This window comes from Trichosurus vulpecula, chromosome 2 (assembly GCF_011100635.1).
Source record: "Trichosurus vulpecula isolate mTriVul1 chromosome 2, mTriVul1.pri, whole genome shotgun sequence".
Classification (NCBI taxonomy): Eukaryota; Metazoa; Chordata; class Mammalia; order Diprotodontia; family Phalangeridae; genus Trichosurus; species Trichosurus vulpecula.
Window position 1 is genome coordinate 81,985,931 of NC_050574.1, and position 128,583 is coordinate 82,114,513.

At 45.6% G+C, this 128,583-nt stretch overlaps 6 protein-coding genes across 8 annotated transcripts; 4 read left to right on the top strand and 2 right to left on the bottom strand.

Moving 5' to 3' along the window:
* The first annotated feature begins 16,924 nt into the window (after positions 1-16,924).
* Positions 16,925-80,638, top strand: DCHS1 (dachsous cadherin-related 1). The gene is made up of 20 exons (XM_036746106.1): positions 16,925-18,730; positions 36,027-36,215; positions 36,324-36,555; positions 37,035-37,271; positions 38,892-39,935; positions 41,129-41,322; positions 41,576-41,672; positions 59,307-59,464; positions 59,827-60,688; positions 60,811-61,050; positions 61,373-61,498; positions 65,435-65,644; positions 66,085-66,972; positions 67,225-67,338; positions 67,748-67,959; positions 68,161-68,315; positions 68,585-68,715; positions 68,860-69,143; positions 75,911-76,049; positions 76,453-80,638. Exons 1-20 carry the CDS (start codon positions 16,925-16,927, stop codon positions 79,077-79,079), a joined length of 9,945 nt encoding a protein of 3,314 aa, XP_036602001.1. The 3' UTR covers positions 79,080-80,638.
* A 179-nt stretch (positions 80,639-80,817) lies between these two features.
* On the top strand, positions 80,818-86,405 carry TPP1 (tripeptidyl peptidase 1). The gene is made up of 13 exons (XM_036745729.1): positions 80,818-80,917; positions 81,026-81,109; positions 81,756-81,895; positions 82,850-83,000; positions 83,116-83,243; positions 83,330-83,514; positions 83,642-83,840; positions 84,088-84,276; positions 84,566-84,635; positions 84,876-84,996; positions 85,170-85,328; positions 85,568-85,693; positions 85,863-86,405. Exons 1-13 carry the CDS (start codon positions 80,901-80,903, stop codon positions 86,001-86,003), a joined length of 1,710 nt encoding a protein of 569 aa, XP_036601624.1. The 5' UTR covers positions 80,818-80,900; the 3' UTR covers positions 86,004-86,405.
* Positions 86,406-88,497: 2,092 nt separating this feature from the next.
* On the top strand, positions 88,498-92,152 carry TAF10 (TATA-box binding protein associated factor 10). 2 transcript variants are annotated; one of them, XR_005009658.1, is made up of 7 exons: positions 88,555-88,784; positions 89,299-89,456; positions 89,919-89,983; positions 90,120-90,234; positions 90,493-90,618; positions 90,965-91,113; positions 91,321-92,152. XR_005009658.1 is itself a non-coding variant. In XM_036747883.1 (6 exons), the coding sequence occupies exons 1-5, from the start codon at positions 88,583-88,585 to the stop codon at positions 90,580-90,582; spliced, it is 630 nt and encodes a 209-aa protein (XP_036603778.1). In that variant the 5' UTR covers positions 88,498-88,582; the 3' UTR covers positions 90,583-90,618; positions 91,321-92,152. The 2 variants fall into 2 exon arrangements, 1 of the variants encoding a protein (XP_036603778.1); XM_036747883.1 differs by lacking the exon at positions 90,965-91,113 and having other exon boundaries at positions 88,498-88,784.
* Positions 90,673-99,307, bottom strand: ILK (integrin linked kinase). Of its 2 annotated transcripts, XM_036747880.1 has the most exons (13): positions 99,198-99,307; positions 97,983-98,091; positions 93,671-93,836; positions 93,334-93,429; positions 93,104-93,200; positions 92,886-92,969; positions 92,604-92,689; positions 92,108-92,217; positions 91,903-92,030; positions 91,614-91,735; positions 91,419-91,518; positions 91,192-91,322; positions 90,673-91,090 (listed from the first exon to the last, which is right to left on the bottom strand). In XM_036747880.1, the coding sequence occupies exons 2-13, from the start codon at positions 98,069-98,071 to the stop codon at positions 90,941-90,943; spliced, it is 1,359 nt and encodes a 452-aa protein (XP_036603775.1). In that variant the 5' UTR covers positions 98,072-98,091; positions 99,198-99,307; the 3' UTR covers positions 90,673-90,940. The 2 variants fall into 2 exon arrangements, with proteins under 2 accessions (XP_036603775.1, XP_036603776.1); XM_036747881.1 differs by lacking the exons at positions 97,983-98,091; positions 99,198-99,307 and adding an exon at positions 94,779-94,850 and having other exon boundaries at positions 90,941-91,090.
* A 101-nt stretch (positions 99,308-99,408) lies between these two features.
* RRP8 (ribosomal RNA processing 8) lies at positions 99,409-116,218 on the top strand. Its single transcript, XM_036747882.1, has 7 exons — positions 99,409-99,537; positions 105,504-105,726; positions 109,464-109,965; positions 110,299-110,428; positions 110,883-110,989; positions 115,209-115,305; positions 115,720-116,218. Exons 1-7 carry the CDS (start codon positions 99,439-99,441, stop codon positions 115,831-115,833), a joined length of 1,272 nt encoding a protein of 423 aa, XP_036603777.1. The 5' UTR covers positions 99,409-99,438; the 3' UTR covers positions 115,834-116,218.
* Positions 116,219-119,986: 3,768 nt separating this feature from the next.
* Positions 119,987-121,569, bottom strand: LOC118840387 (heterogeneous nuclear ribonucleoprotein K-like). Its single transcript, XM_036747879.1, is given in 3 exon segments — positions 119,987-120,728; positions 120,730-121,075; positions 121,077-121,569. Coding segments are annotated over 3 exon segments (1,389 nt in total). The 5' UTR covers positions 121,535-121,569; the 3' UTR covers positions 119,987-120,143.
* Positions 121,570-128,583: the final 7,014 nt, after the last annotated feature.

Sequence of the window (128,583 nt, forward strand, 5' to 3'; positions counted from 1 at the left end):
CACTTTACCTGGGGCAGGTCATTTAAACTCTTTGGGCCTCATTTTATCCAATCTGTAAAATATGAGGTTGGTCAAGATGATTCAAGAACCCTTCCAACTTCAAATCTATATTCCCATGAACCAAAGGCAGGAAAGTCAATTGTTGGGTATGTAGCAGAGTGTATTCTCTTTCATGTATAAGTTAAAATAGACTTTAAGGTCTCTCTTAATTCTTTGATTCTGGAATAAGGAACAAGGACAGTAGGAAAAAAGAAGCTGAGATAGAGAGGAAAGGGTGATGGAAAGGGAAGGGATAGGAGAAAGAAGGTGATAGGGAGAGAATACAAGAAGAGTATTTGGAGGGAAAGGGATGGGATGAAAGAGATAAGTGAAGAAAAAGGCGTCAGGAAGAAGGGTGGGGGGAAGGTGGGGAGGAAAGAATATGATGGAGATAGCAAGGGATAGATCAAAGAGAGAGACCAAAGGGATGGGGAAAATGGAATGGGAGAAGGGAGGAGAGAGAGAGACAGAGAGAGACAGACAGACACACAGAGGGAGACAGAGACAGAGAGAGAGAATAAGAAGAGCGGCGGGAAGAACGAGATCAAGGTTAGGTAATGGGGAAATGGAGGAAGGAGAGAGAAAGAGGTTGAGGAGAAAGCGGGGAATAAAAGCGATAGAAAGCAGGAAGAAAGAAGGGGTTAAGAAGAAAAATGCCAAGAGGGAGAAAGAGAAGGATCATAGGATTATGGATTTCAAACTGGAATGGACTTTAGCGATCATCTAGTTCAAACCCCTCTTGGAAATATAGGACGGGAAGGAGATGGGAGAGAATGGGATGGAGAAGGTCAATCTGGACCAAGTCCGGGAGGTTTGGGCTCACCCAGAGCCTCAGTCTGGGAAAGGAGGTCCGGACCAGGGCGGGAGGGCTAGGGAGAAGGCAGTGGGGCCGGGACGTAGGAAGGGAGGGGGCGGGGGCGGGGGATGGAGAGAGGGAGGGCGCGCGGAGAGGGGGGCGGGGGCTCGGGTTACAGGCGGCTGGGGTGGGGGGGCTCGGGGGGCTGGGGGGGGCCCGAGGGGCGGGGGGAATCTCGACTCCTCGGTGGCGGCGGCGGCGGCGGCAGCGGGAGGCGGCGCCCGGACAGACGGGCGGAGGGACTGACGGCCGAACTGCGGGACTGGAAGTGGGGACCTGACGGGCAGCCAAGGCGGGGCGGCGGAGGCAGAGTCCAAGAAAGAAGAGGCGAAAGCGCTGGAGGATGAGCAGCTCCGGGCCCCGTTCGGGCGCGGCCCCGGGGGGCGGATAGCGGATCCCGGAGCGGGCCGCCTAAGCGGCCGGGAGTCGAGGCGCCGGTGGAGGCGGCGGTGAGGTCAGTGCCCGCCCGGCCCCTCCGGCCCCCTCCCCCTCTCCCGAGGCCCCCTGCCCCTTCCCCCTCTCCCTTTGAGTCCTCCCCTCTCCCGGCCCGGGGCTGCAGAGCTGGGGCTTTGTTCTGAGTTTAGAGACAATGGGGAGGGGGGGGGGAGAGGGAGGAATGGGGATGTGGGGAGGGACTGGGATGGAGGGGGGGAAACGAGAGGAGGGTCGGGGGCCTGCGTGTGCGTGTGAGTGTGTGAGTGCGGGGAGCCTGGATGGGCCGGGCATGTTGGAGTGTGTACGATTGTGGGAGGATGTGTGCGTCTGCGAGTGTGCCTGCGTGTCCGTGGGTCAAGCGTGTGTATGTAAACGTGTGGCTTCGGGGGAGTGGGGTGAGTGGCTTTCCCTGTGTGTGTGTGCGTGTGTGTGTGTGCGCGCGTGCATGTGCACCCATATATATGTATCAGGACGTCTTGCATGTGAAGTGTGGGACAGAAACAGAGACAAAGAGACCAAAATGGAGAGAAACAGAAGGAGAAGAGAAACAGACAAGAGACACAGAAAAAGAGTCGTAAAGAGGCAGATGGAAATTGGAAAGAGTGTTAGCCTAGGAGTCAAGTTTTGCTTTCTAGTCCCAATTGTATCACCAACTTACTGTGTGACCTTGGGCAAGTCACTTCCCACATCTGGGCCTTTTCTTTCCTGCTCTAAAGTGAGAGGATTGGATCAGATTATTTCCCTGGGCTATTCCGGCTCAGACACTCTGTGCCTTTAGGTTCAGTTGGGTCAACATAGATCCTGTTCAGAGTGTGAACTGCCCAGTTTCTCTCGTTGGAGATGCAGAAGCTAGAACTGGAGAAGTGTTTTGAGTCTTACTGAACTGGGGTAGTTGTGGCTGGGAATGGGGCTAGTTACTTTGGTCTCTGGTGTGGAGGAGGGGAGGATCTGAAAGGCACAATGAATGCAGTGTGGAGTAGGCTGGACTGGAAACCACAGGGTCAAGGGCCGGGATAATATTGTGCCTTGTGGTCACCCGCAAACTCCCGGACACTGTCACAACTGCCCACATGCCCTGGACACTGTCAGCCAATTCAAGTGTCCCAGAGGAAGCACTGTCTCAGCCACCTACACAGTTAATCGATAAGTATTTATTAAGCACCTACTATGTGTCAGGCACCGTGCCAGGTAATTGGGATAGGAAGACGGAAAAAAAGAAACATTCATAGTACCTCCTTCCAAAGCAAACTCCACATAACACTGTGACAGCTGATTGAACACCCCACAGGAGATACTATCACAGCTGCCCACCAATACCTCAACAGTCCCTCTCAGTGGAGTCCAGAGGAGATCCCATCACCCTTGGCCACACATGACACACATACCCACTTTAACAGCTGCCTAAACACCTCAGATACCAAAACAGCCACCCCCACACCTCTAGTCTCAGCTGCCCTCACGCCCTAAAGGAGATGCCACCACTCCCTGAGGCCAATCATTCCTAGCATGTGCGTCCACCCACACTCATACCTGCAAGTCACTGGCACCCATTCCCAGAGACTGTACCTCAGCTTGTGTTTGGAGCGTAGTTCCTTGACCTCCCCATGTCCTTTCGTGGAGACAGTTTGTCCTCTCTCCCACACAGACAGGGTTTTTGGTGGGGTTTTTTCTGATGCTGAGACCACAACCTCTCTCGGTTCCATGTCCCACATTTCCAGGGCTTCCCCACAGTGGGGAAGACCTCATTCATGTCCACTACTAGTCACTTCTAGGACATTAAAAAGTGGCTACTTCTACTCTATTGTCCTAAAACTAAGGGGAAAAGGTAGTCCTTTTTTGTACCTTCTTTCTCTCTTCTCTATCCTATATTTAGTCTCCTTTCTCTCTCCTCTTTTTTTCCTTCTCTCTCCCCTGTGAGCCCATCCTCTCTCCCCTTTGTCTTTCGCTTGTTTCTTTCCTTAGTCTTTCTGCCTTGCTGTTCTTTCACCTTCCCTCCACATTTCTCTCTTTCTGTTGTCCTTTTTCCAATCTGTACTTTTTTCTCTCCTTTCTTCATCTCTCTCCTCTTCTTTCAGCTTATTTTTCCTTTTTCCCTTACTCTCTTCACTATATATCCCTTCTGTCTTTTCTCATTTCCCTTCATCCCTTTTTTTTCCTCCTCTTTTTCCACTCTCTCCCCTATTTTCATGTAGTGACAGAATCTCAGATTTAGAAGGAACTCCACAGAAATACCTTTATGAGAATCCCTTTTACAGTAACCCTGAGAAGTTGTCATCATCTAACTGGTGTTTGAATATTGAGAGGTAGTGTGGGACAAGGGAAAGAGTGCCCTGGTGTAGGGTCACCAGACCTGAGTTTGAATTCTGGCTCTGCCACTTACTACCTGTGTGACCTTAACATTTAGTAACTTCCTGGGCTTAGTTTTCTCATCTGTAAAATGAAGCGTTGGGCCAGATGATTTATAAGGGCCCCTCTCATCTCTAGATCTATGATCTTATGAACTCTGGTGAAGAGAACCTGCCGCCTCCCAGGGCAGCTCATTCCACTTGGACAGCTCTGATTGTTAGGAAATCTTTCCTTACTTCAACTCTAAAGCTGCCTCTCTGCAGCTTCCACCCATTTCTCCTAGTTGTGCTCTCTGGGACCAAGCAAAACAATCTGTTCAACATTTCAGCAAATATGCTCTAAACACCTACTATGTGGCCAGGCACTGTGCTGGGTGATGGAGATATAGTGACAAAAAGTGGAAAGTCACCATCTCCAAGGATCTTACATCCTATGGGGGTGGCGGGGAAGGAGTCCATACAACTGTGCACAAATGAATAGGAAAAATGTATAGAATCATTTAGAGAGAGAGTGCTAATAGCTATTCATGGAGGGTGGGGTGGAAATCCGGAAAGGTGTCTTATTGGGCCTGATGAATTAAAGTACAACTTTTAGCCTGGTTAACATAGGAGGTTAATCCAAGCCTTGGAAGCCAGTGGAAGAAAATAGAATAGGAAGAAAGAAATGAGCAAATGAAAGATACTTTTACAAATAGATATGCAAAAGATGAAAAGGGAGAGAAAATAAGGAAAAAAGGATTATTGCATGACTTGTGTTGGGGAGCCTTCAAAGGCAAGACAAGGAGAATGATATTGATATAAAAGGCAGTCTAGTAGAATGTAAAAGAACATAGATTCTGAAGACAGAGGGCTGAGCTCTGCTGTATAAAGGTTCTGCTGAGTGACTATGCATGAAAGTTTCCCTCCTCTGAGCCTCAGTTTTATCATTTATGATGGAGATAATCTATCCTTCCTACCACAGAAAAACTATCTGTGAAAGTGCTTTGTCTACGGTAAAGTCTGCAAATATAAGGAATTACCATTTTTACAACAATAGAGACACATGAACAGTGACTTCTGTTAAGACTGTTACACCGTATGATCTAAAGACAATGGAAAAATTAGAGAGATTAGGAAGGAAAAGCTCTTTCTGATAGATCACCAAAAAATGGGAAGTAGTTCTGGAAATAGATTGAAACTTTCCATGGCTGAAAAATTGATCCTATAGTAGCCAGCCTGGTGATGAGCTTTTCCAAACTTTGGAGGCTGGTCCTCAGTCAATAGCTGAACTTTGGGCCCAAGCTTCAGACTGTTTCAGCTTGGCAAAGCCTGCCACAGAAAGCCTTTGGAATAATTCTGAATAGCTTTCCTGTTCCCAGGTCTTCAGTTCAGGTGGTGGAGCATCAGTTCTTGAGTGATCCGTCTGGTCCCCAGCAGGCTCAGAGAGGTTGCCTTTCTCTGGACACATTCAAGTTTTGTTAGTACCTTTCCAAAAATCCAGTTCTCTCTTGCCATTCAGTTCAACAAGCATTTATTTAGAGCTTCTCTGTCAATCTTTATCATTCCCTTCTACCCCGATTCTTTTCCTCTCAAAGGAGCCAGAAGACCAGGTTTAAGTCCCTGATTAATTAGCACATGACATTGAGGGAACCACTTAACTCCCCTGACCCTCAGTTTCCTCATCTATAAAACGAAACAGTTGCACTACATGGCCTCTGAGGTCTCTTCCAGATCTGATTCCTGTGATCCTGTGGTTTTCCCTTCCAGCTCTCACATTTGGGGATTCTCCCATTTGTCTCCTGTCTCTTTCCCCTAGTCCCCCCTACTTTCTCCTCTGTCCCCATTATACTATCTTGTCTCCCTTGTCCTTCTTCTCTGTACCTCCTCTTCTCTCTCACCTAACTTCTCTTTTTCCCCTCAGCCCCTTTGGTATCCCCTCTTTGTTCCCAATAAATTAAATTCCAGTGATCCAGTGCTGCCTCTCTCCCCACTTTTCTTCTGAAACTCCTTATATCCCTCCTCCCCACCCTCTATTTCCCTTTACCTTTCTGTCTCTCTATTTCTTTTTTACCCATTTCCCATTGCCTCTCTTTCCGTCTCTTCACACTTTCAGTTTTAACTTTCCTATTTCCCAGTTTGCCTTCTTTTTCACTCTTACACAGATCTCTCCTCTTTTCCTATCACTTCCTCCTTGGTTTTTTTTTTTCCATCTCAAAAATCTCAAAGAAAAAACCTCAGAGGTAATCTAGTCCCACACTTACCTAAACAAATCCCCTCTGTAGTATTGTTATCAATGACCATCTAGTCTGTGTTTGAATATATCCAGCAGAGGGGAGGCAGCCTACTCCACATTTGGAAATCTGTGATCCTTAAGAAGCCTTTCCTTTAAGAAACCAAGCCTGAAGCTTCCTCCCTGCAATTATCACCCACTGCTCTGAGTTCCACCCAACCAGGGCAAAGCAGAATAAGTACAGTACCTCTTCTAGGTGGCAGCCTTTCAGATGCTTAAAGATGCCTCCTAAGTTTTCTCCTCTGCAAGCTAAACATCCTCAGTTTCTTCAACAGATATTCAAATGGCCTGAACAGTAAATTCCTCATTATCCTGGTTACCCTCCTGTGGACGCTCAGGCTTTTCCAAGCCCTCCTTAGAACAAGGCACCTACAACTGAACACGGTATTCCAGATGTGGTCTGATCAAGACAGAATACAGAACTCCCACCTCCCTGGCCTTGTATTTTATACTTAAACCTACCTAAGATTGTGTTAGCTATCCCGTGGACCCATTGAAATATTTACATATAAGTAAATTGTTGGGTAGTGGAAATAGCATTGTATTTGGAATTGAAGGTCCTGGGTTCAGATTCTAACCTTGGTCTTTAATACTTGTGTTACTCTGTGTAACTCCCCGGGCTTTTGTTTCCTCATCTGTAAAATGAGAGGATCAAACTAGTTGATCTCTAAGGCCCCTTTCAACTCTAAGCTCTACAGTTGCCTCAACTTCCTTATCTCCCGTACACTTATTAATTCCTTGAAATCTGCAATGGTGTGTGAAATAATTGAGACAAAGTAAAATAATTCACCTCATAAGTTTTCACATGTCAACCTTTGTTCAAATACTGCCTTTGTTGCTCCTTGAGACATTCGCCTAACTTCCTTGGCTCTCAGTTTTTTCATCTGTAAGATGAGGAGGTTGGCTTACATGGCCTCTAATATCCCTTCTAGTTCAATCTATAACACAATGATCTTTAAAAAAAACCTTTTATTATGTCATATGTCATCTTTTTGATGTAATCGTTTATTCTTTTGCTTTACGCGATGACATTCACAAGATTTTGACATATTCTTTGATTTTTTTTCCATTATGAAACCATTATTGTTATTGGATACTATTGATAAATACTCCATTTTTCCAAGTCTAGCCTTAATTATAATTTATAGGTTTTCAATGGGAGCTTAAATCAGATGAGTTCCAAGATGACTAAGGCATGTTTAATCTCCATCTCTTAAATACATTCCTTAACTTTTAGTGACATGCAACATTGTATAAAGTCACATTGCAGTATTCCATCATGATTTGGGAATTTCTGTAATTTGGAATAGTTATTTTTTTCAGTGTGTAATTATATGTACTGCAATTCATTATTCCCCTGATAGGGGCAAGACTTCTAGGCCCACTGGAAGTAAAAAATCTCTGACATTTTTTGGGTAGATGTTGTACAGTCTGTTGAAGATATAGGTCTAAGTATAGGCTCACCAGGATTTCCAACAAAGGTTTTGATATAGCCTTGAATGAAAAGATGAGTTTCATAAGTAAAAATTACCTTTTCTCAATCTTCAGCACTCCAGTCTTTGCATTTATTGTCATGCCCATGACAAGCACTTTCTCTTCATAACAAGTTAGCATCTATTTTTCATTGATTTTTCTCTATATTTTTCCAACTTCAAGAGATTATAAGCTGTTAGAGAAACAGTAATAACCCCTCTAGCTGCCAAGTCCCTCTGAGGGTCTTTGCTTGTTTTCTGAGGATTAATTAGGCTATTTTTCAGCAATCAACCATACTTTCATTTACATTCTAGTACAACTAATGTTGTTTCACCATGAACTTAAATGATCCCTGGAGTGCTTGACTTCCCCACACCAGCAAATAGTGCAATATCTCTAACAGTCATTGAAGTGTGTTCTTTAAGAACTACAACTTTTATATGTTTCCTTGAAATAATATACATTCTTAAAAACAACAGAATTAAAAACACAACAAAAGAGAGCAATGAAATAGGTATGGCATGAAATACAACACTCTACTGACAGTACTAATTAAACTGGTGAAACCAAATCAATCCATTTTCACCTGTTGAGGTCAGACACTGTGACTCAGCTCAGTGTCAGTAGAAGCATATACTCATGATCATTGCTATCACAAAATGAAACTACACAAAAATAATTACTTGTCACATAATTCACACATCACTGTAGCTTCTGGTACTACCTACCATTTAACTGAAACTACTTTCTCCAAGATTCCCCATGATCTCTTAGTTAATAAATCCAATGGCCTTTTCTCAGTTTTCTTCCATCCTTCCCTCTCTGCAGTGTTTGACACTGCTGACTACCCTCTCCGCCCAGATGCTCCTTCCCTGGGTTTTCATGACATTGTTTTTTCCAGGTTCTCCTGTCTCTATGATTGCTCTGCTTTCCAACTCCTCTGTTGGATCATCATCCATGTACAGCCCTCTGTTTGGGTATACCCAAATGTGCTGTATCCTTATGCTTCTCTCTCTCTCTCTCTACACTCCAATGTTGATCTTATCTGATCCCCTTGGTCCAATTATCTTTTTTATGTAGATGACTCCCAACTCTGCATAATCTAGTCCTAATCTCTTTCATGAGATCCCATCCCGTATCAACTTCCCATTGGACAAATCCATGTAGATGTTCCATAGACATCTCAAACTGTTCCATAGGCATCCCAAATGCCCAAAGAATATCTCACTACCTTTCCCTGTAAACCCACTCCTTTTTCTTAACTTCCCTGTTTCTGTTGATGGCACCACCAAGCTTCCCAGTCAACCAGATTCACAAATTCAGAGTTATCCTCAACCTTTCCCTCTCCCTCATCCTTATATCCAATCAGTTGTCAAGGTTGTTGGTTCTACCTCTACAACATCTCTCACATGCCTTCTCTCCATTAACATAGCCACCACTCTAGTTCAGGATCTCAGGGCCTCTCATCTGGACTACCGAACAGCATCTTAATTGGGTGATTGACCAGGACTCCCTAGCTCAAGTCTTTCTCTTCTGCAGTCCGTTCTCCACGTAGCTGCCAAGTCCATAATCCTAAAACACAGATTGGCCACATCATTCCTCAATTTAGTAAGCATCAGTGACTCCCTTTTAACTCCAGGATAAAATATAAACTCTTCTGCTTGGCATTTAAAGCCTTTCACAGTCTGACGCCAACCTGTCTCTTTAGATTGACTTCGTATTACTACTCCTTATGCACTCTATATGCCAGCCACATTGATCTGCCGGCTGTTCCCCATACGTGGTGCTCCATTTCTTACCTTCCCACCTTTTCGTAAGCTGTGCATGGCACTCCTGAAATGCTCCACCTTTTCATCACCACCTCTTGTAATCCCTAGCTCTATTCAAAGATCAGTTCAAGTGCTAGTTCTTATGGGAGGCTCTTCCAGATCCTCCGATCCTTAGTGCCTCCCTCCAAATTACTTTATCTATTCTTTGCATCTATGTGCATGTTTCTTTTCCTTAGTCGAATGTAAGCTTCTTGAGGGCAGGGACTATTTTCATTTTGGTCTGTGTAGCCCTAGTGTCAAGCACAATGCCTGATACATGGTGGGCACTTAATAAATACTTGTTAACTTGTTGAACAGCTTGTCATGGCTGCCAAAGAAATCTAAATGCAATTTTTAAAAATTACAATGGACCGGACTGAAGGAGGTGATAGCTCTGTCTTCTGTTCTGGTCAGACCACATTGCATCTAGTTTTGTGCGTCACATTTTAGGAAGGTCTTAGAAAAGCTGGAGTGGATCCAGAAGAAGACAATCAAGATCCTGAGAAGACTGGAGAATATGCCATACAAGGATCTAGGCTCAGCTGAGGGGATTGAGGATGTTTAGCCTAGAGAAGAGAAGACTTAGTGGAAGATGATAGCAGTCCTCAAGTATTTGAAGGGCCGTCATGGGGAGGAGGGATCAGCCTTGTTCTGCTTAGCTCCAGAAGGCAGAAATAGGAACAATGGAGTGAAGTGACAGAAAGGCAAAACTTCCCATCAATGACCCATCAAAAAGTTATCTTCAAGCAACAAGTTGGGGTTTTTTTCCCTTTAAAATTGTTTATTAATGCTGTTTTCATTCCTTCCCCTTCATTGTAACTTCCCTTTGACTCTCTGTCCCAGGCCTTTCCCCAGTAGAACCCTCCCTTGTCACAAATAAGCACAGGAGGACAAAACAAATTACACATTTGCCATTTCATTTCTGAAAATGTAGGCCTGGTTTCTTCATCTCTTGTTCCCCCCACCTCTCTGTGGAGAGGCTCTGAAGCAGAGGTTGGCCTGCCAGGTACCCGCTGGGGATGTTGTAGAGGCTGTTCCTGTACTAGAATTAGTTGAACTAGATGGTCTTTAAAGTCTTTTAAAACTCCAATATTCTGTGAGTCCTAAGTTCTTTTCCTCTTTCCCCTCTGTCTCCCTGCTCTGCCTGCTTCTTCTACCTTCTTTTCCCAGTTCCTTTTCCTTCTGCCTTACAAACAATCTCTCCTCTCCTTTCTCTCTTCTGTTCCTATTCTCTTTACCTCTGTGTGTGTGTGTGTGTTCTTTTCACTCTCCTTTCTCCCTGTTTCCCTTCTCTTTCCTCTTTCCTCCTGTCCTCTCTTCTTCCTGTTTTATATTCTCTCTTCTATCCACCATTCTCTTCTCAATGCCTTGCCTTCTCTCTTATGATCCCTTTTCTTTTCCTGCTCTCCTTTCTATACCTTCTCTTCCCTTTTCCCACTGTTTTTCCAGTCCTTAACCTTGTTCCCTTTTCTCTTATCACTGACCCCCACATCTCTTGCCATTTTTCTCTGCTCTCCTTAATACTATCTTTTCCTCTCCTCTGTTCTACTCTCTCTCTCTCTCTCTCTTTAAATGACTTTCTTTTTCTCTTCCCCCTCCCTTTATCACCCTTCTCTCCCCTCTGCTCCCCTCTTTCAGTCTCCCCTCTTCCCCTCCCTTTGTTCCCCTTCTTCCCCCTCTGCTCTCCTCTTTTACTCTCTCCACTTCCCCTCCCTTTGGCCCCCTTCTCTCCCCTCTGCTCCCCTCTTTCAGTCTCTTCACTTCCCCTCCCTTTGGCCCCCTTTTCTCTTCCATGTTTCTCCTCTCTGCCTGTTGTCTCCTTTGTCTGACGCTCCTGTCTTCTTTCTCCTTCCCGTCCCCATTTCTCTCCTTTCTTTCTCCTCTTCCCTGTGTTCTGGCTCCTTTCTGTCTTTGCTCTCTGTATGCCTTGTTTTCTCTCTGTCAGCCCTTCCCTCTGCCCTGTATCTGTCCCCTTCCTGACGCACTCTGTTTCCCTTCTCCCTTCTGGGCTTTTCTCTCTGTCTCTCTTTTCACTCTCCTACCTTCTTTCTCTCCGCAGCTCTCTGCTCTTTCCTTATTGTCCTGCTTTTCCTCACTCCTATCTGTCCCTTTTCTGTGCTGTCTCCCCTTGTATCCCCCTCTCCTCAGGCCTACCTTTTCTCCTTTCTTCTCTCCCTCTGTCCCTTCTGTCTTATCACCCTTTTATTTCCTCTTTTTCCTTGATCTCACCCTCTTCTCAATATTCTTTGCACCATCCTTTCTTCTCTGTATCTCTTCTGTCTTTCCTCTGTACCCCTTCTCTCCTTCCTTTCTTTTTCATCTCTCCTATCTCTCCTCTGTCCCCTTCTCCCTTCACTCTATGCTACGCAGACTTCTTTTGCCTAATTTCCCTGATCTTTTCCTCTCTCCCGTTTCCCCTTCTCTCTTCTCTCTCTCCACCCTGCCTCCTCCTCTCTCTCCCCTTTGTCCCCCCACAACACACACTTTTCCTCCTCCCTTCTCGTCTCCCCAGTCTCTTTTGGGTGTCTACCTAGAACCTTCCCTTGGGAGTAGAGGAGGGTAAGTTGCTCTGGTCTTCCTCCCCATCCCATTGGCTTGATCTCCATGCCTGCTGAGTAGGGGGCTGCCTTATCCGTGGCTCCTCCTCCCCCTCCTGCTTAGACTCCTCTTTGTCCTCTCGGAGCTCCATCCTGGCTCTCTCCCTGCTCTCTCCCCTCCTCCCTCTGCCCGGCTCCACTCGGCTCTCTCTCTTCCCCCCTCCCTTCCTCCCTCCCCTTTCTTTCCCCTCCTTCTGTACTCTGTCTCCATTTCTGCCTACTTTCTCTTCTCTTCCTCTTTCTCTTTTATGTTCTTTCAACTACATGCATTTCACTTTTCTATGATTCTTTCTTTGATAGTGTCTCACACACAGTAGGCACTTAATAAATGTTTACTGGATTGACTCAAATTCCTTTTCTCTCTGCCTCTTCCTGTCCTCTCACCTTCTCGACCCACCCCCTCCAATTTCTGTGCCTTTTTGTGTCTTTGTCCTTTAAGACAGGAGATTCCCTTTGAGCTACGACTGTGCCTTCCCTGTCAGGTCATAGGTTCCCCTAAGCAGGAAAATCCTCTTTTTCCTCTTCTTTCTTTCCATCCCTCTTTCCTCTTTATTCTCTGGTCCGTTATTCTCCTGTCTCTACTGTCTAACTCTATTTCTGTCCCTTTCTTTTCCTCCACTCTTACCCTTTGTCTCTCTCCCTCCACATCTGCTATTTACACTGTCATCTCTTTTTCTTTTCCCTCTGTCTCTCCCCACCAGCTGTTTGTCTTTTTCTGTTCACGTTGCCCCTTAGCTGTTTCTCCCTGCTGGTCCTTGGCATGACCTCCATCTCTGTTTCTTCCCTACCCTGAAGCCCGCTCCCCCGCCACCACTACTCATTATCTGCTTCTCTGCCCTATCAGCCTTTCTGCCTATTCCTCCATCTATTTCTCCTCCCTACCCCTCTCTACTCAGCATCAACCCTGTCTGGCTGCTTTTCTCATCTGCCCCTCCCTCTGTCTCAGTCTCTTCCCCTGCCTGTTGGCCTTCCTGCCTTCACATTACCCACTGACCCTCTGTTTTTCCCCTTTATAGCCCTAACTTCACATGTTGTCTCTCTCTTTTCTTTGTTTCTCCCTCTTTCTCCTCTTATCTTCCACTTCCCTGTATTCCTGTCTCTGTTTTTACCCTTGCCCCTAGCCTGTGTCTATGTTCCTGCCCCTCTGCCTCTCCCCCTTGCTCTTGTTCTCTCTTATCTCCTGCCCTCCAAGGCTCAAGAACAAGACAGGAAACTGAGGGAGGAGGCCTGGTCTGTGTTCCGCTCCACCTCCAAATCAAGGCGCCTGGGACTTCATCTCACCCATATCTGGGTCATTGCTCCACTCTCCCACCTCCCTACCCCTGCCTGTCCTCTTCTGTTTACTGTATCTCTTTTCTATGTTTTGTTCTCTGTCTGTCTCTTTTCTCTGTCTCTCTTTCTGTCTTTTTGTGTCTCATTTTCTACCTGCCTTTCTCTCCGTCTCTCTTTCGTCTGTCTCTTTTTCTCTCTTTCCTCCTTCTATCTCAATTATCTGTTTTTCTCTCTGTCCTTGAATCTTGTGTATGGATCTCTCTGAATCTCTGTATATTTATCTGAATGTCTTTGTCCCTCTCTCTGTCTCGGTATCTGTTCCTCTTTCATTCTCCCTGCCCTGATCTGTTAAAATTGTGGTTGCCCAGGCTCTTGCTCACAGCTTAAGCAGAATTCTCTCCTTGTCTCTCTCTTATTTTAATTCTCCCAGCACCCTTCTGACCTCACAACTCCTCTTGTCTTTCTCATCCAATTTTCCCTTGGCCTCCACAGCTCCTCTCATTTCTTCCTATCACCCCTTTGCTTATTTTGGCCCTGCTGGTCAGTCCCCTGTCCTCTCCCTTAGCTCTGAACCTGCCTGGATACTACTGTTCTCTTTTGTTTCCCTCTGTCTCTTTCTCCGTGTCCTTTTGATCTCTTTTATCGCCTTGTGTCTGCCTGGGTTTAACTGATCTGTCCTTTTCTTCATAGCTCCATGCCCACCAGAGCCCTAACGGATTTTCTCTTGTCTTCTCATTGTGTGCTTAGATGTTGGGCCAGCTGTTCTTCTTTCCCTAGTCTTCTGTCTGTTTGGCTGGCCTGCCCTCTTTTCTCATTCTTTGTTTTTGCCCACCCCTACTGGTTTGCTACCTGATCTCTCCCATCACTTTATGCCCACCTGGACTGCGCTGGCCTGTTTTTTATCCTCTTCTCTAGTTCTATATGTGCCCAGCCTCCCTCTGCTTTCTGGTCATTTCCTGTTCTCTAGGATCCTGTTGATCTTTAAGACGTTTTAAACCTTTATTGAGTTGCTAGTCTATGATTGTACATCAAACTACTTACACACAACTCTAATCTGTCTGTCTGTCTAGTCACCAGACCCTCACAGCCTTTCACAGCGACTATGCCAAAAAACACATTTCCCACATTTCCCTAGACAGTCCCCCAAACACACTCCCCGCACATATAAGCCAACACATTTTGCCACAGGCTCTCTCCCATAATTCCCACATACCTCTTCTCATACTCTCTCCACACATTAACTTACACACAAACACACACACACATACATACACACTTCATATGTCCACATTCCCCAAACATACTACCACCTTCTCACACCTTCCTCTCTCATATATACTCCAAATCACAGTATCTCAGAGTTGGAAGAGATTTAAGAAAATATCCAGTCCACCTCGTCCTTTAGCAGAAATCCCAGGCAGATGGTTATATAACCTTTACATAAAGACCTTCACAAGGCAGCCTATTTTACTTTGGGACAATCTAATTCTTAGGAAAATTTTCTACATATTAAGCTACAATTTCAATTAAATTCTCCAAACTCTCATAAGCACCTTATTTATAGGCAGTATAGTATACTGAATAGAAAGCTGACCTCAGAGCTACATGGAACAGTCCTGTCTCAGGTACATAATGACTTTGTCACCAAGTCTCTTAACCTCTCAGTATTTATTAAGCACCTACTGTGTGCCAAGGGCAGCTATGTGCTACGGTGGATAGAGTGCCAGGCCTGGAGTCAGGAAGACCTGAGTTCAAATCTGGCCTCAGACACTTGTGTGACACTGGGCAAGTCACTTACCCCTGTTTGCCTCAGTTTCCTTATCTGTAAATGAGCTAGGGAAGGCAATGGCAAACCACTGTAGTATCTTTGCCAAGAAAACCCCAAAATAGGGTCACAAAGAATCATACACAACTGAAACAACCGAACAATAACAACACATGCCAAGCACTGTGCTAAGAACTGGGATACAAAGGTCAAAGATGGTCTGTCCTCACAAGAGGCACACAGTATAACGAGAGGAGACAACATGAAAACCGCTATGTACAGATAAGCTATGTATAGCAGAGGGAAGGCCCAAGAACTAAGGGGAATCAGAAAAGGCTATCCGGAGAAGGCAGGATCTGAGCTCTAACAATAGGCTGGCCACATGTGAGGTGAGGGAGTTTCAGTGTCAGAGAAGAGGCCTAGAACGCAGTGGAGTGGTTTGAAGGTAGAAGCTACAGGCCTTGGCTGCAAAATTGGTATACAGGGAGTGAGAGAATAAGGAGCTGAGGAGGACACCTAGATTGTGAGCCTGGGTCACTGGCAGGATTGGCTGTGCCCTGGAGAGTAAAAGAAGTTCAGAAGAGGGAGGGCTTAGGGGCAAAGATGATGAATTCCATTTTGGATAAGTTGAGGTTAAGATGTCTCCAGGATATCTAGCTTGAGATGTCCAATAGGCAGCTGGAGATTTGAAGCCAGAGGTTAGGAGAGAGGTTAGGGCTGGATAAGTAGATCTGAGAATCATCAGCATAGAGACCACCGTTGAATCCCTGGGAGCTGATGAGACCACCAAGTAAAATGGCATAGAGAAAGAAGAGGAAAGGGCCCAGAAGAGAACCCTGGGGAACACTGAGCATTAGTAGATGTGATCTAGACAAAGATCCAACAAAGGATAGTGAGAAGGAACAGGCCAGGGGAGAACCAGGATAGTGTAATGGAAACCTAGAGAGAAGAAAATATCCAGGAGAAGAGGGCCCTCCTTTCTCACACATGCAACGCTCACACAAACTGCCTTCACTCATCCACACTCCTCTCTCTCTCACACACTCTTCTGACACACATACCCCCTTCACACACTTTCCTCAAACACGCTTCCCTCACAACTGCCCCTCCTCCCGCATAATACTCTCCTCATTCACCGGCCATCTATACTTCCTGCACACAAACACTTACTCCCCTCTTGCACTCACTCCCCCTCTCACTAACGATTCACCTCCCCCACCCTCCTAAATTTCCCCTAGACTCCGAATCCCCAGCTGAGTTTTACTGATGAAAATGGGCGCAGGCTGAGCCTGTGGGCTGGGACTGGGGTTGGGGGGGAGACTTTTGGTTCGGGGGAAGGGAAAGGGGGATCGAGTTACAGGCCCTAAAGAGCAGCCCTGGTCCCCCTCTTCCTAATGAGAACCAGCTGTGGCCCCAAAACTGGTGTGGGGGGAGGGGAGAGTGAAGAAAGAACCAACTGGTGGTGAGTCAGGAGGACAGATTGAGGGGTGGAGCAGATTGGGGACAATCTTAGGATGAAGGGGGTAGGGTGTCACCATAGACCCAAGAAAATGAGGTGACCATGTTCCCACCTGGGAGAAGGTGGGGAAGAAGTTGGGGAAGTTGAAGATGCTACCACAGGCAGTGATAGGGGGCGGTCCCAGAGCCAGGCCCAAAGGACCAGAGGTCAGGGATATATAGTCACTAAGCTGACTTACCATGCAGCTCACGACCATGTGTTTGGCTATGTATGTGTGTGTCTGTGTGTGGCGTAGGCATATATACATAAGCATATTTTTGAGAGTCCATGCGTGCATGTGTTTGTCTCTTTATGTCTCTGTGTTGTGTATGTTTCTGTGTATTTAAAAAATGTACAAATATGCCTGTAGTCCTTTGTGGTACCCCGGTTCTGCCAGGCCTGTGGGCACAGTAACTTGACCCCAAAGCCTTGCTAGGCCATCCACCCCTCCAACCACGCCTGACCTCTCCTCTGCATTCCTCACAGGATCAGGGAGCCAAAGGCAGGGCCAGAGCTGGAGCAGGGGCAGGAGCAAGCACTGGAGTCAGGCCTGGAGCCATCCCTGACATGGAGCTGGAGTCGGAGCAGGAGGCCGAGCTGGGTGCTCCCTACCCCTCAATGGGTCCAAGATCCCTCCGGCCCTTCCCACTGCTGCCACTGCTGCTACTGCTTCTGGGGGCACAGGCACCTGGGACACAGGGCCAGGCAGGCAGCCTAGACCTGCAGATTGATGAGGAGCAGCCAGCTGGGACACTGATTGGGGACATCAGTGCAGGGCTGCCTGTGGACACAGCAACTCCCCACATGTACTTCATCTCTGCCCAGGAGGGCAGTGGTGTGGGCACAGACCTAGCCATAGATGAGCAGAGTGGTGTGGTGCGAACCGCCCGAGTTCTGGACCGAGAACGCCGAGACCATTACCAGTTCACAGCAGTCACACCAGATGGTGCCACCGTGGAGGTCACAGTGCGTGTTGCTGACATCAATGACCATGCGCCTGCCTTCCCAAAGGCTCGTGCCAGCCTTCAGGTGCCAGAACACACAGCCCCTGGTACTCGTTACCCCCTGGAGCCTGCCCATGATGCTGATGCTGGTCATCTGGGTACCCAGGGCTATGCACTGTCTGGGGAAGGGGCTGGCCAGGCCTTCCGATTGGAAACACGCCCTGGCCCCGATGGCTCCCCTGTACCTGAGCTGGTGGTCAGTGGGGAGCTGGACCGTGAGAACCGCTCACACTACACACTGCGACTGGAAGCTTATGATGGTGGGGCACCCCCTAGGCGGGCCCAAGCCCTGCTGGATGTGACGCTGGTGGACATCAATGACCATGCTCCTGCCTTCAACCAAAGCCGATACCGAGCGGTGGTGTCTGAAAGCCTGCCCCCTGGCAGCCCAGTCCTACAGGTATTTGCTGCTGATGCTGATGCTGGGGCCAATGGAGCTGTGACCTATGAAATCAATCGACGGCAGAGTGATGGGGATGGCCCCTTTTCTATTGATGCCCATACAGGGCTGCTGAGGCTTGAGAGGCCACTGGACTTTGAGCAGCGGCGTGTGCACGAGCTGGTGGTCCAGGCCCGTGACGGGGGTGCTCATCCTGAGGTGGGCTCAGCTTTTGTCACTGTGCATGTGCGTGACTCCAATGACAATCAGCCCACCATGACCATCATCTTCCTTAGTGAGGATGGCTCCCCTCGTGTGTCTGAGGGTGCACAGCCAGGCCAACTGGTAGCTCGAATCTCTGTGTCTGACCCAGATGATGGTGATTATGCACATGTCAATGTATCCCTGGAGGGTGGTGATGGGAAGTTTGCCCTGACCACCCAGGACAGTGTTATCTACCTGGTGTGCGTGGCTCGGAGGCTAGACCGAGAAGAGCAAGATGCGTATGAGCTTCGGGTCACTGCTACTGATGCTGGGACACCTCCTTTGCGTGCAGAGGCTGCCTTTGTCCTTCATGTCACAGATGTCAATGACAATGCACCAACCTTTGATCGCCTGCTCTACCAGCCTGAACCTCTCCCTGAGGTTGTGCTCCCTGGCAGCTTTGTGGTGCGGGTCACTGCCCTTGACCCTGATCAGGGCCCCAATGGCAACGTGGCCTATAGTATTATGCCTGGAACCCATGCCCATTGGTTTGCTATTGATTCAGTTACAGGAGTAATTACCACAGCTGCCCCACTGGACTATGAGCTTGAGCCACGGCCACAGATAACGGTTCTGGCCACTGATGGAGGACAGCCTGCTTTGTCTTCCACAGCCGTGGTCAACATAGTCCTGCAAGATGTGAACGACAATGAACCTGTGTTTAAGAGGACCTTCTACAACGCCTCCCTGCCCGAGGGCACAGCCCCTGGCACCTGCTTCCTACAGGTGGGGTCCTGGAAGCTTGGGGGAGGTACATGGGGAGTCTGAAGCAAGGATTTGTGGTAGGAGGGGAGGGGAAGGATGGTAGCAGTAAAGTGGAGAAAAGGCCTGAGGGTCAAAAGGGAGTGTGCAGTGATGGAGCTACAGGTAACAATTTCAAGGGGGGAAGGGGAGTAAAACCATTCTGTGTCTTTAGCCTGTCTTAGAACCTTCTTCCTTCTCCTTCCTACTTCACATCAATTCCACAAACATTTCTTAAGTACATCCTGTGAGCCAGATACTGTGAGATGTTAGCAATACAAAGAAAAAAGCAAACTGCTCATTGTTTCCCATCAGTCAATACATGGTTATTTAAGTAGGGAAAGAAGCCTCGGGTGGGGGATGTGGACCTGGGGAAGACTTCATGGTGGGGGAGGAAAGCCCCCTGAGCTGAGCCATGGAAGAAGATAAGAATTCTGGGAAGCCCAAGACAGGAGATGAAGTGACAAGTTCAAGAAACACCTACCCAGGGATCTCGTTTTGCTGGCTGGAAGGTAGAGTGCGTAATAGGCAGGAATTTGAACTAAGTCTGGAAAGGTCATTTGGAGCCAAATTATAATGGCTTTTAAATGCCAGGTTAAGACATATAGATACAGATACAGATATAGATATTCAGTCCTGGGGGCAATAAGATAACTGAAGGCTTTGAGCAGGAGAGTGACATGGTATGTCATTCCTAGGACTTAGGAAGGTTTTGTCAGTTGTATCAAGGGTGGTTTGGGGAAAAGATAGGAAGGAGGAAGACTAAGAAGATTAATAAGGAGATTGGGACAATAGTCCAAGCCTGAACTAGGGTATGGCTCTGAGAATGAAGAAAGAAGATAGAAGCGAGAGGTGTTGTGGAGGCTGAATGAACCAGACTTGGCATCTAGTTGGAAACAGGAGTGAGTGAAGGTGAAAGCATGACTGAGATTTCAGACCTGGTCAGGGAAGATGTTAGTAGATAGGATGTCAGTTTAGTTTCTCAACAGAAATAGGGAAATGTGGAAGAATTTTTTAGAGGGAAGGCAGTTCGCTTTAATAAAAATAATAATAAGTAACATTTATATAGTACTTTGAGGCTTATAACATGCTTTCCAAAACTTGTCTCATTTGACATATTAAATTTGAGACGTTGATGGGACTGCTGGAAGGAGATGTTTATCAGGCAGCTGAGGATGCAAGACTTGAGTGTAGGAGAGAAACGAAGGCTGGGTGTATCAATATGAAAACCCAAACCCACTGGAGAAGATGAGATCACCAACAGAGAGAATTTAGAGGAAAGAGATGGTTTCCCAGGACAGAGCTTTGAGAGTATTTGAGGAATGGCTAGATAGGTAAAAGGAGAACCAAGAGAGAGAGGAGAGTTGTGTAATTCTAGGAAAGAAGTGTCGTATCATGGAAAAAGGGTTGGATTTGGAGTCAGAGGACCTGGATTTGAATCTAGACTCTGCCTGTGTTACCTTGAGTAAGTCACTTGACCTCTCTGGCCTTGGTCTCCCTATCTAAAATGAAGGGTTTGGACTAAATGACCTCTAAGGTCTCTTTCAGCTCTAAATCCTATGGTCCCATGATCCTGTTCAGGAAGAGATTATTGACAGCGTCAAAAGCAGAAGGTAGATTAAGTAGGATGAGGGCTAAGAAAAGATCATGAGATTTAGCATTCAAGGGGTCAGTAGTATCATTTGAGAAAGTGATTTCAAAGTCCAAAGGATGAATGAGAACAGGAAGGAAATGCTGAAGTCAGGGAGGCAGAGCACAGATCTCAATATTAAGGAAAACCTTCCTAATAGAGCTGTCCAGAAATGGAGCAGGTGCCCCAGGAGGCAGTGAGCTCCACATCCCTGGAGATCTTAAAGCAAAGACTGGCTAACCACTTAGGAACCTTGGAGAGAAGATTCTTATTCTGGTACACATTAGACTAGATCTTTTGTGAGGTTCCTTCCATCTTGGAGACTCTGGGATCCTGATTCAGTTAAGAGACTATTACAATACTAGAGATGATAAAGGCTTCCCTAGAGTGGCAGCACCTATGGAAGGAGAGGTGAAGGGGCCAATATATCCATCATTCATATAGTGCTCACAGATATTGTCTCATTTGATCCTCAGAACAACCTTGGGAAGTAGGTGGTATAATTATCCCCATTTTACAGATGAGGAAACTGAGGCTGAGTGCAGTTAACTGACTTGGCCAGAATGACAGAGCCAGTAAGTGGCTGAGCCAGGGTTTAAATTCGGGCCCTTGTTGATTCTAAGTCCAGCACACTTCTCTCTGTGCTACTGTCTTCCTACCTCTCTAATCTCTAGCAGATGCTAGAGATTTTGCAGGGAATGAACCCAACCGGCTCGGAGACTGGTGGGCTGTGAGGAACAAAGATGGAGGAGGAGGGGTCACTGGAAAGATGGCGATGCCTTCGAAAGATACAGGGAGGCTGAGAGAGAAAACGAGCAGTTGTGTTTGGAATAGATCTGCTTTGAGAGATTGGCAGCACATTCAAGTAGAAGAGGAAGGACAGCCAGTAGGGTTACTAGACATGGGCCTAGGGGCTTCCAGGACCTGGAGGTCGCCATGACTTAGGTGCCATATAGATCATGATGGTAACTATCCTAACAGTCACTGGCATTTACACAGTAGGACAGCTAGGTGGTGCTGTGGAGAGAGTGTGGAACTGGGAGCCAAAAAGATAAGGTCTCAAATCCCATCTCAGTTACTTCCTTAGTTACATGACCCTTAAGCTCTTGTAGTCTCAGTTTCCTCATCTGTAAAGTGAGGTGAATAATAGCACCTTACCTTCCAAGGTTGTTGAGAGGGTCAAAAGAGGTGACTTATGGAAAACACTTTGCAAACCTTAAAAAAATGCCCTGTCAGCCATCATCCTTCTTAGTCCTTTAAAGTTTGCAAGGGCAGCTAGGTGGCACAATGGATAGAATGCTGGGTTGAGAGTCAGGAAGAACTGAGTTCAAACTTAGCCTCAGACACTTACTGGGTGACCCTGGACAAGTCACTTACCCCTGTTTGCCTCAGTTTCCTTGTCTGTAAAATGAACGGCAGAAGGAAGGGGCAAACCACTGCAGTATCTTTGCCAAGAAAACGAAGAAAGGGGTTGAACAACAACCAAGTTTACAAAGTACTTTATGTATATGATCTCACTCGAGCATCATAACAACCCTGTGAGATAGCTCCAGCAAGTATTATAATCTCCATTTTATAAGTGAAAAAACCGAGGGATTAAAGGACTTGCTGGTGTTCACACAGCTCTTCCCGATGCCAATCTAGCACTCTGTCTACTACAAGGCATTGCCTCTCTATTGTTGTTGTTGGTCAGTCCTTTGTGATTCTTTGTGGCCCCGTTTGGGGTTTTCTTGGCAAAGGTACTAGAATGGTTTGCCATTATCTTCTCCAGCTAAATTTTTACAGATGAGGAAACTGAGGCAAACAGGATTAAGTGACTTGCCCAGGGTCACACAGCTAAGAAAGTGTCTGAAGCCAGATTTGAACTCAGGTCTTCCTGACTCCAGGTCTGGCTCTCTATCTGCTGAACCACTTAGGTGCCCTAATATTTAGACAGGAAGGGATGTCAGAGATCATGTTGTCCATCCCCCTCATTTTATACATGAGGTGCAGAAACATTAAGGCGCTTGCCCAGGGTTACCCAGATTTTAAAGAGCAGAGCCATAATTCAAATTTTGTATCTGGCACCCTTGCTGGAAGTGAAGTGTGTCTCTCCCTTCCCCAAAAGCTAATTTCCCTTGGTTGGAGAGATTCAGACAGGAATGCTCACTCATTTCTTTGGTCTACTTGAAGACCACCTGGTAACTTTCTAGACCACAAAAAGTACATCTCATCTCACTGGTCCTGTCTGCCAACAAAACAACGACAATAATAACTGGCATTTATGTGGCATTTTAAAGTTTGCAAAGTGCTTCACAAATATTAACTCATTCCCCTCCCCCAAAACACAACCCTAGGAGGTAGATGCTGTTACTATCCCCATTTTACAGATGGGAAAACTGAAGCAGGCAAAGATTGAGTAATTTACCCAGGTTCACACAGCTAGTAAATACCTGAGAGGGGCTTTTGAACTCAGTTTTCCCGATTTCAGGCTTAGTGCCCTATCCACTGCACCACTTAGCTGTCTGTCAAAGAAAAGGGTGCCAAATGGGGTTGGGCTTCTGAGGTTTTGATGCCTAAGTAATCTAGAAGGTCTTACTTAATAATTAAAGGAGACATTGTCCTCAAAGGGAACCTATCATCTGCTTATCTGATATTGAGCTTTGGAGATCCCAAAGTCACAGTGAGGAGAATAGAGGAGGAAGGAAGAAGCCAATCAGTCCACCAATCAAAAAGCTTCTATCCAGCGCCTTCTGGGTGCCAGGAGCTTGCTAGGTACTGGGATTAGAGGACAAGAATGAAATAGCCCTGCCCTCAAGGAGCTTACATTCTATCCCAGGAAACTCTGTGTGTGTGTGTGTGTGTGTGTGTGTGTGTGTGTGTGTGTATGTGTATGGGTAGTTAGGTGGTGTACTGGAATGAGTGCTGGGCCTGGAGTCAGGAGGATTCATCTCCCTTTTTTTTTCCTTAATAGTATTTTTCCTCCAATTACATGTAAAGATAGTTTTCAACATTCATTTTTGTAAAATTTTGAGTTCCAAATTTTTCTTCCTCATTCCTTTCCCTCCCCCCTCCCCAAGACAGCAAGCAATCTGATATAGGTTATTCATGTACAATCGTGTTAAACATTTAGTTTAGTCATGTTGTGAAAGAAGAATCAGAACAAAAGAGAAAAACCACGAGAAAGAAAAAACCAAAAAAAAGTGAAAATAGTATGCTTCAGTCTGCATTCAGTCTCCATGGTTCTTTCTCTGGCTGTGGTTAGCATTTTCCATCACGAGTCTTTTGGAATGGTCTTGGATCATTGTCTTGCTGAGAAGAGCTAAATCTATCGTGGTTGATCATTGCACAATGTTGCTATTACTGTGTACAGTGTTCTCCTGGTTCTGTTCACTTCACTCAGCATCAGTTCATGTAAGCCTTTCCAGGTTTTTCTGAAATCTGCCTGCTCATCATTTCTTATAGCACAATAGTATTCCATCACAATCATATACCACAACTTGTTCAGCCATTCCCCAATTAATGGGCATCTCCTCAATTTCCAATTCTTTACCACCACAAAAAGAGCTGTTATATGTGTGTATATATACATATATGCATATTTAAAATGTATGCTGTTCAAAAAAATTCCAAATAGTTTTGAGGCAAAGGCTTTAGCACCTGGAGGTATCACAGAAGGATCATTGAGATGAGCTTCTCTACTTTCCTTCAAGATTTAGCTCAAATCTCACCTTCTGAAAGAGATCTTTCCCAGTTCCTCCAGTTGCTGATGCCTTCTCTGAGATTACGCTATGTATCACCCCTCTATATAACTAGTTAAGTGTTGTTGCCTCTCGCAGAATGCATGTTTCTTTAGGACAGGGACTGTTTTTGCCTTTGTATCCCCAGTATCTAGCAGAGGGTTGTGTGCATAGTAAGAAAGCTTACTAAATGCTGATTGACTATCGACTGACATGGGATAGGGAGGCTACTATTTTGGGGGACAAGAGAGGCATTTTTGGATGGGTTTTTTGATGAGGTAAGTCCAAAGAGGTATTTTTCATTCCTGGACTCACTTCCTTGTCCCCTCTCTTCATAGCTCTCACAGGATTCAGGGTTTGACTACCTGTTCCCCTCCTTATCTAGCCCTGTCACTGTCCCCCAATACCATCTTCTCAAGTGACCCCACACACACACCTTGATCCTTATAGTCAGTCAGTCCTCATGTTCCGTGGATTCTTTAGCTGCATTTACCATTAGGTTGAAGTCCTCTCTAGTTGCTTCTTGGGACATCAATACAGCCAGACCTAGTGTCTTTGAGCTCCTCCAATCTTTCTAGTTACATCCTCTGCCTCATTCTTTTAAGCCTCATTCAGCCCCCAACCTTCACTCCTTTTCTGTTCTCTGGGCTCACTGATAATAAAGGTTCCCTCCTGTCTCAGTCCCCCAACTTTCTTACCTGAAGAGGAGAAGATGATGCCCAATGGGAACACGGGGTCTTTGGCAGCATGGGCCTGAGGCCAGATTCAGAGGGAGGTCTACGTTCAGTGTCTACTACTCGGGGGTTTTTCTTCTTCAATTCAACAAAATGTTTTTAAGCACCTATGGTGTGCAGAGCACTGTATGAGGGGGAATGATGGCAGCTGGTGCTAAGAATCACAACTTTGACCAGAATTTCTTAACCGTTTTTTGTGTTAGGGACTCCTTGGGCCATCTGGTGAGGCTTATGGATGCCTCTGATGAAATATTTTTAAATGCATAAAATAAAATACATTGATTACAAAGGAAACCAATTATGTGGAATACAGTTACACATAAATATGTATATGTATGTATACATATACGTATATATGTATACATACATACATACATACACATATATACATACATACAGAGAGCAAGCTCACATACCCCAGGTTAAGAACCTCTTATTTAAACCCTGTATAAATATTAATTCAGCAGTTGGTACCCTAAATATGAGAACCTGGTCCAGTGACATACTGTTGAAGGAAATTCATCATGCTTATTTCGACATTTGCACTTTGAATGAAACCGGAAACCAAAAGGAAGTCATGGTTTATAGGTTCTTCCTGGGGAGACAGATAAAAGAACTGACAATGTTGGTTTTATTGTTGGTTCAGAAGAAGCCAAAATCATCATTTAATGAGCCATTTTTCATTCCATAATGCAGAGCTCATGATGACCATTGGTATAGACCCCAGGGAAGATAAATGAAGCTTATGTGCCAGGCACTGTTCTAAGTGCTGGGGATACAAAGATAAAAGTGAAACCTTCTCCACCCTTAGTGAGCTTATATTCTGAGGGAAAACATGCACAAATATAGATATATACAAAATATATACAAAGATAAGGCGGTAGAAAGAATTTAGTAAAACTCTCGATGTTTAGCCTGAAGAAGAGAAACCTGGAGGGGAGAAACCACACATGAAACCTGTCCTCAAGTATTGGAAGGACTGTCACATGGATAAGGAATTCATCTGTCATGTAGGTTGTCCAAAGAAGTATTAGGTTCCCTCACCTTGGAGGTCTTCGAGCAGAGATTGCCTAATGACCTCAGCCGTGTTATAGTGGGGATGTCTTTCATGAATGGTTTAGGCTAGATGGCTGTTGAGGCCCCTTCTAGCTTTCAAATTCTGCAGTTCTATGATTCTGCTTTGTTCTGATTGGCTTCAGAGGGCAAAACTAGGAGCAAGTGGTGGTTACAAAGAGGTAGATTTGGGCCTGATGTCAGGAAAAACTTCCTCACAATTAGAAGAATTATTTGAAAAGTGGAATGGGCTGACACAGGAATTGGTATATCACCCCACATTTGATGTCTTCAGACAAAGGTGGGATGACCGCTTGACAGGTGGTATGCCATGGTGGATATTCCTATGGAGGGATAGATTGGACTAAGTGGCCTCTGGTCTCTTCCCTCTCAGATTTTGTGATTCTGATTATGAGGGGTATCATCACCTAAAACAGCAAGAAGTGGAGAGAAAAAACTAGTCTACAGAAAGTTCAGCAAGAGTCCCAGTCAACAAATACTTGTTGTCCATCAACAAGTATTTATGAAAACTAATTTAAGAATACCTCAAAGGACCAAGTTGTGTCAATTGATGCAGTGCATTCTTTAATCCATAAGGCAAAGAAAATAGAGATGATAGGATAACAGCAAAATTATAATATCTGCTGTAATTATATGGGTATTTATAGTGCATTTGCACAGATAGGAAAAATTAAATGATAAAAAACCCCTTTTTGTATCAGTTGATGTTCCTGGTCCTTCCTTATGGCATTGTTAAGTCAACAAGTATTTATTAAGCTCCTGTTATAGGTCAGGCACTGTTCTAGGTATTGGGAATGGAGAGGAATAAACAAATAACAGAAACAGTTCCTACTTTCAGTTAGCTTATAGTCTAATGGAAAACAATAAGTACATATAGAGGGATAAACAAAATAAGTATAAATAAATGCAAGGCACTTGAATACAAGATAGCCTGGGAGGGAGGGCACTAGCAGTTGTGGGAAATCAGGAAGATCTTTATGAAAAAGATGGTGATACTTGAGCTACATCTTAAAGAAAAAGAGGAATCCTATGAGGGAGAGGTGAGGAAGGAAGGAATGGACGTAGGGGATGGCCAATGCAGAGGTATGGAGATTGGAAATTGAAGCCCATGGCTGAAGAACAGAGAAAGAGAAGGCCAGCTTGGAGAATGCACACAGTGTGGGAAGGGGAGCAATTAAGCCAGAGCATCCTAAGAGCACTTAGGATGAAACAAAGAAGCACAACAGTTGAAAAGTGGAAAGTATCTGCCAAGAGTTCTACACCGATCTCCACTGCATCAAAGACAGAGAAGCTACCACACTTAGACTCTCACGGTCCGATGTACTGTGTGAGGCTGTGGAAACGATAATAACAAGAAAAAAGATGGGAAATTAGCAGCCCTAGACTAAGTGTGCACAAAGGAAGTCTGTGCTAAACGCTATTTTAAGGATGTTGAAGGATCAATTTTCAAGATACCTGAAAAAGTGGGACAATATCGCATGCCTTGGAGAAAAAACAGATATTCCTACCCCAAAGTATTTGAAAATATCAATAATTTTTGACCCCTAGATCTACTTTCCCATCCTTACAAAATCTATATGAGAATAGTCTACACATGCATCAAAGGCATCCCTGACAAAGGTATGAGAAGGGCTTTTCCAAAGGATATTCTAGGGCTAAGCAAATATTTACAGGTATTACAGGACTAACTGGAAAGTTTAGAGAATTCAAGATCAAATTGTACTTACTTTTTGTTGACTATAAAAAAAATCATTTGATTTGAGAGAGCAAAACAATATCTTAAAGGATCTGCTCCAAGATGTCAAACATGTACATTAAGCATATGATTCCTTGAAAGATTTAACAACTGAGATAACTTTTGTAAATCAACCCTCTGATTCTTAATAACAAGCCAGACAGAAAATGGGGAAAAATATGCTTGCCAGAGGTATTTGTCATCATCTAGGAGGAAAAGCAGTGCAGGGTCCACATGGAAGAAGACTTCCCTACAGGTGCTCCTGTTTGCAGCTAACCTTGTGCTGGATGCATCAAATCCTATAATGTCTCAGAGCCTTGTAAGTGAAATTGGAGTTTGGCCTTTAAAGAACCTTGCACAAGGGAAAAAACAAGTTGATAAAGAATGGCCATTGTCCAGACTGTGATATGCAGTTCTTTGAACAGCCCCTAGGGCTGAACCATTAGTAAGTGGTATAAGAATCTTGGCCAGACACTGTAAATGGACCCAAAGTTGAGCAGGAAAGGGAGAGCAGGCTGGATTATCTTTGGGAAATGTCTTAATGACCCTAAACTTCTCCCTGAAACAAAGGCCTGTCTTTGAAATAATTCTGTTCTTCTGGTGATGCTATATGGCCTTGAGTCAAGGGATGCCACAGTCTCCAAAGAATTAAAGCTTCAGGTCATCCAGAGGACAATGGAGAAGATGCATGTTGGACCAGAGGAAGCTACAACTTACTACCAACGAAAGACTCTGATAGAATGTAAAGCCTTAAGGACAGGGTTGTTTCTTTTTTTGCCTTTAAATCCCCAGCCTAGTACAATGTCTCAGCACATAGTAAGGTGCTGACTCAGTACAGAGATTTCCCTGTGTGAATGGATGATTGAACAATTATACAAGAGAAGTGGTGTAAAGAGAGCACCAGAGCTGAAAGGGACCTTAAGTGCTAAAGGGTACAACCCCCTCATTTTATTGACTGAGAAAATGTTAACAGATGAGGAAGTTGAGGCACAGAGAGGTTGTGACTTACCCAGGGTCACCCCACTGCCAAGTATCTGAGGCAGCCTTTGACCCCAGGGCTTCATGACTCCAAGTCCAGTGTCCTATTATTTGACACTGCTACTTGATGTATGACAGATATGGAATGAGACATTGTAATTACTGTAGAGTTTCATGAGCAGACATGGCCTGTGTTTTGCTTGAGTCTTATTGTTTACAAGGAAAGGTTCTCTCCAGTCAGTCAGTCAGTCAGCAGGCAGGAAGTGGGGAGTCAATCAGTGGGAAGTAACTGGTGTTTTTTTAAAGGGTGGCAGAGAGGAGGGGGAGAGAGAGAGAGAAAGAAAGAGAGAGAGAGAGAGAGAGAGAGAGAGAGAGAGAGAGAGAGAGAGAGATAGAAAGATGGAAAGGGACAGAAGAACATCAACAAAACGCTTTGAAAAAAGAAACTAAAAGAGAGATGTTTAACCAGGAAAGAAGGTAGACCAATCATGAAATGAGAGTGCGGCAGAATTGATGGACAGCTGTGTGCTCCGATGGTGTCCATACATTGTCAGGAGGTCTAAAGGAAGGCCTCCAGCATGTTTGGTGCCCCACCACCACTGTGGAAGATTTAGGGCAGGACAGGGACAAGAGCTGTACAGGCTGAGGAGTGGATGGGTGACAATGGAGGGAGCATCCATGAGATCAGCACCATCAAAGTAGAAAGGAAGTGGCTTTTGAGTTGAACTTTAAAGGATAGTTAGGAATTCCACAAGTGAAAAGAAAAAGGATGGACATTCTAGGAGCAAGGAACAGGGTCAGTGAAGGTGCAGGCTGAAGAAAGTGTGAATTAGTGATATGGCAGGGAAAGACAATAGAGAGAAAAGAGAAGGCCAAGGAAAGAGCCCTGAGGGATCTCTACATTTAGAGGCTCAGAGAGGCTTCAGTGGAGACATAGCTTTGAGGGAGAAATTGGAGTGATTTCCCCAAAGCCCTAGGCTCTAAGTGAAGCAAGCACAGGAATTAGCATTAGGGAGGAGGTCACTGCCCCCAGATGCAAGCTTCACCCACCCTAATTGGTGTGCTAATATATTCATGGAGATGTAGGAATACCTCTTTTTCCATCAGGGATGACTAAAGGATTTCTCCTTTTGTGATCTCTTCAGCTACTTTAAGTTCACAGGGTTTTCAGATCTTTAAATCCAGCCCTAATGAATCTTTCTCCTGTCCTCTAGCCTCCATCCCTCTCCTGGAATGCCCTACTGCCCCCCTCCCATCCAAGGGCATTTTAGGTCATGGTATCCTACTTATCCTTTCTTTGAATCTTTTGAAATCTGCTCTCCCAAAATCTAGGGCACATGGCAGACTATGTCTCACTTTCCTCTTCTAAATCAAAAATTCTAAACTGGTGTGGTCACTTCCCTCTGAGGTTTCCATCATTTCCACCCCAGCAACTAGCTGGTTCCTCCCTATCCGTGAGGATAAGGGCCAGAATGGCAGTTCCCCTCATTGTTTCCTCTTCCTTTTGAAGTGTAAGGCTTATCATTAGGGCAAGCCAAAAAAAAAAATGATTAGCTATTTTGCTTTTGTCAGAAAGAGAGCAAGTCCCAGGAGATGTCTAAATATCTAAAGTTCTCTACAATTACTATATTATGCATCCATGAAAGTCTTATGATCTATTTCCCAAACTCTTCCACCTGTTTCCCCTTTCTGTCTAGGTGGTCTGTAGCATTCCCTCCAAGTATGCCCTTCTAGTCATATTTCATTCATGGGTTCCATCCCACCAAATCCTGTCTGGTCAAATCAGCTGCCTTGTGTAGGTTGTCCTGTTTCTCTTGCTTGCTACCCGCATGTATGTATGCACATTTATGTATATACATCTAAGGACAGGGTTTCTACTGCTGGCTACCTCCTTGGTTTTTGTTTCCTGTCTTCTGGGCGTCTCCACTGCTATTCTTCCTTCATTGTAGGTATTCTTTTTGTTTTCTTGCTTGGTAGGCAATTTTATCTGCCCTCCCCCGCTTTTTTTTTTTTTTCAGTTTAAAGCCTATTTGATTATGTTTGTTTGTTTGTTTTTGGAGGCAGTCGGGGTTAAGTGACCTACCCAGGGTCACATGGGTGTGTCTGAGTCTGATTTGAACCTCAAGCCCTCCAGACTCCAAGGCTACTTCCTGGCTGCCCCTGTTTGATTGTTTGCAAGATTCCATGTAGTACCCTCCTGGCCAAGGACACAACGTTATAAGTCTCGGTACCACCTCATTCATAAAACTTTCTCTGATTCTCCTTTTCCTCTCCCTCCTCACAATATGTTGTATTTATTTAACTGTTTATATGTGGTATCTCTCAGTAGAATTCAGCTCCTCGATGGCAGATGTGATTTTGTTTTTCATCGTTGCATAGAGGGTAGTTATGACCTATGAGGAGCAGCTAGGTGCTTCAGTGAATAGGGTGCTGGGCCTGAAATTAGAAAGACCCATTTCTCCGAGTTCAAATCCGGCCTCAGACACTTCCTAGCTGCGTGACCCTGAGCAGATCACTTAGCCCTGTTTGCCTCAGTTCCTGTAAAATGAGCTGGAGAAGGACATGGCAAACCACTCTAGTATCTCTGCCAAGAAAACCCCAAATGTGGTCACAAAGAGTCGGATACGACTGAAAAGCAAGTGAACAACAACAAAAATGGCCCATGAAGTTGCTGAAGGTAACATTCCCCTTACATGGACAATGGGAGAAGAAAAATCAGATGGGTAAGCACTGGCGCCTGTGTGCTTCTTAGTAAGGCATGCTCTGGAGCAGCTAGAGTGCAGTCTTAGCATAGGCCACCAAGGGACGCTCCAAACTTGGGCTACCATAGGATCAGAGCTCAAGAGCTGGAAGATGCCTCGGAGGCCATCTAATCCCACCTCCACATTTTACAGTTGAGGAAACCAAGGCCCAACAAGGTGGCATTACTTGCCCAAGGTCTCACAGCTAGTTAGCATTAGAAGTTGGGCTTGAAGCCAGATTGAATTCCTCCGATTTCAGAACCAGTGTTTGCCAGACAGTACCAGGCTGGCTCTCCTTTCCTATTTTGAAGATTTAAGCCACCACCTTGGATCTCTGGGCTAATAACAGGGAGTACTCACATCTTCTTCCCAGTAACTGCCTGGAATCCACTCAGTTCATTGTAGCATATAAAATCTAAAGTCACAGTTCTAATTTCCATTCCCAACTTTGGATGACCCCAAAAGAAAACAATATTAATTATTATAGTTAAAAATGCAATTGAAGTGCTAAGTTACTTATTAAGCTCCTGGCTTCTCCTTGTTCTGGCAAATATTTGAAAAAAATCTGCACTCTCTCCATTCCCAATCTTCAGCCGGCGATTCCCAGAGCACCTGAGGAGCCTTTCAAGGAAGCCCGGTCCTGTAGTCTATTTTCTAACACAATAGTTGATGGCTTCACAGCTAGCTGAATGACCTGATTCAGAGAGTCATGCTAAATGGATCAAATATCCACCCAGAGGGGGGTCTCTCAGGGGTTTGTCCTTAGCCCTATTCTGATAAATACTTACATCAGTGATTTGGATAAAGGTATGATTAGGGGTAAGGGAATGCTTAATCAAATTAGTATATGACCTAAAGCTGGGAGGAATTACACGACAGAGTCAGGATCCTAAATGGGGAAAAAGGAGAAATAGCTTCACCAGCATCCATGCTATTCTGGTTATCTGGGTTAGCATTTCATCAGACGATCCAAGGTCTGAGGCAGCTCAGTCTTTTCTTGTGGATGGCTGCTTGCCATCCCTCCCTCCCCCAAACTCTGCTCAACTCCCTGCTATACTTCCTCTCCCTTCTTCTCCAGCTAAGCACTGGCAAGTTTTACTGGTGTCTCTTATCCACATCTGGCTGTAGCCTCTGACCCCCAAATGCTTGGGGTTACTAGGTAATCCTTTAATTCTGTGTCAGGCAGCTTCTACCCTATATATCCCTGACTTAAGCATATAACACATGCTGATTCCTCTACAATATGGTACTAAAAAGGAGTCCAGATTCTTGGCTTTAACAGCAAGACAGTTGATGACCTCTTGTGACAAACTTATCATGTTCACAGTTCTGGGTAATTCCTCTTGCATTTCTAGTCCCCAGCTGTCACTGTCAAGTTTAGACACTGAAGGGACATATAGAAGAGAAGAGAAGCCTTCCAAAGGAAGTGTGTGACATTGATATCCCCAGCATTCAGCAGTGAGGCCTTGAATGTGGTAGAAGCTTAATAAATGTTTGTTGAAATTAAATCATTCAAAACCTCACTGACTAGTCCTGTCCTCCAGAGGTCACAAGGCCCTTACTGGGGTTCCAGTCCCCAACCACAGCCCTTAACCTGGACAGTAGGCAGAGAAATAGCCAATGGCTGAAATCAGAAACTCTGGCGCATTCCCCAGACAGGACAGGCAAGGAGAAGGATGGGCAAGAGCTATTCCTGCCAAGCTAGTCAGAGGCTGAATTTTCCTGACCATAGGATTAGGTTTCAGTTCGGAAAACATGTCCATTTCTCTGCTTGGTTTTTTGTTTGGGTTTGTTTTTTGTTTTTGTTTTTGCTTTTTATTTTCTCTTCTCTTGTAGAATAGAGTCATGGAATCACAGACTTCTAGATCGAGAGGGTAGCTTAAATGTCATCCGGTCTAGTCTCCCATCCTGTACAAGTTGGCATTCCACAAAAGGAATCATCCAGCCTCCACTAAAAAGCCTGTAATGGGCAGTCAAGGAACCATCACCTAAGGCAGCTGGCTTCACTTTGGAATCACTATGACTGTTAGGAAGTTTTCCCTAAAGTCAGACCTACATTTGGCTTCTTTGCAATTCCATTCACTGATTCTAGCAGTTTCTTCTGGGACCAAACAAAACAACTATGATCTCTCTTCCATGTGACAACTATTCAGATTTTTGAAGGCAGTTTTTGAGGACCACCCCTCTTCCCTGACTTCTCTAGGCTAAATAGCATTATTTCTTTCAGCCTTTCCTCAAAGTCCTTTGTTTGTCTTTTATAGGAAGGAAGGAAACAAGCATTTATTGAATGCTTACTATGTGAAAGGCACTGCACTAAGCATTTAAAACTATAACCTCATTTGATTCTTACAACAACTCTGGGAGGTAGGTAGATTTGTAGACAACTAAAATATCTGAAGTATTTTTCACATGAACTGTTATCTAGCCAGGCCTTCTGTACTTTCATAGTTGAGTTTTTTAACCTGAATGCAGGCTTTTACATTTATCCCTATTACAAGGTGCCAGATAGTGCAGTAGATAGAGAGCTGGACCTGGAGTCCAGACCCTTACTAGCTGTGTGACACCCTGGGCAAGTCACTTAAATTGTCTCTTTCTTCATCTGTAAAACGGGGATAATACTAGCATCTACCTCCTAGGACTGCTGTGAGGATAAAATATTTGTAAAGTACTTTGCAAAATTTAAAGTACTATATAGATACTAGCTAGCTTTATTATTATTAAATTTTACCTCATTAGATCCAGACCATCTTTCTAGCCTATAGACATCTTTTTAGATCTTGACTATCATCAAACATGTTAGCTATGCTTCCCAACTATGAGTCACCTGCCAAACTGATAAACATACCATTTGTGCCTAAGTCATTGATAAAAATGTCAAGCAGACTATGATCCCAAAGTCACATCCCTGGGGACTGAGTACTGCACTAGAAACCTCCCTCTAGGTTGACGTCTATCCATTAATGACTGTATTTTTTATAAAAAAAAAATTTTTCGGTTAACAAAAATTGAATTTCTCTTCTTGCCACCTCTGTCCACTGTTGAAAAAGAAAGAAAAAACCCTTTTGACAAATATACACAGTCAAGCAAAAAATTCTCACATTGAACTGTGTTTAGAAATATATATATACACATTATATGTGTGTGTGTGTGTATGTATGTATGTATATGTGTATCTTACTAATCACCTGAGTCAGTCACCTCTCCATTGTCAAAAATTAACAAGCATTTGCATGTTTCTTCATGAGATAAATTGTGGTTGGTCATTGCATTGATCGCTGTTCTTAAGCGTTTCAAGTTGTTTTTCTTTACAGTGTTGTTAATTTATAAATTTTCTACTGGTTCTGCTCACTTCACCTAAGGCTTCTGTTGTGGCAAGTGGCATTTTAGAGGAAATTGCCTCACAGATATAAGCTTGACTTGATGTTCTGAGACCTCTTCCATCCCTGGAGATTCTGTTCCTTTGTTCTCTCAGGTGGCTACTTACCTTGTCCTAAGGTTTGAAAACCCCTATCTCCGGTCTTAGGAATCAAGAAATCTTAACTCCTGTGTCCTTAATTCAGTCAAGGTTGGGATTAAAATAGCCCTGCTGAATAATTAAGGGAAAAAGTAGAACAAAACAAGGAATGTACAACCCTTAAGATGCCTGATCATGTAGGCATGGAGGTTCCCGTCCTTCCAGTCCAGGTCTGGTTTCATATGAGCACCTTGCCCTCCCCTTGGTAGAAGATAGGAGAAAGGTTTTTTAACATTAAATTTGTTTTTTTGTTACATTTTAAGTTCCAATCTATCTCCCTACCTACCTCTCCACCCTGCATTAGAGAAGACCACCATCTGACGCAGATTTAGAAATATATGCAAAACCATACTATATGTACTTCCTTTTCTCAGTTCTTTCTCTGGAGGTGGATAACATCTTCCTTTATAGGTCCTTTAGAGTTGATTTGAGTATTTATAGTACTCAGAATAAGACAGCTGTTCAAAATTATTCTTCGAATGATACTGCTGTTAACTGTGTGCAGTGTTCTCTTGGTTCTGCTCACTTTGCTTTTCATTCTTTCATGCAAGTCTTTTCACTTTTTCTAAAACCAACCAGTTCATCATTAAAGCACAGTAGTATTCCATCACAATCATATCCCACAACTTGTTCAGTCATTCCCCAGCCGATGGGAATCCCCTCAATTTCCAGTTCTTTGCCACCACGAAGAGAGCTGCTATAAATATTTTAGAACATATAGGTTCTTTTCCTTTTTCCCAGGTCACATTGGGAAACAGATGTAATAGTGGTATTGCTGGGTCAAAGGGTATATACACAAAGGGTATATGTAACTCTTTGGGCGTAATTCCAGATTGCTCTCCAGAATTGTTGGATCAGTTCACAGTTCCACCAACAGTGTATTGATGTCCCAGTTTTTCCACATCCCTTCAGCATTTGTCATTTTCCCTTTCTGTCATTTTAGCCAGTCTGGTTAGTATAGAATGATATCTCAAGGTTGTTTTAGGGAAGGGTTTTAAGGGGGTTGCACATCAAATGAAGAAGGACATTTGTTCCCATGTTTATTGTGGCTATAGATGCCCTGGCTCCCTTTAGGGGTTCTGGTGGTTGGGCATATGAACAGGAGGAGACAAGACAACAGAAAAACCTTCAAGAAAAGTCACATTTCCCTCCACAGGTGACAGCCACAGATGCAGACAGCGGCCCCTTTGGCCTCCTTTCCTACTCATTGGGAGCTGGGCTTAGCTCTATAGGCACACCACCATTCCAAATCGACCCTCTCACTGGAGAAGTATGCACATCCCGAAGTCTGGACCGTGATCAAGGGCCTCCCAGCTTTGACTTCACTGTCACGGCTGTGGATGGGGTAAGGAGGAAAGACAGGGAGGGGCATTTCCCCTGGTGGGGAGGCCAAACCTGCTCTGAGGGTATCGTTAGCTCACCTTCTCACACCCCAATCCCCAATTCCTTCCAGGGTGGCTTGAAGTCACTTGTATATGTAAAGGTGTTTGTGTCAGATGAGAATGACAACCGGCCTGAGTTCTACCCAAGGACATATGCAGCCAGTGTGAGTACTCAGAGCCCACCAGGCACAGCCATACTGAGGGTCAGCGCACATGACCCTGACCAGGGTCCCCATGGCACCCTCACCTACCGCATCCTGGCTGGGAACAGCCCCCCACTCTTTGCCCTGGACAAGGACTCAGGTAAGAAGCCAGGATACACCCCAGCCCCCTGGCACCCTAAAACTCCCTGAACTCCGCAGTCTGGAGACTTCCTCCACTGTTGTCTATGATCATCTCATCCTGTTATTGGAATTTCTCCAGGTCACTCCCAAAGTGTTTTCCTCACTTCCCCAGTACATGCCTGAGGCACCCCCTCCCAGCTTCATTTCCCATCCCCCTCACAAACAACAACCTGTCTTCCTCCTCTGTTCTCCCCTTTGTCCTATGCCTTATGTTCTCGCTTATGTTTTTACTCTTTATTCCAAATTTAATCCTGTGCCCCATGTCTTCTGCCTTATACCTTCTGCCTTGTGTCTTATTTCCCATTCCATGTCCCCTGTGCTATGTCCTCTGTAACAAAGCCCATGATATTTGTCTTGTGTCCTCTGATCCTGTGTTCTGTGCCCTATGTTTTGTGTCCTGCTCTCTCCATCCCTCTAATTTTCCCTCTCTGTTTCCAGGGCTAGTGTCTGTGGCCTGGCCCCTTACTGGACGGGCTGACTCTGTGCAGCAGCTGGAGATTGGGGTCCAGGATGCTGGTGGCCTTCGAGCCGAGCCCAATGCCCAGGTCAACATCAGCATCATCTCTGGGCCTCTTGCACCTCCAGTCTTTGAGCAAGCACAATATGTCTTCTCTGTGCTTGAGGACGTTCCTCCAGGAACCAGTGTGGGCACCATACGGGTACACCACCCCCCAGGTAAAACACACTCACCCTCTCCCCAGGGGCACACTCTTATACATTTACATACGTATGCTTACCATTCCCCCATCACTCAGTAACATATTTACCTGCTCACATGCATTCACACATACACACACATTTATCCTGCATCAGTCAAATCAACAAGCATTTAGTAAGTGCCATAATAGCTCTGATAATAGCTAACATTTGCATATGATTTTAAGCTTTGCAAAGTATTTTATAGATATTATCTTGTGTGATTTTTAAAACAACCTGGGGAGGTAGGTGCTATTATCATCTCCAGTTTACAGAAGAGGAAACTGAGACAGGCAGAGATTAAGTGAATTGCCCATGTTTGCAAAAGGTGTGTGAGACTGGATTTGAACTCAGGCCTTCCTAACTTCAAATCCAGCATCCTGTGCACTATGGCACCACCTAGCTGGCCTCCAGCCCATTGCTATGCTAGGCACTGTGCTAAGCACTGGAGATTTAAAGGCAGAAATAAAATTCTTTCCTCAGAGAGCCTGCATTCCATAAAGGGAAACAACATATTCACTCGAAGTAAATACAAAGTAATATAGGGGGGGACAGTTAAACTAAGGAGAACCAGAAGGGGCCTCGTAAAGGAGGTGGCACTTAAGCTGGGTTCCAGGGGAGATAAGCATTCTAGAGGAGGTGAAAGTGAGGAGGAGGTGCATTCTTGGTGTGGAGGATGGACAGGCCTGGGTAAAGGTGTGGAGGTGGGAGAAGGGAGGAACAGAGGGCAAGTCGATTGGGCTGAACTGAAGAGTGGATGAAGTAATAATATGCGATAAGCCTGGAAAGGAATATTGGAGCTAGATTGTGAAGAGCTTTTAATGACCAATTGAAGAGTCTGTATTTTATCCTAGAAGCAGCAGAAAATCTCTAGAGCTTCTTCTTCAGCAGGGGAATGACAAGGTTAGGCCTGTGCTTTAGGAATATCACTTGGGCATCTGGGTTTGGGGAGAGGAGAGATGAGGCAGAGAGACCAGTGAGGAGGCTTTTGCAGTGGTCCAAATGAGAGGTGATGAAGGCCTGAATCTGGATAGTGACTGTGTGAATGTAGAAAAGGGGATGGATGCAAGAAACACTGTGGAGTCGGAATCAACCAGACTCGGCATGGACATGTTTGGATAGGGATAGTAAGGAAGAAAGAAGAGTTGGGACCGCACAATTAGACACACACGCACACACTCATTGTCTCAGGTGTCACGCACTTACACACTCTCACTGCCAGCCTAGCACCATGAAAAGTCACACAACCTCCCTGGTGCCATACACTTATTCACACAACACATTCATGCGTACTTTCTCACATTCACAACCTGCCACCTCTCCAGGTACCATGCACGTTCATTTACATAGCATGTTTATACATATTTGAAACTCTTGCGATAATAGAGACATTCACACAGTCAATATGTACTCACACATACTTATTCACCCAGATTCAAGTCACAATCCCGCTGTTTCTGAACAGAACCATTCTATGGCATGGAATGAGCCAAGCTAGAATGGCCCTCCTAAACACAGCTCTGGCCATGCCCCTTGCTGTGTGTCTCCCATGAGCTTAGTATTGGGGGTAGCCTTACAGTTTCTCACTCCCTCTGGCAGGCCGCCCAGGCTCCGTGGCCCTCACACTCTCCGGGGGAGACCCACAGGGCCTTTTCTCATTGGATGGGGCATTGGGACTGCTGCGGACACGGCGTCTGCTGGACAGGGAGCGCCTGGGGCCAGTGCTAGAGCTGGAGGTGCGTGCAGGCATGGGGTCTCCCCCAGCCTTTGCCCTGGCCCGGGTTCGTGTGTTGCTGGAAGATGTGAATGATAATGCGCCTGCCTTCCCTTCACCAACGGACACTGTGTGGCTGCCCCCAGATGCTGGTCCAGGCACACCTGTATATACACTGCGGGCATCTGATCCCGACACTGGTACCAATGGCCATGTCACCTTTACACTGGTGGCTGGGGGAAAAGGAGCCTTTGCCGTGGACCCTGCCACAGGCCACGTGCAGCTGGTGAGGCCCCTGGGTGGTCTGGCCCATGAGCTAGAACTGGAAGCACGTGATGGTGGCTTGCCTCCCCTGACCAGCCGCTTCTTGCTTCGAGTATCTGTGCAAGAGGCAGGGTCTAGGGCTGGTATAGGGACTGACGCTGGGGCTGGAGGTGGGATCCCCAAGTTTGACAGCCCCACTTATCATGTAGAGCTATCTGAAAATACAGCCCCAGGCACGAAGTTCCTGCAGGTGCGGGCACAGGGCCCTAAGGGAGGGCCTCCTGTATCCTACCACCTGCAGTCGGATGGGGTGGGTACAACCTTTGGTGTGGAGTCACGTAGTGGATGGCTTTGGGTGCGTACAGCACTGGACCGTGAGGCCTGGGAAGTATACACATTGCCAGTCCTGGCTGTGTCTGGGGATGGTCAAGGGAGTCTGACAGGCACAGCCACTGTGAGGGTGAGCATCCGAGACAGGAATGACCATGGGCCCCGTCTCACTGAGGAGCCCACCTTCCTGGCTGTGGCTGAGAACCAGCCACCAGGAACCACTGCAGGCCGCATTACAGCCACTGATCGAGACTCGGGCCCCAATGGGCACCTCACGTACTACCTACTGCAGCCACCAGATGAGAGTGGAGCCTTCCATATCCATCCACAGACAGGTAAGATGCCTGAGATCTCTGACCCTGTCATCAATTCTAACCCTTCCACAGCCACCTGCAGATCAGTAGGAATCCTGGTCCTTTTCACATTGACCCAAAGACCGGTCAGGCCCCAGGAGCCTCTCATCCCAACTTTGACCCTTCTACACACACCCCAAAGACCAGTGAAACACTTTGGATGCCTTATCTGAGTCCAGGTTGAATCCAGTTCAAATCATTCCACATCTATAGAGAACTTGGTGGGACCTCCATCCCCATCCTCCCATTCCCTTCACAGGGATTCTAACCCTGACCATGGCTCTGACCATAGAATCACTGGCTCAGAATCCAAAGGGACCTATAAGGGGCCATCTAGTCCAGTTCATATCTGAAAAGGAATCCTCCCTGCAACCAGCCATCTTTGAGAACTGGTTATCTTGCCTTGGTTTGAAGACAGTCAGGAATAGAAAATAAATAACATAGAGTAGTGAATTCCCTTTCACTGGTGGTCTTTAAGTGAAAGCTGAATAAGCAATTCTCAGGAATGTTGTAGAGGGGATTTCTTTTCAGTCCCTCCACACTTCAATATTATATGATTCTATAAATTCACTAACCCTCTAGGGAACTTCTTTTCACTTCTGGACAGCCCTAATCATTAGAAAATTTTCCTTTGTGGAGATGAACTTGCCTCTCTGCAATCCATCCTCCCTCTCTTCCTACTATTGTTTCAAGTTCAGCCTTTAGGAGCCAGTTAATTTCCCCTTTCATATGAGTATGATTCCAGTATTTTAATTAAAGAATTTTAATGTCACTTTCCAAAGTCTTTTTTTTTCTCCAGACTAACAGTTCCTCTGACAGGTCCTCGTATATTTTGGTATCTGGTTGTCTCATGATTCTGATTGCCCTCCTCTGGACCTTCCCCAGCTTCTTCAAATTCTAAGAGTCCCAAGCCCTATACCTCCAGTTTTCTGGCTTTCTGGATGCCCATGTTCTCAAACTCTGGTTCCTAACTCCCTAATTCCTTGGACTTCTCTTCCAAGAGTCCTGCCCTTACGTACCCTGAGTTCTGCCAAGTACATTGGGCCCCAGCCCCAGTCCCCCTAGTTCTGTGAACTCTGCCCCCCTTAAATCCCTAGGCCTAGGCTCTCCAGTTCCCTAGGGTCCCTCACCTCTCCTCTTCTCCCTTGCCTTTCCCTTATTCCTTCACTCCTCAGGGGAAGTGACCACACGACGCAGCCTAGACCGTGAGCAGCAGAGCAGCTACCAGCTCCTGGTACAAGTGCAAGATGGAGGCGCTCCTCCCCGAAGCACCACAGGCACAGTACACGTCATGGTGCTGGACCTCAATGACAACAGCCCCACCTTCCTGCATACACTGGGGGCAGCTGGTGGTGGGTTTCCAGTGCAGGTGAGATAGGTTGGGAAAAGGAGAGGTGCTTCCCACGCAGGGGAGAGAGATGGGGGTGCTCCTCATTCAGGGTATAAGGGAGGATCTAAGGAGAGTACTTATGCTGGGTCCAGGGAAAGAGGGGAAGGGATCAATGGGCTAAGGGGAGAGAGGGTAGACACTGTCAGAAGATGAGGGGTCTGTTTGTGGTTACTGTTGGGACCCTATGGTCACTGTCATGGTTAGGGCTGACCTTGTGTCCATGTCTCATCAGGTATTGGAAGGCATCCCTCCTGGAACCCTTGTCACACGCTTACAGGCAAAGGACCCAGATGAAGGAGAAAACGGAACAATCCTATACAGCCTTACAGGTAAGAGGGTAGAGCTTGTGGGGCTTGATCTGTCTGAGGACTGAAGTGTCTGGTCACTCGTTTGTGTGAGGATTGAGTCATGTGACTGAGTCTGAAGACTAGGCGTTGCTGGTGCCTGAGCTGCGTGAACACTGGGTCTGAGTGGACAGTCATATGAGTGCTGAGCTATATGGTTCCTGAAGCCACATGAGACTGGACCACATGAGGCCTGGGCTCTATGGAGGCTGAGCCATGTAGGATCTAAGCACATTGGTGTCAGGACCTAGCTGTAAGTAAACAAGAGGTCAGTCAGTAATCAATCAGTAAGCATTTATTAGTTTCCTGCCGTGTGCTAGGCACAAAAATTGAAATAATCTCTGCCTTTGAGCTGTTTGTACTCTATTGGGATATAGGGGAAGTTTTGTATATGTATGTGTACATGTGTATACACACAGTATATATATATATATGTATATATAAATACCAACAAATATTAGGTAACTGGGGAGGATCAGGAAAAGCTTCCTAGATAGCAGATGATGCTTGATATATGCCTGGAAGGGAATGGAGGATTCTACAGGAGGAGGTGAGAAGGGAGGGAATATCAGGCACAGAAGATGGCCTTTGCAAACGTTTGGAGTCAAATCAAGCCAATTCAACAAGCATTTATTAAGTACTTACAACATGCCAGGCACTGTGCTTAACACTGGAAATACAAATACAAGAAGAAAGATAGTCCCTCCCTGCAAGGAGCTTACATTTTAATGGGGGAGGACAGTGCATAAAAGGGAGCTGAAAAGAGGAGGTGAGGAGGTGGAAAAGGGGATAAAGGTTCAAGGCATAGAGCTAGCTGAAGAAGAAGGAAGACCTGGCTGACCTGGGCCTCCTCCTGAAAATGGAGGTTCTGGGAGGAACCAGCCAATGAGAGAGGGGCAGGGGGAAGAAGGGAGGGAGAGAGAGAGAGAAACAGAGAGAGAGAGACAGAGAGGAAGGGAAGGAGGGAGAGAGAGAGACACAGAGAGAAGAAGGGAGGGAAGGAGAGAAAGAGAGAGAGAAGAATGGAGGGAGGGAGGGAGGGAGAGAGAGAGGGAGAGGGAGGGAGAGAGAGAGAGGGAGGGAGAGAGAGAGAGAGAGAGAGAGGGAGAGAGAGAGAGAGAGGGAGATTGCAGGGGCAAGGATACTTCCAATGTGAGGAAGGAATAGTCCAGGAGTGAAGTGAGCTTGCAGGGTACGTGGTAGTGAGAGCCCATGGGGATGAGTCTGCAGGGCAGCCTGAGTAAAGGAAAGATGCCAAGGACTGAAGCCAAGGACGTTGGTCTGACTAAAGTCAGACTCTGTCATCAGCTTGTGTGGGATGTAAGCGGTGCTGTACGTGAGGAACAGAGGAAAGGCCAATTTGGCTGGTGCATAGTGTGGGAAAGGGGAGTCATGTATCATGAGATGAGAAAAGAAAGGTTGCAGCCACGTTGTGAAGGGCTTTAAATGTCAAACAGAGGAGTTTATGTTTTATCTTAGAGACAATAAATCAGGAGCTACTGGAGTGTATTGAGTAGGGCACTGCTGTGGTCATATCCAAGCTTAAGGAAAATCATTTTGGCAGCTGCTCTGCAGGATGGAGAGGGGGGACACTTGAAGGAGGGAGAGCAGTGAGGGGGTTTTCATGGTGTAGTTGTCTAAGGAATTGGTAAGGAGGGCAAGGACTAGTGGGGTGCTGTGTGAGGGTACAGAGCACAGGTCATAGTCAAGAGTGGTTGCAGAGACAGGAATGGTGAGATGACAGTTTTGTCTTTGCTCGAGAGCTCCCCGGAGAGCAACATGGGCTGGCAGCAGAGTCCCAACGGAGCAGAAGCTGATGATAGGAGGTATTGCTTTGGAGATATTATTCCAAGATCTGTTTATGTGCTGTCTGGCCATCTGTACCTGGAGGGCTGTGAGTCAGGTATCCTAAAAATAAAAGGATAAGCTGAGGAGGACCCATTTGGAGATGATGTGAGAAGAGAGTATGGAGGACCATTCAGGTGCAGGAAGTGAACCATCTTGGTCTAGGTATACATTGCCATCAGAATAGCCTAACACTGCTGGGATGGTGGCAAGGCCTTGCATTGAAGTCCAGCATTAGCCCCACCAATGGATGTCTTGCTGTGTTTTAAAATGTCTGTTGGATTGAATTGAATGGAGTCAGCAGAGTACAATAGGTAGAGGGCTGAATATGAACTCAGGAAGACGTATGTTCAAATCCTCCTCTCCCTGTAAAACTTATTAGCTATGTGGCCATGGCATAACTCCTTTCCTTATTTGTAAAATGAGTATAATAATACCAGTATTTCCTACTTTGTGGGCTTGTAGGGAAGTTCAGTGAGATGATGGACGTAAAACATTTTGCAGCTGTTTATCTATGGAGAGGAATGAGCAAGAAGTGAAACTAACCAGCCAGCATCCCCAAGATGTTTATGGTGAAGGCACAGACCAGCCAGGAGGGCTGGACCTGTCAGCAGATGTGCCTCATTCATGGCAACTTAAGTTCTTCAGTGATGTCTTCTATCTTATGTGACATCTTATATCTTATGTGATATAAGGCTTTGAATGGCCCACATGCCTGAAACTAGGCTCTCCTGTAGCACTATCTATCAGGCATCTCTGGACTAGCATATAGATGTGGGTACAGATGCGGGTGTCGGTTGACTTTCCTTCAGGTGCAGAGGTCTCAGCAGTGTGGAGCTCAGATAGCTAGGTCCAGAAGTCAGTGCCTTGTGCCTGCTGCTGGTGGAGCAGATCCAGGAGCCCATCCTCAGCCTAACAGCTGTAGCATCTGTGGGCTGTGGGAATACCTGCCGGAGGTGAGGGGTGGGGGCGGAAACAGCTCAGGTGAGGGCTCAACTTCTAGTTTTTATGTGACAGGGTATCTGTTCATCAGTTATTGAGTCCCTGGATGAGGTAGCCAACAAAGTTAATTCTGCTTAAAGATAATCAGATATTGGCAAAAAACCGATGTGAGGTGCAGCCTGGAGGTGCTCTAGACTCTTAAAGCAACATGGGTCATTTAGGTCCTCATGATAATCCACAGCTCTTTATTCTTTCTTGAGAAACTGCTGAGGTCTGAAAGAGAGAGAGAGAGAGAGAGAGAGAGAGAGAGAGAGAGAGGCACAGCCGGGCAGCAGAGTGGATAGAGTGTTCAGCCTGGAGTCATGAAGACCTGAAGTCAAATCTGGCCTCAGACCCTTACTAACTGTGTGACCCTGGACAAGTCACTTGACCTCTATAGCCTCAGTTTCCTCGACTGTTAAATGGGGAAAATAATAGCACCTACCTCCCAGGATTGTTGTGAGGAGCAAATGAGATAACATATGTAAAGCTCCTTGCAAGCCTTAAAGTACTATTTAAATACTAGTTAGCTAGCTGGAGGGACAAGAAGACCAGATGAGCACCTCCTGACTGTTCTTTTCTAGGAATTCCTGCAGTCACAGTCTCAGGGTTGGACAGTGAATAGCCTCAGTGCTCCCAGAGCTAGTTTGGTAGAGCAGTCATAAAGTTCTGGATCAGCAGTGCTAAAAACATCCCTGATGTCTCTGACCCAAAAGGGAGTTGCAACTTGGGGTCTGGTGGCATAGGGTCACTCCAGGAAGCACAGGGTGGTGGCCTTCCCTGGGTTCTATTCAGTGTCTAGATAAGACCCTACCAACAGAGTGAAAACCACTAGAAAGTGAGCACAGCAAATTATGCTCAGGCTACTTTGCCATGCCTCTCAGGGGTGTGAGCTCCTGGATCACTGGTCCAGGCAAGAACAGTCTGATCAGAGAGTCTCACTTACCATCAGTGATTTGAGGGGTTTCAAGGGCACTTGGTTTCACTGTATGAACTGGATCCATAAAATTCCAAGAGGCTCTGTCATTCATCCACATGAGGATTCACAGAACCTAGTGATCAAATGAGAACCACCTATTTATCGAGCACTTTGTAAACCTTAGAGTGTCAAATATTATTGGGCACTTTGGTCTTCAGGGTCTGGGTAAGGGTCAGGAAGAGATTTTTGCAAGAGCTTCAGGGCACCCAGGAGTCACAGAGAGAAGGGAGACTTCTTCTCAAATGAATGAAAGAAAAAGCATCTATCAATGAACTACATCTGAGAGGTAGCATTCCAAGCCAGGAGGAAGTCTACATGAAGCAGGGTCAGCAAAATCCAATGGAGAGACATGAACGAAGCATTGGCAACTCAAAGAATTGATGCAAGCCATAAGCCTGAAATAGCTTCATTGTGTGGCAGCGACAAGCTAGCCATACCCTTTCCTCCTCACTGCACTGTAGCCGTACACCTGTGGGCCTACAGAGTTACTAAAAATCATAGTTCTTAGGCCATCTAGGAATGTTGACTTCACCATCGTTGTTCTGTGTGGATCTTTGGGCAGTGACCAAGCAGTTGTGACCTGCTACTGGGGGAGCAGAATTTCAAGCATGTGGACCAGACTCACAGAACCTCTGGCTGAAAGAGACCCAAGAGGGCATGTAGTCCAACCCTACAGAACTGAAAATTCTCTCTACAACACCCACAAGCACAAGTAACAGGAAGAGAACTAGCTCTTGAGGAAGCCCATGCCACTTTGGGACAGCTAGAGTCGTTAATGGTTTAGTTTTCCCTTCATGAAACCAAAACCTGTCTCTGTGACTTCCACTTATTGCTACTTATAATACTTTAAACGAAGTCTGACGAAGGCGGAGCACAACGGAATTATCACTTCCCTATTTCTGCACACTATGCTTCTATTAATGTAGCATAAAGTTCTGTTAGGTTTTATTTTTTGGGTGGGAGGGGTGCTAAGTCATACTATTGACTTCTGTTGAGCTTGAGGTCCACTAAGCTCTCCAAATCTTTTTCATATGTTCTGAAGCCTAGCTATGCCTCCCCCATCCTAAAATATACTATACTACAGCTTATTTTTTTGAACCCAGGCATGGGACTCCATACAACAAATATAGTCAACATGTACCTATAACCTACAAGTTGGCACACTACTGGAGGAACAAAATTTCAAGTGCGTTGGCCTTCTTACAGACTCACAAAATTTCAGAGCTGAAAAGGACTTCAGAAGGCATATAGTCCAACTCTACTAGCCTAGGAATTCTCTCTGAAACATCCCCATCAAGCAGTCATCTAGCCTCCAGAAATGGGGCTAGCTATTTAGCTCCTGAAGCAACGCTTTCTAGTTTTCTAATTATTTTAATTGTTAGAATGTTTTTTTAACTTAAATGGAGTAAAAATCTGATTGAACTTATATTTCACTAAGTCCATAAACCTTTTTCATTTAACTACTGCCTAACCATGCTTCCCCCATCTTTTATTTGTGTAGTCCTTTTTTTAACCCAAGTATAGGAATTGGTTTAAAAACAGAAAATATAGTCAACAATCACCAATGACATAGCAGCTGACACACTTCTAAGTATTTGCTATGTGCCAAGCACTGTGCTAAGTGCTAAGGATACAAAGAAAGGCAAAGACACTCTTCCTTGACTTAAGGAGCTCACAGTCTAAAGGTGGGGGGACCACGTGTAAATCACTAGGGAATCCAGGCTCTATACAGAGAAGGTAGAAGGTGATCTCAGAAGGAGAGGCTGTAGCAGCCTGAGTATCCAGGAAAGTGCCTGCAGAAAGTCATATTGGATATGAAAGTTCTATCCCAGAGGCTCATTATGGCATGGAGGTAACTGAGTTCTCAGAGGCTATGCCAGAAGATCACAGACCATGGTAAGTTCTACCAAGTAAGAGAAGCTTTGAGAATGGTCCAAACAGATTATCTACTGTCCTATAACCTGAATAGCTAAGTACAAAGAGGTTCATCATCAGCCGTTTAGCCATGAAGGGATGAATTCTTTGGGCCTGGCAACCCATGGAACAGATAACAATACAAAATGGCCCTAAGCTCTAAACAAACTCCCTTCCTTCTTCCCTCCATTCCTTCCTTCCTTCTGTCCTTCTGCCCTTCTTTCCTCTTTCTCTCTTTCTTTCTCTTTGTCTAGGCTGGATCTCCCTATCTCACCCAGGCTGGAAGTACGGCAGCTGCTCATGGACCCAATAACACTATTAATTGGCACAGGACCTTTAACCTGGCGGTTTCCAACCTGGGTCCCTTTGCTGTTTCGTAGGCAGCCTGGTGGCCCCAGCTCGTGGGACCTCACCATATCGGTGCTGAACTTAGTGCCAACATATGATGGGCTTTAGCCCTACTGTAGTTCAGAACTCCTGAGTTCGAGCAAATCCATCTAACTCCACCTCCCCGATAGCAGTAATTACTATGCCTGGTTCCTTTCTGTTTCCACATTGATGATGGTAGACTGGTGGGAAAGAGATCATAGGATTATAGCTCCAGAGCTGGAAGAGATACCTCAAAGGTCAATTAGGCCAATCTTTTCATTTTATAGAGGAGGAAGCAAAGGTCCAGGAAGGAAAAAATTAATTGTCATGGGCCACACAAGCAGCCACTGGCAGAGGCAGGAATTGAACCCAAGTCCTGCAAAGGCCATACTCCCTCCATTACACCATCTTGCCAGAGGGAACCAAGAATCACAGATTTCAGACTATCTACAATCATTCATTTAATCTTGCTAGGCAGCCAGGTGGCACAGTGCAGGGCCTAGAGTCAGGAAGATCTGATTTCAAATCCAGCCTCAGATACTAGCTAGCTAGCTGTGTGGCCCTGGGCAAGTCACTTAACCGTGTTTGCTTCAGTTTCCTCATCTGTAAAATGAACTAGAGAAGGAAATAGCAAACCACAAATGGGGTCATAAAAAGTTAGACACAAATGAAACAAGTGAACAGCAAATTCTAAATTTGAATTTTCTGTCCAACATTTAACAAAAAGCCATACTCCTAGAGAAACTGGACCATATCCATATTGACCTTCCTAATATAAATGAATTTGGAAAACCTAAAGGAACTGCAACTAAATGGAAGTTGGAACTATATGGTGGACCAAGAATTTTTCTTAAAAAGGTAAATGAAGGAATGGACAGAATTGGTTTCATCTTGTGCTAAGGACAGAAAGCATCATTTCATGGAACACTTAATCATCTTCCTGTGCTTATTTTGAACATAAACAGAAGGACTATCCATGAAGAAAGCTGCAATTTATTTTCCCCACATTGGTTATAGAAGATGAAGGAGAGAAGTTCCATAAAAAACTTGACAAGACTTTTCAGACCAAGTCAACATACATCTCAGTGACTTCAGTGTGAAGGTGGACCCAGGAGAGGATGGGGGAATTATCTTTGAGTGGGTGTTTCAGAATTGTTAGATGGAAGGGGCCAGAAGTTTATGAATTGCCCAGAGGTTTTAAAAATGCTTGGTTTCCGGAAGAGTTGAAAAGTGATAGCCATGGTAAAGAACAACCAAAGCAAAAACAAACAAACAAATAAATAAATAAGAGGAATAAAAGAAATAAGATTGACTATATGTAAGCACATGGGGATGACTGGTTGCTAATTTAGGAGTAATTTTAGACTCACTTCTCTGTGTGTGATCAAATTATTGACTGGTTGGAGTACGAGCTAAAATGAATATCTCATTGGGGTAGAAATTAGAGGAAGAAGTTCTGTGCAATTGCACTATTTCCTGTCACACTATTTAAATGAGTTGTCAAGTCTGAGAAATGGGAAGTGGCCCTAAGAAGGGACATTGACTCTAGTTGTCATTATTTCTTATAGAGGGTTAATGTATAATAGAAGAAATCTCCACAATGAAGAGAGTAATGGAACCAGGAGACCACATCACAAGTAGATACTTGATCTTGCTAGGCAGCAAGACCTGAAGGTCATGTATAGTGCTGGTTGGAAAGCAGGCTCATTTGTGAGTTACTGTTGATGATGGTGACAAAATGATGGAAGTAGTGTGGCCTCATGGGACAGTTAGGAATAATGAAGAAAGGTTGTGCATTTAGGTGGCTTTGCCTTTGTACCATCTGGACTAGATCATCCCAAGGACATTTATTAGTGGCATTGGAGAGAGGAAGTAGGACAGAACTTCTAAAATTGCTGTTCCAGTCTATTTTCATGATCAGTGGAAGTAGAGCCAACATACTTTGCTCACTGATCCTTTAGTTTTCAGAATGATTTTTACTAATTCACATTCTCACGTACCTTTTAGCACTGACTGTTTCTGTGTTTTCAATCATATTTGCCATCTTGATATGTGTGAGGCAAAAACCAGAGTTGTCTTAGCCATAGAGTTGAAAAGCATCTCCTTCCATTTTCCTCTTGAGAAAAGAGGTAGACCAGTCATATAAGGGCTAAGGATAATAGATGTATTATGGGTGCTGCACTGGCACCCATGAGATATAAAAAGACCAAAATGAATTCCCTCCAGTAAATTGTGTATATGTGCCAAGTATCTGTTGGAGAACATAGGGGAAAAAATCATGCAGGATGAGAATAGGTGGAGATCTGTACCAATGGACGGAATATTCACATTGTGATCATAGATCCATTAAATATCATAATATACATGTCCATGATACTATCGCTTATGTCAGCCATTTTAATAGGATCTGTCGTTTCCTTTTTTTATCATGGAAATTTCCAGAAATAGCTCTCCCCATGAACTTCCCCTTGTTAAAAAAGAAAAATACCTACAAACCAACTGACACATAGTGACCCAATAGTGCCCCCCCAACCCTTCTACCAAAAAGAAGTTAAGTTCCCTTACTTCTTTTCCAGAACCAAGATTGGTCTATACAATTACTCAGTGTTAAGACTTCATTTTAGTGGGGTTTTTAAAATTTTCACCATTTAGCCATTTTGTATATTATCCCCATTTCGCTCTACATCAGCTCATGCAAATCTTTGTTTCTCTGAATTCCAGGTACTTATTTTTATGGTGAAATAATATTTTATTCATATACTAGAATTTGTTCAGCTATTCCCATAGCCCTTGATGGGTAACCACTTTGTTTTCAGATTTTCCACTACCACCAAAAAAAATGATGCTATGAATATTTTGGTATACACTATATCAGGTCTGTTTTTCTGTCTTTGATTTTTCTGCCCCAAGTGCCCAATAGAATCTCTGGGTATGAATGGCTTAGTGACTTTTCTGGAAGGATTCTAAATTTTTTCCCCAGAATGGTTGAGCTTATTCACAATTCCACCAATAGTGTATGGTGTATCCTATCTTTTTATAGCCCTTCTAATATTTCTAATCTAATCTAATAATCTAAATATCTAATATTTCCATATCTTATTATCCTTGCCAATTTGCCCATTAAGAGGTTTTCCACCAATTATGTGTAGGTCATCCCTATTAAATTTCAGAACACTTGTATGCACCGATACAGAGTAAAATGAACAAAACCAAGAGAGTAAAATGAATAGAACCAAGACACAATTTCTACAATATCAACAGTATTGTAGAGATAATCAGCTTTGAAAATCTTAGGAGTTCTGTTCAATACAATGACCAACCACACATCTAAAGAACTTAGGATGAAATAAGCTAAATACCTCTTGCTAAAGAGGTGATAAACTTAGAGTGTAGAGTGTAACGTTTGGGGCGGTGTAGAGGGGGAAGAGAGGTGGCAGGACACAGCTAATTCAGGAATTGGTTTTACTTAACTATACAAGTTCGTAATGGGATTTTTTTTCTTGTTTTCTCATTGGAGATTGGAGGGAGGGGTGAGAGGGAAAGAAGGCATATGTTTATTTAAAAAAAATTGAGGGGCAGCTAGATGGTACTGTGAATACAGCATGAGCCCTGGAGTCAGGAGGACCTGAGTTCAAATCTGGTCTCAAACATTTACTAGCTGTATGACCTTGGGCAAGTCACTTAACCTCTGCCTGACTCAGTTTCCTCAGCAATAAAATGGAGATAATAATAGCACATACTTTCACAATTCTTGTGAGAGGATTAAATAATATTTGTAAAGCACTTAGCACAGTGTCTGACACATAGGAAGCATTTAATAAATGTTTGCTTCCTTCCTTTCTTCCTCCTACACTGGCCCCCCATTAAAAAAGAAAAACAAAACCTTTATAACAAATATGAATAGTCAAGCAAATTGTATTCTGGCATTGGCCATGCCCTCCAAAATACACATCTCAGTCTATTCCCTGAATCCTATCACTTTCGTATGAGGATGTGGGTAATATGCTTCTGGTTGGTCATTGCATTGATCAGAGTTCTTAAGTCTTTCAAAGTTGTTTGTCCTTATAATGTTGTTATTGTATAACTGGTTCCACTCACTTCATTGCATCAGTTCATACAAGTGTTCCCAGGTTTCTCTGAAAGTGTCCCTTTCATTCCTTACAGCACAGTGGTATTCCATTATATTCATTTGTCCAGTCATTCCCAACTGATCTCCATCCCTTTAGTTTCCAATTTTGCCACCGTGAGAAGAGCTGCTATAAGTATTTTGTCCATAGATTCTTCTTTCTTTGATCACTTTGGGATATTGATCTCCAAAAGGTGGTGTTGCCAGATCAAAAGATATACACAATAACCTCGAAGCCATAGTTCTAAATTGCTTTCAGAATAGCTGCAACAATTTGTAACTCTACCAACAGTGCATTAATGTGCCTGTTTTCCTCAAGTCCCCTCCAGCATTTATCATTTTCCTTTTTTGTCAGTTTTGCCAATCTAATGGGTTCAAAGTAGAACCTCAGAATTGCTCTTAATTGCATTTCTCTAATTATTAGTGATTTGGAGTAGTTTTTCCCCCTATTGATGGCTTGGATTCCTTCCTACCTGTTCATGTCTTTTGACGATTTGCCAACTAAGTAATGGCTTTTATTTTTATAATTTGAATCAGTTCCCTGTATATTTGTGAAATGAGGCCATTACCAGAAAAACAATGCAACGTTTCCCCCACCCCCAACTACACTGTTTCCTTTCTATTGTAATTGTGTTGTTTCCGTTTATGCAAAACCTTTTAGATTAAATAATAATTGTCCATTTTGTCTTCTTTGGTTCTCTCTATTCTTTTTTGGTCAAAAACTCTTCCCCTATCCAGAGATCCGACAAGTAATTTCTTCCTTGCTCCTCTAATTAACTTATGGTATCTCCCTTTCTGTCTGTCTTCTGTCTCTTTAGAGTTTATCTTGATATGTGGTGTGAGATGATGCTCTATACCTAGTTTTTACTAGACTGAATTCCAGTTTCCCAACAATTTTTGCTGAGTTCTTACCCCTGTAGTTGGAGTCTTTAGATAAATTAAGCACCGGATTGTGTGTACCTCTCAAGATCTTTTTGGATCCTCACTTCTACCCATATATTATCTCTCTCTCGCGTCATTTTTTTTGTCATCTGCAAATTTAGTCAGTATACCATCAATGCCTTCATATAGCTCAATGATAAAAGATTAAATAGCATAGATTCCTAGGGCATTTTACTAGAGACCTCTCTCCTGGGTCAACATTTCTCCATTACAACAAACTATCTTCTTAACAATGCTATCATCTTGCCCACATTTCTCCATCTTGTCTACAAAGATACTATGACAGAATTTACCAGATGCCCTGTTGAAAGCCAAATACACTGTGTTCATAGCATTCCTCTTATTATCCATTGCAATAAGCCTGTCAAACAAGTAAATGAGGTTAGCCTGGCAGAACCTGATCTTAATTATCCATTCTCACTTGCTGAATTCTCACAACAAACTTTAAAGAATACCCCCAAAAATTTTGCAAAGAATTGAAATCAAAGTGACTTCACCTTATTCTCCTTTTTGAAATTCAGGTCAATATATGCCTCCTGTCCCGTCCTAAGACAGTTCTTCCCTTCTTGGTGTTTTTTTTTCAGAGATCACTTAAAACAGTTTGGCAACCACATGCCCTACTCCTTTCAGTACCCTAGAGTGTTTTCCATCTGGTCCAGGAGATAGGAATTTATTGAAGACACTTAGGTGCTCTCTTCCTTTATTCTCACTTAACTTAGGTTTCAGCTCTCTGTGAACTATTTTGTTTTCTGTCCTTTTCAGTTTGGAGATCATTTCCACTGGTAGAGAAAACAAGAAGAAAGTAATCATTGATTAACTTTGTCTTCTCCTGTTTAGCAATGTTAATGTCTGGGGATGCCAAGCAAAAAGGCAACTAGTTGTCTCTCTAAAGCTCTCTTTAAAAAATGATTAATTGAACTCCTGAACAATAAGAGAATATCAGGATAGTCTCTTGACCCTAGTAATCAGTGGAATGGAGTTGTGGAAGCCAAACACCTGGAGGTTTTTTGGCAAAGTGTATTCAAAGAAGAATTTTATACTTAGTACCGGAGGAAGGAGAGTGTGTGGGAAGAGAGAGAGCAATTACCTAGTTAATCAGTGTGTGCAAATAGTGAGGCTGTGTTGTCATTGGGTGTGAGTGTGTGTTGTGAGTGGGTATGTCATTTGGGCGTGAATGCCTGGGCAATTTGAGAATATTTTGAGGCTTTGAGTGTGGACCTTTTGATGGTTCAAGCTGTCACAATGAACAAACTTCCATTTAGGGAACATAAAAGTCATTAATAATAATAAAACAATTGGTCCTCTTCAAGAACAAAGGATGAATAACAGAGTCATTAATAAGAATGGGATGTGAAGGTGAGCATCACCAGACTGCATCCACCCTCCACGATCAAGCTATACTTGGTGCAAATGTCAATCCCTGTGGAGTAATTCCAAAATTTGCAATCTATAAGGCTGAAACACCAATATCTGATTGGCACCATTTGGAGCCCCCTACATGGGGAAATAGAATACCCAATGTGGTATGAATAGACTCAGAATCAGAGAAAGAGAGTGTATATCAAGTAATGACCATCATCCACCATGAATTCTTTCCTACCTTGCATCTACCTTTTGCACCCAACATCACTAGAAAAGATATTTTTATTGTCCTTAGCATTCACCACCAGCTTTAGATTGTTCCTGGCTTTAGTGTTCCTGACACTGTTTTTTCAGGCCTCTGACACTCTTTTATACTTTTTTAGTCATGCTATAAATCTAAAAAGAAGGTATGCTTTAGATAGAAAGATGACTTGAAGGCTTTCTTCAAAGAAGTAAATAATGTTATTGCTCGAGTTGATTTTATCATGCCCCCAAAGGCAACCAGAAAGAACATTCCATGGCCTAGTTGTCAGTGTTCTTTAGAAGCATAAACAAACAAACCACCATGAGGATAGTTGCAGCTTATGCATCAGTTTTGGTTTTAGAGGATGAAGAAATAGAGAGCTTTGTGAAGAAAGAGCTTGACAAGATTCTCCAAACTAAGTCATAGTATACTTTGAGATCTAGTGTCTTCAGTATGAAGAAGAACACAAATAAGATGGTAAAAAAATGTGCTGAAAATGATTCATTCAGGGGCAAGAAATAGAAGTCAAGTGCTTATATTCAAATCAATTAAATGAAGATCTGTTAAGTACCTACTACAGTTAAGACAGATGCTAGGCACTGAGGCACTGTGCTGTAGAAGATTTGCACTTGTTATTATAATAATAATAATAATAGCTAATGTTTATGTAGCACCTACTATATATATGTGAGGCATTATGCTAAGTACTTTATAAATATCTCATTTTATCCTCACAATAGCTGTGGGAGGTGGATTCTATTATTATCTTCATTTTTACAGGTGAAGAAACCAAGGCAACTAGCTTTAAGTGACTTGCCCAGGGTCACATGGCTAGTAAGTGTCTGAGGCCAGATTTGAACTTAGGTCTTCCTGACTCCAGGTCTGGCTCTCTATTCACTATACCACTTAGTTGCCCCCATATCATAAGAAATTTTCTTCAAAAGAAAGTATTGGAATATGTTGGACATGGTAAGAACAAAATATCATAAAAAACCAAAATTGACTGTGTTTTAAGAGAGAAAATGACTAGTTACCAAATGATCAATTATTTTGAAATTAGTTCTCTACGTTAAGTCAAGTTGAGACAATAAGCATTTATTAAGCACTTACTGTGTGCCAGGCATTGTGCTGAGCACTGGGATACAAAGAAAGGCAAAAAACAAAGTCTGTTCTAATGGAAGAGATAACATGCAAACATGCATCCAAGAGAGAGACAGGTTAAACTGGAGCTGACTGCAGAGGGAAGGGACTAGCACTGAGGGAGACCAGAAAGAGCCTTTTGCAGCAGGTGGCATTTGAAGAAAGCCACAAGGTAAAGTTGAAGGGAGAGAGAATTTCAGGCTTCAGGGGACAGCCAGAGAAAAGATAGATTCGGGAAATGGATGGCCAATCAGTCACTCAACCAGCATTTATTAAGCACCTACTGTGTTCCAGGCACTGTGCGAACTGTTGAGCATACAAAAAAAGGCAAGAAAAACAAAACAAAACAAAACAATTCCTGCTGTCAAAGAGCTCCCAAATCTAACAAGGGAGACAACATGCAATCAATCATGTTCAAACAAGAGATAAAAGGAAATAGGGTACAGTCTCAGAGGGAACATGATCTCACTAGCTGGTTGAAGTAAGATAAAAAAAACCGTCAAATTATAAAGATGATTGATGATAAGAAGGTGACATAGTGAGGGATTTTACTGCTCAAATTCAACCTAACACCTTGAAAAAACAAACAAAAAAAGGAAATTAATAACATGAAAGACTTAAACATCTGTTATCACCATTTTGTAGAGAAGAATGAAAAGCAGCAGCCAGAATAACAAAGCAGAAAGAGACCAGAAATCATCCCAACCCACCAAGGCTTGGTTTCTTTGATAAGCACTGAGAATGATGCTTTAAATCTGATGGATCTGAGAGACTGCCACAGTAAAAACCAGGGAGTTGGACTAGATGATCTCTGAAGTTTTTTCCAGCTCTAAAATCTATAGTTCTATGTTTGTACTCCTCTCTAATGATGCAGAGTGGGATCCTTCCATATTTGCCTATCCCATGTAGCTTTTGTTCAGGTCATTCCATAAAACCTCCACTTGGCATTTACCCAGCATGCTGGGTGGGACTAGCTCTAGATCTTTTCATAGCTGTTGATGTATCCTAATTCTAACTACGTGACTGGCCCATTTTCTTTTCTAGTGATATATTTCTCTGATGACACCTTTTATGCCACTCTTGTTCAACGATTCTAAATGTATAATGCTTTGCAAGCCTCTGATGTCTGACTAGTATATGTCTCTCCAATTCCCTTTTACTGATCCTCAAATTTAATTCTTTGGACACTATGAAGTTCCATGATTTGCAATAAAAAATAATAACATCAGAAGAATATTATTGTTTAAAAAAAGATGAACCTATATTTCACAGGAAAAAAATTATTAGTTTAACTTTGTTCAGTAGCCAACTATACTACATAATGTACTGAATATATCCAAAAGGTGCAAAACACAAGTTTTATGTGAGGCCCAAGGAGGAACAATACTTTGGATGAGTGCACCAGCTTTTGATGTCTTACAGGGCTCAATGTTCTGGTGCCACTCTTGTGGCCTTGTAGCCCGTATCTCTTAAGATTCTCTCTTGACACAAAGTTACACATTGGGAGCTTTTCTCACTCTCTTGGTGTTTAAACTCTGCCTCAGAAACCTAGGATAATGTGTGTGTGTGTGATATTATTGCTTAGTTTGCTGAGATACTCGATTTGCAATGTTACATGGTAAAGTTTTATTTAAGAAGAGGAGACAACAATTGTCTGCATCAGAAAAAAAAGGCTAACGTAAGAGATGATGAATGTTATTTTATATTTCTTCTTTGGAAAAGTTTGTTCACATCTTTTGATGAGAGTTATTGGAGAATGCTTCATTCTTAATGATTGGTATGAGTTCCTTTATATTTTGGGTGTCAGATGTTTATTAGAGATGCCTATTCAATTTTTCTCTCTCAGGCTACATCTTTCTTGTGGCTGTATTTATTTTATTTGTGCAAAAGTTTTGGTTTTAAATAATGTAAGTAGTCTATTTCATCTCACAGTATTTCTTATGTCACAACTAATATGATCTTTTTTTTCATTTTGTGACTTTTTAATATTTAGTTCTTTTGTCTGTTGGGAATTCCTGTGGTATATGGTGTAGGTTGCTATGCTAAACCCATTTTCCTGTTAGATGTCTATCCAGGTTTTTCTAGCATTTCTTGTTGAACAGAAAATACTTTTCCAGCTTAAAAAAATAGAAAGGAAAAGAAATCTTTGAATGAGCTCTTGGAAAGTAAAAGTGAGTCTTTTCCTCTTTGAACTCTTTGGGGTACCTGCTTAGTAATGACATCACTGAGTCAAAGGGTATGCACAATTTAGTGGCTTTGGGGGCATGATTCCACTCTCTTAGCTAACAAACAAGGGAATGAAATATAACATAAGCGTAGGCTGCAAGTGACACTAGGTATGTAGCCCGTGTGACACTTGAGGCACTGTGATAAATAGCCTGTTACCAGCTCATGGGCCACCTTCCTCAAGCTTAGATAAGGTGTCAATATAGTAATTTTCTTTTCCATGTAGCAAATATGCTTAGTCAAGCAAAACAAATCCAAACATTTGCCATGTCCAAAAATGTAAATGTCTGCAGCTTGATCCCATCACGTTTCTGTCAGGAGGTCCTCATCATGAGTCCTCTGGATGACATTTCATCAATCAGCATTCTTAAACTCTTCAAAGTTGTTTTTCTTTACTGTGTTGCTGTTACTGTATCAAATGTTCTCCTGGTTCTGCATTAGTTCATAGAAGTCTACCCAGGTTTTTCTGAAACCATCCTTTTTTGTCATTTCTTACAGTAAAGTAGTATTTCATTACATTACCAGAGACCAGGCAGCCCCCTCCATCCTGGTTTCTCCTCTGTTCCTGTCCCACTCGTAGAAGACAACACCAGTGTTGTCCCCAGGCACACCAGAGGATACTAAAATAAATCTTCCTCTTTGCTGTGAGGGCAAGGGTTCTCTGGTGTCCCTCATCATCATCAAACAAGCAACCAGCATTTGTGAAGCACCTACTAAGTGCTAGGGATACAAATGCAGAAGTGAGACAGTACCTAGCCTCTAGTGAAGCAACATCTAATTTTCATAAGTGCCCACTCCCCTTTTCTGCTGGGGAATGAAGTGTGTGAGAACTGAAGATATATACAATACAGGCCTAAAGGGCCATCCTGGGGGCACAGATTGGACAGTTTAGATCCGGTGAGGACAGTATTGCTTGCACCAGGGAAACTAGTTTGGTGTGCATAGCCTGTGGTGATAATTGACTCTGGCTCCTGGCTGCCTGCCAGATGAATCTAATTGTATATTACCTCAACAGACTGGTCCCAGGAACCTCCCTGGGCTGCCCAGGGAGCAGCCTCAAGAGTCAGAGAAAGAGGACACTACAAAGCACAGTGTCTGGTCCTTTAAAAGTTTTGCCAGTATGAATCAGACTTCCCTTTATGGTAGGGCCCTTAAGGGGATGTCCAGCCCTGCACTTCATTATCTCTTTGGCACCCAAGATTCAGAAAATTCAAGAGAAAGAAAATAAAGGCAGTGAAACCAGAAGCTGCTGTGATCAGAGCTCCATGGGGACTGGAACCTAGGAGGACAGAGCCTTATAAGAATGCTGTCTTAGCCTCATAATAACTGAAGTGTGAGGCTGATCTATAGGAGGACTTAACACATAATGACTGAATATATGCAGACTTTGAATCATGGGGTCTAAGCTTTGTGGGGATAGAGTTCCAACTCAGGCCACTTGCTTGGCTCTTAGGCTCAGACCTGGGCCTCTCCTTTTCTCTGTCTTCCCAGGCCCTGGCTCAGAGCTTTTCTTACTACACCCTCACTCTGGAGAGCTGAGCACAGCTGGGCCCCTGAGTCGATTGGAGAGGCCCCACTATGTGCTAACAGTGAATGCTCAGGACCAGGGCAGCCCCCCCAGAAGTACCAGCCTCCAGCTGCTCCTGCAGGTACCCGAGCCACCAGTCCCCCAAACCTCAGATCTCAAAGCTTCCATTCCCCCAACTCCAAACCCCCATTTACCCACCTCAAGCCTCCCTCCCCCCAATTTTAAACCCCAGTCTCATCATTTCTAGTTCCCCCAAATTCCCAAACCTCTCATTACTAACCTCATACCTACCATATCAACTCCAAATCTCCCAAATCAACTGCCTCCAAACCCACTGTCCCCAAATTCTGTATCCCTCTATCTTTAAACCTCTTGAGCCCCTTTACTCTTAAATCACCATCTCTCAGTTTCCATGCCCTGCATCTCTCAACCTTATATCCCTCCGTCCCCAAACACCCAACCCAGCACAACTTCTCTTGGCAGGTGCTGCCCCGGACCAGATCCCCAGTAGCCCCTGATGCTTCAGCAGCCCCAGCAGTGCTGACACTGACAGCAGGAGAGGGGCTTCAGCCAGGCTCCCTCCTGGGATCAGTGGCACTTCCAGGGGCCCCCCAAGGGGTACTTACTTACACACTGGTGGGTGGAGGTGACCCTGAGGGCACATTTGCATTGGATGCAGCCACAGGTCAGCTGTACCTGGCCAGGCCCCTGGACTTTGAAGCAGGGCCAGCATGGAGAGCCCTGACTGTGAGGGCTGAGGAGGTGGGTGGGGGTGCCCCAGTTTACCCTGCTGGGCCTCGGCTGCTTCGTGTGGAGCTTCGAGTGGAGGATGAGAATGAGCATGCACCCACCTTTTCCCGTGACCCACTAACTCTAGCACTGCCTGAGAACCCGCCCCCAGGAGCTGCAATCTATACATTCCAAGCTGCAGACGCAGATGGGCCTGGCCCAAATAGTGATGTACGCTACCGCCTGCTGCGCCAGTCACCCCCAATCCCCGCCTTGCGCCTGGATCCCCGCACTGGTGCTCTCAGTGCCCCCAGAGGCCTGGACCGTGAGGCCACTCCTGCCCTGCTCTTGCTGGTGGAGGCCACCGATCAGGCTCGGAATATCAGCCTGCGCCGCAGCACCCGTGTCTCAGCAAGAGTGTTTGTGACAGATGAGAATGACAATGCACCGGTCTTTGTCTCCCCGCCTACCACCTTGCTTCCTGAGGATCAGCCCACTAGTTCTGTGGCACTCTATGTGGTGGCCCGTGATTCAGACCTGGGTGAGGCTGCCCGCCTTTCCTACCAGCTGACAGGTGGCAACAGTGACGGACACTTTCACTTGCATCCTAGCACTGGTAAGCGTGTGGGTAAGGCAGCAATGAGAGGTGCAGTTCATGGGGGGAGCAGGAACAGCCTAGGGCGGACGCCAACATATAGGGACTAGGGGCTAACCTTGAGCACTTGCTCTTACTCTCAGGTGCGCTGTCTATCACACGACCCCTAGACCGGGAGCATCGAGCTGAACACATGCTGACTGTGGTTGCCTCAGACCATGGTTCCCCTCCCCGATCAGCTACTCAGTTGCTGACAATCAGTGTGGTTGACATCAATGATGAGGCCCCCACCTTCCCACAGGCAGTGTACCATGTCCATGTGCCTGAGAACCGTCCGCCAGGCACCACTGTGCTCACCTTGCATGCCACCGACCCTGACTTGGGTACAGTGCATGGGGACAGAGGCAGAATCCAGGGGATGGAGACCAGCATGGGAACATAGTGAATGCCTTGGGATGGGGCAGTGAGAAGTGGAGGAATTACAATAGGAGGGTATTGAGAGGCAAGCATCTGGGAATGTACAACTGGGAAGAATAGTGGTTGGAAGTGGACAGTGGAACTGGGAGTGATGGGAAGGCAGGGACAGAGGAAATGGGACAAGTATGAGAGAGCTGGGGCTTGAAACAGATTTGAAAGCTATAGATGAGAAAAGTCATCACATCCCCCCTCCCCAAACATACACTGATTGATTCCCTCTCCACCAAGGTGTTAATGGACAAGTGACATATGGTGGTGTCTCTGGTGACACCTTCTCACTGGACCCAAACACCGGGGTCCTCACTACTCGACAGGTCCTGGACCGAGAAGAGCAACAGGAGATCAACCTGACTGGTATGGGAGTTGGAAGGGATGCTGGGGACTTGCATGATGAGTGTGAGGGGTACCTGAGCGGTGCTGAGGCTGTTTGACAAAGTCCATAGTGAGCATGACCCCTTGTAACAATGAGCATCACTTCCTTCACAGCAGACCAGGCTAAGATCATGTCTGGTTTTCTCCTGTAAGGGCATCACAGGGTATGTAGTACCTGCCCCTGTTGGGCCAGGTCTCTGACCTGGAAGGGGCAGTGAAGAGAAAAGATTTCTCATAATGGCCAGAGGCATTATGGTATAAAGAAAAGAGCCTCAGACAAGCCAAGAGACTGGGGTACAAGTCTTGGGTCTGCTATTAATTCCCTAAGTCCCTTCTCTCTGGGCCTCAGTTTGGTGAAGGGATTGGACTAGTTCTAAAGCCCCTTCTGGCTCTAAAAGTTTATGAATCATTTGGAACCAGTTTGGGATGTCAAGTGGGAAGCAGGTCCAAGTCTTTTGGTCTGGTCAGAAATTTAGCACAGTTGTGGAGAAATTACATGGGAAGAAAGGGCCCTTGGGGATTCCCAGTCACAATGGCATGATACTTTAGAAGATCATTCCACAGTCCCTTGTAATTGCTCATTCTAAATTATGGAGCTAGTCTAAAAATACTAGGGAAGTTTCACTTAAAAGCCATCCCCACTTCCACCTTGCAAACACCCATTAATTAATTATGACCTCCCAAACTAGTGCACTGAGAAGCACATGTGTGCTTCTGGTCTGAACTTGATCCTGTCCCCACTCCCACAAGGCAGGATCTGCTGACACAAACTAAAACCCTGTGTGTAGGCCCTTTTCTGGGTCATGTTCAAAGGCACAGGATTATAGAGTTGAAAGGGACCTTTGGAAAAAATATCTCAGACCTTATTGTTATTTTAAAAAGTGGCCAAAAGAGAATAACTACTGGCCCATGTTGATACCTTGTCATCTTTAAAGTTTTTGTGAGAATAATCTATAATTGCATTTAGTATATCCTTGATGAAGGTATGAGAAGGGACTAGGCAGGTTTCTGCAAACAACTTTCTCATAGCAGACCACATCTTGACCTTCATATTTGATTAAAATTTGTAAAAAAGATGAAACATTTATAAAACAAAGCAAAAGCAAGAATAATACAAATATTTACTAATAGAAGGTAAAAGCAGAAATAATCAAAATATAACATTTTACCCATAAACCTGGGTCACACACTCAGCAGTACACAGTGTCTGTAGGGGGAGAATGGACACCCATATACACATATAGGAACCCAGCAGGGAGGCTGCTAAGTGGGGAAAAACAAAGCTGCCTCTTTTCTATTCTATTTCCTATTAAAGTAGTGGGGTTTTTGTTAAGCTTTAAAGGCTGTTTTAAAACAAAGCCATCCTTGGCAGGGTACTAAAAGGTATGCTTTTTTAGTAATCAGCAGTTGCCTTTAAGCCAGAGAACTGCTACTCTCTTCTGGATATGCTCTGAGACTCGGAATGGTTTCTTCCTTCTTCTCTAGCTGTAGAAAGTAGTAGGATTTTGTAGCTTTTTCTCAGTCAGCTCTCTAAACAGGAGGGCATTTTCCTTTGTCCAAACAACTTGTATGAGCAGGTAGGTTGGCACAGTGGCTAGAGTGCCAGGCTTGGAGTCAGGAAGACTCATCTTCCTGAGTTCAAATCTGACCTCAGACACTGACTGACTAGCTGTGTGACCGTGGGCAAGTCACTTAACCCTGTTTGCCTTAGTTCTTCATCTGTAAAATGAGCTGGAGAAGAAAAGGGCAAATCACTCCAGTATCTTTACCAAGAAAACCTCAAATGAGTTCACAAAGAGTCGAACACAATTGAAAATGATCTAAAAACAACAAAACAGCTTTCAGCAGAGCTGTGTTGCTTCTCATAGCAAATGCAAAGCTTTGCTTTGATTTTACCCTGTTTCTCCCTCTCAAACCAAAAAGGGCAACACAAGAAAACCCCTGAGAGGTTTCCTCTTAGGCAGTAGGGAATATAAAATATGCCATAAAATTATGTTCAATAAAACCAACTCAATCAGCTCCTTTATCTGTCTTACTTATGAGGCAGTCATGAATTTCTGTTAGTCTTCTCCACTAATATCTTCTTCTGCCATGCGAACTCTTCCGGCACTTGCTCCTGGTGGGGGGAGGGGTGGGGCCTACAGCTAGTTTTTAATGATACCTATTCCATTGCTTATCAGCTAGATGTGCTCAAGGAGGTAATTACCAACTCCAGGTAACTGTGTATCCCTTTTGAGTCCCGACACCATTGTTTGCCTTTCAGGTTGGGCATTACCAGAGTCAAATACAGTCATGAAAATCACAGAATATTAACACTGGAAGGGACCTCAGTAGACATCAAGTTCAGCCTCCACCTAAATATAAAAATCCCTCTATCACGTGACAAGTTGACATCGAGCCCCTGTTGGACTTTGGCTTACCAAGGCTCCCCATTCCCCTCTTGGACAGTTTAGTCTCATTAGTTTAATTTCTCAGATGAGACAAATTTGGTTAGTTAGTTTGTCTCATGGCCTCATTTGATCCACAGAACAGCCCTGTAAGGAAGACCATGACTAATTCCCATTTTGAATCCACAGAATCTGAAGGCCAAGACAGGTCAACGACTCGCCTGGAGTTGTACTACTCAGTGAGACAGCCAGGAGCGGAATCTGACTCTCCTGACTCCTGAGAAGTTCACTCCTTCTCTTAAAGATATGCTAATCATCCCCCCAGTGTGCATTTATTAAGCACCTAAAATTTGCCAGGCATTGTGCTAAGTGCTAGAAATATGATCTCATCCTCACAACCACCCTGGGAGGGAGAGGCTATTATTATCCCCATTTTACAGATGGGGAAGCTGGAGCAGACAAGGGTTAAAATGTGACTTGCCCCAAGTCACAGAGCTAGAAAGTGTCTGAGGCCGGATCTGAACTCAGAACTTACTGATTCCAGATCAAGGGTTCCAACACTGTACCACCTAGCTGTTTGGGTATGATAGGTATATGCTTGAAATTCTGTGCTTTGTATGTGTGTGTATGTTTATGTACATATTAAGGGCTTAGTGTAGAACTATGTCACAACTCAAGGGCCATGATTTATAATTTATGCTGAGCATGATTTGCATACATACATATGTACATATATATGTGCAGGTGCATGCCTGGACATACTTGTATGTTTATGAGTGCATATTTGTGTTTGTGTATTTATATATTACTGGTTTGAGAAGTGTGGAGATGATGAAATATGTACTACTTCTGTTGTTGTTGTTGTTCAGTCATGTCCAATTTTTTGTGACCCCGTTTAGGATTTCCTTGGCAAAGATACTAGAGTGGTCATCTCCTTCTCTAGCTCATTTTACAGATGAGGAAACTGAGGCAAACAGGATTAAATGACTTGCCCAGGCTCACACAGCTAGGAAGTGTTTGAGGCCAGATTTGAACTAAGGAAGATGAGTCTTCTCGACTCCAGGCCTGGCACTCGAGCCACTGTACCACCTAGCTGCCCCAGAATATGTACTTAGCATGGCGCATAAACACATATCTAAGTGCATGCTTGGACACATCTGTGGGTTTGAGTGGGGTGCATTCTTATATGTACGGGAGGCTATGTTACTCAGGTATGCCCCTATGACGGGAATTCACCACCTCTTCTCTACCAGGTATCTGTCCATGCACGTACATGTGTTTAGGTGCATGCTTAACAGCCAAGGCCAGGGACGTGTCACAGTACCAGTTCTAGTTACTGTATAGGATCTGTGCCAGGTACAGCATAAACCTATAGTGTATGACCAGGATAGGGGCTCACTGGTCCCACTTAGCTGTGTCTGCCTGTATGTATGTAGAGGTGGCTATGTGACTATGTGTGCAAGTATATATGCCTAGGGCACCCTGCTCTAGTTTGGACAAGATCTGTGCTGAGTACAGTATATATCTACAGTGTATGCCCAAGATGGGGGATCACCACCCCTGCTGAGCCATGTGTCAGTGCATGTGACTGTGGAGGATGAGAATGACCACGCACCAGCCTTTGGGAGTTCCCACCTCTCCCTGGAGGTTCCTGAGGGCCAGGATCCCCAGACCTTGACTGTGCTTAGGGCTTCAGATCCTGATGTTGGCCCTAATGGGCAGATTAACTATCACATACTGAGTAAGTCACATCAAAACTTGGGGCCTAGGGCCTTCCCTACAACAGGGGTTCTTTGGGACCCTTAAGATCACCATACAACCTTCCTGTAAACTGCCCATGAAATTGCTTTCCACCTCCCCATTACCTACCATAACCCCATTCCACAGGACCACGTTACTCCTCCCCATTCCTACAGAATACCTTCCACTCCCCACATAGGATTCCTTCCCACCTCCCCATACTCACAGGTCCCCCCACACCAAACTAACCATGTTCCACTCTTCATCTCTTTCACCCCGGGCTTCCTCCTCTATCTTCTGTTCTCCTATCTCTACCTCTCTTTTTCTGTCTTTGTCTCTGTTATTGCCTCTCTCTGGCCATTTATCTTTATTTCTCTGGCTGTTATTGTCTTGAACTCTCTTTTCTATCCCTATGTCTCTGTATGTGGATTGGTCTAGCAGATGGTGACCCATCAGGAGCCTTCATCCTAGATGCAGTATCGGGGACGTTGGGCACGGCACGATCCCTAGACCGGGAGGCAGAACCATCATTCCAGCTATTGGTGGCAGCCAGAGATGGAGGCCAGCCTGCACTGAGTGCCACAATGCTGGTGACTGTGATGGTGCTAGATGCCAATGATCATGCACCCACCTTCACAGCACCATCCTATGTAGTCGAAGTACCTGAAGATGCACCCATAGGGACACTGTTGCTGCAGCTGGAAGCTCGTGATCCTGATGCTGGTGCCAATGGACGTGTGGCCTACTATTTAGGTGACGGTGCGGCTGGTGCCTTCTTGCTGGAGCCTGCTTCAGGAGAACTGCGCACAGCTGTTCCACTGGACCGTGAGCAGCAGGCTCGCTATGGCTTTGTGGTGCATGCTGTGGATGGAGCCGCAGCTGGGCCACTCAGTGCCAGTGTGTCTGTCACTGTTACTGTACGTGATGTTAATGATCATGCACCTGCCTTCCCAGCCAGCCCCCTAAGGCTCCGGTTGCGCCCCACACGCACAGCTCTGGGCCAGGGTTCCTCTGGTCCTCGTATATTAGCCACACTGAGGGCTGAGGACCGTGATGCTGGTGCCAATGCCTCAATCTTGTACCGACTGGCAGGGCGTGCACCCCCTGGTGCCTCTGTGGACTCATACACTGGTGAGATCCGTTTGGCACGTCCACCAGCTGCCCTCGGTCCCCGTGATCGTGTACTCTTCGTTGTGGCCACTGACCTGGGCCGCCCAGCTCGTTCTGCCACTGGTGTGGTTATTGTGGGGTTACAAGGGGAAACTGAACGTGGCCCTCGATTTCCCCGGCCCAGCAGTGAGGCTGCTATTCCTGAGGATGCCCCACCAGGTGCGGAGAGGGGTCATGGAATGGAGGTGGGAATGGGGGCCATTAAATACCCCCAGGGCATGCATGCATGTGTTTGGTACCAAGGGCACAGAAGTTGTTCCATACCCTCCCCTACTCCCCAAGACACTCAACTAACTCCTTGACTGAATCTAGCTTGTGATGCTTCGTTCTCTGATCCCTCAATACTTCTCCCTTTGGATCTGATCCTGACCCTTGAGCTCCACCCATGAGCCCTTCCCCCCCTCTTCCTAGGGACCCTCATTGTGTCCCCCCAGGCCACCCATGCTGGGGGCTCCACAGGCGCAATCACCTACAGCATCCTCAGTGGCAATGAGCATGATCTTTTCTCCATTGAACCCAGCACAGGTAGGGTCTACAGGCAGGCCACGGTGGAGGGACTTACCTAAAGGGTTGGGTGTCTGTGTCTGTCTGAGATTTAATGGATTGTCCTGAGGTCTGGGAGAAACTCTCTGAGGTCAGGATGGGTCTAAGTCCAAGGTGTGGTAAATGGGAGGGGGTCTCTGCCGTCTGAAAGCTTCACACTCTACTGAAATGCTCTCATTTTGGTTAAGGGTCTCTGCTGGTACGAGGTGGAACTGTCTCTTCAAAATCTTAGTGTCCCTCTGAGGTCTGTGGGTTGTATCCCAACAGGAGTGGGTAGTAGTGGAGATGAGGGTGGGGGGGGTTCCCTCTTCGAGCTTGCAAGGGTTATCATTATTTCAATAATGAATGTTGGAAGGCCATCCTAAGATCTGAAGTTTTCATGATCCACCAGGGGCACTCTCAGTGAAGGTAGCAGGTGGACTGGACTTTGAGACAAGCCCAAGACTGAGGCTGGTTCTGCAAGCAGAGAGCGGGGGTTCCTTTGGCTTCACGGTGCTGACACTAAGCCTACAGGATGCTAATGACAATGCTCCAAGATTTCTGAAGCCACACTATGCAGCCTTTGTACCTGAGTCCCGGCCTTTGTCTGGGCCTCTCCTGAAGGTTCGGGGCAGGGTTGGGGAGGAGGGAAGGGCTTCAGGTGGATGAAAGTGGAGGGAAAGAAGGGCCTCTCATCACTGTCCCCCACAGACCATGAGTAGGGGTGGACCCTGAACTGTCAAGACTTCCCACATCAGACTCACAGTCTGGTGACAGGGCCTACAATGAAATCAGGGCCCCATTCTGTACTCCTGCCATCCCCAGGTAGAGGCCGATGACCTGGACCAGGGCCCAGGGGGACAAGTCACTTACAGCCTGGCTCCATCCCAGGCCACTAGGGGGCTGTTCCACATAGACCCAGCTATGGGTACTATTACCACCACAGCCATCCTGGACCGAGAGATCTGGGCAGAGACCCGGTGAGGATTCAGTTCCCTTCCCCAATCCATGGGCCCTCTATTCCTTCTCCCCCTTGCCCAGTTACTTGCCCAAAACCACCACTACACCACTGTGTTCCCTGATGTTATACGTCCCTTAACGTCCCTCTGCAATCCATCCTTCCTGAGTTTCCCTCTATCCCAGTGTCCTCATGTTTTCCAAAGGTCCAGCTACTCTAAGTTCCCTCACCTTTTCCATTACCCCAATCCTATGATTCTTGACCTGGTGCTCCCTGACCCTGTGCCCCCAGCCTGGTGGTGATGGCCACGGACAGAGGGTCCCCACCCCTTGTGGGCTCAGCCACATTGACTGTGCTGGTCATTGATGCAAATGACAATCGGCCAACCATCCCCCAGCCCTGGGAGATTCAAGTGCCAGAGGGTAAGTATGACTTACAGATTGGGGGTAGTGTCCTTATCCGTGGAGGGTGTCTCTACCTATGTCCTGTGTGGCCCATGTCCTTTGTCTGTCATAGCATCCTTATGGGTGTCCACATCTATGTCCCGTATCTCATGCATGCTGTAGATGCACTTCTAGGCTCAGAGATTGCTCGCGTGACGGGGAACGATGTGGACTCAGGACCTGCCCTGTGGTATGTGCTGAACCCGCCCGGAACCCAGGGCCCCTTCAGTGTGGGACGCTATGGAGGCCGCATCTCACTCACAGAGCCCCTTGACTTTGAGCTAATGGACTGTTATCACTTGCATCTGCTAGCCCGTGATGGGCAGCATGAGGGCAGTGCCAACCTCACAGTACAGGTGGAGGATGTCAACGACAATGCGCCCACCTTCTCTCAAAGCCTCTATCAGGTATGTTTGCACCCAGTCCTCTTCCACAACCTCTACAAAGATGCCTGGGGTTTTTCCCTCACACCCATTACTACTCTGTAGCCTTTCCTAGGTTTCTCCTGAGCCTCTCCCCTGCCCCAGAATCCCCCAAACAGAAGGGTAAGGGTCCATTGTGGTCTCACTGCTGCCAGCTCCCAACTCCCACACTGATTCAGTGTATGATTTTGAACAAGTCTCTTCCACCCCTCCTCACCTGTAAAAGCAGAGGGTTAGACTCAATTGTCTCTCAAGTCTTATAAAACTCTGGAGGGTCTGCAGCTTAGTTGATGTTACAGGTTTACTATCTTTATTTCCAAACTTGGTTTGTCTTCCCTAAGAGATTCTAGGCAAGAAAGGCACTACCTTGGTTCAGCCTTCTCTCTTGTCTGAACTGGAGATCTGGTAAGGAAATCTGGTTCCTAGGGGCAGTGTCCGCCTTACTTAAAACACCACCTTTTTCATGAGCTTCCTGTGTTCAGGGGGAAACAAGTTTAACTTCAACATTTCTGAGCTGCTGTCTCAATGAAGCAGTTTTCTTTTGAGCACTTTTGAATGGTTTGTACCAAACTAATCTCTTGAGGACTTAACCATCTCTTTATATCTGAAGAACTACTGTCTAAAATTCCTAGAAATGTAAAGCCTTTGCTCTGTCTCATGCTCCCATTTCTTCTTCAGCCTCAGTAGCAATGTTGAAGCTTTTCTCTCTGCTTTCTGGTTTCCTTATGTGTAAAATGGGGATCACATGAGATAACGTAAAGCACTCTGCAGACCTTACAGGGCTTATAAAATTCTAGCTAACATTGTCAGGCTTCTTCAGTGGTCTCTGAACACTTGCGTTTTTCAGCAAAACCTCATCGTCTTGCTCCAGCTGTTGATAAGAAAATGCAGGCTTTATGTGCTGCCATTTGTTTCTTGATGCTGGTTTGGGGACACTGCTCTGAACCGAATGGAAATTCTCCTCTCTAGTGCTTGACATATTTGTGGCTATCTAATCCACATATATAACAGAAGACAGTTTTGCCTCTTTGGCTAGATCTTTTAAAAATTCCATTGTACTGTCCATTCTGAATTTTCTCCCCTCCCCCACACCCTATGGTTATATCTTGATGCTGATAGTCATTTATCAAATTCTTGGGATTTGAGGATGAGGTCTTTTTTACTTTTTCTGGGTTCTTGGATACCCTCCATCTTTGGTCCCCATCTTCATTTCCTGACGTTGATTCTTTGGCATTCAGCCTTTCACAAACCAACCCCACATTCCTCTTTTGGGTACATTCATCACTCATGTGATTCACCCAAGCTACAGTTGTAACAAAAGATTCACATCTTCTATTTTGCTCATTACTGTGCTGGGGGTGCTCTTGCATCTGACTATTGTAACCTTTGTTCTCTCTTTTGCTTTCACACATACAATGCTCTTGTCTACTGTTCTACCTTTCCACAAATTGTCAACTCTGCCATCCAAACTGCACTCTATCAGTGGGACTCCTACTCTGCTTGTTTAGTTCATACAGAAGAGGATGCTCTAGAGTTCATCAAGATTTGGACTCCCCATTGGCAGTCCTTCTTGGCAGCTGCCCTTGTTGTACGTTTTGCATACTGTGCTCATCACCTTGTAGAACTGTGGTGATACCCACTGTGTCTTCAGAACTGTACTGGTCACATCCATATCTGGTGGGTATGCCATGCCATTGTGTGCTTGCTACAGTCTAACCCTATACATTCATCTGCTCAGGTGTTACTGCCCCTTTCTATACAAGTCTTTTTCGTTCAGCATCTACCTGAATCATAAATTTTGTTGTCTTTTCTCCTTCACACTGGATAGGAGAAGGGCAGGAAGTAGCATATGCTTCCTATGAAATCTCACCATCAGTGAGATTATCCTGTCTCTTATCATGTCATATCAGGCTGCCTGGTTTTCTGGCTTTGTACTGACCCACATGGTTCTCCTTGAAGATTTTTTATCAGTATATCAATATCCTCTTCTCTAAGTCAGAGAGCTGCCAAGTCTGCAGTGAATCCATCACAGGTATGATCCATACTTCCCATGATACTTATTGTCTCAGTGGTACAGGTTTTTCTATTTCTGAGAAGATGGCCAGTTTGGGGTTACAAAATTCATCTTTGAGGCTATACCCATATTCCTACTCATGGTACTTTCCTGTTCTGTTCTGGAGATCTAGCTCTTACCTCACCCATAGGTAAACTATTTCTTCCTGTCATAGGGGAGTTAGCCGTGGTCCTTCTCATAGGTGAATTGCCTCTTCCTGACAGTTAAAAACTCCCTTCAGTCTCTTTGCTCTTAGACCCCCTCTTCTCACTAGAACTTTTGTTCTCCTGACCAGTTCTTTCCCGCAAGGGGAGGAGGGTGTCTAAATAAGTTCCTGGGTACTGTCTTCTGTTACTGGTTTATATGATACAAAAGATCAAGTAATTTACAGGGTATCAACTGAGGGATTTCTCCAACTCTGACCTTTGCTATGAATTCCTATATAATTTCCCAATACTTTTAACTTTCTTTTCAGTATTCTTAAAACAGGACACCCCCATGATTTTACAATTCAAAACATCACAATGTATTAAAAATCTTAATCTCCATTTAAAAAATGGTAGTAACATAAAAGTTATATTTAGCAAGCCAATAGTATTAAATCATTAAAGATACAATCTGAACAGTAATGAATGATGAAAGGAAACGATAGAAGAAAGGAAGGAAAGATAGATAATAAAGCATTTAGTAATTGTTTACTATATACCAGCACTGTACTAAGGTCTGGGAATATAAATACAAGCAAAAACAGGGACAGTTCCTGCTTTCAAGGAGCTTATATTCTAATAGGGAAAGACTTCAGCAGCACTGTGAAGCACTTTGCATTTATGATTACAGTGTAACAACTGTAATTTATTATTACAGTGTAACGATTGTAATGTACAATTAGGAAAAATTTGCCTATGAGAAATATTCAAAAATCCCAGATGTAAACCTCCATATCAGGCATATCAGACTTAGAGAGTCGACCTTGTCGGTCATCCTTCAGCCTGCTACTTGACTCCTTACCATATTCATCCTCGTCATTGCAAATTCTAGGGTATTTCAGAGTAGTTTCTGAAACTTATGCATTAATTACCAGATGGCAGCATGTGTTATGAATTAACAAATGGAAAGACTATCCCAGTTTATTAAATATTATTTTAATGGAGAAGTCTCTCTTCCCATAAATGGTTACCCATATTTTTCTATTTCAAAACCCTCAGTCTCTTAGGATTTAAATAAATACAAAAGTAGTTACTGTCTATCCAGTTTGTTAACAGTGTAATCAAGTATAACACAAAGACATCTTTACTAACCAGTCCCTTCAAACCATAACCAAAACATAACTGCAGATGACTTCTCAACACTTCTGAAAACACAGTCTCATCATTCAGAGTTCACTGTGGATACCAGTTAAGTTTCTTCTCATAAAGAAGCCCTTTAAAGGAGATTGCCATTAACCTGAAGAGTAGTGAGCAGGGCACTCTGGAAGTGGGAGACTAATGGGGTACATGGGCCAAAAACAATTGTACAAGGATTTATTGAAGGACCTGGTGATGGTTAGCCTTAAAAAGAAAAGACATGGTGGGAGACATGAAAGCTGCCTTTACTTAGCTGTCATGTGGAAGAGTGAGAAAACTTGTTCTGCTGGAATAAGTTCCAGTGTAGATTTCTGCTAGGCTTCAGGGAGCAGAACTCGGAACAGTAAGTGGAAGGTACAGCAAAGCAGGCTTCCATTGAAAGTGAGGGAAAACTTACCAACAATTAGACCTATACCAAAGTGGAAATGAGCTGACTCAAGAGGTAGCACAGGCACCCCTAGGCATGGGGGCACACACCTGTAATCTCTGCTACTAGTGAGGCTCAGGATGGTATCTCTCTTGTGCTTGGGAATTCTGCTGCAGTTGGTTAAGCCAGGTTAAGTGCCCATACTAAGTCCAGCATCAATGTAGTGAAACAACAGGAGCAGGGAGGTGGAGGGGTAAACTGACACAGGTTTGAAATGGAGTAGGATCAGATCTCCTGTTCCAATCAGTAATACAATCGGCCTGTGAGGGGCCGCTGCACTTCCAGTCTGAGCAAGATAGGGAGACACAGTCTTTAAAAAAAAAAAAAGGTAGGCTCCCCATCACTAGATGTCTTCAGGCAAAGGCTACGTGACCATTTGTCAAGGATATTGTAAAGGCAATTCCTAATCAGGTATGATATAAGCTAGATGGCTACTGAATGAAGTCCCTTTGTTCCCTGAGAGTCTGATTCTGGGATCCATAGAGGCAAAAGATACCTTTAGGAGCAGGTAGCCTGACTAGTAAAAAGGGGTTCAGAGCAGAGGAGTTATTTTGGTAATTCTGTGATGTAGATGATGGAGTTTTGGAATAGGTCAAGTTGGTAATGAAATTGAGGGACAACTAAGAGTCCTAGGGAGTCAACAGCAGGCTATTGGGCATCCCAGCAGGGTCCTTAGCCCAGTTACAGACCTCCTATATGCATAAATTAGTGTCATACTAGACACGTGGCTACCAGGAATCAGTCTAGGACTAAGGAGTAAAGGGGCTTTAAAAAGTCCTACGAGGGCCACTGGCAGAATATCCTGGCAGCATCTATGGCACTTTGTTTTTCTTTGTAGGATTTTGTCGGCCCAATTTGACAGGGTAGTCAGCTGAGGAGTGTCCAGCCAGCCTGAAGCACAGACAAAGGTCTCACTGACGTTGCTCTTCAGGCAAGCTGAGGCCAGGCCTCTTCCAGCTGCCTAGGTTTGAAAGTGGGAAAGTTAGTAGCAAGGGGGTGACAATAGTGGGTTCATCAATTATAACACAGGCAGCAGCCCCAAGGACAGAAGTTGATGACATCAGGTATGCAAACATTACTGTTGGTTCTGGTATGGATAAAATGGACTTCCATAGATCAATTCACACCAAATAGGATTGTCCAAGCCCTGTAAGAATTAATCAGTAGGGCCACCTAATTTTATGTCAGGCCCTGGACTCACCTGCAGAAAGATGCTGTTGTCATCTTGTCCCCACCCTAATCCCTCACGTCCACTGGTTTGCCATTTCTTTCCATTAGGAGTAATCGAAGGCCTACAAGAACTACCCTTTGGAACTCTGTAGAAACACAGCCAGTTGGAAGTTAAATAAGAACCTTTCGTTAGGTGGTCAGAGGAAAAGTTCCAGGCCAAAGGCCAAAGTTGTAAGCTACCCACAGATGACATAATGAAATGTGCGATGATCTGAAGCTGGGAGAGATGACCAGTATATTGGATGATCCAAAATGACCTTTATAGGCCAGAACAATGAGGGGAATAGAAGAACAGGGAATTTAAGCAACAATTTTAAAAAGTCACTTAGATCCATAAAATCAACTGCTAGAGTTCAGGATGAAGTGATATGGCTAGGAAATAATTTATATGAAAAAAATTGGGGTGTTTTAGTAAACTGGAAATTCATTGTGAATCAACAGTATAACATGGGACACCCTCTAGCTAACCCCTGTTGTTTGCTCCTGTTCTGGACTATACAGAGAATGACTTACCCATGGCAGCTAGGTGGCACACTGTATACAGAGCTCAGGAACACCTGAGTTCAAATACAGCCCCAGATGCATCTTGGGCAAGTCACTTAACCTCTGCCTGTTTAGGTTTCCTTATCTGTAAAATGGGGATAATAGCACCTACCTCCTAAGGCTGTTGCGAGGATCAAATGAAATACTTATAAAGGCCTTAGCATAGTGCCTGGCACACAGTAAGCACTTTATAAATGTTATTTATTATCTGGGAAGGTGGGAGTAATCTAAAACCTGCCCAGCAAACTACCTCTGCAGGGAATCATGGCCACAGATCAGGGTCAAAAGCTTAATGGATACAGGAACTTATCAGCATCCTCTATGTCTCAGTGGGCAGCATTCATAAATTCAACTGCCCCAAGAATTGGATGTCCTAACTGGCTGAGTAAGCCCCACGTCAAGCCTTCCAAAGAGAAAAGACAGTTAAGGAAACACATAGGTAAACACAGGCACTTACACATAGGAAAGCCACAGGCAACTCGTTTTCCTCTCCTTCAAACAGGTAAGATATAAAAGGTTGCAAAATCTCCCAAACACACCATTTTCTCAGACAACCTTGTTTGGGGGCATAGAAGATGGCCCTAAGTCTAACAGATGTGGAAGTGATGAGTTGACAGAAGCCTCGGAATGGCACAATTGGGCTCAGCACAGGAGCACCAACTCTTCCCTAGGAGGAGAACCCTCATGGGACAGCTGTACAGGCAGCCTGGGAGGTGGACAGAATGAAGGGTTTGGGGTGTGGCACTGAAGCAGGAGGGGGCTACGGTGGAAGGCAGGGTCCACCAGAGGACTTGGATTCTCATGGCTCCCTTTTTTGGGCACAAGGTCCACAGAAGTGGTGCAGGGATGGGGGAGAAGCATAGACCCTTGATGCTAGTGTCCTGGGCAAAACCGAGTCCTTTGGAATCTTAGTGACCACTGTCCCAAAGATGTGGGAATCACCTTCTTTCTTGTACATTGTGTTCATCAAATGTGACCCACCCAGTCAGTCCATTAATAGGTACGTGGGCTGCTGCAGCCCTCTCTAATCCCCATCTAGGGAGCCTCAGCCATGGCTCCCAAGCCCAGGATAGGTAGGAACCTAGGGAGTAGCTCAGGGCCTGAAGAGGGCCAGGCCACTCCTTCAGTCATGCTCACACCCATCCTTTCCTCCCAGGTGACCTTGCCAGAGCACACGACCCCAGGCAGTGCCATCCTCACCATCTCTGCCACTGACCTTGATTCTGGGGACAACGGGCGCATCTCCTACCACCTGGTGTCCGCTGCAGAGGGCTTTGACATCGACCCCAGCAATGGTGCCACTTCCCTCCCCACCTCCTTCCCTAGTTCCCTGCTGTCCCCTCCCTTTCCCCCTTGGACTCCTGTGTTCTCCAGGTTTCCTCTGCCCCATTTTTATTCATTCATTCATCACGTATTTAATACACAACTATAGTGTGCACTAGGGAAAATACAAAGTTGATTCCTGCCCTCATGAAGTTCAGTATGATGGGGGAATAACACGAATAACTACAATATTATGTTTGTGCCCCTACTGGCCTCCAGCCTTCACCCCTCACCCTACTCTCTCCAACCTGTTTCTTCCTTGCCCTCCTACTTCCCCCCAGCCATGTCCTGACCACTGGCCTGCCCTTCACTCCCAATTTGGGTTTTCCCCACCCGCACTCTTCTTCCCACTAATGCCCATATTCCCTCCTTTAGGGACCCTATTCATGATTCAAGCAGCCTCCCTGAGCCCGGGAAGTTTAAGCACAGTGGACATGGTGCTGGAAGCACGAGATCATGGGGTTCCAGGGCGGACAGCACAGGCCACGATACATATTCAGCTACAGGATGAGAATGACTACACTCCAAGCTTTGTCCAGCCCTACTACCACATCACTGTTGCTGAGGACATGCCCCCAGGCTCCACAGTTCTAGTCCTAGAAGCTACAGATGCCGACCAAAGCCGACTCCACGCTACACTGGACTACACTATCATCAGTGGCAACCGTGGCCATGCCTTCCAATTGGAAAGGCACCTGGCAGAAGGTGGGTCTGGCCCACAGGCCTTGGGCTGTCTTGTGTTGCTTGAGCCACTGGACTTTGAGAGTGTCACCGAGTATAACTTGACCGTGTGTGCAGCAGATAGAGGGAAGCCTCCACGAAGCACAAGTGTCCTCGTTGTCATCACTGTGCAAGATGTCAATGACAATCCACCTGTCTTCGCCCAGCCCCATTACCGTGTGGCTGTGCCAGAGGACACCCCTGTGGGCACTGAACTGTTACGTGTAGCAGCCTCTGATGCTGATCCTGGACCCCATGGTCTGGTTCACTTTACAATCAGCTCTGGGGACCCCACACACCTCTTTGAGCTAGATGAAAGCTCAGGCGCCCTCCGGTTGGCACGACAGCTAGACCGAGAAACCCAGGCACAGCATCAGCTGGTGGTGGAGGCAGCTGACCCCCCTGGAGCCCACTTTGCACTGGTGCCAGTTACTGTGGAGGTACAAGATGTCAACGAGCATGGGCCTGCCTTTCCCCTGCTTACCCTGACTGCCAGCTTACCCGAGAACCAGCCCCCAGGAACACTGGTCACCACACTCCATGCCCTGGATAAGGACACTGGGGCCTTTGGACAGCTCCACTACATGCTGCTAGAGCCAGGATTAGGGCCAGGACTGGGGGCCACACATTGGGACATGTTTGCATTGAATAGCTCATCAGGTGAACTTCGGGCAAGGGTGCCTTTCGACTATGAGCATACCCGTAGCTTCCGGCTGCTTGTGGGCGCAGCAGATGCAGGGAACCTCTCAGCCTCAGTTACCTTGTCTGTGCTAGTCACTGGGGAAGATGAGTATGATCCTGTCTTCCTAGAACCTTCATTCCACTTTCAAGTGCCTGAGGGTGCTCGTCGGGGCTACAGTCTAGGCCACGTACTGGCAACTGATGAGGATGGAGGAGCTGATGGTGTGGTCCTGTACTCCCTTTCTGCTCCTTCCCCATATTTTGGGATCAACCAGACCACAGGAGCTCTGTACCTTCGAGTGGACAGTCAGGCACCAGGCACAGGGGCCAGTGAAGCCGGGGGAGGGGGCCGGGCAAGGCGGGAGGCACCCAGGGAGTTACAGCTTGAGGTGGTGGCTCGAGGGCCCTTGCCTGGAGCCCGAAGTGCTGCAGTACCTGTGACTGTGGACATAACCCACACAGCTCTAGGCTTAGCACCTGACCTCAACTTGCTGTTAGTGGGGGCTGTGGCAGCCTCACTGGGTGTGGTGGTGGTACTGGCACTAGCAGCCTTGGTCTTGGGGTTGGTACGTGCCCGTGCTCACAAGGCGGAGGCAGCCCCAGGGCCCACTCTTCCACCCGCCCCACTTAGCACCAGCTCTCTGCAAAAACCAGGCCGGGATGCCCCCAGCCCCCCACATTCCGAACACCTTTACCACCAGACACTGCCTGGATATGGTGGGCCTAGCACAGGTGGTCCTTACCCCCGTGGTGGCTCCCTGGACCCTTCCCACTCCAGTGGGCGTGGTTCTGCTGAGGCAGCTGAAGATGATGAGATACGGATGATCAATGAGTTCCCCAGAGTGGCCAGCGTTGCTTCTTCATTGGCTGCCCGTGGCCCTGACTCTGGCATCCAACAGGATGCTGATGCTGATGGACTGAGTGATACATCTTGTGAGCCACCTCCACCTGATGCCTGGTACAAGGGCCGAAAGGCCGGGCTGCTGCTCCCAGGCCCTGGTCCAGGGCTCTATCGAGAAGAGGGTCCACCAGCTGCCAGCACTGCTGGGGCCTTCCTAGGGGGTTGTGGCTTGAGCCCTGCTCCTCCTGGAGACTATGGTTTCCCAGCTGATGGCAAGCCCTGTGTAGCAGGGGCACTAACAGCCATTGTGGCGGGCGAAGAGGAGCTCCGGGGCAGCTACAACTGGGACTACCTGCTGAGCTGGTGTCCCCAGTTCCAGCCACTGGCCAGTGTCTTCACTGAGATTGCTCGGCTCAAGGACGAGGCACGGCCCTGCCCACCCGCACCCCGCATTGACCCACCACCCCTCATTACCGCTGTGGCCCACCCTGGAGCCAAGTCTGTACCCCCTAAGCCAGCTAGCACCTCTTCTGGCCAGGGAGTCCGTGGTCCCTTCCTGCCCACCCACCGCTCCCCCATTAGCCATGAAGGATCCCTGTCCTCAGCTGCCATGTCCCCCAGTTTTTCACCTTCACTGTCACCGCTGGCTGCCCGCTCCCCTGTTGTCTCCCCCTTTGGGGTAGCACAAGGACCCTCTGCCTCAGCTCTGAGTGCAGAGCCTGGCCTGGAGGCCCCTGATGAGGCAGAGCTACATATCTAGACTGAAAAGCTCCCAGGGCCCCCTGCATAGTCATGAAGACACAGGATGAGCCCACTGGCCTGTCCCCTAGAGGCCTCTCCCCAGTTCCATCTCTTTCCATCCCTAGGTTGGGGCAAGGAAGTACTCCAGGGTCCACTGATTTCCCCCTGGTGGGGACAATATCTGGCTCCCCAGAGATACCCCCTCCTAGATAACAAATTCAGTCACCAACCCTGACAGAGGGGCCCTAACAGGCCCAGCCTAGATTCCCCACAGGGTTCGGCATATATATCCCTTGGGGCCCAGGGCCCAGCATATATATAGCCTGCCTATTGGACCTAGTGTATACAACTCTTGAGGCCCAGCATATACAAAGGCCCAGCTTACAACCCCTGGTCTCCAGGAATCCGTATATGCATATCCCAGGTCCCAAGGGTTCAATCTTTGTTCCCCAGACCTGGGCTTATCATATATATCCCTCAGAGCCCAAAGTTCACACCAGTATGTATACGTTCTTGACAACTCCCTTCTCTTAGATCTCCCATCTTCAGTCTGAAGCCCAACATACAAACACACATTCCCCAGACCTACCAACTATGAGATCTGGCACCTGACATCCTTGGCTAGAAGTCCTACAGTCTTCATCCAATCTCTGACCCTCTCCCCAAATGGTCAGACACTTCATCCAGCCTCTACTTGGGAGTCTTCTACCAGAAAGCAGAAAATTCTGACCTTCAGCATACCTCCCAAAACTGGACCTGGATCAACGACCATCCTCACGCCTCTCAATTGGCTCAGGAGCGCCACTTTGTCCTCATATCTCCCCAAACTGCCTTTTTTTCCCCTTCCTCTGCCTGGTCCTGACATGTCCCACCACCAGCACGGTACTGGTTTCCCCTTACAAAACTCCACTCCCCAGAACTGAGCAGGGCAATATACTTACAAGAATCTGCCTCTTAGGTCCCTCTTTCCTTTGCCCCGGTTCCTACCAGCACCTGCACTGTCTCTCCACTCCCCCGCCTTCCTCCTCAAGCCGGAGGCTTGCTTCTTTGAGCCCTGATGTCTTCAGGGCTGGTCTCCCTGAACTTAAGAGAGGAAGGAGCAGGCCAGGCTGGATCTCCAGGGTCTAAGGGTCTCAGGCAAGTGGGAAAGGGGGTGTCAATTCAGCTCAGAACTGGGGGAAATAGGATGGGGAGGTAGGGGTGGTGGAGGAGGCGGCCTCTCTAGTTAGAGGTCATCAGAGAGGGGACACTGTCTTAAGAAGGGTAATCAAGAACAGTAACTGCCCTAGGGATAGTCGAGGGTTAGGGGTGAATTCCGACCTGAAAGGGGCTTAGAGAAGGAGTTCTGTCCTGGGGGTTCAGAGAGGGGGTACTGTGCGGGGATACGACAGTGAGATCTCTGCCCTGGAGAGCTCAGGGCCGGGGCTCTGCCCTGGGGGCTCAGCTGCTCCCAGAATCCCCTCTCCCAAGGCCCCGGATCCTTATTTATTGGGTGAGGGGGAGCTCATGCTGCCCTCGTACCCAGACCCAAAGTGCCAAATACTCTCACTCCGGAGCCTTAATAAAGAGACTGTTTGTACCTGGAGCTGCCTCCCTTTGTTCGGGGGTGTTGTGCCTGTTGGTGCGTGTACGTGGGTGCGGGACGGCTGTACGCGCGGGGCGGGGCGAAGGTGGGGGTTGCAATCTGATTCTGTTTATGGGGACCCGCCCAGGCACGGGGTTTGCGCGTGTCTGTAGCAGGGCGGGGTTCCTCTGGTCCCTCCCTCCGCCCTTCCCCGCCCATGTACTTGGGAAAGTGCCCACGCAGTGCAGGGGTTTCTTGTGTTCCCAGGTGCCGGCCATGGGACGGGAAGTTTGGTGAGCTCGGGGCCAGGGGCTGGGCTGGGGCTCGGGACTGGGTGCGCTCTCTCCGGTGTCCCAGTGTGCCCGGCCCCGCTCACTTCCACCCCCTCCCCTGTTCCGTAGCGTCCTCGGGCCCCTGCTCCCGCTGCTCGTCGCTTTGTGTGTCTGTGCCCAAGGCCTTGGCCCAGAGCCTGACCAGCCTTTCCTGTGAGTGCCCACCCTTAGCCTCGTACAGCCTCCCTGTTCCCCCCAGCCCAACTCTTAGACTGCCTGCTTCTTTCATGTGGTTTCAAGGAGAGTACATTAAGGTGAACTACTGTTCTTTCCGCGAGTGCCTGACCTTCCCCCCCTTCCTCCTTCCCATAACCCTTGCCCAAACTCCCATGCTTCACCTCCAGAATTCCCCCATCAGCTCTTCCTAGCAATGGGTCCTTGACTTCCGACCTCACCTACCTTCCCTTCTTCTGTCTCTGTCTGTCCCTCGCCCCCTCCTCTCTCCCTCTCCCCCCCCCTCTCTCCTCTCCCTCTCCCTCCCCTCCCTCCCTCCCTCTCCTCTCTCTCTCTCTCTCTCTCTCTCTCTCTCTCTCTCTCTCTCTCTCTCTCTCTGTCTCTCTGTCTTTCCCTCTCTCCCTCCCTCCCCCAATCCCCTCTTCCCCTCTCCCGCGGCCCCCCCCCCCTCCCCGCCGTCATTCCCTAGCAGCCTTTGGTGCAAATCCCTGACACTAGGCCATTTGGCAGTCCCTAACCCCAAGATTGCTAGTCCCTTTTCACCCATCATCCCAGGTCTGGTACAAGCCTCCAAAACAGAAGCTGAACCACAATTTCACACACAACCCCTCCTCCATCTCCCCAGGCCGCCGCCGGGCTGGGTGTCCCTTGGCCGTGTTGGTCCTAAGGAATCACTGAGTCTGACTTTCGCTCTGAGACAGCAGAACCTGCAACAACTGCAGAAGCTGGTGCAGGAAGTGTCCGACCCTGGCTCCCCTCGATACGGTGTGTGTGGAGGGGGAGGGGGGAAAAGCCGGTGTGCCCATAGGAATACATTTTGTAGGAAATATCTCCCATGCCCAGGGGTTGAATATATGGAGTGGAAGAATGGGCTGCACAGGGTAGACAGGGCTGTATATTAATGCCTTCTTTCTCCAATCTCGGGGTTTCTCATCTGCCCCCCCCCACCCCCAACATAACACAGCATTTCTAATGGCTCAATTACTAAACCCAATGGTCTTTTTTCAATTTTTTTGTCTTTCTTGACTAATGAAGTTTTTGAGGCTGGTAACAAAAGCTTTCTCCTGGATACTCTAATGACATTTGACTCTTGGTTCTCTTCCTGTCTCTCTGGACCACCCCTTTCTCTGTCTTTCTCTCGAATCCTCTAACCAATCTCTTAAGGTGTTCTGCCTATGTGCAGGCGAGTCCCAAGCTTATAAATCCAGCCCCAAACTCTACCCTTAGGATCAGTCCCCCATTTCCAAGCTCTGGCTGAGTGAAACCAGGAAAAACTGTGGAAGAGGTGATATTTGAGATATACCATCAGGAGTGGGTAGGAGTTTGAGAGCAATTTGAGGGTATGGGGAAGGAGGGTTACAAATTCCAGAAAAAGCACATCATGAGTAAAGGCACCAAAAAGCTGGTGATCTGATAGTCCTCTTTGGCTGGAGTGTAGTGTAGTATCATGAAAAGAGCACTGGATTTGGTGTCCAAATGTCTGCAGGAGGCCTAAAAAAGAGTCGTGATGACAAAGCTTAATGAATGGAAATGGTAAAAGTCATCAGCCCAACCAGGAGATGTGTGATGAGCTAGCATCTCCCAGGAATCTGGACCCATTCAGCCCCCAGCGTTCTCCCTTGAAAGCTGGGGCCAAACTCTGGCACTTGTGCTTGTGAAAGATTTACCGAAGGTGGCAGTGATTTCCTTTGATCCACTCTCTCCCCCTCTTCCCATTAGGGAAGTATCTGTCTCTGGAAGATGTAGCTGCACTGGTCCGACCATCAACACTCACTCTTAGCACTGTACACAAATGGCTTCTAGCCGCTGGAGCTCAGGATTGCCAAACAGTGATCACAAAGGACTTCCTGACCTGCCAGATGACTGTCCAGTGAGTGGGGGACTAGTTGTCCATGAAGGAGGGATAAGGGGCTGTAAAGGTTCTCCCCACACCCTTCTGCATCTAGTAATTGCTGACTCCCAGCTCTATGACTTCTGACCCCCAGGCAAGCAGAGCAGCTCCTTCCTGGGGCAGAGTTCCATCGCTTTGTTGGGAGACTGGGGGGAGGCCGCGTTGTGAGGTCTCCACGTCCATACAGCCTCCCTGGGGCCCTGGCTGCCCATGTGGATTTTGGTAATTGGTGGGGGATACTGGAATTTGGGAAGGGAGGGAAATAGGGTCCTGCTTAGAAGCTAATTTCTCTTCCTAACAATGCATAGTGGGTGGACTGCACCGGTTCCCTCGAGCATCTTCCCTACAGCAACGGCCAGGGCCAAGGCTGAAGCTAGAGGACTCCCTAGGCCTGCACCTGGGAGTGACTCCGTCTGTGATTCGTGAAAGATACAACCTGACTGCACAAGATGTGGGTTCTGGGTCTCCCAACAATAGCCAGGCCTGTGCCCAGGTGAGCCCCTCTCCTATGTGTGACAGAACACACACTCCATTGAAAAGAGAAATTGTTCCATTTCTTCTTGTCAGCCAGCTGACCCTGACTTTTTCCCTCTATTGTTCCATTCCTCCTCAACTTCTAGTTCCTGGAGCAATACTTCCATGATGCTGATCTGGAAGAGTTCATGAAACTCTTTGGGAAGAGCTTCCCTCACAAAGACTCTGTCAGTAGAGTAGTTGGGCAGCAGGGGCATGGCCGAGCTGGACTGGAAGCCAGCCTAGATGTGCAGTACCTCATGAGTGCTGGAGCTAACATCTCCACCTGGGTCTACAGCAACCCTGGTAGGCCACCCCACCGTCCAGACCCAGGGATTCAAAACTTGAGAGTCCTGAGAACCCTCAAAAACAGAGACTAAGAGATTCCCCCTAGGAAATGCCCCCAAAACTTAAGGAACCCTTTCTTCTTTGGAGGATGAAAGGTAACTAGTGTGGTTGGCTGGCCCCAGAGTGGGGTTAAGGGAGAAAGGTGACCCTGGCTTCCCCACCTAAGGGTAGAGGGGAAAGTGACCTTAGTATCTCTGACCCTTAGGCCGTCATGAGGCCCAGGAGCCTTTCTTGCAGTGGCTCCTCCTGCTCAGTAATGAGTCTTCATTGCCTTTGGTACACACTGTGAGCTATGGGGATGATGAAGACTCACTCAGTACCGCCTACCTTCACCGTGTCAACACTGAGCTCATGAAGGCTGCTGCCAGAGGCCTCACCCTGCTCTTTGCCTCCGGTACTGGCACTCAGGACCCCTGATCCTTATATAAGACCCTACCACCCTCCCAACCCCTTACTGTGATCCAATACAATTGATTCTTAACCCTGATCCCTTCCCATAGGAGTTCCTACCCCAAGCCAGGATTTCCTATCTCTTCCCAACCCAGTTACCTTTTGCTACTTGTCCCTAACTTCCCCTTGTCTTCAGGCCTCTTCAAGGAAACCTTCATTTTTTTCTCCCTTCTCCAAATTCCTGACCAAAGTCCTGAGACTGACCCCTGACCTGTCCCTGTTTCTTCCATCAGGGGATAGTGGTGCCGGGTGTTTCTCAGGTCCAGGGGGCCACTCGTTCCGTCCCAGCTTCCCAGCCTCCAGGTAACAGAGACCTTCCTCCCTACCATCATTTAGCTACTTCTTTCCCAAGCTCGTGACTCCAAACTAAGGCACTTTCTTCTTTTAAGGGTGACTTTTGACACCCCTGACCTGTGTCCTTTGGGATCTTCTAACCTATAACCCGGTACCTATGGGACTGGCTAACTTATGGTCCTTGGGGCCCTGACCTCTTCTGTTGACCTGAATCCCCAAATGCTAATCCTGTGACCTCTATCTCTGCAGCCCCTATGTTACAACAGTGGGTGGGACCTCCTTCCGGAATCCCTTCCTGGTTACAGAAGAGATCGTTGACTACATCAGTGGTGGTGGCTTCAGTAACATCTTCCCAAGGCCTCAGTACCAGGTGTGAGAGTAATAACTTAGCCCCTGCTAGGCCCCAGGAGAGCTCAGTCCTAAGCCCTGAGGAAGGACGTGGACCTATTTGATATTCCTAGTCTGAGAGAGATAATTGCATCTGGGCCTCAGAGGGAAAATCAGGCTGGGCTCAGAGTTCCCATGATTGTTCCATCTCTTCAGGATGAAGCTGTGTCCCACTTTTTGGGCTCTTCTACCCACCTGCCTCCATCCCAATACTACAATGCAAGTGGCCGGGCCTATCCTGATGTGGCTGCACTCTCTGATGGCTACTGGGTGGTTAGCAACCATGTGCCCATTCCCTGGGTATCTGGCACTTCGGTGAGACCCTTACCTCACTGTCTTCTCCAATCTTTCTGTTATTTCAGTCCTCATCCCTTGAATATCCAGTACCTCTTTGAGAGCCTATGTGGCTGTCCCTATTCCCTGACTACTAATCCTATCACCTTTTCTTCCTTAGGCCACACCCTATCCCCACTATTCATTCTACTAAGTAGAAAGGCATGCTGCTTTCCCCTACTCCTGCTCTAGGTCACATGCATCCTTTCCTCCTTCCACAGGCGTCAACCCCTGTGTTTGGGGGGCTTCTGTCCTTAGTGAATGAGCAGCGACTCCTGAATGGCCGTCCCCCCCTTGGTTTCCTCAACCCTCGACTCTACTCAATGCAGGGTCGTGGCCTATTTGATGTGAGTTGGGGGCAAGGGATAAGGGACTGGGGAGAGTGGGAGTAGAAATGAAGGGGTAAAATGGGTGAGACAGAGAGACCAATGTTAGTGGGGAATATGGGAGGGTTATGAGGCATTTGGGGAGGTTTGGACAAGACCTCAGTTATAACCCATTCTCTTTTATCCACAGGTAACTCAGGGCTGCCATGAGGCTTGCCTAGATGAGGTGGTACAGGGTCAAGGGTTCTGTTCCAAGCCTGGTTGGGACCCAGTCACAGGTTGGGGAACTCCCAACTATCCTGCCCTGTTGAAAGCATTGCTAGACCCTTGAGACTTGATCTTACCCTGTTCTGGAAGGATGATACCTTTTTTGATACTCTGATCCCACCCTGCTGTGGGTACTATTTGATCCTTGCCCTCACACACAATCTCTCATCCTTGCTGAGGGCACTAAGTTGACTCCTGCAACAACTAATCCTACAACTTCCATAGATACTGATCAATCTCACCATCCCCCTACCCAATATTTGTAGTGCTTAATTTTTCCCCCAATTCTTCCTGTTTCTACAGTTTCCCCTGCCAGGCTGTTGAAGCCAAGCCTGCTCCAGGCAGTCAGAGCCAATATAGATGTCCTCATTTGTTCATGAGTGTTCCCCTTCCCACACGTACACTTATATTCTGTCCACTGCTGTCTGTATTTGCACAAAAATAAAGCCTGTGCTCTTGTTCTCTACCACCTTCTGAGTGGCTTGAGGGGCAGAAGGGGCACAGTTTCCCTGGTCTTCAGAGAGCAGGGCTAAACCCTGACCCATGGACTTGCACTGGATACAGGACGATTAGATATCTGAAAGCCCAGTAATTCCCTTAGTTCAGAAAAGGAAATTGAGGCCTGGAAAGGAGAGGATTTGCCCAAGTAATTTAAATTTGAAGATATTTCCTACCCATTAATAGCTCCCTGTGACTTGCTTATGTCACAGGAAGCCTAAGTCACGTGGTAGGAGGAGCTTGCTGAAAAGAGTGGAACTGGAAGGGTGAAACAGGAAATACTCAGAGTGGTTGGAGCTGAGGGAGAGAGCAGAGGTGTGCCAGCTGTGCTGTGTGTATGTTGGTGGCCAGGCCCCAGCAGGGGGCAGGAAGGTTATGGAATGGAATCCTTCTCTGCTGTGATAATGTGTATTAGTTTCTTTGCTGCTATGATGGATTGGATTTATTGATTTTGAGATCTGGTTCTCTGGTGTCTGAATAAATGGTTTACTTCTACCTTGTGTATGGAAAGTCTCTTTATATTTTGTGATACAGAACTACATAGGCATAATCACAGTTATCTCCTATATTGTGATTATTGCCTTGCTACTACACCAAGGTCATCCTCAAAAGTCAAACATATGTACGGTCTGGCATATACTCACCAGAACATGCTGTCAAAGATGCTTATGTGCCATGAAACTTTCAGGGATGCGAGTTAGCATCCACTAACTGGGTCTGCCCCTTCAGCTAACTCATTCCCTTAATGACGTTACAGGATAGATCAGTGGGCCCTGATCCTTCCTTCCTTATCATTTGCTGAGTCAGAATCTAAGTCCTTGAGATTTCCATATAAATTTTTACTACTGGTAACCCCAGGGGAGAATATAGAACATAGAACACAGGAAGGCACCAGATGCCTTGAACCTTTCTTTAACTTCCTTTTAGAAAACTGTTGGCTAGGGCAGGCTGGAAGTTAAGTTTGATTGCAAGTGGGATGGGACGAAGACGTATCACCCATACAATCATCTTACTCCCTGTGAAAACTAAATGCAATTTTAAAAAATGTATTATCTGCAGAATACTGGGCTAGGCTGGGGGGAAGGGAAGGCAGGAGCAGTGTACAAGTTTAAATAAGAAATGATCCTTCTCCTTGTAAGGGCATTCTATAGTGGAATAAGACAAATATGGATAATTGTAATATTTGACATTATATGACAAAAGCATTAGAGTTCAAAAACAAAGTCTCTACATTTGTGACAAGTCATCCAGCCTACAAAAACTCACAATTTTACAGCACTTTACAATAACATTGTAAGGTAGATGGCAGTGCTTTACAAACTTTGTTGTTTATCAGTTGTGTCTGACTCCTCACAACCCCATGTGGGGTTTTCTTGACAAAGATACAGGAGTGGTTCACCATTTCCTTCTCCAGCTCATTTTATAGATGAGGAAACCAAGGCAAACAGGGTTAAGTGACTCGCCCCGGGTCACACAGCTCAAAAGTGTCTGAAGTCAGATTTGACTCATGAAGAGATCTGTATTCCAAACCCAGGGCTCTATCCACTGTGCCCCCTAGCTGCCTGTAGTGGCAAAAAGTAATGTTGTATGGAAATGATGAGCTGATTATAAGATTTTTACAAAGGAGATATCCGCTTGCAAAAAAAAAAAGTTTGGATGTAATGTTAAAGCACAATGTGCACAATTCAAAAATTAAGAATATAAATTTACAAAGATGAACTTGGACTTGAGACAGAGCCTGGGGGTGTCGCAGTGGACCTGAATCACAAAGGGCTAAGAAGGGAGGGCCCAACTCTGGCCTTCCCTAGGCCTCCGAGGCCCAGAGGAAAGTTCAGAGTCAACTGATTGCAAAAGAACGGTTCCCATAGCAACCCAGCTGTTCTGCAGATCCTCTAACCTGGCACCTCTCTATGGTCTAGGGGGCGGGGCGAAAGAGGCGCGTTAAGCGGGAGCAAGTGGGAAACGAAGACAGGCGATTGGACTGGGCGTCGCGGTTGCGCCGAAGGGATCGGTGGGTGCGGCTTGAGCCGGAAGTAACTTGAGGGGATAGGAAGGACTGTGAACGGAAACGGAAGCGGAAGCGGTTCTGTTCTTCTAGTCCTCGGTCTCGGGTTTCGTCCCTCTCCCCGCCTCCTGCCCGGCGCCATGAGTGGCAGTGGCGCGGACCCCGAGGTGGTCCCGGCCTCTGCCCCTGCCCCGCCGGGCCCGGCCCCGACTCCCACCCCCACCCCTGCTCCAGCCCCGACCCCAGCACCGGCGCCGGCTCCCGCCCCGGCAGAGAGCAAGGCCAGTCCCGCAGGAGGCGCAGGCCCTGGCCGGGGGGATACGTCTGACCGGCGGGCCTCGGGTGAGCGGGGAGCGCGGGGGGAGAGAGCCAGGACCCGTATGGGGTGAGAGCTGGAGGGAACTGGGGCTCTCACGTGGGAGGCACAGCTTGAGGCACCGACGTCGGGAAAGATCGTGCCGACAAGAGCAAAGCTGCCCAGGATGGAAGGCTCCCAAATTCCATCCCCCACCTTCCTCCAAGAGGAGCTGGCGGACCACTTGCCATCGTTCAGAGAGGACTGACCGGATAGCGACCTTGGGCCCTTGCAGCCCTCGAGTCTCTGAATGTCCCTAAAGGGCCGGGCCGGGTGGGACGGGAGCCTTACAGAGCGCTGGGGGAATGGAGGGTGAGGAGCTGAAAAGTGCGAGCCAAGAGGACCAAGCCTTAGGCACTTCCAGATCAGCAGCGGGGCCGCACTATTAGGTGGCAGTAGGGAATCGGGAATCTCTTTCAGTTTAGTGCTGGCTTCCTCGCCAAACAATCTCGCCTTATCCCCAGTCTCCAATTAAAATTACTGTTGTGTGTCCTCTGCCAGTCCCAGTATCCGCAGCTGGGGGTACAGCCCCCCCTGAAGGTGCCATGTCTAACGGGGTGTACGTGTTACCTGGTGCTGCCAATGGAGAGGTCAAGCCTGTTGTGTCTAGTACACCACTGGTGGACTTCCTTATGCAGCTAGAAGACTACACACCCACAGTATGTATAACCATTTCACCAGTCAATCCTTTTTCAGTTCCCTGCAAGCATTTCCTGGCCAACCTATTGCCATTCCCCCTCACTAATTTTTAACTATGAAATTCATCATTTCCATCCAGGCTATATGTAATATCTTTGATGAGCAAAGCAAAAAAACTTGTCTTTTCCTCCCATGTCTCAATTGGGATTTAGCTTACAGCTAAATTCTCCCAAAGGCTCTAGTTTCTTTTAAGAATCATTTAAAGAGCTACCTTCCATGTGAAGCTTTTCCTGATTACTAAACCCTTCCCTCCATCAATAGATGTTATGTGCATGCACATATACCCCTCTCCCATCCTTCTATTGGTTGGACCATAAACTCTTTGAAGCTAGGGACTTTTTTTTTTGTATCCCACTGTGCCTAGCATGGTGCCTAATACACTATGTACTTAATAACTGATTAAAGACTTGTTGCATTCTTAGATTCCAGATGCTGTTACTGGCTACTACCTGAACCGTGCTGGTTTTGAAGCCTCTGATCCCAGAATGTAAGTGATTTGGGAGTAAATCCAGCCCCCAGCATCTGGTGGGCATCTCTGGCTCCTTCCTGTACACCAAGTACAGGCTTCAACTTGAGGGAGGGCTGGTTTTATCCCCACATGCCAACTCCTTCTACCTTCCCAGCGTCCGGCTCATCTCCCTGGCAGCCCAGAAGTTCATCTCTGACATTGCCAATGATGCTTTACAACACTGCAAGATGAAGGGCACTGCCTCAGGCAGCTCCAGGAGCAAGAGCAAAGTGAGTAGATGAGACTAGACTGATGATGTGATAAATGCTCCCCTGGGGCTATTGGTGGCAGGTGGAACTAAAGACACTTTCTACTGGTAGGCTTTTTTAGCTCTATGAAAGCCACAGGGATTATCATCCCCATTTTATACACATAGAAGCTCAGTCCAAATTGGTTAAGTGCTTTGTCTTGAGACTGTAACATGTTAGTGCAAGAACCAAGACTACATCCCTAGCTCACGCTATTGCTCTTTCAACTTTCTTTCCAAGGACCGAAAGTATACTTTGACCATGGAAGACCTGACCCCTGCACTCAGCGAGTATGGCATTAATGTCAAGAAGCCACATTATTTCACCTAAGCCCAACTCTTCCCCGGCTGGCCGGGATGTGTGTGGGTGTGTACACATTTGTCCCATTCCTTCCTTCCCACCCACCCCCACACCAGCCTGTTTTCATAATAAACCTTTATTGTGACTGAGGCAGGTGGCTGCTCCTCCCACATTGGGAAGACACCAAGAAATGGGGCTTGGCGTGGTGTGAAACAAAGCTGAGCCTACCCCCCACCCCCAAGGCTGTTAGATGGGGCAGGGGGGGTAGCCCCTAAAGCTGGGGGTGGGGGAGGGTTGAAGTGGCTGTACCGTTGCCAGGGGAGGGAGGGGCCCTTGGGCCTGCTGCTAGGAAAGGGGTATAAGTGTACCCCATTCCCCACATATGGCTCTATTTGTCCTGCATCTTTTCCAGGATGGGCACAATCATATCAAACTTGGGCCTCTTGGCTGGGTCCTCATTCATGCAGATCTTCATGAGTTTACACACATGTGGGGAGATACCTGGAGGAATGGTGGGTCGAAGGCCTTCCAGGGCAACCTACAAGCAGCAAGAATCCCCAGGTTCAGGACCTCTTTTGGTCCACTAAATCTGCTTCTACCCTCCCCTCCCTCCAACAGTGCCCCCTGCACTCTCCAGACCTTCATGCCAATTTCCATGTTGGAGAGGTCAGCAAATGGTACCTCCCTTGTCACTAGTTCCCACAACAGCACTGCAAAGCTCCACATGTCTGCAGAACGACGATTAATCTCCTCTGGCTTCTTCTGCAGGGCTGGGTCAAGAGGAGAGGATTGAGATGAGAACCCTGATTCTTCCCGTCCCCCACTCCCCACTAAATCTGCTGTCTTCTGGCTTCATCCCCCCCTACCCTCAGGAGCCACCCAGGCAGGGGCATACATGCGCCCTGGACACTGGAAGGAGAATTTCACGTCAGCCATGCTGATACGGGCAGTCATATCCTCGTCGATCTGAGGGAAAAGATGAAGGCTTGTTGTAGTGGGGATTTGTGCTCAAGTGACAACTGGATTAGATATCCAACATAGCCTGCTGCCTTAAGCCTCACCATGACACTTCGGCTGTTGAGGGCATGCCGGGGTATAAGGGGCTCCAGTGTGTGCAGGAAGGCCATGCCCCGTGCCATATCCAGAGCAAACTTGACAGCTTGAGTCTGGTCAACAACAAAATCTAGGGAAGGAAAGTTCAGAGAAGGTGGAAGGAGTTACCCTAAGTCTAATCCTAGCCACCCCTTTGCCTCAGACCAGACAACCAGCTTCAGATTCCTATTCCCTCCCCACCCTCTGGTGTTCACAGCTCTAATCCCAGCCTTTTCTGGGCATGATGATACAACTCACTGGTCCCTTCATGAAGTACGTTGTAGAGGGAGCCATAAGGCATCCAGTGGGTGATGAGAACAGGGTGGGGGGCAGGGGGTGCCTGGCAGGCTCCCAACACAGGCAGCACATTGGGGTGTGAAAAAATCCTGCAAAGATAAGACAGAATTTACATGTTGCTCTGTCCCTTTAGCTCCCCACCTCCCCATGCACCCAACTCCCCCACCTCAGCTTTGGATACTCCTCATTAAAGTCTCTGCTCTTTCTTGTACTCCAGTCCCGGATCTTCAACATCTTGATGACGATGTCATTCCCCTGCCATCGACCCTTCCACAGCTGGGTTGGGATAGGCAGGATCAGGTTAGGGATTAGGGCCAATTAGGATAAGATCACAGAATTTGGAGTTGGAAGGGATCTCAGATCATCTTATCTGATTTTACAGTGAAACTAAGATCTAGACAGATCAAGTAACTTATTCGTACAGCAAAAATAATCAGCAAAGGTGGAGCCAAACCCAGTTTCTGTCCTAGATCGAGGGCTTTCCCCACACTATGCAGTGAGCTAAGTAGAGGGATAATTAGAGGGCAAGAGGAAGCACAACACAGGATTACTGGCATGGCCAGGAGGCTTGGGGTGGATAGGATGTGGTTAGGAGGCCAAGGCTAAGGCAGTTAGGGGATCTGGGCTTGGAACTAGGGGGTTCTTAAGGGTCTACAGGTCACCTCTCCTGACTGGTTCTCGTTGAGTTTCACCACCAGGTTGAGCTGCTTGAAGTCGATGCCTGAGTGTTTATTCAGGGTGCCGTTCCCTGAGAGGAGTGGGGTGTTAGATAGGGGAGCTATTTAGGGGCTGTTCCCTGAAGGGAGGTGGGGGTGGGGGAAGGTGTCCAGAGCCAGTCCCTTAGAGGATAATGGAATTGGGGAATCCTCCCACTGAGGAGTAGAATGTTGAGAGGTACATAAAGAGTTGTTGGGTATTAAAAGAGTAAGCCATTCCAAACTCACGGGGTCGTGTGCGTGTTGTCCCTTTCCAGAATGTGTCTTTGTATGGAATACGGCCCATTGGCTGGCCCAGCTTCTCTGCACGTTCTGAGAAGGAAAAGCAATGAGGGGCACAGTCCCACAGGGTGATGAGAGTAGTTTCAACCTATTCCACTACATACAGTCTCATGAGAGAAAGACTGGGGGGGTTGGAGAGTGAGAGTACAGGATTGGAGGCTCACCTCGGAGGCTATCTCGAAGGGGAGCTTTAGCCTTGTCCACTGGCATCTCTCCATATTTGTTACAAATGCTGATTAGTGCTCCACCAGCTACAAGGTCCTAGGGAAGGGAAGGGAAGGAATGACCATAGTGGGCCGTTTTCCTGTCCCAACCCCATGACCATTCACTTTCTCCTATAAATCTCTTTGGAGATCAGGCATCTGATGCCAAGAGAAATGAGTGGAGTCCTCACCTCTGCCACTTGGTCCTGGCCCCAGAAGCAGGCGTAATGAAGAGGAACATTACCATGCTCATTCACTGCATTTATGTCAGCCTTGTATTGGAGCAACTGGGAATAAACAAAAAGGACATTTATGCACTCACTTTAACTCAGCATCCCAAGCCCACCTTCAGCCAAGTATCTTCTGGATGACATGAGAAGTTCTTAATTTTTAAGTACTGGCAGGTGGATATACAGATAAAGCCCTTCCTTATCCAGTGCCAAGGGCCAAACCTTATCCTTTTCTCCCATTCCTCTAAACAGTGAATCTAATCTACATGATATAAAGGACAGCAAAAAGATTGCCTACTTTCTGCACAATGTCCCGATGCCCATGGCTGGCTGCTAGGTGGAGGGGTGTATCATCACCCCTGTTCATCACGTTGATTCGGGCCCCCCTCATGATCAGCATTTCAACCACAGCTGAGCGGCCCTCTCGGCAGGCCCAGTGCAGAGGAGAGAAACCATGGTCATCCCTAGAAGGTGGGAATAAACAAGATTGTAACTCACATTTCTACACTGTCTTAAGCTTTACAAAATGCTTTCAGCTCCTACCCTGAGAATTGGGTTGTAGAAATAGAATCATTCCCTTGTTACAGACAAAGAGGGACAGGACAGATAGCAGTGTGGTAGGTCCAATGGAAAACTAGACTGGAATCATCAAGCTGATACTGGATGTATAACCCTAGACAAGTCATCTAAGCTCTCTGGGCTTCCATTTCCTAATCTACAAAAGGGAGAAAATTAATTTGTACACAAAAGTGAAAACACTTTGTAAAAACTAAAATTTTACATAAACGGGTTTTTTTTTTAATGGCGGTAGGGATGGGGTTTAGGGGCAGAACAAAAAATACAGAAATAAGACATCAGAATTTGTTGGCTAGAAGAGGAACAATAGTCACAAGAACTGCAGGATCCTTAAGAGTTCTTGGCAAAACTCTAGGGACTGAGGGGGAAGTCAGAAGCTGTTGGGGGTGGGGCCTGCCTCCAGCAGAGGGCCTCTGGTCAAATGGCCATAAAAGGAAATTCCTACAACGTCTGGGGGGAGGAAGGCTACCCAAGCAGAGTGAGGAGGCAGGACTGGGGTGGGTCAAGGGCTCCAGGAGGACAGGGGACTGGCTAGTCTGAGGAGGAGGGGTATGGCTGGGCCTAAAGGGTTTGGGTCATTTCCTAGAGGAGTGGAGCAGAGACTCTAGCTGGTGCAACTACTGGGCTGCTACCTGCTTCTTTCAGCTACAAATATAAATACAAACCCTGAGGTTCTAAGACTCTGCTCCAGTCCGGTGGACACCTAACTCAGAATCTCCTCCAAAACAGCCTGAACTGGCTTTACAGCATCTGTTTTATGACATTGAGTGACAAGGAACTACTTCCTACTGCATATTCTAGGTGGCTCTAATTATTAGATTTTTCCTTACATTTTCACATGACAGCCTTTCCAATCCTTTTCCCCACCCAGCCACACTCCACCATTCAAGATGAGGTCCATCTAGGGCAGAGCAGAGGATAAGATTTGGCTTCCCGGTTCATCAGTCTTAAACAAGATAGTCATATCCTTGCTTTAACCATCACCCATAAGAATTCACTTCTATGATCCAGAACTCTGAAATTCTTTTATCTCACCTTAATATCCTATTCTATGTCTCACTGTGCCTTTACTCCCATCAAACTTAACAACTTCTAATCACTGTGCTGCTGAGCAGCACTGGAAGAAGTCACATAACTATGCTGGTCAGGAGGACTACATTGTTGTATCCTCTAATTCCACCTAAGCCTAGCTGACTCCACTTAACTCCCTTCTTTTTGGTCGGGCCCAAATCTCTTTTCCTTCAGTCCTCTATCCTCCGCCCCTGAGGATGACCTAGTCTGAAGAAACAGTGTGAGCTCCATCTTTTCCCCTTTTTCTACAACTCAAAAAACCCTTAACACTATCTCCCTATCATCCCTTTGCTCTAGGTCACCCCTTTAACTTGTACCCTAGGCCCCCTTCCCCTGCTATCTCCAGTGTTCCACCACCCCCTTCACCCCTCATCAGCCTCCATCTCTTTCCCCATCCCTAATCTTCAATTTCTCCCTATCTAGATCATTCTTCCCTACTGCCTAAAAAAATGTTCCCTACCCTAAATAAGCATAATTTATTTGGCTATGACATTCCCTCAAGCTATCATTGTTTGCCTTTCTTCCTTTTCATAAATAATATTCTAAAAAAAAAAAAAGCTATCTACACTCATTTCCTCTGATCTTACCACTAGACTGAAAATGCTCTCTCCAAGGTTACCAAAGCTCTCTTAATTACTAAAACCAAGTGGCCCTTTTGCAGTTATCATCATTGGCCTCTCAACAAGGTTTGATGCTGCTGACCAACCCCTTCTTCAATCTCTTCTCCTCCCTAGATTTTCCTGACATTTCTGTCCTGGTTCTCTACCTGTGTGGCCATTCTTTCTCAGTCTCCTTTGCTGAATCCAGGTTTGGTTCCCTAACCTTATGTCTCCCCCATGGCTTTGTCCTTGGCCATCCTCTCTTCTTTCTTTATATCCTTTTTTGGTGAATGCATCAGCTCCCACATGGTCAATTATCATTTCTAAGCAGATAACTCTAAGATCATTCCATCCAGACCTAGTCTCTCTCCTCAGGTGAATTCAGTCCTAAATCACCAACCATTTATTACATACTTTTAATAAGATGTTCCATAGGAATCTCAACCTAAACATGTCCAAAATGGAACACACCTCTCTGCCCAAACTAATTCATTCTGACTTCCCTATTTCTATTCAGGATCTACCTTCCTCTTAGTCATCTTAGTTCAAAAACTCTGGAGTCGTTTTTGAGTCTTCACTGCTCCTCAGCTACTGTTAACCCATCATTTTCCAAGTTTTTTACCTCCACAGTATCTCTCACACTGGTCTCCTTCCCATTCACACAAGCATCACCCTCCTTTAGCCCTTCATTATCTTTTGCCTGGACTATTGCAAAAGACTTTTAATTGAGCCTCTTTGATCCATAGCCTCCAAACTGTTGTTTCTAAAAGGCAGGTCTGACCTTATCACTCCTCTGCTCAAGAAGCTTTGATGACTGTTGCCTCTCCTATACAATACTCTTTTATTTGGCTTTTAACACTCTTGACAATGAAGCTCTGACCTCTCCAGACTGACTTCCCATTACTCTTCCTTGGACATGCTTAATTTTCAGGAAAAATCGCCTGTTTGTTATTCTCCAAACTTGGCATCCCATCTCCAGCCTCTATGCCCTTACATACACAGGCTTGTCCCCCATGAGTGGGATGAACTCTCTCCTCACCTAGGCCTTCTAGAATTCCTGGCTTTTTATTCAGGCTCAGCTCAAGTGCTCCTTGGTGAAACAGGCCTTTCCTGATCCCCCTCCAGTCATTAGTGTCAATGGTCTTCCCAATCACTTTGTATTCACTTTGGATTGATGTGTATACATATTTTATCTCCCCTCTCCCCCAGTGGAATGGAAGCTCTTTGAGAGGAGCGACTGCTTCATTTTTACTTTTGTACCACTACTGCCTAGCACAGGGTAAGTGCTGAATAAAATCTGTGTTAAATGAATGCCTCTGAAGGAGACTTGGGAAGCAGTTGTCATATCAACTCATATTCCACATGTATAAACCCCCCCCAAATTCTTCCACAGGAACTGTTTAGCTGCACATTCACAATCTGGTACTTGTACAATTGAAAATTTTAATTCAAAAATAAGGCTAGATACTTGAACATCCCTATGAAATTTCATCATATTAGCTATGGCCTGACCATAGGTTCACAGGATGATTTTGGATCCTGATTCTGTTGTCCAGTTTTTTAGCTATTGCTTCTCGTTTCATGTCATCTGCAAATAGCATAGACGCGCCATCTAGTCAATAATGAAAATGTTGAGCAGCAAAAGTCAACGACATGCCTGGGTCATTCCACTAGAGACCTCCCACCAACACTGACCCACTACTCCTTGGGTCTAAATCTGCCTAATTTTCCTAGCCCAGAGGCTAGATAACTAGAGGCTAAAGCTCACAACTCTATCTTATTCGCATAAGAAACTGTCAAAGACTGTACTGAAATCTAGTATATCCAGCACTATGGTAATCCTGGCAAAAAGGGAAAGCCAGAATCATAGATTTAGGACCTTGGAAATGAATATCTAGTCCAACGAGATCTGCATGTGATCTCTTCTGAATTCCTTAGCACGTTCATGTTCTGCTTTTCAGAGTTCTGTGTACAGGGGCCTCATCTCCCCTACCCTTATGGGTCTTCATCTTACTCAGCTGTAGCAGGACCCCAGGCCCTGAAACCCTATCCCAGTGTTTTCACCAAACATTTCACTTCGAATGTGTGTTCCCCCGCCCAGCTGTGGATGTCCTGTCTCTCCTTTCTTTTTTCTGCAAAACAAAATATCCTACCCAACATCACCAGTCCCCTCCATATGCCCCAGTCTTAGAAGAAAGTATGGGTCACAGAAACTAAACTCGAGAGGCACTGCCTAAGCAAAGGACAAGAAAGGGCTGAGGAATAGATACCAAAAATATACATTATCACGCCAAGGTTTCCTGGAGCCTTGCTTGCCCTGCCCAGCCACACCTGCTCTCATATTTTCCCCTCAAATCCTCTCACCCCTGGTTCAAGTCGTTTTCTGTGTTGTCCAGCCACAAACGAACAGCCACAGCATTGCCCTCCCGGCACTGGGTGAAAATGTCGTCCATGATGAGAGCTCCTTAGGACCCTGGATGGTCAGAAGGATAGGGGGAGAGGCACTGATCAATGCAGGCAAAGGTTATCAGGATTTACTGCCTCCCCCCAAAGAGAAGAGCTGGTCATCCCCCTAACCTTCTCTCCTATGTCCTAGTTGGTCATCCCCACGCCCCGCCCCCGACCCCCCCCCACCCCAAGTACTGTATCTTGCCAGATATTTCTTGCTTATCTGGGTTGTTCAAGAACCCGCCAGCAGTTGGATGGGGGAAAGTTGCAGAGGATGATACACCAGTTCTCTTAGGATATTTTCATGCTGTTTGATAATTCTCCTTCCTAGTTACCCCACACACCCCTTTCAGGGGTGGTCCTGGCTAAAAAGGACAAAGTCGACACCCCTCCCAGCCGTAAGAACCTTAAGAAGGTTTACCAAAGCCTAAGAAGGTGTGTGAGCTGAAGAAGGAAAGTTTTTCTACATTCTCCCCACCCCACTTTAGTCCATACACTCGTCTCCAAACAACTCTCCTGACTGCAAAGATAAGCCTCGAACCAAGTTCTTTCGGGCTCCCCCATCAGAGCACGACCCAGAGTGTCTGTCACGGGAGGACCAGCTGGCTAAGGCTCGGAGGCTCCACTCGAGAAGTTTGTCCCCGGAGGACAAATTCTTTTCTGCCACAGCATAAACAGCTAACTGAGAAGCTGCTATCTGCGTGGGTGTTGGGAGTGCCCACGGAGGTAAAACCACTACTCCATCCAAGTTGAGTGGAGGAAGAAGCCCCCAACAGCAAAAAGGCTACTGATAGTTGGTCCTGGGCGTTGTCCCCTTCCCCTCCCTGGAGACACCCCCGCTCCAGACAAGGGTGGGGGAAGGCCCCGGCGCAGACTGCCCCGAGCCCCGCCTGGCAGCGGAGGGGCTCCGAAGCCCAAAATGAGTTGGGATCCACCCGCGATCACACTACGTCCGGGCGGCAGGCCCGGGGCTGGACCCAGGAGTCCGACCGCCCTCTTTCCAGACCCACTGACCGCGGGCAGCTCCCTCCCACCCTCGGGTCTCAGTTTCCTACTCTGTAAAATAGGCTTATGGCCCCGCCCCCACCTCCCCACCCTCAATGGCCAGTACAGGCCCTCACGATCGCTTACCGGGGCTCCTGGGGGCCAGGTCCAGACGCTCCCGCCGCCAGCTCCGGCCGCAGCCTCCTCCGCCAGCCCTGCCACACCCGCCTCTGCGTGGCCCCGCCCCTCGCCACGCCGCCGCTCTGGGCGCCGGCAGCCTCCTCTCGCTGGTCCCCGGAGGGCGGAGCCGCCGCTCTGTGACTGCACAGCCTCCTCTCGCTGGTTCCTGGCTGGCTGCGGCGGCGGCGCACGTGGTCCCGGAGCCCCCATGTTCGAGGAGCCCGAGTGGGCAGAGGAGCCCCCAGCCGCCGCCGCCCGCGCGCCCCCGACCCCGCGCGCCAGGGTCGGGCCGGCGCCGCGCGCCAAGGTGAGTGTTTGCCCTGAGCGTGGGCGTGATACCCTTCCCTGTGCCGTAGTTTCTCGTGTCCTCACCCTCCAGTGTCCGTGTGACCCGCCGCCTGTCTCAGCGTGACACCCTCCCCTCCGTCGTGGGCCCCAAGGTTCTTGTGAGCTCCGTGGTTGTGTCCCACCCCCTGTGTTTGCGTGACACCTCATCCCTCCTGTCGTGGACTCCAGGGTGCTTGGGACCCAGTGTCCGTGGGTCCTAACCCAACCCCCTCGTTGTGGGCCTCAGGATTCACCGACCCCTAGTGTCGGTGTGATCTTCCCCACTCGCGTGTTCCTGTGACCCACTTCTGTGTTCTAGGGACCCCAGTGTTCTGCAGGAGGAGGACAGAGGGGGTTTCCCCGGGGGCTGCTTGCTGTAGCTCAACCCTGTTCGACGTCCGGCAGGTTCTGTCCTAGTGACCGGACGGGGATTGGCGGGGGGGGGGGGCGGTCCTTTTCACATCCGGGTTTGTTCCTTGTTGTCTCTGTGTCTCTCTGTCTGTCTGTCTCTCCGTCTCCCTCCCTCCCCCCCTCTCTCCCTCTCTTCCCCTCCCCGCCTCCCCCCATTCCCTCCGCCCCTCTCCCCTCCCCTTCCCTCTCCTTTTTACTTAAAGTTTTAAGTTCCAAATTCTATCTCTCCCTCCTCTCCTATACATACGCAATTATGGAAAACATTTCCATATTAGTCATTTGGTACAAGAAGACTACAGTAAAAGAAAAAAAAGAAAAGAAAATGAAAAATAGCCTGCTTTACTCTGTATTCAGACATCAGTTCTTTCTCAGGAGGTGCGTAGTATGCTTTGGGATTGTCTTGGATCATTGTATTGCTGGGAATAGTTAAGTTATTCACAATTCTTGATCGAACAATATTGCCTTACTGTGTACAATATTCTGGTTTTATTCATTTCACTGTGCATCTGTGCATGTAAGTCTTTCCAGGTTTTTCTGAAATTATCCTGCGTGTCATTTCTTATAGCACGATAATATTTCGTTACAATCATTCAGCCATACCCCAATTTGTGGGCATCCCTTCGATTTCCAATTCTTAGCCACCACAAAAGAGCTGCTATAAATATTTTTGTACAAATAGGTCCTTTTCCCCTTTTTTGGGATGTCTTTGTGATATAGACCTAGCAGTGGTATTGCTGGATCAAAGGGTATGCACAGTTTTATAGCCCTTTGGGCATAGTTCCAAATTGCTCTCCAGAATGGTTGGACTAGTTCACAACTCCACCAAACAGTGCATTAGTGTTCCAGTTTTCATACATCCCATCCAGCACTTTCCCTTTTTGTCATACTGGCCAATCTGACAGGTATGAGGTAGTACCTCAGAGTTGCTTTAATTTGCATTTCTAATCAATAGTGATTTAGAGCATTTTTTCATATAATTATAGATAGCTTTGATTTCTTTGTCTGAAAACTGCCTGTTCATGTCCTTTGACCATTTATCAATTGGGGGATGGCATGTATTTTTATAAATTTGACTCAGTTCTGTATATATTTGAGAAATGAGGCCTTTATCAGAGGTGCTTGTTGTAAAAATGTCCATCTCTAACTTAGGAGCTAGGTGTTGGTGGAGGTTTCCCAATGTTGTAGTTGGGAAGGACCATTGGGGATGTGGGTATGAAAAATGACAACTTCTGCCTGAAATTGACATTTTGCTGGAAGGTGGAAGGCAGGGATGTAGTGAGTGTAAGGGGAAAAAGATAAAAAGGAGGAACGCATCCTATAGGAGGTAAGAATTGAGCTAAGTCTTAAGGTTAAGAGAAAGAAGATTCACCAGAGTCTGAGGAGACGAAGGAGTACATTTCTCCTGGGGGTGAGGGGGAGCGTTCTAATGTTAATTCACTGAATCTGGGGAGAAGACATATAAGACCAGTGAAAATGTAGTATATTGAAGTGGGCTGAAATAAGGCTGTTAATATAGGTTGGAGTCATATTGTCCATAGCTTTAGATGCCATACTGAGGAGTTTGAATTTTATTCTAGAGGCAATAGAGAACCCTTGAAGATTTTTGATCAGCATAGTGAGAGACAGAAAATATTTTGTCACCTGTGTGAAAAATTACTGAGAAAAAAAAGACTGGGGGCACAGTTATGAGGTTTTATAGTAGTCCAAGGGAGCCGTGGTGAGGACCTGAATTAGGTGGCAATCCTCAGAGCAGAGGTGACAGTTACAGTCATGAGAAACGATGAAATCACCTAGGAAGACAGAGTAGAGAGAAGAAGGAAGTGGACCCAGGACCAAAGGTGACAGTTATAGCCATGGGGCTAGTGAGGTCACTTAGGGAGAAAGTATAGAAGGAGACAGATTTTGGGGGCACTAATGATTAAGAGGTGCAACATGGATCTTGGGGGTCTCAGAAGAATGAGTGATCAGACAAATAAGAGATTAATGAATACTATCCAGAAAGAGTGGGAGACGTGACTAGGGGAAGTTTGAGAGTAAGGAAGACTAGAAAAGGCAATTATGAACTTTGGGGGAGCAGTTTCAGGACTGCTGAAAGTACTGTGGGGATTGCCAGAATAGGAAGATGTAATTGATAAGGAAATGGAAGCAGTGAATGTAGACTATTTCTAGAAGTTTAATGGTGACAGTGAAGAAATATATAGGGCCTTATCTTGAGATGATGGTAATTTTAAGCCAAGGTTTTATTTTAAAGTTGGGAGGAGGCTTTTTGCAGGTTAAGGGCAAGGACCCAGTAAAGAGGGGGAGATTGAAGAGTCCCAAAGGCACAGACAGAGAGGTGAGCTTTGGAGGGAAGAAATTGAAAGCATTCATGATTTTTGGATTCAATAATAGTAAAGTAGGAATCAGGGTCACATACTGAGAGATTGGGAATTAGGAGCCTGCAGAGGTTTGGAACAGCCACTGTGGATGGTGTGTTTAAAGCCAATCAGGGAGAGAGAGACTGGCTTGGTGATGTCATTGGTATGGGGAACTCCCAAGGGAAGAAACTCACTTGACCAATGCATATTGGTACTGTTTTTGCCTGTAGTCTAAGAGAGTTTCCTAGAGCATTAAGAGATTAGAACTTGACCACGGTCACACCACCAACATGGGTCAGAGGAAGGACTTGAACCCCAGGTTTTTTCTAGCTTCAAGGCTTGCTTGTTTAATATGCCTGCTGCCTCTCCCAAGTAAAAGTGCTGCCATGTTCCTAGGAGATGAGATAGTATGAATTTGTAATGATTCCAGTGGCTTTTGCCACCATCATTTGACATCTCCGGAATAGAAGTGCAGAAGGTAGGTTGCAGGGGTGATTCCAATTTGCAGGAACAGCAGAAAAACAAGGGATTCAGAAGTGGATGGCCATGGTGTATAGAATGGACTTACACTCTGGAGTCATGTCTATGAAGGAAAGGAAAGGAGGCCAGTATAAGTGAGAATGGTCCAGGAAAATAGGGAGGGATTGAAAGTCTGGAGATCATGCTAAAGTAGAAGATGAAGATCTTATATGAGAACCCAGAACTCCAAGGCTGGCAAAATCGCATCAAGACCCAAGGAAAGTCAAAAATTAGTGCGAGATGATCTAGAGTGGGGAATGACAGCTTGGAAAAATGGGGGAAGACTTCCTGGAGGAGGATGCAGGTACCTGAACTTGGCTTTGAAAGATGACTAAGACACTAGCAGGTAACTGGGTTCAGCAGGATAGTTGTGGGCAACAGGTATTTCAGGCTAAGGGAGAAGGATGAGCACAACAACTTGGGACATATATAAAACGTATGACTGGGTAGAATATAGTAATCATAATTTACATGTCTGTAGTGCTTTTCTCACACAGCCCTTTGCCAGCGTTTCTGTCCTCATTTTACAGATAAGGAAATGAACTTAAAAGGGAAGGCAGCCTGGTGGAGGAGAATGAACAGTGGGTTTGAGGCTAAAGCACCTGGGTTTGAATCTCAGCTTTGGAATTCCCTGCCTGTATAAAACCTGAGCCAGGTGGCAGACCCCCGGTGGGCCTCAGTATCCTCTTCTATAAAATAAGGAAGTTTGACTGAGGGTATTTGGCTTTAAAGTCATAGGACCTTGATTCAGATACTGTCTCTGTCCCTTATTATGTTTGTGAGTCACTAAGCCCCTCTACGTCTCAATTTCCCCATCTTTAAAATCAGAGGACAACTTCAGAAAAACCTGGAAAGACTTATATGAACTGATGCTGAGTGAGGGGAGCAGAACCAGGAGAACATTGTACACAGTTACAGCTACATTGTATGATGACTAACTTTGATAGACTTGGCTCTTCTCAGCAATGCAAAGTTCTAAGACAACTCCAAAAAGCTCATGATGGAAAATGCTATCCACATCCAAAGAAAGAATTACAGTTTGAATGCAGATCGAAGCATACAATAGTATGCAAATATGCCTTCTTTTTTGTTTTGTTTCTTCTTTCTCTTAGTTCATTCCATTGGTTATAATTCTTCTTTACAACATGACTAATGTGATATGTTTAACAGGGACGTCTGTGTAGAGCCTATATCAGATCGCTGTCTTGGGGAGGGGAGAGAGGGGAAGAAAATTTAAAACTCAAAAGCTTGAGGAAGGGAATGAGAGAGAGAGAGAAGAGAAGAGAAGAGAAGAGAAGAGAAGAGAAGAGAAGAGAAGAAATTAAAATAATGGGACAAGACTAGATGACCCTGAGGTCTCTTTCTTGGTGCTAAGCCCGCTAGCCTATGATTAGATGATCTCCAATGAGCCTTCTAGCTTTCGAGCCATGATTCTGTGCCTGAGTCAGGGAAGAGGAAGGAGCCATCCCTTCATGTCTCGGAACCACACTGTGACATATGAGCAGTGTCACAGGCTCCAGCCTTTTTTCTACTTTTATTAAGAACTTAACAAACACAACCATTTTAAAAGACAGTGAGGAATGTGTATGAAATTGTAAGCTTCCATATAGTTTTTAAATGTTACGTGTTAAATTTTTCATTGTTTCTATGTTTCATTGATTCCAAGCCTATCCCTCCAGGCTACTTTCATATTATTTCCCCTCATACACTGTACATTCTGGCCAAACTGACGTACCTCCCATTACTTACGTCTAGCATTCCTCCTCCCACCTTTGTACAGGCTTTGCATAGGCTGCTTGTCTCTGTGCCTGGGATGTTTTTCCTCCTCACCTCCATCTTTTAGAGGCTCACCTCAAGTTCCAGCTCCTTAAAAGCTTTTCTTGATCCATCTTCCCCTGCCCTAGTTGTTAGTGTTTCCTCTTAAAAGATAACTTTGTGTTTGTAAGTTGTATCCCCATCTTGTCTCCCTCCTCAGTAGGATATAACCTCAGTGTTGGCAGTGATTTGACTTTTGTCTTTCCCAGTTTTACTTAATGGCTGTATTTTGAGCCCTCCTGGCTCAGAGTGAATGTCAGTGGTAACTGTTTCTTTTTGGAACAGCAACCCTGAGGGTCTTCCCCTCCCAGCTTGATTTTTTTTTCTTTTTTTCTAATTAAAGGGGCATCCCTTGTCTCACTTCTTAAAAGAGGCCTTACCTCATTCTAAGCGAGTACATGAAAAGGCCTTAGCCTAAAAGGGCCAGGGTCTCCCATTGCATCCTGGGTCATTTCTAGTCATCCTGATAAATATCTGGTCACTGGATCCAGATGGCTGCGGGAGGATAAAGTGAGGCTGGTGACCTTGCGCAGCCCTCCCTCCCTCAAATCAAAGTCAACTGCAAATCATGTCATCATTTTCCTGATGCCATAATCCCCTTTGAAAATGAAGGACAAACACACAACCTTGTATTGCTGTTGATGACCATAGGGCCCTGTACATAGTAGGAGTCTAATAAATGCTACTTGTCACACTGAATCAACAAGTACAGTCCCTTGTTCCTGGGGCTCCTGCTTTTCTCAGTGAGAGTAAGAATAGATATACAGAGCTGGTTGCAGGGGACAGAGGACCCCATTAGGGAAGCTGATTTCCTTCTGCCTCTAACTCTTCATCCTTCCCCCAGGGCCTCAGCCGTCAGCGTCTCCAAGCTACTTTAAAAGCACTACAGGCTGATGCACTGCCTTGCCAGCTCCCTACCCAAGGGAACAATGATTCCAACTCGGATTCAGACCTTGGGGAGGAGAAGAGAAAAAAGAGGAAGAAGGCCCCCAGAGAGGCTCTACTTGTGGAAGAAAACTCAAAGCTACCAGTCCAAATAGTAAAAGCTAAGAAAGAAGAGAACAAAGGTATGGGGGGGGTAGGATTTCCCAATTAGTCATATTTATTCTTTCCTTTTCATTTCAAATAGTAATAGTGGTACTGTAATGGATCTGGGGTCTCATCAGTATGTGTGCTTCCTCCAGTGGTTCAGATTGTAACCCATCCATACCTTCATATCCTTTGTGATGCACATGTATGCCTTCTCATCAGTCTTTCATAGAGGGTCCATCCAATACACTTGAGACGTTCCTGTAAAAGTTCACCTCAAGTGGCATATGACTTCAAAGAAGAAGGGAGTTAACCTCTCTCTGTCTTCTGCCCTAGTCAGACTTCATCTTGAGTATTATTTTCAAGTGTGAGCACCCATAATTGAAAAAGGACATTGATGAGGTAGAAGAAGGAGGCAAACAGGAGAGTAGAGGGCCTTGAGTCCCTACCAGATGAGAATTAGTTTTAAGAAAATTTATCCTGGAGAAAAGTCACTCAAGTAATCTTCAGAGTGGCTTGATTTGCCCTGTTTGGTCCCAGAAGGTAGAACTAGGAGTGGTGGGTGGAAGTTGCTGAGAAGCAAATTTAGGTTTGATATTAGAAAGGAAAAACTTCGTAATGCTTAGAACTGTACAAAAATAGAATAAACTGGGGCAGCTAGGTGGCGCAGTGAGTAGAGCACCAGCCCTGGAGTCAGGAGGACCTGAGTTCAAATCCAGCCTCAGACACTTGACATACATACTAGCTGTGTGACCTTGGGCAAGTCACTTAACCCCAATTGCCCTGCCTTCTCCCCTCAAAAAAAAATAGAATAAACCTTTCCTCTCTCTCCAGAAGTTCATTCTGCTTCATCAGAGGTTTTCCCACAGAGGCTCGATGACTTATTGTAGGGTTTAGTATAAAGGGAATTCCTTTTACGTATGGGTTGGACTAGATCAGGATTTCCTATCCAATTTCATGGAACCCCAGAAATCTATCCCCATTTCCATCCTGTCTCCCTCCCCAATAGGTTATAACATCCATGATGACAGGCAGCCATTTGACTTTGTATCACTGTTGATGACCACAGGGCCCTGTACATAGTAGGGGTCTAATAGATACTTCTTGTCAAACTGAATCAACAAGTACAGTCCCTTGTTCCTGGGGCTCCTGCTTTTCTCCTGGGAATAGGGATAGACATAAGCACACAGGGAAGTGATTTCCTTCTGTCTCTCCTGCCTCAGCTGTCTGTGTCTCCAAGCTACATTACAGCAGCATTCAGGCTGTATTTCTCTTTTCTTTCACTCTGGCTAACTGAGCAGAGTGAACTAACTTTTTCTGATACTATACTTCCTGGATATCTTTTGTGCTACATCTTGTGCATGTCATCATTGGTGATCCAGTGTGGGCTCTCACTGCTCATATCAAAAAAAAATGTCTCAGTCTGCACTCAAGTCCATCCCCTTTCTATCAGAAAGTGGGCAGCAGGGTAGAAAGAATGCTGAACTTGGAACCAAGGGACCTGAATTCAAGTTCCAGGTCTACCATTCACTGCCTTTGTGAACTAAGTCAAGTCATTAACCTCCTTGGGCCTCAGTTTCCTATCTGTAAAGTGAGGGAGGTGGACTTTGTCCTTCCATCTATTCTCATGTTTTCATCAAGGATGTCCAGATCTTTCTCATGAGTTTTTTTTTTGCTTGTTTGTTTTTTTTGTTTTTGTTTTTTTTTACGAAAGATGAGAAAGTATCCTTATTGGTCTCATTTATCTTTTTGGTTTCTTCTAATTTCTCTCATCTTTTCCTTTTATTCTTTTACTCAACTATGGTTCTTATATTAGTTCCACACTCATTTCTGAGCAGTCTGAATGTTTGTAATCATAGTATTATTGCTTTCTTTTCCCTTGTAGTATTTATTCATACTATTGGAAACTCTTGGTTATTCATTTTTTGTATTGGTTTTTCTCTGAGATTTTCTTTTCCCTTCTATTTTTGTTGTTGCTATTCTGTTTTATTTGCATATTTATTGTTTTGAGACAATGGAAAGTATGTTGGAATAGGCCAAAACCACTCACTGGGCCATCATTCTGGAAGTCTGATACTTTTTTTTTTAGGTTAGTTGAGTGTATCTAGTATATCCACATTTATCTCTTTGGACAACGTCCTTTGTACCTTTTTATTGGAATCCTTTGTGTTGGTGTTGGTATTTTATTCTTGTAGTTTTCTACTCCTCCTGGGCTGCCTTCCATATAAAATCTGAAGCCACAAGATTCATCCCATCCTCTCTCTCTGAACTCTGAAACTTGCTCACCTCATACCTCACATGTCCAACTTTCCTCTCAGTATTTTTAAGCAGGAGGAGTTGCTTTCCCAAGGGTCTTAATAATTTCTACTTCAGCAGGCAGTTCTTACTTTTTGGTGAGAATCAGGTCCAGTAGCTATTTTACCCCTCACTTTCTACGATTCCAAGGATGAAATTAGCAGCCTGACAAGTTCAGGATCTATCTGTCAGTCGGTCAGCAAGTATTTAAGTGACTGCTATGTGCCAGGTACTGTGGTAGACTTTGGTGACAGTGAGACAAAAAGGAAACTGTTGTAGAAAGATAGCTGACTTGATTGCAGTTTAGAATTCAGGTCAGTAAAAGGATTTATTACTTACATTGTTACAAGCTGAAGCAGGGAGTTGCATAAGAAAAGGAAGGCTCTGTGGAGCAAGTGGACTTTAGGGTAGGAGCTAGTATCCACAGTCATGCTGGGTTCACAATTGGTTGTTCTCTGGTTTTCGGGGCCTCGTGTTATGTTTCAGGAAAGGGAATAGAGAATTCCTAATCTGCTAGTCTGTGGTTGGCTTGGGGTGTGGGGTTAGGGTCCAGGACAGAGAAGGCAAAAGGTAAGTAAGCATTAGGCATGACTGCCCATTTACACTTGAAATAGAGGCTTGTTATAAAATGGAATTACTCATATCAATAAAGGAAGAATGTAGTGCCCTTCTCTCCCTGCTACTGTGAGTTCCTGCCCTCAAGAATCTTAGATTCTTTGTGTCAGCTGCTCTGCTTTTGGCAGAAAAGAGAATTTCAGTGTATGTCCAGATTGATGAAATCCCCCTCTCTGCTATGCCCTAGCACATCCCCTATGGTACCACTTTGCTAGGCTTGTGGTCTTTTCTCAAACTGGTCATCTGTTTCCTCCATTTGGCTGTTCAGTCTATGGTATTCACCAACCACAATCTCTTTCCTAGGGCTCCATGCATCAGTTCTCACAAATATTGCACAGCATACTTTCTGCTTTTTTTTGGAATTCTACACAAGTGAATGTCTTCCTGATGTTTTCCTACCCGTTCTGTTCCTTTTGAGTCCCTTCCAAGCACCAGTCACATCCCAGCAAGTCTCAGTGACACTTTTGAAGTACTGTTTACTTTCCTGAGTTAAAGCTTCAGTTTTCCTAGTTTATAAGCCCTACTCCTGATATCAGTGCATATGTCTCTGAGCCCAGGAGGATTACATCTACTCTTTCTTATTATTGCTTCCTGTGAATTCCTCAGCCTCTCCACTGGTATTTTTCTTTAGCTCTCATATATTTGATCCCCCTTCTGTGGCTCTAGTTTAGCGGTTCTACCTGTATGCTTTCCTTCTTCTGCTAGCTTTAACCATGGAGGGCTGGACTTTTGACTCCTCATTCTTGGAAACAACACATCCCTAAGCTGGAGAATGGCTGGGGAAACCTTGCCAGCCTTTAGGATCAGGGGTATTTACCCTGGCCCTCTACCAACAAAAACTCCTCCAAAATTTTACCACCTTCAGGCTCTGGAGCCCCAAAGAATGGTGATCTGGCCCCTGCGCTTCCCCAGAATGACCCAAGCCTTAGGAGGACCACCGTGGGCCCAATGGAAGATGGGAATAATACAGAGCGAAGGCTAAGCCGGAAACAATGGAGAAACCGTCAGAAAAACAAACGGAGACAGAAGAATAAATTTCTGCCCCCAAAGCCACAGAGTGTTGCAGCTCCTGAGGAGACGATCCCCCCTGGGATGACAGAGAAGTGTGAGCCAGAGTTGGAAGCTGAGGAGCCAGAGGCATCTCTGGACCGGGGTGGGATGCTTCGGGCAAAGATGAAGCAGAGGCTTGAGGGAGCACGTTTCCGCTTCCTCAATGAGCAGCTATACTCTGTGACTAGCAGTGCCGCAAGCCACATCTTCCAGGAGGACCCTGAGGCTTTTGAGCTCTATCATCGTGGCTTTCAGAACCAAATAAAGCGATGGCCCATAAAGCCTGTGGACCAAATCGTGAAGGACTTGAAACAGCGGTGAGCAAGGGAGGGACTCCTTAAGAGGCAAAAGAGGTTGGCACAAATGGGGAAGGAATGTTGAGAGAGGTGGTAGGGGGGCTTATGACAAGTGAAGACGTTCTGAGGGAAGAGGGCATGACAGTTGGGGGGATGGCAAGTAACTGGTGCGTTGTGGAATGTAATGGGAGTATATTGTGGTGTGTTAGGGAGATGTTAGGAAAGTAAAGACCGGGCCTATAACATGGCTGTTTACAGGGAATCATGTAAGTTAGGGGATATGGCCCAGGAGCAGTCAAGCCCCAGATGTCTAGGATTGATACTCATGCCTCTGTTGCCTCTTTGTCTTTGTAGGCCAGCGTCCCTGGTGGTGGCAGATTTCGGTTGTGGGGACTGTCGCCTTGCCTCTAGTGTCAGGAACACTGTTCACTGCTTTGACCTGGCTGCACTTGACCCCCGTGTCACAGTCTGTGACATGGCCCAGGTGAGATCGATCCTAGTTCTCTGTGAATCTTTGCTTCACCATCCAAATTCTGAACTTCTAATAGAAGATATCTCCTCCCCCCAAAGCCCTCACCTATCTCTGGAAAACTTTACTTTCTCGTAAATGTCTTCAACCTTATATAAGGTCAGTTTCCTGTGTCAGCCCTCACTACCTCCTCTAAATCTTCACCTCCTCATCTCAAACCGCCCCTTCCACAGGAAAGTCACATAAGGCTTTATTTAGCCCAAGAATCTCTGATCTTTCCTACATGACCCCTCATTTCACCCGTGAAGGCTTTACTTGCCCCTGGAAATCATCAGTTCCCTCCTTAAGCCTTCATGCTTCCCTGGAAACCTTTATTTCCATGTACTCATCTCTTGGGAGCCCACATTTCTTTTCTAGAGGGATTCATGTTTCTGCTTGACATAATTTCCCTTCCCTCCCCCACCCCCAGGTGCCCCTCGAGGATGAGTCTGTGGACATTGCTGTTTTCTGCCTTTCGCTGATGGGAACAAACCTGAGTGACTTCCTGAAGGAGGCAAACCGAGTGCTGAAATCAGGGTATGAGGACCTCTGGGAGCTAGGGTTCTGTGTGCAGAATCTGTCCCCCCCTTCTCTGTTTGCCTTGCTCTGCTACTCCCCCTACTCCATCCCACCCAGTGTTTGACACTCTATCACAGTTCCACTAGTCACACACCATCATAGCATCTAGGTCTCCTTATACCTGAGGAGGCATCTCCTCTTTACCATTCCTTACAAATCATCATTCAGCTTCCTCTTGAATCAGGCAGCCCTTTCTCTGTTTAGAAAACTCTTCATTCCATGTAAGAAGTCTAATCCTTGGCTATTTACCTTCCACTTATTGCTTCTAGCATGTACTTGCAGAGTAAATCTAATCCCTCTTCCCTATGACAGTCCTGCAGATATTTGAAGACAAGGATCATGTTCTTCTCCAGGCTAAACATTTCTAATTCCTTCTGCTGATCTATATATGATGTTATTTCTAGTCCCTTTACCATCCTGGTCTCTCTGATCGTCTCTCTTCTGGCCTGTCAGTGTCCTTCCTAAATTGTGTCGCTAAGAAATGAATACAGTATTAAGGTGATCTGATTTAGGGCTTGTTTGGACATTCCATAGTAGCATAGATTTAGTGTCAAGAAGGATAGTAGAGATGATCAAATTCAGCCTCTTTTTTTTTTTCAGACAAGGAAATCACTATGCCTTTCTTAATGCAGCCTACAATCACATTAGCTTTCCCACCTGCCCTGTTACAGTGTTGATTCACGTTGAGCTGACAGCACATCCACTAAAACACCAGGAACTTTTTCATATGATTTCATGTCTGTAACTCACCAGTCCTATACTTACATAATGAGATTTTTGAACTTAGAATATATTACTTTACATTTATCCCTCTTAAATTTCATCTTTCTAGGTTCAGACCATTTTTCTGACTGACAGGATTCTCTTTGGATTTTGACTCAGTAATCCAGTGTGTTGGCTGTCTCTACTCATTTCGTGTCATGTAAATCTGATCAATGTGCCACCTATGCCTTTTATCTAAACCACTGACAAAAAATATTTGCTAATGCAGGGCCAAAAGGCAAGTCCCTCGAGCATTCCACCTGAGAATTCCCCTAGTTCACATGGACATTTTGGGTTGTTCAAGCAGTTTGGAATCCACTGAACTGTACTATCACCCAGCTTAAAATTTTCCATTTTATCCATAAGAATATCATGAAAGAAAGAATTTGTTAAATCCATGTGAAACTGAGAGAGATGTGTCAACACTGGGTTTGGACTCAGACCTTGGTAAGTCACATGACTTCCCTGAGCCTCAGTCTCTCCATCTGTAAATTGGACTCTGTGATCTTTAAGGGTCTTTTCAACTCTAAAATCCTAAATCTACGACTTTCTTTGATTAATCTAGTAATCCTGTCAAAAAGAAAATGTAGTGCAACTGACATAATTTGGGAAAGTAATATTGGGAGTTAGAGGTAGACCAGACCTTAGAGATCAAGTGATCCAGCCCCCTCATTTTATAGTTTGGGAAACTGAGGTTCAGAAGGAGAAATACTTGTCTAAGATCGTACAGAGAGAACTGGGGTTAGGTCCCAGGGCTTCTGACTTCAGAGCCATTATTCTTTTCATTCCCCCAATTTCTCTCTCATGTCTTTTCATCATCCTAGTCATTCCAAGAAGTGTTCCTATTCCTTGATCTTCCTCTTGTTCCCAGTATAGCTTGAATATAGTCACATGTAGCATTCATCACTAACTTCAGCTCACACTGAACGTTAACACTCCTGAAATTTTTCTTATGGGATCATGCCAATCAGGAATCTGCCTTTGCATTACATAATGAGGGATCATGAAGCCCAGAAAGCACAGCGGAAGGTCACAACTGCCAAACCTTCCCCAAAACTCTCCTACAATATGACCACAGAAAACGGCAAACAGAATTATGAGCAGGAAAGACTCAAGAAAAAGTTGCATTGAGTCATTTTTCCAGCCCAGGGCAGCTTAGAAAAACAGAAAGAGAGGTCTGCAGACATTACAGTGGGAACTGTCCAGTACCATAGCATGGAAGGAGTGACATGGACTATGGGGCAGCAGTAGTGTCCAGGGACAGTAAGGGGACTGAATACCTGGTCAGAAAGAGATCCCGGAGGACCACTGTCCTAGCACTGGGTGAAGGAGCTGATGCCATTTGGCAGTTCTGTCACCTATTATCCAGTTCAAGGTCAAAGTTTTTTAGGGTGGATAGGTCAAAATTTTGAGAAAGCAAGGCCCTGCCTAGATAAAGACTAAAGTGGAGACCAGAAGGGCAGTGACCAAACCTCTCCCCAGGTCATATCCCATTGTAATTACCAAAAACTTAAAGGCCCCCACATCAAACTGAAAGCAAAAGCTTGAAGCTTAGACTAGTCACACACTCCTCCCCTCCCCCCATCCCAAGTGAGCAGAGCCCAACTCTAGCATAGAGTCCAAAGTCAAGAAGTAGTCTGGAAAAATGAGCAAACACCACCAACAACAAAGAATTCTTATGGTGACAGGGAAGTTTAAGACAAACTCAGAAGAAGACAATGATTTGAAAAACAAGATAACAAGCAAAGTGTCAAAGAAAAATGCAGATTGGATGCAAGCCCAACACTAATTCCTAGAAGAGCTAAAGAGATTTTTTAAAACAGTATTTTAATTTTTCCAATTACATGTAAAGATAATTTTTAACAATTCATTTTTTATAAAATTTTGAGTTCCAAATTTTCTCCCTCCTCCTCTTCCCTCCCCATTCTCTGATATAGGTTATATATGTGAAATCATGTAAAAGATAAGAAAGAGATTTTTTAAAAGAGCAAAAAGTCTTTAAAAATCAAATAAGCCAGAGAGGAAAAATTGGGAAAAGAAATGAGAATAATGCAAGAAAATCATGAAAAGAGAATTAACCATTTGATAAAAGGCACAAAAAATACTGAAGAAAATAACTCCTTAAAAATTAGGATTGGTCATATGGTAAAAGAGGTTCAAAACCTCACTGAAGAAAATAATGCCTTAAAAATTAGAATTGGTCGAATTAAAGCAAATGATTCCATGAGACATCAAGAAAAAATAAAACAAAGTCAGAAGAATGAAAAAAATAGAAGAAAATGTGAAATATCCCAAAGTAATGTAACCTTGCTTCCAACTTACATCTTTGCATGTACTTTCAAAACCTACATTGGTTGATGAACTATGCATCCATATTGGCCTTGGTAGGTGGTTTCCCATTTTCTTCATCATGAGAGTCATTTGCGTTTGTGTTATCAGAATTCCATTCTTCAGCATCTCCTGATGTTCTTGGGTCAGCTTTCCTTGTGGAGTCTTCAGGTCACTGGATCCAATCTATCCTTCAGTTCAGTTTTCACCCAACTATGGCTCGGAAATCTACTTTCCCATTTCTAGAGTCTAAGGTAGAGTGGTCACTTCTCTTCAAGGTTCCTGTCAATAATAGTCAATAATCAGTAAACATTTGTTAAGTGCCTGCTATGTGCTAGGCATTGTGCTCAGCTCTAGGGACACATACAAAAAGAGAAATAGTTCTTGCCCCCAGGGAGCTTACAGTCCAATAGGGAAAGACAATACACAAAAGAAATCAGCTGCATGGAAATTGAGATGTCTGAGGAGAGGAGATAATTTTTACTTAAGCAACCAATTCTTCCTTGTTGGTGAGAATTAGGTCCAGAATGGCAGTTCCCCTGGTTGTTTCCTCTTAAAGGATAAAAATATTTCAGGAGATTGGAGAAGACAAAGTTTCCTTCTAGCTCTAAATTTATGATACTTAAGGTAAATCAGTTTTTCAGCCTATTTTTTGGCAGAGAAAAAGCTCTAACAGGTATTTAGGTAGTTGGAATCCCCTATCATTACTATATCATGTCTTTGTGCCAGGCCTGTAATCTCTTTGCCCAAGTACCCTGATGACAGTATTGCTTCTATTTCTTCCTTCATTACTCTTTCAGATGCTTTCCACCATGCTTCCCTGATCTAGGGATCTAGCTTGCCTGATTTGCTTATGTGAGTGCATCTTAATATATACATTGATATCTCTCTCTCTCTCTCTCTCTCTCTCTCTCTCTCTCTCTTTCTCTCTTTCTCTCTTTCTCTTTCTTTCTGTCTCTCCCTCCCACCCCACCCCCCGCCACATCTACTCCATTCATTTGAATATGTTACCCTGCCTTGTACTTCTCTGCTTTGTCCAGCTCCGTCATGATTTCCTCCTCCTTTCATCTCCTTTCTTTCCCTACAGAGGCCTGTTGAAAGTGGCTGAGGTAGCCAGCCGGTTTGTGGATATGAGGAGTTTCTTAGGAGCCTTAGCCCAGTTGGGCTTCAAGCTTGTCTCCAAGGTAACAGGGATGCCTTCTTTCTCCCAGATCCCCCACCACCCCCACCCCCCACACATAAACTCACACAGACATGCTGGTTAGACACTGCCACGGGATTAGGGCTATGTCTGTGTCCATCCTGGGCCTGTGTCCCATGGCCTAGACAGTGAGAATTTTTGGTGGGGAAAGCGTATGAAGGGATAATATTCACTGACTCAGTTGTCCAACCCCTTTGTAGAAATTTGACAAGATACTGGCCCCGAGGAGTTGGCGGCTAGGAAAGAGAGTCAGCCCCTCATGGCAGTGATTGATTGATGGCTACCCTTTCCTACCCTGTCCCCCTCCATTTCACCCCAGCAGCAGGGGGATGTGAGGGGAACTATAGAAGAAGTTAATACCTAGTTCTCTAGTTATGATCATCTCCTCTCCTTCCAGGATCTGAGCAACACCTACTTCTACCTGTTAAACTTCCACAAGATAGGACCTCCCAAGGCTCAGGGTCCCCTTCGAGGTCTGACTTTGAGGCCATGTCTGTACAAGCGCCGATGATCCAGTCTGGCTCCTTTCTGCCAGCCATGAGGGCTCCTTGACAGTGCAGGAACTTGTGCAGGGGAGCACTGTGATAAGGCAGCGGGTGAGGACTCGATGTGAAGACTGAGCTGACTTCTACAGAAGGACAATGGCATCAGGGTGAGGAGTTTTCAGAGGGAATCCGTAGATGTGGATTCAAGCCCTGACTGGGTCCCTTGTGACCAAAGACTGATCGACTTCATGTCCTTGGGCCTCCCTCTCCTCATCAATGAAATAAAAAAACAGGTCTGAGATCTGAGCTAGTCTGGCTCTAAACTGTAAGAATGGTGGAGGGGGAGATGCATGCCACCCTTATCCGGCTTTCCATAGCTCATTGGATAAATAAAGCTGTGGTGGAGTTTGACTCCTGACTGTTTCTGTAGCCACTGTCCTACCCCTTTTCCTGACTTCCTGTGTGATCCATGGTTTCAGCAAGTTTCAGATCTCCCTAGAATGAAGTAGAGACAGGAATAGATCTAGATACCACTGCCTGTGTGAGATAAGAGGCCACTTTGTGGGCGAAGTGCGCAGGAAGGACAGACAGGCCTATAGGGAAGGTCATCAATCAGTGTCCTTGACCAGGAATCACCATAGCTGATCCAGAACCTGGAGAACAACTCTCAGCTGGCACTAGGTCCAGTCAGAGGTATGCTGACTGTCACATATCAAAGGATATTTTATTAATAGGAGAGGCAGAATCCAAGAACACTGTAGGTGCTTTAAAAATATATTTATTTCTTTTGTTTTTATATCAGTCTTTTCTGAATATATCCAACTCCCTAACTTCTCTTCTAGCAAAGGAAAAAAATTGAACAAAAGCCACTAGTGCTTCAGACACTCTACCAGCATCTCTGTCCTTGTACCCCCTTTCCATCAAAAGGAAAAGAGCGTGTCTCTTCATCTCATTGTTTTCGTATAAGAAATAATAGCCAGTACATTTATGTACCACGTTTTTGTTGTTGTTCCGTCATTTTTTGGTCATGTCTGAATCTTTGTGACCCCATTTGGAATTTTCTTGGCAGAGATATTAGAATCGTTTGCCATTTCCTTCTCTATCTTTTTTTATAGATGAGGAAACCACGGCAAACAGGACACACAGCTAGTAAGTATCTGAGGCCAGATTTGAACTCAAGAAGAGAGGTCCTCCTGACTCTAGGCCCAGCACTCTGTCCATTATGCCAGCTAACTGCCCGATTAGGGGCAGTTAATCTAGCCTCAGACATTAGCTGTGTGACCCTACACAAGTTGCTTAACTGTTTGCCTCAATTTCCTTATCTGTAAAATGAGCCGGAGAAGAGAATAGCAAACGATTCTGGTATCTCTGCCAAGAAAACTCTAAATGGAGTCACAAAGAGTCAGATACAACTCAACAAGTATGTTTTTTTCAGCTGTTACCTAATCAGTGGGTACAGGTAGCTAAGTGGTACAATGGATAGAGTACTGGGCCTGCAGTCAAGAAGATCTGAGTTCAAATTTGGCCCTAGACACTTCCTAGTTGTGTGACCCTGGGCAACTGCCTCAGTTTTCTCATCCGTAAAAGGAGCTGGAGAAGGAAATGGCAAAATACTCCAGTATCCTTGCCAAGAAAATCCCAAAACAGGATCGTAAAGAGACGTGACTGAAACGACTAAGCAGCAATAATCAGGGGGTATACGCTGGTTTCAGCATTTTGCCGCCACAGTAAGTGCTATTGTGAATATCTTGGCATGTGCGGATCCTTTCGGTCTGACTTCCTTGACACTCCTTGATAGAGTTCTAGCGGTGGGATCATTGGGTCAAAGAGACGAGCAGTTGTGTTATTTTGGGGGCATACTTCAGCATTATTTTCTAGTATGGCCATAACCTGGTCATAACCACACCATCAGTCGTGTACCTGTTTTCCCGCAGCCTCTACAGTGTTGACTTTCCATTTGTTACCATTGCCAATTTACTGGGTCTGAGGTAAAGCCCCAGGGGAGTTTAAATTTGCATTTCTCTTATTTGTAGAGGCTTGGAGCATTCTTTCATGGGGTTGTTAATAGTCTGCATTTCATTGTTTTAGAACTGTTTATATCTTTTGACCACTTATCTATTTGGTAATAGAGTTGGCTTTTGGGGTCCAAGTCATACAAAGTCTATATCACTTGTTCCCCAGTATTGTTCATGAACTTGGTTTAAGGGTTCTTTCCCCACTAGGGCCACAGCCTTTGTAGATTCTGCTCCTTTTGTCCTGATGGTGCCAGCAGGAATGTCCTTTGGGCCTGGGGTTCTCTCTTTACTCGGCATAGAAGGGGTGGGTAAAGACATGACTATGGGCTTCCCGTCTCTGCTGATAGGATGTTCAGCCCAGGCCCAGTGGTTTTAAAGGAGGCTGTCAAAGAAAGGACTGCCACTTACAACTTTGCCGTGGCCCTGGGGCATCCTCACAAGGACATGCCAAGGGGAGGAGTTAGCACTCATCTATGCCCTCCATGTACCCAGGAGAATCGGTTTCTTGAATAATTGGCTCTGATTTTGGCCTTACTGTCAGTGGTTCAATTCATTATCCACACTGATTATGTTGACTCAGTCAACTAGGGATGAATTTGGAGTTTCTAGTGGTCTGTGAAGTTCATAGAGGAATGTTGTTGGTAGGAGGTGCAACCGGAATGGCCTTTGTTTTCTTTGAGTGACTCAGCTTACCTCATTGAGCCTCTGGATGCTGTGGCTTGCTCTCCTGGGGCAGGAAGTCCAGCGACCATACCAGGAATCAATTTCCTGTGTGATGAGTCATGGGGCTGGCTGAGGGGAGGTGTTAGCTCCAGAACCCGGTCTACGCTAGGGGGAGGGGCCAAGTCAAGAACCAATCGGCCCTGGTCATTCAGGCGGTGCTTGATGATGTCAAAAACTCTATAAGAGGGGAGAGGACAGCTTGAAGCCCTCTTTTTTTTTTTAACCTCTTCTGGTTGGTGTGGGAGCAGCGGCAAGCAAGTGTGACTCTGGGCCAGCCCTTGCTCTCGGGTCGAGCCCAGATGTTGGTAACTATGAATTGTGTTGGGTCTGTCTGTTGATATTTGTAATTTGTTTGTATTTTGGTTTTGAGGTTCGGGGTGCTGGTTTGTTTTTTCCCCCCGAACTAAATGAATGTTTTGAACCTCAGGGTGCTGGTTTTTTCCCCTGAAGTAAGTCAATGAATCTGTATTTGGTCTGTCTCTTTTTTTTTTTTACTTTTTTTTTTTATCACTTTTTGAATTGTTCACAAACATTTCCTACATAATCCAACATACAACAGAGAAATGGTACATCTTTCTTTCAAATCTGCATACAATGGAAAAACAAGTATATATATAGATACATAGATATATATATATATATTTTTTTTTTTACAAAGTTTAACTAGTAGATACCAGGCAAGTTGGCAGTTTTTTATAGTCTACAAGTGAGGAATTATCTAAAAATAATCAGAATTTATTCAGCTTCAGTCATTTTCATAACCAAGTATTATTCTGATTAGTAAAACTTGTTGCTAATCAGGCTTCAGGTGTGTACCTAGACCAATTTGTGGTACTGCTCCCAGCTTGGTTGTTCTTCACAATTACTAATATAGAAAATTGTGCTGCAAGTAAGCATTTGCAAAAACCAGCTCGTTGCATGAATGAATGTGATGCAATTCCTTCCCAAGCAATGGATTTTCAAGTCATCAAGTTGTCACCAGGACTATTTGCTTATTATATGTCCAAGAAGATACACCTATATCCACAGAGGAGCTGAAAATCAAACTTAGTGTTTAATTAGTGCTGCTTTTGTCTAGGGGGAAAAGATTTATCCACTTGAAATTTAATGTCTTAAAAAAAATGACCACCAAAAATAGGTTCACTAAATTTATTTTAAAAATCATAAAACATTTCTTACAAAAGAGCATTACATTCTGCACACTGCTCTGAATGGATGCCAGGGACACGTGGACTATTGATACTCTTTCTCCCCTGTCCCACCCCCCTCCCCCCAAAAAAAATTACAGTGACCACAAAGCAAGGTGTTCACAATAGTTACAGGAGGGGAAAAAAATTATTATTTTTTTTACCACCAACAATGAACAAAAATAAAATTCACTCTCTCTGCTGCTGTTTCAAAATTTCAATGTTAGTTTTGCACGCCCTTCCCCCCACCCCCCACCCTGTTTGTAAGGAACTAAAACATTACATCTGGTGAACAGCAAAGATTTCACTACACCTCAAATGCAGAACACCTATGAAGCAGAGGAATGTTGGCTTTTTAAACAGAAGCAGATAAAAAAAAAGATGCAGGACTCCTTCAGTTCTTCACTAGTCTTAGAAAAACTTTCCAGAATACTGCTTCACACTGTTTTGCAGTAAATACTGTGCATTTTGTATCTGGTCCTGTGTTCCTGTAATGGTAATAATTCGATCCTCAGATCCTTCCAAAGGCTCATCAATTTTGATTGATGCTCCAGATTCATGACGTATTTGTTTGATTCGCTGACCACCTTTGCCAATAATAGATCCAGCCAAATCTTTGGGAATAGTTACTTGTGTTGTAATAACGGGTCCACCAAGATCACCATATGAGCCATGGCCCCCTGCATAGGAATAATCATATCCAGAACCACCCTGTGGTTCATAAGCCATCTGCCATTCGGAAGGACTCCATGTATCTATTGCAGAGTCCCAAGTCTCATCAGCACTAAAACCAACCATGCCATCATAACGGTCACCGGGTCTTCCTCTTCTGTCATAAGCCATAAGATCTCCTCCTCTAGGTGTTGGCGGTGGAGGAAGAGGAAGATTCCGAGCTCTGCTACCGCCCCTGCCACCACGTCCAGGAGGTGGTGGTGGGGGTCCTCTGCGAGGGCTCATGTCATCATAATCTCTTCTAGATGGGGGCATAGGGGGGCATAGCACGACCTGGGGGCATTCTATCAAAGCCTCCTCTTCCCCGCATTGGAAATCCTACAGGGCGTCCTCGTCGATCATCAAACATCATTGTGAAACCACTGTAGTCATAGGTTTCATCATAGAAATTGGGATCATAGGGTTGTGCACGTCCTTTGATGGGAGACTCAGATATAAGATCCAGTATGATCTTTATGCACTCCACAACCCTATCAGGCTTTCCTCCGATAAGAACAACTCTATCCGTGGAATGAGGACAGCATTCCTGGAAAAGCTTGATAGTTGTCTGAGCGTTCTCTCGAAGTTCTTTGATTTTAGCACCTTTGACCCCAATAATTCCTCCTGCCAGACTGGTGAATCAACAGTCTTAACTCGCAGTCAAAGTCGCTTCCTTTATAGTGTTGGTAATTTAAGCATTCCACAGCATCGGATTCGAGCGGGAGCTGGCTGGTTGCAGTGGGTGATGGTAACTGCAGGCCCTCTTCCAAGGTAGGGATGATTTTCTTCAGAATTTCTCCAATTGTTTCAATATCTGCACTGATATTCAATATGTGCTCGAGGCCACTGCTGTCTGGGACTGAAACACTGGCATTGTAGTCTGTACGAAGTGCTTTAATATTTTTGCCTCCTTTCCCAATCACTGCTCCAGCATTCTTGCTTTGAAGCAAAATGCGCAGTTCAACCATCTCGTCAGTGTTTCTAGATCTTTTAAAGGCCTGCTCCTCCTCCATATCTTCAGCAGGGCGCTTACCAAATTCACCGTTGGTTTCAGTATTGGGGAAGGTTTCTTCTGGCTGCTCAGTCTCCATTTTCTCAGATTAAATGGGTAGACAATCGCACGAGGCCGCCTTCGCTTCTGTGCCCTGGTCTGTCTCTTGATGCTTGTCTGTACGCTCCCCTGAACTAACTGAATGCTGGCGTTTTCCCCTGAACTAAATGATTGTATGCTAACTGAATGCTGGATTAAAGTAAGCTGGTCAACCCCTTCACCGTGCTTTCCTTGTTTAAGCAGATAAAAAGAACCTGTGCTGTCCCGGCAGCCTCCTGGGTCCCGGCTGTGAGGGAGGGATCTTACGCCCCCCACCGAAGCTGCTAGCTGGGTTGTTAAAACAGGAGGGAAGGAACAGGGAGAATGGATATCATGAAAGGAATGACAATGATAGATGCCATGACCTTGGGGGAGCAGGAAGGAAAGTGATAGAGCTGTGCTGATCACCCTCCTTTTAGTGCATTTTCCTCCTGTTTTCCTGGGTGAGCTCCTTGGCTCTTGCTTGGCTTGTTGACAGCAGCTCAATGGCTTGTCTCTTAATTTCCACGCCTGCTCTGAGGGATGTCTAGGGACAGGGATCCCAGTTGTATAGGCTCTGCTAGGGTGTAGGGAAGGCATTGCTAACCTGGAGAAAACTTCTGACAAATCTACTACCCATGGCTGTGTGTGGGATGAAAAACCCTTACCAATTAAAAATGTTGATTTTTAATAAGGAGCCATCTCAGGATGGGAACAGAAATAAAATTTTATTCAATTCTCACGAAAACAGGGTGTCCTCTGCCAGAACAGATCTAGCAAGGGAAGACAAGTACAAGGGGCAAAGCACCAATAATTATACCTAATGCAAGAGAATTCCTGCCTACCTCTTCTCACCATTGTCTGGGAGGCAGGCTTACAATCTGATTGTGAAAAGCTAGACAAAGAACCAGGAAATCAAGGCACAGAAACTCCAATTCCCATTCCGTTAGTTAATGATTACAACTGAGGTGACATCTATAAATCTGAAGGAGAATAGGATAAGGGGAGGGAGAGACCCTCCCCATTCTTCTACAGTACTTTTACAGTAAAGGAAAGCAGGTCACAGTGACCCTATTCTTACTGAGCAAATCTTTAAAACAGAACCAGAAGAAAGAACAAAAAGTTTCAGGGTAAAAAAAAAAAAATGAAAGAAACTTTCCCAGAGGCTGAGCAATCAGGCTCTCATGGCCTCAGAATTTTTTCACTTCCCTATTTCTTTATTTTTAAACATTTCTAAGAATAGATATGAATAGATATATATTTGTACATATCTTTCCTGTGAAGTCTTCACATTTTATTTGTTATACCAGAAGCGAGTGAGACACGCCACAGAGTATAAGTTTTAAGTGGAGAATTTATTTAGCCGGCGGCCATTGGGGTCTTCCCAAATCAATGGCCACGTTTGAAGCGAAAGGGTAGTTTATATAGAGAATACAGTCAGTGGTTAATTATCTCTTGAATTGTCATTTTGCAGACTCAGCAAGCCTGTGTTACTTCACTTTTTATGACCATGATACAATAAGAGGAACCTCCTAAATAGATTGTAAATTCAACATACCTGATAGCTGGCAAAGTGTCAACTGAAATTACAACCCAGGATCCCTGTGTCCATCTTGCCATAACTCCCACAACAAGGAAGGCTCAAGATAAGGCAGAAGTCATATAATTCAAGATAATGTCTAGGCCCGAGGCTTTCATCCTTAATGGCCATGGTCAGAGCAAGGGATGCTCTGGCTCAATCTGTTGACATTAGATAGAGACATCTCTGAGCCCACTCAGTTAGACAAAGGAAGATCGTTAGGCTTTTTCTGGTAATTAGCTTACATTCCTTGGAAAAGTCTTAGGGGCCCAGGACACTCACCAAACGGCAGGAACTCAGTCTGTTTTTTTTCTTATGCAGACTGAGGTTTGCAGTTAGGGGCTGGGGGCAGGGTTTTTCTAGCAATAGCTGGCTCCTTCAGGTATCACATATTTACCTCACACAGCTGTAACCATGGAACATTAGAAAGTACAAAAGCACAAATCATAAACTGGTAAAGGAGCCATGGTATAGGCAAGGGAATAAAACTGGTTCTCTCAGCCTACCACAAACTAGCTTTCAGTCAGCAGAACACCTGCTATGTACCAGGCACTGTGCTAAGTGATGGGAATACCAAAAAAGGCAAAAGATAATCCCTATCCTTAGGGAGTTCCCAATCAAATGGTTAAGACTGTGACGAAAGAAATATATACAAACCAGCTATATACAGGGTAAACAGGAAATACTTAACAGAGGGAAACTAGAGTAAAGAGGGGCTGGAAAGGCTTTCTGTAAAAGATAGGATTTTAGTTGAGACTTAAAGGAAGCCAAGGAAACCGTTAGACAGAAATGATGGAGGGCATTCTAGGCATGGGGGTGGGAGGGAAGGGGCAGCCAGAGAAAATGCTCAAAGCCAAGAGATGGAGTATCTTGTCCATGGAACAAAGAGGCCAGTGTCACTTAATTGAAGAGTACATGTTGAAGAGAAAGGTATAAGAAGACATTGAAGGTAGGAGAGGGCTAGATTATGAAGGGCTTTAAATGCCAAATAGGATTTTGTATTTGATCCTGGAGACAAAAGGGAGCTTACTGAGTAGGAGAGTGTCATGGTCATACCTGTGCTTTAGAACAATCACTTCGGTAGCTAAAGGGAGGATGGGTTGGAGTAGGAAGAGACATGAGGCAGGTGGGTCCCCCAATAGACTTTTAATAGTCTAGGCATGAAGCTTTTGTTATAGTCCAAATGTGAGGTGAGAGCTTTCACCATAGTGGTGGCAATGTCAAAGGACAGAAGGGGGCATATTTGAAAGATGTTGCAAAGGTGATTTGACAGGCTTTGAGAACAGCTTGGATGTGTGGGAAGAGGGGGAGTGAGGAATTGACGATGACTTCTAGGTTGTGAGCCTAAGGGACTGGGAGGGTGATGTTGCCCTCTACAGTAAAAGAGAAGGTAGGAGAAGGGATGGACTTAGGGGGAAAGATAATGATTTCCTTTTTTGACATGTTGAGTTAAGCTTGTCTAATGGACATCCACTTTGAGGTGTCTGAATGATGGTTGGAGATGCAGTATTAGAAATCAACAGTGTTTAGGGCAGGATGGATAAATTAAAAATCATTGTGGGATTTGAAGAGGTCATCAAGTGACGTAGTATAGAAGACAACCTAGGGCATCTGAGGAGTACCTATGGATAGAGGACATGATTTGGAAGAGGTTCCAGCAAAGGAGACAGGAGAGGTCAGATAGGAGGAGAACCAGGAGAGAAGAGAGATTTAAGGAGGAGAGAGAGTGATCAACAGTGTCCAGGGTTGCAAAGGGGTCAAGGAGAATGAGGATTAAGAAAAGGCTATTCAATTTTGGTAGTTATGAGATCATTGGTAACTTTGGAGAGTAGTTTTGGTGGAATGATGAGAGATCCGAAGCCAGATTGTAAGAGACTGAGAATGAGAGAAGAACAAGTAGAGGCATCTGTTTGTAGATACAAGATGTTTTTTTTCTAGGAGTTTAGCTACAAAGGACATAAGAGACATAGGACAGTAGTTATCTGGGACGGGAGGTATCAATTGAGGGTTTTTTGAGGTTGGGGGAGACGTGGTCATGATACTAGATTAGAAAGACTGGAGAAGAGAGAGCTCATGGAAAATAACCTCAATTTTTTCTTGTAGGCGGCAAGGTTCTCCACTGAGAGGGTGAGGAGGGAGACACTCATTAGAGGTCTAAGGAGGGATGAAAAGGTTTGGAAGAGGTGGGAGTGAGCTGATAAAGGGAGGTAGAATAGGATTGCCCAACAGCACTTGGGGTCCAGTTGAGGTTGTGTAACAAATTTGAAGTGTACCTAATCAGAATGATTGGGTGACTTTCTCCACCTTCATTCAGCAGCACAGGTATGGGGTCAAAGGCTTCAGAAAGTGGGAGTGATCCAAGGCCAAGGGTTGCCAGGGCATATTCAGTAAAATGGGAAGGAGGCTGGGGCCTCAAAAAGAGGATAGTGTAGAGTTGAACTGATTCACCAAGGGGTCAGAATGGGAAAAAGAGAAAGTAGCTATTGCAGAGGAGATGGCCTACCAGAGAACTGACGGGTCAAGGGGTTGGAGGTCATAGTGTAGATGAAGAGTAAGGTTTGGTAAGGGAAGGCAGAAAGAGAGATGGAAAGCCAAGTAGATTGTGGTCAAATAACGGCTTTAGGAATTCTTGACAATGGAGATAGTACCTTTGCAGGTAATAGAAAGATCAAGGGTATGACCATCTTTGTGTGTGCTTGTGGTGGGATGGAGGAATAGGTCATAAGAATTGAGTAGATTGAGGAACTGAATGGTTAGGGTATTTGAAGGAGAGCCAATATCTATGTTGAAGTCCCCTAGTGTGAGGACAAGAGTTGGGGAAGAGAGAAACATTATGTGTCATATGCCAGACTCATTAAGGAAGGTCTATAGGGAGCAGCTACCAGAATTTGGATTGGGTGGTAGAGATTAGAACCTCGAAGGATGAGTGGTGGAGATTAAGGGGAGATAACCAGGAAGTGGTATTGGGGAACAAAGGTTATTCTAATTCCTCTGCCTCCACCAGCGAGCCAAAGGGAATGAGAAAGGGTGACCAGGGAGACTATATCCTAGGGTGGGGAGAGGGAATAGGAGTGGGAGAAGAAATTTAGGATGAAGGGAAGATTGTTGCCTATGGAACAAGCATTCCAGAGGAGCAAAGTGAAAGGGGAGGGACTCTAGGTAGAACTTTGGGGTAGAAGGGCTGAAGGAAATCAGATACTGGAGTATGGGGAATGGATTTTGGATAATGACTTAAAAGGGTTCAGAACCTCTGGGATATGTCAGGTATGACTGACTATAACACTGTGTAAGGTGCCACTCCTTCCCAAAGAAGGCTGGAAATTGGGTTGGAGACAAGTGCAGCATGAGAGGGGAGCCCTATAGTGAGATGGTCTGATGGGAGGCCTCATTTCACTACTCTTCTTCCCTTTGAAAGCTGGAAATTAGGCAGGAAACGGTGCAGCAGAAGATAAAAAATCGAACATGCAGCAGGAGAAGGAAGTCCCACTACCTGTCAACTTTTTTTCCTCTTCCCCTAAGGGATAGGCATAGCTGGAAATGAAAGGCCTGAGGGCAAAGGAAGGGTTCTCTTTGAATCAGAAGTTTTCCATGTTGTGGAGATCAGTCTGTCCGCAGGAGATGGGAATTGCCTCATTGGCACAGATGGAAGTTGGCCTAGCCTGTGCAGCCAAGTGGCCTAGATGATTTGAAGGCCAGAGCACTACTGACTGTAGACCCAACAATAAGTGAACTTTTCTTCCCCTTTCCTTAAAGTTTTTCCTCCAGCTGGGTTTACTTAAGAGTTTCAGGATCTCAGGAGTTAGCAGGGACCTCAGAGACCATCTCATACACCTCAGACCTGAGTAGCAATCTACAGCCCCAACAAGTGGTCATCCTGCTCTGGTCAAAGACCCGGTAATGAAGAATCTGTTACCTAGTAATACTTTGAAAGCCCAAGCCGTACAATTCTAATCCCTCTACCATAGGACAGCCCTTGTAATGCTAGAAATCTCCTATCACATGCCCCTTAATCCTTTTCTGAGAAGATAAAAATTGTTACTTTAACCAGTCCTCATGTTGTGAGGTCTCAATCTCAGTCCTCTGAATTACAACTTAACCATTTCATTCCTAAAATATGGCATGCAGAACTGAACACAAATATTAATTTTTTTTTGGCTTCCATGTCACATTATTAACCCATGTTGAGTATTTAGTCCACTAAAATACCCAGGTCTTTTCCCCAAAAGTGGTCTATCCAAACCTCTATTCTATCCTGGTACACCTGGCTGTTTTATCCTTAATAAATTTCATCTTTTAGAGAAAATTGAAGTACAAGATTAATGAAGAATTGTAAGTAGTAGCATGGTGACAGGACCTTAACTTGAATTTAAATGACCTTGCTTTGCGTCTCAGCCCAGACACCAATTGTATGGCCTTAGGCAGACTATTTAACTTAGATTTCATCTGTAAGTGGAGGCTATGATTTTTGTACTGCCCATCTCAAGGTTGTTGGGAAATAGTTTGGTAAAGTATTACTAAATGCTATATAAATATGAGCTATTTTTTAAAATTTAATTTTACTTTTTTTTTATTTCATTTTAAATTTTGAGCTGCCTCCTTCCTTCCTCACCATGCACTAGAGAAGGCCACAACTTGACACAGATATGTATGTATGTAAAAACATCATGTGTACTTCTGTTTCTCAGTTCTTTCTCTGGAAGATGTGGAGCATCTTCCTTCATAGGTCCTTTATAGTAGATTTGAGTATTTATAGTACTCAGAATAATTTGATTGTTCACATTTATTCTCCGAACAATATTGTTACTGTATTCAAAGTTCTCTTCACCCTTATTTCATGCAAATCTTTCCATGTTTTTCTAAAATCAGCCTGCTCATTATTTTTTACAGCATAGTAGTATTCCATCACAATCGTATACCACAACTTGTGGACAATTGATGGACATCTCAATTTCCAGTTTTTTTACTACCACAAAGAGAGCTGCTATAAATAATTTAGAACAAATAGGCTCTTTTCCTTTTTCCCTGATCACTTTGGGAAACAGGCCTAATTCGTGGTATTGCTGAGTCAAAGGGTATATACACAGTTTTTATACTCTTTGGGCATAATTCCAGATTGCTCTCCAAAATGGATCAGTTCACAGCTCCACCAACAATGTCTTGGTGTTCCAATTTTTCCACCTCCCCTCCAACATTTGTCATTTTCCCCTTCTATCATTTTAGCCAATCTGATAGGTATGAGAGAATATCCCAGAGTTGTTTTAATTTGCAATTCTCTAATCAATATTGATTTAGAGCATTTTTTTCACATGACTATAGATAGCTTTGATTTCTTCATCGAAAAACTGACTTCATATCTTTTGACCAATTATCAGTTGGGGAATGACTCATAATTCCTATAAAGTTCTCTATATATTTGAGATAGACCTTTATCTGAGAAACTATGAAAATTTCCCCCCAGTTTTCTGCTTTCCTTCTAATCGTGGTCACATTGG

Coding starts and splice junctions, on each gene's coding strand:
- DCHS1 (XM_036746106.1), top strand. CDS start 16,925: ATGGAGCTGGAGTCGGAGCAGGAGGCCGAGCTGGGTGCTCCCTACCCC. Junction 61,051..61,372: donor TGCCACCGACCCTGACTTGG/GTACAGTGCATG, acceptor CTCTCCACCAAG/GTGTTAATGGACAAGTGACA. Junction 76,050..76,452: donor TGACATCGACCCCAGCAATG/GTGCCACTTCCC, acceptor TCCCTCCTTTAG/GGACCCTATTCATGATTCAA.
- TPP1 (XM_036745729.1), top strand. Junction 81,110..81,755: donor GAGCCTGACCAGCCTTTCCT/GTGAGTGCCCAC, acceptor CCATCTCCCCAG/GCCGCCGCCGGGCTGGGTGT. Junction 81,896..82,849: donor CCCTGGCTCCCCTCGATACG/GTGTGTGTGGAG, acceptor TCTTCCCATTAG/GGAAGTATCTGTCTCTGGAA.
- TAF10 (XM_036747883.1), top strand. CDS start 88,583: ATGAGTGGCAGTGGCGCGGACCCCGAGGTGGTCCCGGCCTCTGCCCCT. Junction 88,785..89,298: donor GTCTGACCGGCGGGCCTCGG/GTGAGCGGGGAG, acceptor GTCCTCTGCCAG/TCCCAGTATCCGCAGCTGGG. Junction 89,457..89,918: donor TAGAAGACTACACACCCACA/GTATGTATAACC, acceptor TTGCATTCTTAG/ATTCCAGATGCTGTTACTGG.
- ILK (XM_036747880.1), bottom strand. CDS start 98,071: ATGGACGACATTTTCACCCAGTGCCGGGAGGGCAATGCTGTGGCTGTT. Junction 93,201..93,333: donor GCCAGGACCAAGTGGCAGAG/GTGAGGACTCCA, acceptor TCCCTTCCCTAG/GACCTTGTAGCTGGTGGAGC. Junction 92,690..92,885: donor GACAACACGCACACGACCCC/GTGAGTTTGGAA, acceptor CACTCCTCTCAG/GGAACGGCACCCTGAATAAA.
- RRP8 (XM_036747882.1), top strand. CDS start 99,439: ATGTTCGAGGAGCCCGAGTGGGCAGAGGAGCCCCCAGCCGCCGCCGCC. Junction 110,990..115,208: donor AACCGAGTGCTGAAATCAGG/GTATGAGGACCT, acceptor CTTTCCCTACAG/AGGCCTGTTGAAAGTGGCTG. Junction 115,306..115,719: donor GCTTCAAGCTTGTCTCCAAG/GTAACAGGGATG, acceptor CTCTCCTTCCAG/GATCTGAGCAACACCTACTT.